Raw genomic sequence first — 140,287 nt, 5'->3', positions numbered from 1 at the left:
CCGCGAGATCGTGACCTGGCTGAAGTCGGACGCTTAACCGACTGCGCCACCCAGGCGCCCCTCCTGGTCTTTTTCAGATGGGAGGATGAACCTAATTCCTGTTACTCCATTTTTTTTTTTTTTTTTTTTTTTTAATGTTTATTTGTTTTTGAAGGAGCCAGAGACCGAGCATGAGCAGGGGAGGGGCAGAGAGGGAGACACAGAATCCGAAGCAGGCCCCAGGCCCCCAGCTGTCAGCACCGACCCCACTGGGGCTCGAACTCACGGGCCTTGAGGCAAAGTCTGCCGCTTAACCCGGGTGCCCCCTCTGTTACTCCATCTTGACAAGAACGATCGTTACCATCATGATTATTTTTACTCGAAAATAATTTCCGATCTATAGGAGAGTGGCGAAGGCAATACAGAGAGTTCCTATATACCCTTCAGCCGCCTCTCCTCACTGTCCTCCAATCAGCGACAGTCTCTTGGTCTTTCTTTGTCTTTCGTGACCTCAACACTTCCGAAGAGTGCTGGCCAGATGTTTCGTTTCCCAAGGTCAGGTTGCGAAACCCCTTGGGTTTCCCAAGGTCAGGTTGAAGTTATGGAAGTTGGGGAGGAAGAACACCAAGGGTGAAGTGCCTGTCTCCATCACACCATTTCAGGGGGCCATGCTATCAGGAGAGGTGTTACCAGGGATCCTAACCTGATCCTTTGGTTCGGGTGGTGCCTGACAGATTTCTCCACTGTCACGTCTCTTATTTTTCCCCTTTCTACATTCGATCTGTGGGAAGCAAAGTGCAACTCACGCTCCAGGGGAGGGGAACCAAGCTTCACCGCCTGGAGAGGAGGACATCGGAGGACAGGTTAGAGCCACCACAGAAATCACACGTGTTTGTGGGGGAGGGAGCTAGAGGCCGTGCAAATATCCCCTTTCACTTTAAAGTTTCACCCCTAATTTGAGCTTTCATAGGTGGGTTTGGTCTGCAGAAATTCTTCCTGTGGTGCTCTGGGGGTGATTTTTCTAATTCTCTCAATAATCCGTTATGCGTATTTTTTTTTACATTTTATAATTAATCATGCTTTTATTTTTTAATTTTTTTTTAACGTTTATTTATTTTTGAGACAGAGAGAGACAGAGCATGAACAGGGGAGGGGCAGAGAGAGAGGGAGACACAGAATCTGAAACGGGCTCCAGGCTCTGAGCGGTCAGCACAGAGCCCGATGCGGGGCTCGAACCCACGGACCGTGAGATCATGACCTGAGCCGAAGTCGGACGCTCAACCGACCGAGCCACCCAGGCGCCCCAATCATGCTTTTTTTTTAAGAGTATTTATTTTGAGAGAGAGAGAGAGAAGGTGCACACCAGCGGGGGAGGGGCAGAGAGAGGGGGAGAGAAAGAATCCCAAGCAGGCTCCATCCACACTGTCAGCACAGAGCCCATTGTGGGGTTCGAACCCACAAACAGTGACTGAGCCCCCCAGGCGCTCCTACCGTTAATCATGTTTTAAAGTGTAGTACATCCTCCGTGGTGGAAAAGTGAAAGTGAGTGGAAGCATACGCGGTGCCAGTCTCCCTTCCAGTCCTACCCCCGCCACCCTGTCCCCGGTCTCCTCCCCGAGGCAACCAGTCAACAGGGATTTCACGCATGCCCAGGCTACGTCCAACAATATTCTCCTTTTTCCGCAAACGGTTTGAAAGTATTCATAGAATTCCGCACCCTATAGATTGTTTCCATCTAACAATATAACTTGGAGATCAGTCCAGATCAGTACTTAAGGATTTTCTCCTTCTTTTACACGGTGTTCCGGTGTCCCTGTAACATAGATGTGCCCCGCTTTATTAACTAAGTCCCCTACCAATGAGCATGTCGGCTGTTTCCAAATGTCTTCTCTTACAAACGATACTGCCGTGTTCCTGCATGTGGAATTGAACCTATAGGTATACCTGCACGAGAGGGAGGGACCAAAGGGCATGTGTATTTTCCATTTGGATATTGCCATACTGCGTTTCTTGGAGTCGGGGCTGGTTTACACCCTGTGTTAGTTTCCTAGGGCTCCTCTGCAAAGTACCTCAAACTACGTGGCTTAAAACAACAAAAATGTATTGTCTTACAGTTTAGGAGTCTGGAAGTCTGAAATCGAGGAGTTGGCAAGGCCATTCTCCCTCGGAAGCCTTTAGGGAAGAAGGCTTTTTTGCTTCTTCTAGCTTCTGGAAGTTACAGGCAACCCCTAGTTTTCTTGGGCTTATAGACGTATCACTCCAGACTCTGCCTGTCTTCACATGGCCGCCTGCCCTCTGTGTGTGTCATTTCCAAATTGCCCTTTCTTACTGGAACACTGATTATTGGATTAGGGCCCATCCTAATCTAATAGGACCTCATATTAACTTTATTATATTTGCAAAGACTCTATTTCTTTAAAAAAAAAAAAAAAGGATTTTATTTTTAAGTAATCCCTACACCCAGTGTGGGGCTCGAACTCACAACCCTGAGATCAAGAATCACATGCTCTACGGACTGAGCCAGCCAGCTGTCCCACAAAGAGCCTATTTCCAAATAAAGTCACAGTCACCGACTCCAGATGGACATGAACTTTAGGGAAACAGTATTCAACCCGGTACATATTCCCACTGGCAAACTATGACAGTGAAACAGCCTGCTTTGACAGTCTTCAAGGAGTCACGTGACAGTTGGTATTGTTGGGAATTCACTTTGGTTATTGGATTCTGCTTCTCGGAAATAAGATACTCTGTGGGGATGGGGCTCTGTGGGGGCGTGGGATTTATTGGGGTTACAAGAGCAGGGTCGGCTTCCTACGGGGCAGCTGGAAAGAAAAGCTCATGTGACATAGATCTTCTGGGGTGGATGCGTACCTCCCTTTTCTGGGCCATTTTGTCAACGTGAAATTCTATCCCTGGTCCTGATCAGCTGTGGGCACTAACCCAGAGTACGCAGGTCAGAGGTCACGCACGGCCACTCACGGGTTGTTCCCTGGGAATGTTTTGTCTTGGGCAGCGCCTAGTCAAATTCTGAAGCAGATACAAATGTTTAAAATAGGTACGTTTCAGATAAAAATTTGGATTCTAACTTCTCTGGAAAGAAATGTCGGTTAACACTGTGCTCGCATTTCCACAGGGCAAGAAACATTCCTGAATACATTTACTGGCATTTGATATCGTCTCCCCAGCTCTGGGCCTTCAAACCAAGGGGCAGTTCAGTCCGGTGGCGCAGGCTGTGGACTCAGGAGCCCGACTGCCTGCATTTGAATCCCATCTCTTCCCCTTGCTACCTGTGTGTCCTTGGGCAAGCTGCTCCGTGTTCCTGAGCCTCACCGTCGTTCTCTATAAAACTATGATTGATTGATTCAACCCATTTTATTGAGTATCTACTATGTGCCAGACATTTTCTAGGCACTTGGGACATGCCAGTAAATAGAGCAAGGAAAGATCCTCCTTCTTGTGGAGATCATACTGCGGCAGGGGGTAGACAAGTGGCAAACACTAATAGGTAAGTGATATAGTATACTGAAAGGTGATAAATGCTATAGGAAAGCAAAAACCAAACTCCAAAGGGAATAAGGAATGGGGGCATGGTCGCATTTTACAACAGGCTGTTCAGGGAAGGCCTCGCTGAAAAGGGGGGCATTTGTGCAGGCTTGAAGCGGGTGAGGGAGTTGGCCTGCTGGTGAGCTGGGGAAAATGTATCAGCAGAAGGAACAGCTATGCAAAGGCCTGGGGCAGGAGCTGGCCTTGATGTTGGAGGAACAACAAAGAGGCGGGAGAGGAGACAAGGAGGGAGAGAGCTGAGGTCACAGGGAAGAAAGGGGGAAGGGAGTGTCAGTAAATCATGTAAGACCTTACAGGCCACCCAAGACTTTGGTTTTACTGTGTGAGATGGAAGCCATGGAGGTTCTGAGCAGAGAAAGGGCATGGTTATACCCGGATCTGTCTGCTCTGCTGAGGTTAGACTTGGGGCGGGGGTGGTGAGGGAGCACAGAGGGGGAAAGCTGGGAGACTGGGGAGACCAGGGAGAAGCTGGTGCAATAATCTCAGAGAAAGTCGATGGTGGCTCAGGCCAGGGAGAAGCTGAAAGGACGGTGAGGAGGGGTGGGGTCAGGCTGTATTCCCAAGGTGGGCTAGCCTCCGGGTTGGATTGGAGCATGAGGAAAAGACAGGAGCCAAGTTCGCTCCAGGGTTTGGCTAGAGCAAGCAGGGGGCTGGGGGTGGGTAGTTCCTGCAGGGGTGGATCTGGAGGGGAGGGTTGACAGAAACAGTTTGGGATAGTTGGGCGAGGCCTCAACCCTCAGGCGAAGGCAGTTGGAAATACAAACCTGCAGCCTGGGAGCAGGGTTTGGGGAAAATAATCTGTTTGTAAGGCACTGAGAGCGCCCGGTGTTCCTTAAGTGCTAGTAGGGGTTAGCTGTTCCTGTTGCCCAGCTTTGGCTCCGGCTCTCTCTCCCTGTACTCCTGGCCTCATATCCCTCTCGGGGATGGGAGCAGTGAGGATGCTGGAGAAATTTCCTTCCCAACAAATTAGCATGTAAACCCACCCTTGGGTCACTTCTCTGATCATTAGTTAAGTCATCTGTAAAACGAAAACAATAGTCCCCTTTCTCGGAGAATTAGCGTGAGAGGCGAATGCGAAATAGTGGATGTAAGTGCCCAGCACCTGGTAGGTGCTTTAACAGCCTTTTCTCCTCCTTACCCTTGTCCCAAGCTCAGGGAGAAAAGAAGCAAAGTCAGTATCCATCCCAGCTGTTTATTGAAAGGGAAGGCAACACGGAAGGGGTGGGCAGGATGGGGAAGGGGCGTGGGGCACCAGGGCAGTAGTGCCGGCCGGGTGGGGGAGAACGGAGGACCCTCCCGGGAGACCCCCTCCAGGCTGGAGGTGCGACCAAGGGGGGAGGGTATGGGGCGGAGGCCATCGGCGCCTCTCTCCGGCTGTCTTGGAGCTCCCTCTAGTGGTGAGAATGGAGATGATGCGTCTGGCCAGGGAGGCTGCAGGACGGAGGTGCTTGCTGAGGGCCCAGCAGGGCACATTTGTTACAGGGTGAGGTCAGGACCTGTGGGTAACCTGTGGGTGATGGTTTCTAGATGAGTGGATTTTCAGCGGCAAAGACATCCCAGTTCTCCTGACCCCTGGCTCTTATAAACCATTTAAACGCATGTCCAAATCATCTTCTGAGCCACCAGGGACCATCAAGCCTCCAGCCAGGCTCTCTGGGCCCAAACTGTCCCCCAACCCTTGAGGCCCCCTGGAAGCCAGGAAGGTGTCCAGCAGGTCCCCTGTTCCATATGTGTAGAACAAGAGCTGGCCCAGGAGGAGGCTGAAGATGTGGGTCCTAATTCCTGCAGACTGCCAGCCTCCCCCAGTCACCTCATCTGTAAACTGGGGCTAATAATAGCCCACGATGGGGGGGGGGGGGGAATGAGGGGCTCTGATGCCAAAATGGACGTCGAAAACGTTCTGAAGGAGGTGACTGTTTTCGCACCATCCTGGAGAAGTCCAAGTGGGGGTTTTTGACCCATCCTCAGGCATCCTGGGGCAGCTGACAGATGAAGGGTTTAGGCAAAGAGGATGACCCTACCACCTTTCCCCCCAACATTGCCTATGGAGAATAATGCTTTTATCTGGGTAGAATAGGAAAGTCATGGAACTCCAGAATCTGAGCCAATCCCCTCATAGTACATAGACAGGAACTGATGGTCTGCAAGGGTAAGGGGTTTGCCCAAGGTCGGAGCAGAGTAAGGAGAGATTGAGGGGGATGTTTTCTACTCCTGAAGGGCCTTGAAAAGGAGGGAAATTTGGGGAGGACTTGGGGAAAGTTGGCATCTTGGATGAGTTGGGGCCCAATCCCTGGGAAGGGGCACTGGGATCTGAGCTCCAGCCTCTCTGACCTGGAGCTGGATCTTATGGGGGCATAAGTGAAAGGGACCTGCTTCTCAGGGAGAAGTTAGGGACACAGTTGGAGGGCAGGGTGTGATGGGACAGAGGAATGGTCCAGACCCCAGGTCTGGCTCCCCCTCTAGCCTTGTGGGCAGCTCAAGAGTCCCTCTTGGGCTGGATGGTCTGCACAGAGGATTGCCCAAAGGGGCTGGCAGGTGGTGAAAACCAAGACTGGCCATTGGCATCGCGGAAGATGGGGGACAGCTGTTGCTCTGGCTCGTCCCCGAAGATCTCCACGTGGCCATCAGCTTCGGCGTCCAAGGGTTCTGCCTTGGTGTCCTGGCTCAGCCAGCCGGCCACAGCCCAAACCAGGCAAATGGCCAGCAGGATCCCAGCTGCCACGCAGAGTACCGTGCCTGCCAAACGGCAGGTGCCCAGGGCCTGGTTGTAATCGGCTGCCCGCTGATCCAGCACCAGGAATTCCCCCTCTCCGATGCCCTCCAGCTTGGGGGGCACTGCGTAGCCAGTGGTCAGGGCCGCCACACCCAGCAACAGAAGAAGGGTCCCCGTAGACAGGCTGATCTGGAGAGAGGCAGACAGATTGGGAGGTAGTCAGGGTCAGTGGGGGGCCCCAAGGTGATCCCAAGTGGACTTAAAGGTAACTCCTTGGTCTAACCTTAGAGATGGGAATCACAGGGGAGTCACAGAACATACCTTCTAGGACCTAACTGATGAGGGGCACAAGATATCATGTTCTGTTGGGAATCTTGAGACCCCTTGATCAATGTCCTTCCCGACTCCCACTTAGGAACCACTTAGTAGGTTTCTCCTGCCCACCTTGAGTTTCCCGCCATCATTATTTAGGCCCCATCTCTTCTCTCTGTCCCATCTACCCCCATCTCTCTGTTGGGATAACTCCTACACATCCCCCAGATCTCATCTCAAACCTCACCTCCTCAGGGAAGCCTTCCAGGATGCTCCTGGAGTGGGTCACGTCCCCTGCTTTGGATTCATACAAACACTGCACGTTTGTTCTTCAGTGCACTCACCTTGGCGCACACTTGAACATCTACTTTCTTGCCCATTTATTTATTTTCTACACTTTATTTATGTTGAGAGAGGGAGCACACACGCTCAAGAATGAGTGGGAGAGGGGCAGACAAGAGAGAGAGAGAGAGAGAGAGAGAGAGAGAGAGAAGCCCAAGCAGGCTCCGTGCTCAGCACGGAATCTAGACTCAGGGCCTGATCTCACAAACCGTGAGATCATGACCTCAGCTGAAATCGAGAGCTGGACACTTAACCAACTGAGCCCCCCAGATGCCCCTTGCACATGTACTTTTGTTACCGTGTAAGCGATGTCTGCCTGCCCCGCTGGAAAGAGGGCCCAGGGAGCTATGACAACAGACACTGTCTGTTTTGGGTCACGCGGTGTCTTCCTAGCACGGTGCCGGTAAAGAGCAGGAGCTGAGGGAATGTTTGCAGAATGACTAAACGAAGCACAGCTAGGAGCTGCTAGAGAACAGGGACCGCATCTTAAATTCTTTGTGCGCAAGAGCCTCGCTCCCTGCCCGGGAATTAGAAGATGCTCAAAATTTTAAGCTACGGACTCACTTTTCTTTTGCTCTTCTCTGATCACCCCAGGCACTGACAGTATCTCCTTTCCTGGCACCCTCTGATCCTTTGGCCTGGGGTTGTGCATTCACTGTAGATAGCTTGACACTTTGCCTCCCCCCCTGGAGAGAAGCCATTTGAAAGCAGAGGGAAAGGGACCCCTGCCTCGGTCTCTGTACAGTATTTAGCAAAGAGCTACGCCCAGGGTAGGCACTCAGCTTACTGCCATCTCCACACCTTTCCCCACACTGTGTGCCCTGACTGACCTCTCTCCTTGGTGGTTAGAGACACCGATTGTTTCCCCCCTGTCTTCCCCGGCCTGGCAACAGTACCCCAATATATCACTGTGAAACCACAGTAGGATTTAACTGAGATGAACCCCAGTTCATGCCAGTCAGTATCTACTTTCCCTGTGGCCATAGTGATCAGTTGAGAGATGGGCAAGTGACCCAGTCAGAGCCAATGCAATGCTTGACAGGACTTCCGGAAATGAAAAGCATTGTTTTTGTTTTTGTTTCTGAAGGAAAGGCTGGAGGAAATTCTGATTTCCCGTGGGTAGTGTGGAGGGAAACCCAGTGGGTCAGCAAGGTAGCAGCTACCTGGGGATCCTGAAACCTAGCAGGGGCCACCTGGATGGGGGCGCCAAGGGGAGCCTAAAGACTAAGAGAAATCCTGAGTCCTCGGGGTGCCGGTTTGCACTGCTGGATGGAACCTTACCTGAAGTTGCTCCACCTCTGGTCTACTGTTTAAATCCATTTGAGGTGTGTGTGTGTGTGTGTGTGTGTGTGTGTGTGTGTGTGTTTTCAAGATTTTATTTTATTTTTTTTTTAATTTTTTTTTAACGTTTACTTATTTTTGAGACAGAGAGAGACAGAGCATGAACGGGGGAGGGGCAGAGAGAGAGAGACACAGAATTGGAAGCAGGCTCCAGGCTCTGAGCCATCAGCCCAGAGCCCGACGCGGGGCTCAAACTCACGGACCGTGAGATCGTGACCTGAGCTGAAGTCGGACGCTTAACCGACTGAGCCACCCAGGCGCCCCTCAAGATTTTATTTTTAAGTAATCTCTACACCCAGTGTGGGGCTCAAACCTACAACCCAAAGATCAAGAGCTGCACTCTCTACTGGCTGAGCCGGCCAGGCGCCCCAAATTTGTATGGTGTTGGATGACTTATCAACAGTAGCCATTTGGCAATTTTTTTTTAAGTAGGCTCCACACCCAAGGTGGGGCTTGAACTCATGACCCTGAGGTCAAGAGTCGCATGCTCTACCGACTGAGCCAGGCAGGCACCCCTCCCCCCAGTTGGGTGTTTGTTGCTGTTGTTGTTTGTTGCACAAGCAAGACGCCTATATCTGCTATATCATCCCTCTCCTTTCTATCCACTGATCCCATGTCCTCTCTGCAGTCACAGGAAATCACATGAGTTGCTCCTCCTCTGGCCTTACCTTCCAGCACAGTGAGGGCCAGGGTCGGCGGGGACACAGGACAGGAGGCCCCTCAGGGTCATCGCTGAGGGCCATACCTGCACAGTCTTCATAGAAAAGGTGCAGATAGGAGCGGACCCCATACCATTTGCCGTCTTCCACGTTGGGGCCGCGGCTACAGCCGCAGGAACGGTCACAGTTTGGCATCATGGATCTCTGTGGAGGAAGCAAGGTGCAGTGGGCAGAGGGCCCAGTGAAACCCTCCCAGGCCCCCTGAATCTTTGTACCTCCTCCGCTCTTCCTCCCATTTTAGATAACCCACACTCATAACACAGCCCGGCTTTCTAGATGCTGGTTTGTCTTTCCCCACGTACACTGTGAATGAGCCAATGCGCAGGAACACTGAGCCCAGTGCTTGACAATTGTAGGCGCCAACAAATTGTACTTGTTTAGTCTGGAAGCCACCCAGTGGCTGGCACTGTGGGTTCGGGAGCCTGACTGACTGGGTTGGAATCCCAGATCCACCACTTCCTGGCTGTGTGACTTTAGACAAATGCTTCCACCTCTCCAAACCTCGGTTTCCTCATCTGTAAAGCAAGGCTGATAATCACACCCGCTTCACACTGTATCTGAGGCCAAGGAATGGCAGCTGTTGCAGTTACTATTCCTGTAATTTCTTCATTATTATTTTTAATCCTAAACTTTTTGAGCTCCATATCTGAAGTAAGAGGTTCTCATCCCTATCTCCCCTCAAAATCTTCCCCGTTTTCAGGGTACTCTTGGGGGTGACTGTCATGGCTGACACTTTGCCCAATCAGGCCGAGCTCCCAAGGCGCAAGGCTCTAAAAAAAAAAAAAAAAATCCCTCCCCAGGGCTGCCCCTCACAAAGCAACAGCCTCCAAGTCCCAGGAAATCTTGACTCCAGACGTGGTGAAAGCCAGGGGCCCTCTGAGGCTCAAGGGTTGTTAGATTTCTAGGGAAACCTATCTACGAGCCCCTCTTTTTTTTTTTAATTTTTTTTTAATGTTTATTTTTGAGACAGAGAGAGAGAGAGCATGAACGGGGGAGGGTCAGAGAGAGAGAGGGAGACACAGAATCAGAAGCAGGCTCCAGGCTCTGAGCTGTCAGCACAGAACCCGACGCGGGGCTCGAACTCACTGACCGTGAGATCACGACCTGACCCGAAGTCGGATGCTCAACCGACTGAGCCACCCAGGCGCCCCGAGCCCCTCTTTTTTAATAAGACGTTTTTATTGAGGTGTAATTGACATATAACATCATATTAGTTTCAGGTGTACAGCATAATGATTTGGTATTTGTAATGATCGCCATAAGTCTAGTTAACATCTGTTACCATGCGTAGTTACCAATAAATTTCTTTCCTTGTAATGAGAACCTTTAAGAGCAACTCTCTCAGCAACTTTCAAATATGCAGCACAGCATTATTAACTGCAGTCACCATGCTGTACATCATGTCCTCGTAACTTACTTGTTTTCTAACTGGAGTTTGTACCTTTGGCCACCTTCACCCGTTTTGCCCACCCCCCACCCCCCCCCCTCTGGCAACCGCTAATCTTAAGAATCTCTCTTTTCACAGATGGAGACCCTGAGGACTGAGTCACGGAAAGTACTTGCGTATGCACACACGGAGAGGACTAAAACCAAAGTGGGGAATGGGGAGAGGGGTGGTTTGGGGGAAAGAGGGGTTTGTGAGGGGGACGGACTGGGCTCCTGCACCAACACCCCTTAACAGCTTCAAACAAAATAAAGCAAGGCATTTCTACTGAAAGATAAGATAATTTCTAGCCCTCCTCCCCCTCAATTTCCAATCAATGTGGCCTTCAGTTTCCTGCATAGAGAGACTCACCAGCACACACATACACAGTACAGACAGGCGCGCGCGCGCGCACACACACACACACACACACACACACATCAGAGACGCACAGATTGACGCACAGACACACAGCAACACGGATACACAAACATGGCAGAAACATACCCCCGCAGGCACACATACACCACATAGAGACACGCACAGGACACAGAAACAGACACACAGACACCCACATTCAAAGACACGCCACAGACAAACAACACACAAAGACACGCAGAGCGTAAGCGTGTGTTGGGGCGATTCTTGGAGTCCCCAGGGATCCACACAAGCGCCAGATGGGCTCTTCTCAAGGCCTGTCTATAAATCGCGGTTCTTCACCATCCTCACTCAAAACTCGGGGAAAAGGAAGAAAAGGAAAGGGCACAATTTTTTTTCTTTGGACAGAGGATGGGAAAAGGCATAGACCAAAAACGAAAGACGGAGGAAGAGGGCGAGTGGTCCCTGGAGAGAACAGGAATCTCCCTAAGAGGTGGGGGGCGGGGTTCCCAGGGGGTGTGGCCAGCGAGGGACCCTCCCCCCGGCCGCGGCTCTCTGGAGGCCCCGGGTAGAGGGGGATGCATGGGGGCCAGAGGGGCAGTCAGAGTCAAAGCGGCGACTATTAAAAGACCCTAGGGGAAGGGGCAGGGAGGGGACGCCCCAAGGGGACGCCCCGGAATTGTTGGTCTGGATTAGCTCCTCCCCTGCAACTCTCACGGCCCCTCTCCCCCAAATACACCTAATAACTCAATCTTGCTGGCAATGGGGAAGGAAGGTGACCTTGGCGCTGTCTCCCCGGCGGCTTGGCCCCTCCTCCTCCCCTGCCGAGGTTGCGGGGAGGGGGTCGGGCGGTCAGGGGGAGGGAGAGGGAGGATGCTCGGGACACCGCGCGGATACCCGGGACGTGGGTTGCCATAGGAAACGCTGGGGAGGTGTCCCTAGGCGGGAGGAGGGAGGAGCTCGGCGAGGGGGGGGAGCGGGAAGAGGAGGGGGCTGCAGAGTCCGAGGGGGGAGACTGCGGCGGAGGCCGGCGGAGGGAGGCGTACGCGAGAGTGACAGGTGGGACGGCCTGAAGATGGATGGAATCTCTCGCCGGCACGGCCTCGCTCAGTTCTCCTTCCCAGACCCCCAGACCCGCCCGCCTCAGTGTCCGGCGCAGCCCAGGCTGGGAGTAGGGGCTCCCTCCTGGGGGGCGAGGCCAGCGAAATCCGGCCAGTTCCTCCCCTCTCTCCACCGCACCACTGTTTCTGACCGGACCACCGGTTCCCTGGGCGAGATTAACTGCATCCTTTCTCCCAGGGGGAAACCGAGGCACGGAGGGGTGGGGATGGGTTTTAGGAGAGAGGTGGCTACGGGTCTTGTCCTCTGAAGCCTCCTCCCATCCTCTCAGCCCTGAGGGGTCTCTGGGCGAGGCGGCTGGTGAGACCTCTGCCCCCTGCTGCTTCTCTGGGACCTCACCTCCTAAAGCCCGAGGCAACGCCGAGGCTTGGGCGCCGCGGTCCCGTCCGGGGCTGGACGTGGCCGTGCTGGGGATGCGGGCGGGGGTGGGGTTCCCCGGAACCCGGGAGAAGGCGGAGTGGGGGGTCGGGCCCCGCGCGGAGCAGGGCTGAGCTCACCTCTCTGCCTGCGGTCTCCGCGGAGCGGGAGCCGGAGCGAGAGAGCCGAGCCGAAGCTGGTTCTGTCGGCGCCTGCGCCGCAGTCGGGGGCGGGGGTGACACGAGGGTGGGAGGGGGGCGCCCGCCCCACGGCCTGGCTCTGCAGATGGCGCACCCCTGCAGGATGGAGAGCCCCTGTCTCTTTCCAGAGTTCCCTTCTCTCTCTGAGACCCCAGACCCCTCGCGGAAACCCCCAGGCCTCCCTGGAACCCACCCCCTCCCGCAGCCCCTGAAACTCCACATCTGACTCTCCATCACTCCCTCAATCTCCCATCCCTCTGCCTGAAGACCCTCGCCTTCGCTGAGCCCTCACTTCCTCCTTGTAGCCTCACTCCCCTCTCTGGGTCTCCGTCCCCTGCATGGAGCCCCTAAGCCAGTAGACAAACGCTCCTCTTGCAGAGCCCTCCCCCCCTTCTCCAGAGACTCCAGCTCTCTCTCTCTCAGCCCTCACCCATGGCTGAGCCCCATCTCGCTCTCAGGAGCCCCCTACCTCTCCCTGGGGCCCTCACCTCTCACTGAGTCCCCTATCCTCTCTCCACTCTCTTTTCCTCTTTGAGCCCCTGTCCCTTGCTAAGGATCAGCCCCTCTCATCTTGAGAAGGGAGCTGGGGTTGGGGAGAAGGGGTTGGGAGAGAAGCTTCATGTCTCCTCTGGAAGGAGCCAATGAGATGGCCTCCCTTGTTCTTGCTTCTAACCTACTGCGAGTTCCACCCTGGGCAGCGCGTGCCTATGGCCCATCTCTCTGGACAGCCAGGCCTTGGCAATTGTGTCTGCTTCATTCCTTGTCACGTGCCCACAGCCTTGGTTTTGTCCCACACTTGCTGCTGTGTGCTCTTAGGAAAGTCACCGCACTGCTCTGAGCTTCTTCAGGCACCATTGCACAAACATGCCTTCATGCCTTGAGCATGCATTCTATCTCTCCATGTGCTGGGGGCAGGGACACAGGGATGAATGAACTCTGCGAGATGAGGCCAGATCTTTTTCGTTCACTGCTGTATCCCAGAGCCTCACGTATTGCTTGGCATTGAGTAGGCAGCTCAACAAACATTCACTGAACACAGACTAGTAATAGTAACAAATATATGCTGCTTGTTATGTGTGAAGGGCTTGTCTAAGTGCTTTACAGGTACTACTTAGTCTAACTATGTGTGTGTGTGAGAGACAGAGGCAGGCAGACAGACAGATGGACAGAGACAGGAAGTCCTGGAGCCCCAAACTAAAGGCCTCAAAGAGTGACAGGAGGTGAAGCTGAAGAAGCATTGGAAACGACCTGTGCCGGTTTTAAAACATGGCAACAAATTCTTTAGCACTTCTCCCATGGAGGGCTGGGGTCCACGTACCCTCTGTTAGTATCTTGGGTGAGCTGATGACTGCCTGGGACAAGTGAGGCTCTGACTCCCAAGGCTAGGACATAAAAGAACATGCAGGGGGGCGCCTGGGTGGCTTAGTGGGTTTGGGCATCTGACTTTGGCTCAGGTCATGATCTTGCGGTTCTTGAGTTCGAGCCTCGCGTCAGGCTCTGCGCTGACAACTCAGAGCCTGGAACCTGCTTCGGATTCTGGGTCTCCCTCTTTCTCTGCCCCTCCCCCGCTCATGCTGTCTCTGTCTCTCAAAAATAAATAAACGTTAAAAAAAAAAAAAAAAAAAAAAAAGGATGTGCACTTCCCCTGGAACTCTAGCTCTTGGAGACGAGAGGAGCCATGCAAGAAGTCTGTTTACCTTGAGGCTGCCATGCTGTGAGGAAGCCAAAACCACATGGAGAGCCCACGTGAAGCAACCATTCCCAGCGGACCTTGCTCTTTCAGTCATTCCAGTTCAGGCATCAGATAAGTGAGTGAAGAAGCAACCAGATGATTCCAGTCCACAGCTGTTCAAGTCAGTTTCAGCTCCGATGGTAGTGGAGAGGGTTCTGGAAGTTCTGGAGGCAACAGGAAGGGATGAGGTCAAGCGTACAGGAGGATAGGCTGGCCTTGAGCCAGCACAGGAAGGATCCAGTATTCTCTGAGACCCGGGGAAAGGAGAGAGGGTGGCCACTGAGAAGAGATACAGGGTAGCGGTTGTGAGTTGAACTCTGGAGTCTTTCAGGTCCAGGTTTGAATCTTGGTTCTGCCACTTGGTACTCCCATGATTTAACGGCTCTGAGCCTCAGTTTCCCTGACCGTAAAATAGAGGTAATATTAGTAGTTGCCTTTCAGAAGAGTTGTAAGAGTGAAATGAGGTGTTCATATAAGACCCTTAGTGTAGCACCTGGACCAGAGTAATAACTCAACAAATTGTCCCTAATACTAGTATGGTCACCTTAGTTTATAGGTGACAAGGGTAGGAAGTTGAGTGACGACATCTGATAAATCGAATGCTCTGGAGAAAAACAAGAAACATCATCCACTAAGAGGAAGGTTTATGGGTGGCTCAGTCAGTTAAGCGGTTAAGTGTCTGACTCTTGATTCTGGCTCAGGTCAGGATCTCGCGGCTCATGGGTTCAAGCGCCATGTTGGGTTGTGCGCTGACAGTGTGGAGCCTGCTTGGGATTCTCTCTCTCCCTCTCTCTCTCGGCCCCACCCCTCCTTGCATTCTCTAAGCAAACAAACAAAGAAACAAACAAACTTAAAAAAAAAAAAGAAAAGAAAGAGGAAGGTTTTAGGAGTACCGGATGGCTCGGTCAGTGGAACATACGACTCTTGGATCTTGGAGTTGATCTTAGTTACTTTAAATTTTTTAAACAGTCACATGTGGCTAGTGGCCATCATATTGGACAGTCAGGTGTCGGTGGGACAAACTTGCTGCCAAACTTGATCGTGGGGTAGTGAGTTTGAGCCCCATGTTGGGTTTAGAGGTTACTTAAAAAATAAAATACGAAATAAAAAGGAAGTTTTAGTTCAACAGGAGGCTTAAAAAGGGTGGTGAACCAGCCACAAAAGGCCATATATTGTATGTTTCCATATATATGAAATACCCAGAGTCCGAAAATCCAGAGACAGAGAACAGATTAGTGGTTCCTAGAGGCTAGGGGAAGGGAGGAATGGAGAGTGACTGCTTAATGGGTTTCCTTTCAGAGTGATAGAAATATTCTAGAACGAGATAGCGGTGATGGATGCACAACATCGTGCATGTACTATCATTAGGGAGAAATTTTATGTTATGTATGTTTTACCACAATTTTTAAAGGGTGGTAAAGATTTGGAATGATCAGTAATAATGATGGTGTTGGTGGGGACGGATATCACTTACTGAGCATTTACTATGTGCCAGGGTAATTTATCTTCTCAGCAACCTTATGACGCCACTTGCCTGAGGTCATTCAGTCACAATGTGGCAGAATCTGAATTTGCTCTGATGGCTCTGAGGCCACGATCTGTAGAAGCCACAGCGTGCGCGGCTGTGACTTTCTTCAGCAGTGTCAGGAGACCTGGGAATGAAGAAAGAGGCTGCTGGTACCCCAGCTCCTGGGGTAGGTCCTCCTGGACAGGTGGGGCAGAAGATGCAGGGGTTCCAGACAGAGGAGCTCAGTGAGGTCCAAAAATAGGTGGATGGGAAGAAAGGGAGTCTGAGGTCAGAGTGTGGGATATTGTAGTCAAAGACTTTAGATGTAGAACCCGGTAAGAGGTGAGAAGGTTCACTAAGCCAGTGCTATCCAATAGAAGTTTCTGCAAAGAAGGGAATGTCCTAGATCTGTGCTGCCTGAACAGGCCATATTTAGCTATTAAGCATTTGCAATGGGGCTAGTGTGACTGATGAATTGAATTTTATTTAACCTTATTTATTTAAATGTTTATTTTTGAGAGAGAGAGAGAGAGAAGTGGGGGAGGGGCAGAGAGAGAGGGGGACACATGATCTGGAGCAGGCTCTGTGCTGACAGCAGAGAGCCCGATGTGGGGCTCCAATTCATGAGCTGTGAGATCATGACCTGGGCTGAAGTCGGATGCTTAACCAACTGAGCCACCCCAGCACCCCTATATTTATTTATTTATTTGGAAGTACGATTTACACCCAACGTGGGGCTTGAACTCACGACCTTGACATCAAGAGTCACACGCTCTACCGACTGAGCCCCCCAGGTGCCCCCTAACCTTAAGTACTTTTTTTTTTTTAATTTTTAAGTTTATTTATTTTGAGAGAGGCAGAGACAGCACGAGTGGGGGAAGGGCAGAGAGAGAGAGAGAGGGAGAGAGAGAATCTCAAGCAGGCTCCCAGCAGCCAGCGCGGAGCCCGATGTGGGGCTTGAACTCACGAAACCATGAGATCGTGACCCAAGCTGAAACCAAGTGCCGGTCGCTTAACCGACTGAGCCACCCAAGCGCCCCAACCTTAATTACCTTAAATTTAAGTTTGAATAGTCACATGTGGCTAGTGGCCACCTTATTGGACAGTCAGGTGTCAGTGGGACAAACTTGCTGCCAGGGCCCTACATTGGGCATGGCTGCCATCTCAGACTTCCATCATCTATCCCTTTTCACCTAGTGCTTCTGCCCTGCCCCCCTATTGGGTCCCTTCTCTACACTGTAGCCACAAGGATCCTTTTTTTTTTTTTTTTTTAATTTTTTTTTAACGTTTATTTATTTTTGAGACAGAGAGAGACAGAGCATGAACGGGGGAGGGGCAGAGAGAGGGAGACACAGAATCTGAAACAGGCTCCAGGCTCTGAGCCATCAGCCCAGAGCCCGACGCGGGGCTCGAACTCACAGACCGCGAGATCGTGACCTGAGCTGAAGTCGGACGCTTAACTGACTGAGCCACCCAGGCGCCCCCACAAGGATCCTTAAAGCATGAGTCAGATTCTCATAGGGGAGTCTCATTCCCTGCCCCAAACCCTGTACTGACATCTCATCTTACTCAGGGTAAGAGGGAGAAAACTGGTGGAATAAAGGTGGCCACGAACTCTCTATCCCTTTGCCCTTCAAGAGCTGGAGTTTATTTCTCTTCAGAGCTGGCCCTGGTGACTGCTTCAACCAACCCAATGTGGTGGGAGCAATGTCGTGCCTGTTCTGGACTTAGCTTTCAAGAAGACCAGCTTCTTCTTCTCCCTCTTGGGACACTCCCTTCTGGAAAGCTCCTTCTTGGACTCCAGTCCCCACGCTGAAGACGCCCAAGCCACATGGAGAGGCCACACGCTGGTGCTCCTGCTGGCACCCCAGACAAACTCCCAGCCCGCAGCTAACACCAAACACCACACTGAATGAACAGCATCGTGTAAGTGAGTCATCTTAGACGTGTAAGCCCACTCGAGCCCCCAGATGACATCGTGTGAGCGGAATTATCCCATTGAATCCCGTAAACCCACAGTATCTTGAGAGAGAATAAAACAGTGTTGGGCCATTAAGTTGACAGACGGTCTGTTACGCAGCAATGACTATGCCAAACCAGTTCTTACTAGGACCTACGGTTGCCCCTCCCCCACAACCTTACCTACCTCCTTGATCTCATCTTCTTCCGTTCCCTCACTCACTACTCCAGCCACACTGGCATCCTTGCTATTCCTAGAATGAGCCAAGCACATCAGGCAAACTCCTATCTCAAGGCTTCAGAGCCTTTGTACTTGTTTGTTTCTCTGTCTTGACTGATCTTTCTCCAGATATCTGCATGACTAGCTTCTGGCTTTATTCAGATCTCTGCTCATATGTCACCTTGTCAAAGAGGTTTTATTTAAACACTGTCGTAGGGACATGGACTGCTCACCAAATTTCCGTGTGCTTCACATATATTTCCCAGTTCCCTTGAAGTTAGACAAAGCCATGTGATTAGCTCTGGCCAATGAGACCCAGGTCTCCAAAGAGATCCTTGGCCGCAGAATTTCTTGGAGGAGAAAGAGCAGAACTTAGCATTCATTTAGTTAACAGGAAACCTTGAAAACAACCGAGGGTGAGAAACTGGGTTGCTAAGAAACCTTCTAGAATGGGGGAGACGGTTGGCATCCATTGCTAGGCAACCTAAAAGAAGCTAGACAGGCAGGTTTGGGTTGCGAGCAGCTTTCCCCCTCCTTTTCATAGTCTCCCTGATCGCCAGACTGGATATGCTCTTAGACACTTCTGCTCCAACCCCCTAACTGAATAGATAGGGAAAATAAGGCCTCAAAAGGCAAGATGATTAGCCCAGATTCCCCCCGGTTTCTCAACGAGAGCAAAGACAAATGGCATAGGAGGGCATCGTCATGGGGAGTGACCTGGCATGGCTGAGGCAGAGTTTTAGGGTAGAGCTGATAGCTGAGGAAGAGTCTATAAAACAATAAGGAAGTCAACTGTGAAAGGCCTTGAATGCCAGGCCAAGAATCTTAGACTTGATCCTGAGGGTAATGGGGAGTCACTGAATGGTTTTCAGCCGTGGTCCCATGTGTTTTCCAAAGACCCCCTCGGGCTGCAGTGTGGAGACCCAGGACAAAGTCTCAGTGCCCTCAAGGCCCTTCATGCTCTTGTCAGTCTGTCTCCTCTCTCGCCACCGCCCCCTCCAGCCAGCCACAGCCAACTCCCTCCCATGTCACCTTCTTTCGCGGAGCCTTTCCCCTTGCGGTTGCTGGTGTCTAGAAAGCTTTTTCCTTCACCTGAATCCGCTTAATCTTATCGTTCTAGTTATAATTGCTACAGACCAAACTGCCCCCCAAACTTAGTATAGTAGTGGGAATAACCACCGTTCCATTATGTCCATGGACTCTGTGGGTCAGGAATTTAGACAAGGTAAGAGGGGATGGCTTGTCTCTGCTCCATGGTGGCTGGGCCTCAGCTGGGAAGACACTGCTTCAGCTGGGAGTGACTTAAATGACTATGGGCTAGAATCACCTGGAGGCTTCTTCACTCGTCTGGCGCCTGGGCAGGTGCCCTTGTCACCTGGAGCACCTGCATGGAGTCTCTCCATAGGTTTTGGGCTTCTTCACTGCATGACGACCTTAGGGGTGTTGGACTTCTAATATACTCTTTTTTTTTTTTAACGTTTATTTATTTTTGAGACAGAGAGAGACAGAGCATGAACGGGGGAGGGTCAGAGAGAGAGGGAGACACAGAATCTGAAACAGGCTCCAAGCTCTGAGCTGTCAGCCCGACGCGGGGCTTGAACTCACAGACCGCGAGATCATGACCTGAGCTGAAGTCGGACGCTTAACCAACTGAGCCACCCAGGCGCCCCAGGGGTGTTGGACTTCTTAGGTGGTGGTTCAGTGTAGAAACCTACAGCATCTTTCTGCTACATCTTATTGGTTATAAGTGGATCACGAAGGCCAGTCCAGACTCAAGAGGCAGGAAATTTATGGAAGGAATGTCAAAGAACTTGTAGCCATGTTCTAAAATGGCAACAACGTACTGAGGGGTCAGTTACAGCTTAAGCATCACCTTCTCCGTGAAGTGACCTGACGCGCCCTGCTCCATGTCTGGATTAAGTGCCTCCTGTGTTCCCCACCACCCCCCACCCCCCCGCTGCCAGCCCCACTGTCCATCTCCAACAATGCATTTCCAGCCCTCTGTTTATGCGTCTTTCTCCTCCTCAGGACTGTGAGTTCAGTAAGGACAGACCATGTCTGGTTTTTTTCACCTTTGTACACCCAGCACAGAGCCTGGTAAAAGCAGACCCATGATGAATGTTTGTTGAATGGGTGAGCGAATGAGTGATTGAGGCAAGACGGTGATTGAGGCAAAGGAGAAAGCAAGGATGGGGCGGGGGGCGGGGATCATGAGGGTGGCCATTGAAAAGGTGAGAAGTGATAGGACACAGGACACACTTTGGAAGTGTAGTCAACAGGGATGAGGGATATGAAGCTATGGGGGAAAAAAGGAGCCCAGGATCACCAAGAGATTGTTGGCCTTTTAGTCTTTTTTTTTTTTTTAATTTTTTTTTTAACGTTTATTTATTTTTGAAACAGAGAGAGACAGAGCATGAACGGGGGAGGGGCAGAGAGAGAGGGAGACACAGAATCGGAAGCAGGCTCCAGGCTCTGAGCCATCAGCCCAGAGCCCGACGCGGGGCTCGAACTCACGGACCGCGAGATCGTGACCTGAGCTGAAGTCGGACGCTTAACCGACTGAGCCACCCAGGCGCCCCAGCCTTTTAGTCTTTTAGCCAACAAAGATGTGGGTGCAGAGCAGGCTTGGGAGGACCATGGAAACCAGAATTCAGGTTTAGCTATGCCAAGTTTGAGGTGCCAATTAAATACCCCGGTGGAGATGATAAGAAGGCAGCTAGACATAAGAGTCTGGCAGCAGCAGGATGGAGATTCGGGCTTGAGAATCCACAGCTATAGTAAGTAGAATTCCAAGATAGCCTCAAGATTCCCACCTGCTGGTGTGGATGCCCAACAAAACCAGTTCCTCTCTGTATGGGTGAGACCAGGGAGCACGATGGATGTCATTCAGGCGATTAGGTTACATTATGTGACAAAGGGGAAGGGATTTTGCAGAAGTGAGGTCCCCAATTAGTTGATTTTTAATTCATCAAAAGAGATTTTCCTGGGTGGGCCCAATCTAATCAAGTGAGTCATTTGTTTATTTTTTTAATGTTTATTTATTTTTGAGAGAAACAAAGTGTGAGCAGGGGCGGGGCAGAGAGAGAGCGAGAGCGAGAGCAAGAGAGAGAGAGAGAGAGAGAGAGAGAGAGAGGATCTGAAGTGGGCTCTATGCTCATAGCAGAGAGCCCGATGCTGGGCTCAAACTCATGAACCGTGAGATGACCTGAGCCAAAGTCGATGCCCGACCAACTGAACCACCCAGGCGCCCCTCAAGCGAGCCCTTTAAAAGAGAGCCTTCCCTTAAAATTAAAATAAGTAACTACATAAATAAAAAGAAAAGAGAGCCTTTCCTGGAATGTCTGGCTGATTCAGTCGGTAGAGCATATGACTCTTGATTTTGAGGGCATGAGGTCATGAGTTCCAGCCCCGTGTTGGATGCAGAAATTACTTTAAAAATGAATGAGTGAGTGAATGAATGAATGAATGAATGAAGAAGATCCTTCCCTGGACCAAGCAACTAGAAGCTGCAAGAAGATTCTCTTCGCTGTCCTTGGCAAAATAAGGTGCCACTCTGTGACAGCACCTGGGAAGACAGAAACTGTGAGTGGCCCTTACAATAATGGCACCAGCTGACAGCCCAGAAGAACACAGGGACTTTGACCCCAGGGAACTGAACTCTGCCCACCACCAGGTGAATCCGGAAGCAGACGCTGAGTTCCGTAAAGGAATGCAGCCCCAGCCAACACCTTGACGCAGCCCTGTGAGATTCTGAGCAGAGAGCCGGCTAAGCCTTGCCTGGCCCACAGAGACTCAAACAATAAATGCATGTTGTTTTAGGCTGTTTGTGGCACTTTGTTACCCAGCAATAGATGACTAACCCATCAACATACAGGTGTTTTTAAAACCTTGGAACCAAGATGGTGCAAATAGCCCAGGCCTGGGACCCTACAGAGATGAGTCAATGACGGCGTGAACAGAGACTGGAGGGGGACACACCCCGCCCCTCACCCTCGAATGCTTCTTACTCCTTCCAGCCTCTAGGTGTCTCCAGAGTCCGCATAAGCAGGTCTCTCCCCACCTCTTACAGGTCAGAATCCATTTCCTTCTGAAATGGAAAGACCCAGATAACATAACAATAAATGGTCTCCCGTAACAATAAGCGGGCCCCTCCCCAACTTTGTGTCTGGGAACTAAGGCCTGCAAAGGAGCCTTGCCCAAGGTCCCACAGAGATCTAGGACTATCCCCCCCCCCCGCCAGGCGCTCGACCCGCCCCCACATTCCCAAGGGCAAAAAGACAGACAACCTCCCTGTTTCCAGCTTTCATTAGGGGAGAGATCCGGGGTGACTGGTAGGCTGAGACTGCAGTTTCTAATCGATCCCAACTGGAAAGGGTGCAGCCTTGAGGTTGGGGCTGCCGGTGTGTGTGGAGAAGGGAAGGAACCCCTCCCAGGGACGGAGCCAGCAGAAAGTGCCCAGCTGTGGTTATAGGGCCAGTGGCCCAAGCCCCGCTGTCCAGCCCCTGGCACCCTTCGTTGCAGATTGAGTTTCCCCCGAAGCAGACACGGAGACGGGAGTCTGGGGTGCAAGAGATTTATTAGGGATATAAACACCTGTGAAAAGAAGAGGGAGGAAGCAAGGTTGGGTACGGGAGGTCGAACTGCGCTGCAGGCCTGGCAAAACCTCGGCCACCCCCGGGGGCCCTGGGTGAGTGTCCGGAGGGGTGGGTGGTGCAAGTACTGCCTGTCAGCGTGTCCCCACACTGGACAGGAATGGCCAGGCGTTTCTACCTGATCCCCCTGGGCCACCAGACACGGGCTGCCCTAGGGCTAGTGGATCTTGGCAGCTGGAGGCCATCCGCTGACCAGATTCCTCACAGCCAGGGAAGTGCTCCTTAAAAGGGGTTCAAGGGTGACACCCATCTCTATCTTCCTCAACTTCTCAACTCTTCCTGGAGGGATTTTTTTTTTTTTTTTTCCCATCTTGCTTTCAATCAGAGGCTGAGCCAGAGGACTGGAATTCTTGCACCTCCCCCAACCAGACACCCCCTTTCTGTACGCACCCAGCCCTCCCAAACCTGCTATCGTCCTCTTTTAACGCGTCTATGTGTACCCCAGTCCCCAAATACCCTCTCTCGATGAGGTCTGCACACTCGGCCTTCGTTCTTACAGGGGACACAGGCTCTGTCCAACCTCAGGAATCCACTGGACCTGGCAGTGGAGGCACTGGGGGGGGGGGGGGGGGGGGAGGGGGGGGGGGGGGGAGGGGGACAGAGTTTGAAAAGGCTTTCCTCGGTTTCCAAAACACGCTGGTAAGAATCTCAAGGACAGGAATCGCTGTGGCTTCTGTTGCTTCTCTTTTAGTCATTCAATAAATCTACACTGCAGGCCAATGACGGGCCGGCTCTGGGACCAACCCCGCCAGCCCAGGCCCTGCGCTGACAGCCTAACGCCATCTGTGGATTCAAACAGGGAAGGAGAGGCAGCACCCTGACATGACACTCCGCCAGGGCAGAGAACCAAGATGCGGGGCCCTGACTTTGACCTTGGCCGCTTGCAGGCCCTCCTGCAGGTTGCTGCACCACCCTGACCCCGTTTCCTCTTCTGGACAAATGGAGTAATATATTTCAGGGGGCACCTTGTTAAATGCTGCTCACCTCGAACTTCATTTCACCCTGAAGAAGGTACTGTTATCATTTTCATGTTATTCATATTGAGAGAAGAGTCAGGGTGAAGTGAATTTGCTCAAGGTCACACAGATGCTCAGTGGTGGTGGTGCTGGGGCTTTTGAGCCCAGACGATGTGGCCCGACCCTTCTTAATTCTCATGAAGGGCAGGGTCAAACGGGCCCCCTGGGGCCAGGGATGCCTGCGACACTTGTTTCATTTGGTCCACGAGGATTTAAAGAGAGTCGTGTCAAAAAAATGAAACAAATAAAAATAAATAAATAAAGATAACGGAGTCAGCTTTCATTTTGTAGTTGAGATGTTCACAGAAACATCCAGATTTCTACCTTCTCTTGAAAAACCAGGCCACCGTGGGTTGCCTTCCCACAAGGTCACAACTGGCGGGAGGAGAGCAGCTGTCCCCGCAGAGTGTCTACCCAGACTCTCTCATGGACATTACCTGCCTGGCCCTGTGGGGAATGAATGTGTCACCCTTAATCAAGACCAGTGAGTCCTGAGACAGAGGGAGACAGAGGCCTAAAGGGGCCAGGTGCCTTGCCCAGCAACCCCCAGCTCTTTCTGCACATGGACTTCAATCTGGCAAACTGTCTGGGGGAGGGTTGAGGAAAGGCACAGACATGTAGAACCACAGGGCAAGGTCGGGGCAAATACACTTTATTCAGTCCTGGCATCAGACTGGCGAAGTCCTGCTGTGGGTGCCAGTGCCCCAGATCGGGGGACCCCTCCCCTCAGCTACTAGACTAGTTCTCCAAGACCACAGACAGTGACATCTCTTCACTCACATGACGTTTTCTGGGTTTTTTTCATTGTCTTTTTGTTGTTATTGTTTTTCTTAAAAAAAAAAAAAAGAGAGAGAGAGAGAAAGAGAGAAAGAGAAAGACAGAGAGAGAGCGCGAGAAAGGCCCAGAGCCGGAGCACCAAGCTTAAAGGAGGCAGCTGGTGGCTTTGTCAGCGACGGGAACGCGTGGGGCAGAGACCTGCAGAGACCCTGGGCAGGGGTCCAGGAGGACTCTGGGACCGTTTGTTCCTGAGATTTGTGTGTGTGAATGAGAGTGTGTGCACACCCAGGAGGATGAACACACGCCGGTGAGATACAGGTAGTGAGGGCAAAAGGGGGTATGGGGAGGCCGGAGGGGCGGGACTTGAGCGGAGAGTTGGGGAGCAAGAGGGGGAATTTGGGGCAGGGGTCCCCGAGGGCACCTCGAACCGGACACAACCTCCTCCGACAGCAGCGCTATCCAGATTTTTCACACGGAAAAACAGGCGCAAACGGCACACCTCCACTACTCTGCCCCTCCCTTCGGTGTCACTGGCCCAGTCGATGGTCTCAAGCCAGCTGTTCAAAAGTGGGTCTCTTCTTGTCACTCCGTCTGCTCTCATGCCTCAGTCTCAACACCCCCGCCCCCGTACCAACGTGCCTCAGTTTCTCCCACTGAATACGGTCACTGTGGGCACAGGACTTGAGTGATAGAAAAGGGCGGTGGGCTTAAGGGAGGAGTCCAGGCTGGGAGTGTGCCTTAACGTGAAGGGGCACTTGGGATGGGGGTGGAGAGCAGCAAGGCCCTTGTCCCCAAATAGACTGATAATTGCCTTGGTTCAGAGCTTTCTTGGGCGGTCCTCTCGTGGTGCAGTTCCAGATGAAGACCCTATTCCCAATTCCCGGATGGGGGAAAGAAAAGGCAAGTTTCTGGGTGCCAAGGTAGACTGTGGAGGCAGTCTAGCGGTGTGTGTCTAGCAGGCGGGAGGGTGCACGTCAGTCTGGGTAACCCCGCAAGGAAAAGGGGTTATGCCACTTAGGGAGAGTTCCAAGCGCCAAACCCAACCCTTCCGGGCCAGCTAGTCTCTTTCTCCCCTTTCCTAGTGCTCCTCCCATTAAGGCAGAGACGCCCCGTCGGGTTGAAAGGAAGCCGCGGCTCCCGGATCAAAAGATTTCTTAGGATCGCTCAATGCCCGCCCCACTTCTTCCCGGAGCGGGCCACAGAGGCTTGCGGTTCAACTGGGACCGGCCCCCTCCTCCTAAGAAGCATTAAGCATGCGCGAGAAGGGGGCGGGCCCCAGCGCTCGGGGGAGGGGAGCGAAGGGGTTTGGGAGGAGCGCGCGGTGCCGCCCAGCCGCAGCGCCCCCCTAAACCAGAGAGGAGGCGGGCTGGGCGAAGGCGGAGGGATCGGGAGCAAGGGCAGGGGCGTGTCCTCCGGCCACGAGGAGGGGCGTGTGCGAGGTGGGGGGAGGGGTGCAGGTCTGTAGGAGTGGACGGGAGGTGTAACGGAGGGGGGCTGGCTGCTGGTGGCTGTGCGGGAGGGGGCAAGACGGGGCGGGGCTTGGATGTCAGGGAAAGAGTGGGGGTTGGGCTGCCTTGGGGTGTGTCTGCGGGGGAGGGGCATGTCTGGGTTTGAGGGGGATGGGCACGTCTGGGAGGGGGGAGGCTGCGCGGGAGATGGGGTGCCAGCCTCGGCCTCCGAGGGGCCCCAATACCTGATTCCTGTATGTAAACAGCTGGTTTGGGGGCGTGCGCGCCCCGCTGACGGTGGGCTCAGTAGGTGAAAACCAGGTCGGCGATGCTAGACGGGCGCCAGTCCCCCGCGATCATCTCGGTAACTTCGGGGGTGCAGTAGTCCGGGAACTCGAAATGCGACGTGCCCGAGGGGGGCGGCAGGTCCGGGTCGCGGTCCAGGGCGCTGCAGTCCAGGCCGGCGGGGCCGGGGGGCAGTCTGGACAGAAAGCCCAGCGGCTCCTCCCCCGACGCCACCGTCTCCTCTTCGCCTTCCTCCACCGCCGCCGCCTCCTCCTCTTCTTCCTCTGGCTCCTCGTCCTCCGACGGAGTGGGGGAGGCGGCGGTGACAGCCGCCCCCTCGCCCGACGGCCCCTGGGCGCGCTCCGCGGGTCCCCGGGCAGCCCGCCCCGCTGGGACCATCCTCCACAGCTCCCTCCCTGGGGTCTCGACCAGGCGCACTTCCAGCAGCTCCTCGTCGTCGTCCTCGTCGTCGTCCTCGGGCGCCGCCGCGCTGCCCCCCAAAGGCCCGCCCGCTGCTCGGCGGCCCCCGCGGCCAGGCAGCTGCGGCCCGGGCTTGAGCCGGCTGCCGCCACCACCGCCGCCGGGGGGGCGGGGCCGCGCCTTGGCGGGCGCCCCCTTGCTCTTTTTGCGCGGCCGGTACTTGTAGTCCGGGTAATCCGCCATGTGCTTGAGGCGCAGCCGCTCCGCCTCCCGCACAAACGGGATCTTCTCCGAGTCCTGCAGCAGCTGCCAGCGGCGGCCCAGGCGCTTGGAGATCTCGGCGTTGTGCATGTCGGGCCACTGGTCCATGATCTTCCGCCGCTCGTGCTGCGACCACACCATGAACGCGTTCATCGGTCTCTTAATGTGGCCGCTCGGCGTCTTGCACCAGCCGGGCTCACGCGCCCCCTCCTCGGCCGGCCCGGGCCCCGGGGGCGGCGGCCCGCCGTCCCGCTTGGCCCTCGCGCCCCGCTGCTGCACCATCGCGCCTGGGCCCGGGGCCGCTAGACGCCGCCGGGGGCCGTCCGCATCCTCCGCGGCTGGGGGTGGGGGAGGAGGCAGCAGCGACGGAGGGGCGGCCCCGCCCCGCAGCTCGGCCCGGCCCCCGCGAGCTGGGGAGCGAGGAGCTGGGCGCTCGGGCCCAACGGACGGCGGGGGGAGAAGGTCAGCGGCGCGGTCTCAGGCGGGCTCGGCGCGCCCCCGCCGCCTCCGGCAAGTTGCGCCCAGCCGCACGCTGCACATTGTTTTGCGGGGGCGGAGGAATCGCACCCTCCGGCCCCCGCGGGCTCTCCTCTCAGTCTCCTGCTCCGCCGCGGCCCGCGCGCGCTGCTCCCCGCCCCACCGCCTTCCAGTGTCTTTCTCCCCGCGCGGCCCCGCCGGCGCGCGCGCCACCCCTCCCCCTCGCCGTCTGCGGGCCGCTGCGGCGCGCGCGGGGCCGCCCCGTGTAAACACCGAGGTGCCCGCTTGGGCTGCGGCCGGGCCACGCCTCGCGCTCAGGCGGCGCGTCACCCGTTGCTGGGCAGAGAAGCTGGTATTTGCATCTCCCAATCGCTGGCTGCCGGGGCGGGGCGGAGCTCGGGCTGCGGGGCTGGGCGGTCTCGCTGGGTTGGAGGGTGTCGGATGAGGTTGGTTTCTTTTCTTAGGCTGGGGACTGGAAGGAGGGTGGGGGAACGCGGAGCGTGCTTCCCATCTGCCTCCGAAAGCTCCCGCCCCACGTTGCCTTTGAAATTTTAGCTTATTCTGTGACACCTGCCGCCAGGTGGGACATCCGCCCCCTCCTCTTTCAGGAGCGTCTTTCTGCACAGTCCCAGGACAATGTGGGGGCACTCAGGCTCGGGAAAGCTCAAGAGTACAGTGTCATCGTTTCAGAGATGTAGCCCCTGCCTACTACACATAGGGTCCAGCCACACAGAGGCTCGACAAATGCTTTGAACTCAATGAACGAAGCGCTTTCATATTATTTTAAACCTCGTTTGAAGCCCCACAGGAGTCCTGAGAAAGAAAGGAATAGGACGCCTATTTTCCGGATTCAGAACAAGAAAGACACGCAGACTAGTAAGGTTCGAATCCTAGGCTCGCAGTCCCTCCCTCTCTTCCCAGCTCAGCGCATCTCGCTGGAGCGAGTCGCTGGATCATCTCGCCTACCAGCCAAGGGTCCTGAGCAGGGCTGACTGATTTTTCACAGTCCTCAGGCGAGGTTCGAGGATGCGTGAGTGTCCCATCCCCAGGTCCCAACCTACACAGCCACCCGCCGGCTGCGGACAAGGGCGCGACGCCCCTCCTGGGTCTGGAGAAGCGTGCGCGGGCACGGGGGCGGAGCCAGCGCGAGGGGCGTGTCCGCGACGCATGCTCTAGGCGCGTGGCGGGGAGGGGCTGCGCGCTCCCAGTTCACCACGTGTGAGCCGGCTCGGGAACCGCGGGCCCTGTGCTGCCCCCGAGGGAGGTCACCTTCACGGCGCCATGGGCCTGGGCGATGGGAGGGGGCGCGTAGGCCTCGCCCCTCAGGACTAGGAGCTGGGAGGGGTCGGGACGAGGTCCTCTAAAGTGTCTTTCTGCTGGGGCGTAGTGGGCACTGTCCGGGGCGGAGAGTGGAGAGCCTGGCGACAGACCTCACCCACCACTGGGCGGGTTGGGGCAGAGAGCCCAGTTGGAGGGTGTAGAGCAGGGAGGAAGGGCTGAGGTGCGGCTCCGCAGACGCGGGGGGCGGGGTGATGCTCTGGGTGCCCGGGAGGGAAATGGGAGCGTGTGGCCGGCGGGAGGGGGGCGATTCTTAAAGGCACAGGGCGCTGGGAAGGAGAAGGCCGCGCTCCCGACCAAATGGTCCTTCCTCGGATTTACTGGACGCTGAGATTCGGAGCTTCCCTGAGTTTGAACCTTCAGAACTGGAGCCTGGCCTGTTCCATCCTCCATGGAGTCAGAATTACAGTATTCGTATCCCGATTCCTCCTCCTTGTCCTTGAAATGGAGGAAAAAACCATTTCTCCCTCATATGGTTGTTTTTTACAAGTTAAATGGGGATACTGGCTGTGAACAAATCTGACACCTAGTAAATGCGCAATAAATATTAGTTATCTGGGACTCTGGGCACCAACAACGTAGAGACACCAACATAATTTTTTAAAATTGGCGAGGTGGGGATGGGTTTATTTCAAAAAGGGCATCCGGGCACTTGGGGGGGGGGGTGCACAGTTAGTTAAGCTACTGACTTGATTTTGGCTCAGGTCGTGACCTCCGGGTTCCTGAGGTCCAGCCCTGGGTAGGACGCTGCACTGACAGCACGGAGCCCGCTTCTCTCTCTCTCTCTCTCTCTCTCTCTCTCTCTGCCCACCCCGTGCTCATGCTCTCTCTCAAAGAAACATTAAAAAAAAAAAAAAAGTGTGCAAGTGCACTGCAATCAATTTTAGAATATTTTCATCAACCCCCAAGGAAATTCTGTGCTTGTTTTCCATATCTCCACCTCTGTCTCAATGGATTTGCTGCACCATTTTATATTCCTACCAGCATGTGTGAGGGATGCAATGTCTCCTTGCTCTTACGTTTGAAAATACGGCTCTTAAAAATGTATTCTCTTGCCTCTAGCTTTGTCAAAAAGGTATCATGCTGTTATATATCCTGGTATTTACTTGCTCATTCAGTATTATAGTGCTAAGGTTCACCTAAAGTATTGCACGCATATGGGGTTGGTTCATTTTCCACTGTGGGGATATGCTACAATTTTCCTATCTGTTGTCCTGTCCACGGACAGTTGGATTATTGCCAGGTTTTTGCTCTTATAAGGAGTGTTACTGTTAACAATCCTAGATGTGTCCCTGGAGTTCAAGTGCAGGGTCTCCAGAGTGTGTATCATGGAAAGTGTGATGGCTACATCTGAGGACGTGTGAATGCTAACTTTTACAAGGTAATGTTGTAAAACTGCCAACTTGCACCAATTTACTTTTTCACTAGGAGCAGAGAAGAGATTCTTTTCATCCACATCTTGTCCAAAGTTTGGTATTATCAAGCATCTTAATGTTTGCTTGCATTATTCTGTCTCATCATGATTTCTGTTTGCTTTGTGGCACTTACCACCTTCTGGAATTATTTTATTTGTTCACTCGGTTTTTGCCCATCTTCCCTCCACTAAAATGTAAGATCCACGAGGGCAGAGATTTTTGTCTGTTTTGTTTTATGGCTCTATCCCTAGGAGGGTGCCTAGCACATCATAAGTACTGATTAAATATTTATTGAGTGAATCAAAGTCAGTGTTCTATCAAGAGTACACTCAAATTCCTACAGGAGCCCAGAGAAGTAAAATTTTGAAAAAGAAAACCTAAAACTCAGATCCGCTGCTGAGATGCAGCCGTTATCAGTGCATACAGACTACCTTGAGTCCTTTCTAATGGGTGCCCCAGAGTCTAAATCTTGTAGGCCACGGGTGTTCAAGGTTGGGCTCACCACTGAGCTGTTCAGTGTAGACTGCAGTAGGAAGACAGTGAGTTTCTTGGAAAGATGCTGACCACCACTACCCAATGGTCCAGGCCACCATCACCTCTCATCGGGCACCTGTCCAGCCTCCTTTCTGGGCCCTGCACCCACCAGGTCTCCTTCCATTTCATTCTCTTTCCTGAAGCCAGAGCAATGGTATGTTTTACTCACAAATCTGATTGTGTATCTTCCCTTTTTAAAAACCTTCATTGGTTTCTTCATTACTTTCAAGATGAACACCAGGCTTTTATTGGCCCAGCAGGCTTGGTCTGACCCCTCCTCACCAATTTGACCTCCTCTCTTACTTTCTTTGTCCTGAGCCAGTTTCCAGCCACACTGGCCCTCCTCCCTTTGTGGAACAAGCTGGGCTGCCTCCCCACACAGGGTGTTGAGAAGTCCGTTCCCTCACCCTTCCAGCACTCCTACCTCTGTCTCCCTCCTTGTAGCCCTCCTAGCCCCATGTCCCTTGCCTTCAGTGCACCAGTGGCCTACCTGGCCCATGTGACACTTGGGATAGAGAACTTTTTAACACCTCTATCCTCTAAATGGCAGTGTTTTCAATAACAGTTATAAAATATAATAAATAATATTAATGATAATGGCCAGAAAAGAAATGTAGATGGTGAAAATATTCTTTGAGCTTTTTATATGTAAGCATGTCAGCAAAAATAAACATGACAATACAAAAAAGGGAAAAGAGTATTGAATCGATAGTTTTCAGTTACATTAATATATTTCTTTGAAAAATAAAAGAAAATAAAGAACACACCTACATAGTCGTCTATTGCAATAATGATTATGTTATGTTACAGTTTAAAAACACGAAAATGCTTTAAAAATAACAATCAGGGGCACCTGGGTGGCTCAGTCAGTTAGGCATCCGACTCTTGATCTCAGCTCAGGTCTTGATCTCAGGGTCGTGAGTTCAAGCCCTGTGTTGGGCTCCATATTGGGCATGGAGCCTACTTAAAAAAAATTTTTTTTTAAAAAGATTCAATTTTAAGATTAAATATATTATTCAAGTTTGGTAAAACATAATTTTACCAGGGGCACCTGGCTGGCTCAGCCAGCAGAGCGTGAGACTCTTGATCTCACGGTTGTGAGTTTAAGCCCCATGTTGGGCAAGGAGCCTACTCAAAAAATGCCACCGAAAAAACCCACATAATTTTACCAAATGAAAATTATAATGTAATGTAATATAATATAGCATAATAATATAATTTTACTAAATAATAAAATCTGCAGTTACCACACAGCGATTCACTCTTTGTTTCCCTGTTTCAGCTTAAATACGAAAGCTTCAAGTGGTCACATAGGATGACAGAATTGAAGCAACTCAAGCTTCATAATCACTGTGCTATCATTGTTTATTTTGAATCTATTGTTTATTTTTTTTTTAATTTTTGGTTTTTTTTTAACGTTTATTTATTTTTGAGACAGAGACAGAGCATGAACAGGGGAGGGGCAGAGAGAGAGGGAGACACAGAATCGGAAGCAGGCTCCAGGCTCTGAGCCGTCAGCCCAGAGCCCGATGCGGGGCTCGAACGCGCGGACCGCGAGATCGTGACCTGAGCTGAAGTCGGACGCTTAACCGACTGAGCCACCCAGGCGCCCCTGAATCTATTGTTTAAACAGAGACATATGTTGTACCAAAGGGGCTACAGACACAAGTGCTCAGGAAGCTAGCTGGAATAATTCTGTACTGTTACGAGCTTATTTTCAAAACTAACATGTGTAGCTGCATCTGACTCGGCATGTGTTAGGGGCTGACTGAACGGATAGTGCTCTGAATTAACTTCCTTGTAGAATATAATGTTTATGAGTGCACAAGTAATTAAAGTAGGCTGATTTGAAGCTTACAAATATATTATTAAGACTCCGGTTAGACCAACAAATTGATCTTCGGGGAGGAGTATTTTACCACTGACAAGGTTTAGAAGGGTGGGCCCATGGAGGAGATAATAAAAGGCAGGCTGACTTTCAATCCGTTTTATTATTGTTTTTAAATTCTCTGCAGACGACACACCCTCTCGTTGCCTGCACAGCCCCACTTGGAACGCTACGGCAGAGCAGAAGCTCCATGAGATCAGAAGACCCGCCGAATTTCCGCTCGCACCATTGTGTCCCCAGCACCTAGCAGATCTTGACACAACAGAGTCTCTGAATATCTGTTCAAATAAGGGAGGAAGGAGCCAACCCAGACACCATCATGCAACTCCACGCACCCCAACTCTATCTTGCTCCAAAACATCAGTGTGTGAACCGGCATGATCATCAAGGATGTTCCTAACGAAGAGAGAGGACAGTAAGAACAAGGTAATTCGCTTTTTGATTTACCTGACTGTCTTTTTTAAAAATTCAGAGATTAAAGGCATGCCTGGGTGGCTCAGTCGGTTAAGTGTCCGACTTCGGCTCAGCTCATGATCTCACGGCTTGCGGGTTTGTAAGTTCGAGCCCCACTCGGGCTCTGTGCTGACAGCCTGGAGCCTGCTTCGGATTCTGGCTCCTTCTCTCTCTGCCCCTCCCCCACTTGTGCTCTGTCTCTCAAAAATAAATAAATGTAAACAAAAATTTTTTTTTTTAATTCAGAGATTATGATGGTGAGTGTGAGTGTGTGTGTGTGTTTGTGTGTGTACCATGTCTCTTTCTTTTACCAAATAATAGTATAGATCTGCACATTGGGCTCTTGATCGCTTAAAAATGGCTGGTGCAAGGGCACCTGGGTGGCTCAGTCAGTTAAGTGTCCGGCTTCGGCTCAGGTCATGATCTCACGGTTTGTGAGTTCGAGCCCCGCGTCGCGCTCTGTGCTGACAGCTCAGAGCCTGGAGCCTGCTTCGGATTCTGTGTCTCCCTCTCTCTCTGTCCCTTCCCTGCTCATGCTCTGTCTCTCTCTGTCTCAAGACTAAGTAAAACATTAAAAAAAAAATGGCTAGTGCAAATCGAAATGTGCTATAGTGCAAAATTTTCACTGGTTTTCAAAGACCGCATAAAAAATGTGAAATATTGCATTAACATTTTTCTCTTGATTTTGTGTTGAGATTATAATATTTTGTATGTATTAGCTAAATAAAATACGTTAAGATTAATTTCACCTTTTTTTACCATTTTATTTATGTATTCATTTATTTTTTTTTTATAAAAAAAATTTTTTAACGTTTATTTATTTATTTTTTGAGACAGAGAGAGACAGAGCATGAACGGGGGAGGGTCAGAGAGAGGGAGACACAGAATCTGAAACAGGCTCCAGGCTCTGAGCTGTCAGCACAGAGCCCGACGCGGGGCTTGAACTCACGGACCGTGAGATCATGACCTGAGCCGAAGTCGGACGCTTAACCGACTGAGCCACCCAGGCGCCCCTCATTTATTTTTAATTAATTAAATTTTTAAATTTTTTTTGAGAGAATGCAAGTAGGGGAGAGGGGAAAAGGAATAGGGAGAGAGAGATTCTTAAGCAGGTTCCACACCCAAGGTCAGGGGCTCAGTATCATGACTGTGAGATCATAACCAGAGTCAAAATCAAGAGTCTGACGCTCAACCCACTGAGCCACCCAGGCACCCACTTTTTTTAACCTTTTTAAATGTGGCTTCTGGAAAATTAAAAAAATAATGTTTATTTATTTTTGAGAGAGATAGAGAGACAGAGCGCAAGCAGGGGAGGGGCAGAGAGAGAGGGAGACACAGAATCTAAGGCAGGCTCCAGGCTGTGAGCAGTCAGCACAGAGCCTGATGTGGGGCTCGAACCCACAAACTGTGAGATCATGACCTGAGCTAAAGTTGGTTGCTTAGCCAACTGAGCCACCCGGGCGCCCTTGGAAAATTTTAAATTACACTTAAGGCTTGTATTATATTTCCAATAGATAAGACTAATATAGAAGGTGGAGGTTTTTCTCATTTTATTTTATTTATTTTATTTATTTTATTATTTATTTTAAATGTTTATTTTTGAGCGAGAGCGTGAGGGGGGGAGGGGCTGAGAGAGGGAGACAGAGGGCCCAAAGCCAGCTCTGCGCTGACAGCGGAGAGCCCGATGCGGGGTTTGATCTCAGGAACGGTGACCTCATGACTTGAGCTGAAATCAAGAGTTGGACACTTAACCAACTGAGCCACCCAGGGGACCCAGTTTTTCCCATTTGAGCAAAATTAAAAGTGGGCCATCTTTTGCCTATCCCCCAATTTTAAAATGTGTGTTTTGAGTTTGGTTTTGTTTTGTTTTGTTTAGGTTTTGTTTTGTTTTTGTTTTTTTAAACTTGTCTGTGAAATTCCCAAGTTTTAAAAATCCTGCTGGAATACTGGATGGTCAATCCATGAGATGTAGTGTGAGATTCAGAAAAACACAAGGCAGAAAGGAGAGACCAGAATTGGGGTTTACAGAGAGAAGAGGACAGCGGGAGAGTCATTTTAACAGCACCAGCATGACTGATGGAATGGGGAATAATCATATTGGAGAAGGAAGGGAAGGTGACTGAACGGGGAGGGGATTTTATCTGGGTAGTGGGTCCCACCTGGTGACTCTGAAATCACACACCACTGGTAAATCCCCACATCTCCTGGAGTATAATCTTTACCCCCACAACCTGACTCTGAAATTCATCAGACTTTTTCTTTTGGGGGTGACCATATTATTTATGATGAAAGGGACACTGTTAATAATTATGCTGGAACAACAGAAATAAACTGGGTAAACTGGGAAGCAGGTTATCCTCATCTCATTGGCTAAATGTAGGGGACTCCCCTTCGATGAGTTAGAAGTCAAGCAAGCAGATACTGGGGTTTTAAACAATCAAAGTGTCCAGGGTTTGAAATGAAAATTTGTTCAATATTATTAATCTTTGGGATGTTATTTCAACTCCTTTGTTTCGATTTTCTCATCTGCAAAATGGGAGAGTATAATAGGTTAGGACATGGGACGTGATAAAAGGCTCAGTAAATGGTAGCTATAACAAAAGCAACAAAAAGATACAAAAGGCAAAACTATAAAGATAGTAAAAAGATCTATGGTTGTCGGGGTTTGAGGGAGAGAAGGTTGACTAGGTGAAGCACAGAAGACTTAAATCCTAATGCATGAGAATATTAAAAAATCATTTTAAACATCTGGAGAATCTCAAGATGGAATGAAGAATTCGACAAAATAGTTGAATTGAATTAGAAATGTATGAAGCGGGGCGCCTGGGTGGCTCAGTCGGTTAAGCGTCCGACTTCAGCTCAGGTCACGATCTCGCGGTCCCTGAGTTCGAGCCCCGCGTCGGGCTCTGGGCTGACGGCTCAGAGCCTGGAGCCTGCTTCCGATTCTGTGTCTCCCTCTCTCTCTGCCCCTCCCCCGTTCATGCTCTGTCTCTCTCTGTCTCAAAAATAAATAAACGTTAAAAAAAAATTAAAAAAAAAAAGTAATGTATGAAGCAACCCCACTGAAGAGGGTGGGGAAAGGGTGCCGACTTAAGTAATTTTAGAAATGAGTGGATCTTGTAAAACTAAAGAGTAACGAAGTACTGTCCTCTAGTTGATAAAGTTTCCCACAGGGCTATGGGTTAACAATGCTGATACTGCTGTATATGTATACTGGAAATGAACAATTAAGTAAATGGATGGTGGAGAGTGGGAGCCAGGTCTCTCATTGGTGGAGTGGGAACATACAGGTAGACAAGGAGAGAAGGCTATAATGACTCGTGGTAACGGATTAGAATTGGAAATAGAAATAGGAACTCATGTTTAGCTTACTACAGATACAGATGGTTACATGCAGAAATATTTATAGATGTGTGTACACACACAAGTTAGCATATACACATATACTTCTTTGTTCTGTTAGTTGAAAAGGCTTCAAAGAAATGACACTTCAGTAGCAATGAGCACCCTTAGCGTCCCAGTCTTGGTTTCTAATATCATTCTCCAATGGGAGGAATCGGGCCTTTTGAGAAACAGCTGATTCTAGGACTGGGGCAGGAAATATGCAAGATAAGCCTGGGGCGAAGATAAGTGCCCCAAAACAACAACAGTATGAAGGAAAGACACACAAAGACGCGGGATATGTCAAAGGGACACAGGAGTTAACTAAAAGAGCCCCCAAAGGCCAAAGCTGGAACAATTTGAGCAACAAAATTAAGTAGTATTGGATTATAGCCTAATGTATGAAATAAATATCTATGAGTCCATACTGGTATAAATAAATAACTGAATAAATCAATAGAAAGGACAAATCTTGAGTGCAGAAAAACTCCAAATAACTATGTATATACTCTACTCTTTTTTTATGTTTGTTTATATTTGACAGAGAGAGCCCCAGATGCAGGGGAGATGCAGAGGGAGGGACAGAAGAAGCAAGCAGTGCACCGACAGCAGAGAGCTCAATGGGGGACTCAAACATGAATGGTGAGATCATGACCTGAGCCCAAGTCAGGCACTTAAACCACTGAGCCACCCAGGCACCACAAAATACTCCACTCTTAAAGGGGTGGAACAAAAATCCCACCCTTACGTGTGGCCTGAGCATAGTCACTTCATTCCAAAGAGGACAGTATGAAAAAGGGTGAAAGTAACTTTCCAGTGGAGAAATCTGACAAATTCCTCTTCATCCAGGTGTTCGAGGTCAACACCAACAGTGATAAGTCATGTTGATGTCTGAGAAACTGCCACAGCCCAGAGGAACCTAAGGGGTCATGAGATAAATGCTAAGTGACATCCTGGATGGGATCCTGGCATAGAAAAAAGACATCAGGGGGGGTGCCTGGGTGGCTCAGTCGGTTAAGCGGCGGACTTCGGCTCAGGTCATGATCTCGCAGTCCATGAGTTCAAGCCCCGCGTCGGGCTCTGTGCTGACGGCTCAGAGCCTGGAGCCTGTTTCAGATTCTGTGTCTCCCTCTCTCTGACCCTCCCCCGTTCACGCTCTGTCTCTCTCTGTCTCAAAAATAAATAAACGTTAAAAAAAAAAATTAAAAAAAAAAGACATCAGGTAAAAACTAAGGAAATTTGAATAAACTATGAACTTTAGCTACTAACAGTGTATCATTATTTAACAAACCTATCATGTTAATATAATATGTTAATAATAGAGGAGGGAGGGTGGGTGGGGGATAAAGAATTTTGTATTATCTTCACAATTTTTCTATAAATGTAAAAGTGTTCTAAAACATAAGGTTTATTTTTAAAAACACGGCACAAGGCTTTATTTAGTTTATTTACACTTTAGAGTGTCAAAGCCATTACACTGCCTACCTTGAAAATGGAATTTCCTCAATGGATTAAAATAAATATTCATTTATCCTACAGTTTTAATATGTTTTGAATCCAGGAGTTAAATTGATCAATAAAAGTTGGCTACCAATTACTTAGGTCAATGTCTTGTGAACTCAGCATCAAAAAAAAAAAAACGCAGCGTCGTTAATTTGTATGTAGTTGTAATACAAACAAGGAAAGACGACTGGTTCCTTGATCATTTTAACTTCGATGAAAATACCTGTAATGAAAGACATCCACATAGAGCAGATATCAACCCCAATGCTTGCATTTTGCTTGCCTAAAATTGTTTAGTACAGAACGACTTATATTGTTGTGTAATTGGAACAATTTTGTTCTCCTTAAATAAAATACCAGCCAAAGATCATTCAGGCTGCAACTGACAAAAGGCGTTACTACTAGTTTCTTCTAATTTAGAGAATTCCCTTTTTTTTTTTTTTTTTTTTTTTTAAATCGAGAGTCTTGTTGCTACATTGAAGCTAAAAGGAGAGCGGGGTCGAAGCCCATTGGTGGTGTGCCTGGGCCGAGGGCAGGACTCTAAGCCAAGGGGCCTGCCCATTGGTGGGCTGCCCGGCAGCTGTGGGGCAGGGGCGCCTGGGATGGAGCTCGGAACCCATTGGCTGCGTCGCTGGAGGATGGTGTAATGGACCGCCAAGGCCTGTGCAGCCGGTTTCTACAGCAACGGAGGCTTGAAAGAGCCACTCAGATTTCGGCGTTCACCCCCAACTCCCCCTTCCGGAGGGGGCAGGGCGGCCTGGATTTGAGGGCCGGAGAGGAAGGCGTGGGGGATGGGAGTTAAGGGGCCAGAGCCTTCCTCCGACCAAAGCTACCTTGCAAAGCAACATTTGAACTGGGTTCGAGGAACCTGGCCTGCGTGTTCACTGGGGGGGAAGGGGGGGAAATCTGCCAAACAGCCATAAAGAAGAAAGCGGAAAATGATATATAATACCGTCCCTCCCTGATTTTTCCATTGGTAATATCTTGCATGTGAACGAGCACAAAGCCCGGCACAGAGTAGGGCCTCAATACTTTATGGGAGGGAGAAAGAAAAGGAAGGGAGGAAGGAAGAGAAAGGGGAGACAGAGGGAGGAGGATCCATGATGTGGGCAACGTGGCGTGAGACAAAGTGCCCGCCCTACTGGGCTGAAATTCCACAGTCAGACCCCGAGAACTGAGGGGGAATGATGGCCTTAGGAACGGGGCTTGAAGGAGAGTGGGGTCGCCGGGGCGCTGGCGGAGGGAGGGGGCGGCTTACAGGCTCCTGGCTCTGGATATTTGGAAGACCTGACTCTGCAGTAAGACGCCCTGGGTTCACATTCCCGCGAGCTCTGTCACTTGCCAGCTGCCAGTGCTTCAAACTCTCCGGATCCCGGCGTCTTTGTGTTGGGGGAGTAATAATACTTCATTGAGTTGGTGTCAGAACTGCGTTAAGATAATGCATGTCAAGTTCTTAAAACAATGCCTGAAACATAATAAATGTGCAATCACCAGTAGCTGTTTTCACAATTGAAGAGGGGTGGGATCTAAGTGGAGAGAACAGGGCGGTTGTCATTGTTGGGTAAGGAGGGAGGCGGGAGGAGCAGTGTGGAAATCCTACAAAAGAGACCAGTTTGGATGTCATATAGAAAAATCACCGGAGATGATAGCCAGCGGGCAAAAAAGGAAGAAAAATGAAAACAAACAAACAACAACAACAACAAAAAACAAGGATGGTGGCTACTGTTTGCTGAGGGTCTGGCATTCTGCCAGATCCTTTGCATGAATTGTTTCATTTCATTTTCTCACCAGCCCTGATGAGACAGTTATCATTAAACCCATTTTTCTGGTAGGGAAACAGGCCCAGAGAGGTTATGTGGCTTGTCTGAGCTAAGAAATGACAAAACCAAACAGGGGCAATTGTGAGGCCCGGGACGAGAGTGCAATTGGAGGTCTGTATGTCTCTAGTTAGAAGTTATACATCAGTATAATGTGCTGAATGAAATATGTTTAATTCTCCTTCTTGATGAATATACTTTCAGAAAAACCTGGAAGGCCAGGTTCGAATTAGAATTACAGGACTGAAGGCACCTGGGTGGCTCAGTCGGCTAACCATCAGACTCTCGGTTTCTGCTAAGGTCATGCATGATCTCAGGGTTTTGTGAGTTCGAGCCCCGAGTTGGGCTCTGACCTGATGGTGCGGAGCCTGCTTGAGATTCTCTCTCTCTCTCTCTCTCTCTCTCTCTCTCTCTCTCTCTCCCTCTATCCCTCCCTCTCTCTCTCTCCCTCTCTCTCTGCCCCTCCCCTGCTCATGCAGTCTCTGTCTCTCTCAAATATATAAACTTAAAAAAAAAAAAAAACAGGGGTGCCTAGGTGGCTCAGTCCGTTAAGCATCTGACTTTGGCTCAGGTCATGATCTCATGGCTCGTGGGTTCAAGCCCCACGTCTGGCTGTGCGCTGACAGCTCAGAGCCTAGAGCCCGCTTTGGATTCTGTGTCTCCCGCTCCCTCTCTGCCCCTTCCCCACTCACAGTCTGTCTCTCTCTCCTCTAAAAATAAACATTAAAAAAATGTTTTTTAACCTTAAAAAAAAGAAAAAGAATTCCAGGACCTTTGGAATTCTGTGCCAGAATGTGTTGGCCCAAGGAGCAACTGGATCCTGCATCCTGCCCTTGTCCAGCTACCTCCCCTGCCTCCCATCCCACCAGGGAGGGACCCAGCATGCATGAGTGGACAACCCAGCCCCCACGTCCGAGCTGCCTCTTACAAACAGCTACTTTAAGAACTAAGCCTCCGGTCTATAAGGTGTGCATTAGGCAGTGTAGTTTGCCCTCAGCTGAGCAGGACACAGGGATGAGACCCCCACGGGTGAGACCCGTGAAGGCTCTGTAAATGAGCTCAGGGATATTTTGGAAGGGAATTCTGGGGTCTTGGGAAATGTTCTAGAAAGGGAGGGCACAGACTCTGGTGGGCAGGTCCTCTTGTGCCCAGGAATCCTCACCCCCACCTCCTGGGGAGGAGCAATCAGGCCTCAGGGCAATGGCTATTCTTGCCGGTGGTAAGGGAGTGTTGAAGCCGGGCACTTGGAATCCAGGAACTAACTGCGTGCTCTCCCGGGTCCTCACTGTGCCAGGGGACTGGCAGGCGGTGTCAGTGATATGCCCTCAGAGAAATAGGGGAGGAGGGGCCAGACCTCTCAGGCTGAAGGAAACCCTTATCCAAGGTGAAGACTGAAGGAGTGAATTAGCTTTTTAAAGATGAAATAATAGGGGCGCCTGGGTGGCTCAGTCGGTTGAGCAGCCCACTTCCGCTCAGGTCATGATCTCGCGGCCGTGAGTTCGAGCCCCGCGTCGGGCTCTGTGCTGACAGCTCAGAGCCTGGAGCCTGTTTCAGATTCTGTGTCTCCCTCTCTCTGACCCTCCCCCATTCATTCTCTGTCTCTCTCTGTCTCAAAAATAAATAAATGTTTATTTATTTATTTATTTTTCTAAATTTTTTAAAAAAATTTTTTTTTTTTTTTTAACGTTTATTTATTTTTGAGACAGAGAGAGACAGAGCATGAACAGGGGAGGGTCAGAGAGAGGGAGACACAGAATCTGAAACAGGCTCCAGGCTCTGAGCTGTCAGCACAGAGCCCGACGCGGGGCTCGAACTCACAGACCGCGAGATCATGACCTGAGCCGAAGTCGGCCGCCCAACCGACTGAGCCACCCAGGTGCCCCAAAAATAAATAAATGTTTAAAAAAAAAAAAAAGATGAAAGAATAAGTCCTGGTGTCCCTGGGTAGCTCAGTCGTGTGGCGCGACCAGCTCTTGATTTCGACTCTGGTCCTGATCTCAGGATTTGATTTGTGAGTTTGAGTCCCGCCTCGGGCTCTATGCTGATAGTACAGCCTGCTTGGGATTCTCTCTCTCTCTCTACCTCTCTCCCTCTCCCATTTGCTCGCTCTCTCTCTCTCAAAAATAAATAAATTAACATTAAAAAATAGATAAGTGTACTCTTAATCCCCTTCATTTATTTCACCCATTCCCCCAACCACCTCCGTAATTCTAAAAAAAAAAAGAAAGAAAGAAAAGAAAAGAAAAGAAAAAGATGAAAGAATAAGCCCTTTTTCAGGAGACAGTCCGTGCAGGTGTGCTAAGGGATACCTCGAGTACCATTAAAGGACAAGTAGACACAATGTCTTGATCTGTAACCTTAGCCAAGTAATTTCTAGATCATTCATGCAATAAATATTTATTGAGCTTTTCCTGTGTGCCAGACCCAGTGTTAAATGCTGGGCTACAACCAAGAGCAAAAAAGTCATGATTCCTGCCCTCTGGGAGCTCAAAATTGAGAGATAGAGGCAGATATTAACCAAACCATGGCATAAATAAACATATCATTGTACTTGTGGGAGCTGCTGGGAGGAGGGAGTGTTAGAGGGTCTGGTCTAGAAGGTTAGGGAAGGCTGCAGTTAGAAAGTGGCATTAGAGCTGAACACTAGGAAAGGTAAGGGTTAACATGGGTCGAGTCTGGGAGGGTGAATTCCTGGAATGACTAGCACGAGCCTAGCCGGGGTGGGGGGTGGGGGGTGAGGCCCAGAAGAGGCAGGACTCCAGCAGGGCCTGGTGGGCCCCAGGGAGAGGACACAAAGTCTTTGAAGGTCTTTAAACTGGGGAGTAATGTGATCAGATTTCATTCTGGGGACTGTTGTCCAGGATTGAAGGAGAGCGTGTTAGGAAGCAGAGAGACTAGTGAGTTGGCTGCTTGAGAGTCTTAAACTTTCCCATCAAAATTTCTTATTTTTAAAGATAAAGGAGGTGAACTTCAGGCTCTGTAGAATCTACAGGAATTTCTTTGAAGTCTTGTGTTGTATTTTGCATTTATTGTTGTTGTTGTTGTTGTTTTTGCCGCAGACAACACGTGAAATCATTAAAACAAAACAAAACAAAGCCTCCAGGGACATACTGCATAAAATTAGTTTTCCTTTCACCTCACGCTCCAAATATCCCGTTCTTCTCCGAAAGCGCAACAGTTACCAATTTCACTAATATCCTTCCAGAGTTGTTCTACATATAAATAAGCATTTGCACATATTAATTCTCTTAATTTAAATATAGGTCTATCAGATCATTACCATCGTGCACTTAAATCTTACAGTTTGATTGTCAGCTATAACTCAAAGCTGACAAAAATCAGAAATTTGAAATAGTAGCATACTGTATCTTGCTTTGTTCACTTTAAAATATGTCTCAGAGAGCATTCTGTATTAATGCACAAAGAACTATTCTGTTAAACAGCTGCGTAGTGGTCCACTATTTAAATGTGCCATAGTCTATCTGACTAGTTCCCTATTGATAGGCAATCAGTTTCGTTCCAGTCCTTAGTACCCTAAGTAATTCTTCAGTGAACATCCTGGTACACGGGTATTGTTTACACACGTCCAAGTTTAGCTATAGATTCATTTCCTATAAATGAATGCTGTGTTACAGATTATGTAAATTAAAAATTTTTTCCCCAATGTTTATTGTTTTTGAGAGAGAGAGAGACAGAGCATGAGCAGGGGAGGGGCAGAGAGAGAGGGAGACGCAGAATCCGAAGCAGGCTCTGAGCTGTCAGCACAGACTCCGTCGCACAGACCGAGAGATCATGACCTGAGCCGAGGTCGGACGCTTAACCGACTGAGCCACCGGCCCTGCCCCCCCCATCCTCCTCCAAATTGTATCTGTGTTTACTTTCATGAAACATGTCCTCCCCCAAATATTCCCGGTCATGTTGATAAGCCAGTAAGGGGCACTGTATGGATACACTGGCATTGCACATGTCTGGTACACTCTCATGAAACTCCACCTTAAACTCGGGATGATCTGAGCCCTGCTCACCCGTAGCTTCCTCTTGTATCCCCCCCACCCTCCACCATACTGAACTCCTTCTGCTTACTCTTTGTTGGCCATACCTGGAGCTGACATGAACAGATATGATGGGCACCCTGGCTGTGAATGAGGTCCCAACAGAGCCCAGGAGCCTCTTGCAAAAGGAGGTAGATGGTTGGCTGAGTCCCTGGAGCAATAGGGAGCCCCAGAGGGCGTGCCAGAGCACTGGATTGGCATTTAGGAAGATGATTTGTTCCTTGGTCTGCCTCCTCCCATCACTCTGCCTCTATAAGGCCCTTATCAATGACCTTGACATTACTCAGGCCAGTGGGCACTCTTCAGACCTGACTTTGCTTGACATTTCTCAAAGCCAGTCTTACTTGGTCTCTTGCGGCACTCAGTTCGGGTGTTAACCCCTCTCACTGTAACTTTCCTCCTTTGGTTTTTATGTCTCTACACCCTGGTTTCTCTTCTCCTTGTCTGGCTGTCCTTCATTAGCGTGTCACGATTTCCTTTTCCACCAGGTAAAACTCGCATGTCAGAGCTGCTTAAGGTATGCTCCAAGTTGCTGTAATCTTTCTTCCTTATGCTTTTTCTCCTGACCCGTTAGGAGACTGTAAAATCAGTTTAACGGGTCATGTAAGCATTTATAAAAGAACGAAGAAAATGTCAGGGCACCCCATCCACAGGGTTAATATTATTTCCTTATATACATAAATTCTTTTTTTTTTTTTTAACGTTTTTATTTATTTTTGAGACAGAGAGAGACAGAGCATGAACAGGGGAGGGGCAGAGAGAGAGGGAGACACAGAATCGGAAGCAGGCTCCAGGCTCTGAGCCATCAGCCCAGAGCCCGACGCTGGGCTCGAACTCACGGACCGTGAGATCGTGACCTGAGCTGAAGTCAGCCGCTTAACCGACTGAGCCACCCAGGCGCCCCTCCTTATATACATATAAACTGGTTTCTTTATAGGTAAGTACATATATGCATATGTCTTGTGGCCACGATATAAAATGCATATCTTATTATGGGATGTGGTTAAAGAGTTTGAAGACCATTGCTATAGGACTCCCGTTTATTTCTCCAGCCCAGAACTCTCCTTAGAATTTAAGACCTTGTATATTGAGCCACCTGTTCCACACCTTCTCTCAGACATCCTCTATGTCCCACAGCTGGAAACCTGGGAGTCCTCTTTGGCACTTACACCTCCCCCAGCCCATGTCTAAGTCTTGCTGCTTTAAACTCCTAAATATGTTTACCCTGCCTACTTGTCTTAAAAAAATTTTTTTTTCATGTTTATTTATTTTTGAGAGAGAGAGAGGCAGAGCACGAGCTGGGGAGGGGCAGAGACAGAGAGGGAGACACAGAATCCAAAACAGGCTCCAGGCTCTGACCTGTCAGCACAGAGGCCAATGCGGGGCTTGAACTCACGGACCGCGAGATCATGACCTGAGTGGAAGTCGGACACTTAACCAACTGAGCCGCCCAGGCGCCCCTCCCTGCCTACTTTGCTTATTCTGTCTTCATCATCCAGGTCCAAGGTACCCTCGTCGCTCACCTGGGGAAACTGGCCTTTTTTCTACTTGTGCTCCCCACTGACTCATTCTCTACAAAGTATCCACAATGATCTTTTATTTAAAAATTTTTTTTCCTTTTATTTATTTTAGAGAACTAGTGAAAGCATGAGTGGGGTTGGGGCACACACAGAGAAAGAGAGAGAGAGAGAGACAGACAGAGAGAGAGAGAGAATCTCAAGCAAGCTCCATGCTCAGCACGGAGGCTGACGAAGGGTTCTATCCCACGACCCTGGGACCATGACCTGAGCCGAAATCAAGAGTTGGACACTCAGCCGACTGAGCCACCCAGGCGACCCATGAATGATCTTTTAAAAATACAACCATGAGGCGCCTGGGTGGCTCAGTCGGTTAAGCATCCAACTTAGGCTCGGGTCATGATCTCACAGTTTGTGGGTTCGAGCCCCGCATCAGGCTCTGTGCTGACAGCTGGGAGCCTGGAGCCTGCTTTGGATTCTGTGTCTCCCTCTCTCTCTCTCTGCCTTTCTCCCTCTCCCACTCTGTCTCTCTCTCTCTCTAAAATAAATAATAAACATTAAAAAAAAAAAAAAAAGATACAACCCTGATCGTGTCACTTCCTTGCTCAAAGATCTTTCAGTGGCTCCTCAATAGATTCTTACACTCAAATTCTAAACATGGCTGACCAGACCCCAGGGTCTGTATCCTTATTTTGTACCATCATCTCCCTCCTACCTCTGCACTGGCCACACTGGCTGTTCTGGATAGGGTTAGATGTCAGACAATATCTATTCCCACTGTTTGTTTTTGTTTTTTATTAAGTAAACTCTATCCCCCATGTGGGGCTTGAACTCACGACCCCAAGATCAAGAAGAGTCCGATGCTCTACCGACTGAGCCAGTTAAGTGCCCTCATTCCCACTGTTTATGTGCCTTACTGTGCTATGCATGCTGTAAAGCTAAAACTTTCTGACTCCCTTTCAGCTAGAGCTGCAGGAATTAGATATACTTGCATGAGGTTTGAAGGTGGAAGGAAGTAAGGCAGAAGTCAAATAGTTTTGGCTGTTTCTGCTCATAAGTAAGGTTGTGGAGACACCAGTGTCATGTCTCTGACTTCAAAACCTCATTTTACTGTCCTGGCAGTGGAATTGGCAGTAGTTTTCCGATCCCAGCAGCCTGTCCTTGGACGGTAGCTTCAGTAGTATGTCCTCAAACTCAACCCTTCCAGTGATGGCTCCTGGCTCTTTTCTGTGAGAGGCAGCAGCTCCTCTGGTAAATCAGTTCAGTAGTGTTCTAGGAGTCATTCCTAATACCCACCCTAGGTCCCATTACCTTCTTCGATACCTAGAGTGGTTTCTGTTTCTTTCTCTCTTTCTTTTTTTAATATTTATTTTTGAGAGGCAGGGGAGGGGCAGAGAAAGAGGGAGAGAGAGGATCCGAAGCAGGCTCTGCCTTAACAATGGGAGCAGGCACAGTTCATGCAGGGCTTGAACTCACAAACCGTGAGATCATGACCTGAGCCAAAGTTGGAGGCTTAACAGACTGAGCCACCCAGGTGCCCCAAAGTGGTTTTCTAAACCTGGACTGATACACTGGGCTTCATTTGGTTTTAGTCATGCCTCCTCTCACCATAGGGTTATTAAACTTGTTATCTCTGCTGCCTAGGCTGCCCTTGTCACTGGTTAACCCCCATGCCGTCTCTCAACTCCTTCTGTATTTTTTTGATCTCAATTCAAACGTTTTTTGGGGACGTTATCCCTGACCCTGACCCCTAAGATCAGATCCATCTCTGTATGTTTCTTGCAGTGCTTTTTATCACACTTTGTAATTATGTCTTTGTGTGGTTCTAGAATTTGAGCCCCAGGGAACTTGACTATGTTGCTGTATGCCATTTCCTAGAAAGAGTTGGTGCTTAATATATATGCGAAATAAGTGAATGGAATGGAGGCGGCCAGACTGGAGGGGGTCAGGACAAAATAAAGCCTCTTAAGTAACACTGACAAGCCCTGGGTCACCTCCTCTTGGCCTTTTCCCAACCACATCTTTCTGTGACTCTGTAGCCAGCCTGAGCAGCCTGTGTACTCTGGCCTCCAGGCCTTTGCACAGGCTGTTCCTGTTGCTTGGATCTCTTCCCTCTCCACCTGACTTATTCATCTTGTGGGTGTCAGTCATGACATCATCATCTCTTCCAGGAGACCTGTACTTCAGACAATTTTATATGCTTTGTATATACTTTTTTCAGAGTATTAAAAAAATTATTAAAAAAACTGCTCATCACTTATCTGTATCTCCTTCTGCAAGTAACCCTCTCATTCCCGGGTGTGTGCAAACTACCCTGCAGAAGGGCTTGGCTCTAATGGCCCTCAGTATCTGTTGAAAGCTGAATGAAAGAAATGTCAGCTAATCAGCCAGCCTCAGCTTGGGGATCTCTGCACACTCTCTAGGAGCCCATGAACAGTGAGGGATTGTAATTCGGAGGTAGCTAGATCAGGAGGAAGCTGGGGGAGGTTTGTTCCGCTCCAGCCCATGGCTGAGTCCCCAGACTGCCAGGCAGGAGGCCCTGGAGTAGATCCTGTGGGGGATGGGCAGGGAAATAGTTTCTTCCTCTGCTCCCTCCAGGAGAGTTGGAGGGGGAGGGAAGGCAGAGAGAGGGAAGATTCCTTCCAAGGAGGCTCCTTGGCATGGTGCCTGCTTGGAGGGAGGGCGGATATGATGAATGCAGGCTTTCTCTCCGCCTTCAGCCCTGTGAAGGAGGGAAACCCAAGGCAGAGAAGGGAGAGCTGATGGGGGAGGGACAGGACTGGAGGGAGGGATCGAGGAGGGAAAAGTCTGTTTGCTTTGGGAGACAGGAAGGAGGGGCTATACTGGCTTGGCAAGGCGGGGCTCTCAAGAGCCACCCAGGCCTCAACCACACCTGATCAGCTCTGGAAATATCCTGAAATCACTGAGTTAGAGAATCAGTACACTGAGAATTTTAATTCTTAGGATTGGATCATTTCAACATCTCTGAGCTGAAAATCCTTGTCAGTTGTGTCTGGGGTCTTCAGGGCTGGCTTGGAGGAGTGAGTCAGCTCTCTGGGAAGTTTCCCAGACTCTTTCTTACTCCCTAATACCTGGAAGAGATGGCGTTTTTTAGAAACCTATGAATACTTTGCATCCTATTTGTGGCACTTCCCCATTGTAATCTGAGGGCAGAATCCCTCTCTCTCACTTTAATACCATTCAGAACTATAGTCTCAAGCCTGGCTGCCAATCAGAATTGTTGGGGGCGGGGTGCTTGCTAAAAATGTTTTCATTCACACCAGTGATTTTGATTCCTTGGAGCAAAGTTAGGACTTAGAACTTGAGTTTTTGCCATGTGCCAAGTGAGTGTAACGCATACATAAGGTTTAGGAGACAATGCCAAAGGGTCTGGCACAACATAGTAGGTGCTACGTGTTGCCTACAGGGGTTGGAAATGCATTTGCAGGGTAAACAAATGATGGGTAAGAAGCATGGATTAAACTAGAGTCTGTGTGCCCTAGCATCTTCCACTCTGAAAGGAAATAGGGCAACAGTGTTAGCAATACAAAAGATAAATATTTATTCAGAACAAAACTTTTAACAATCGATTTTACATTCTAAGCCACAAGGAAATAGCAAAACATAAAGCGAAGGAAAAACAAAAACTAAAAGAAAAGCAGTGTACTGTCTTTTCTACTTTAACTTGATAACACTTAGTTGACCCAATGCCCTCTTGCAAGTGGTCTGTTTTGCAAGTACATTTTAGAGTTAACAGCTCACTTACGATTACAGGTTAAAATCACCTTTCTCCTGTGAGTGAGGAAGCTATAGATGAGCTCCAGTCAGATGCTTCTCTGGGGTTTCTAGCTATTGAGGCTAAGGTGCAAATGTAAACCTCCGGTAGGTTTCCTTACTGAGGAGCACCCCCATTTCTAAGCAGTGGCAATGAGTGGTGGAGGGTGAGGTCCCAAAGGACTTGGCACTTCAATCCAGATACAGTACCCCAGGGAGCAGTAAGTGCACCCTGGATTATGTTCCTTTGTCCCTTCCTGATCTCCCAAGTATTCAGAAGCCCCTGCTAAATGTCTTTCTCCCCCGGATGATTTCTTAGCATTCCTCTGGGCTCATCATTCTGGAGAGATCAGACTTTCTGGGCCCTCAAGTATTGAGGAAAATGTTGTGAAGTGTGAGAGGTAGTGGAATGAGCACCGGGCTTGGGGTCAGGGAACTCTACTCTAGGCTAGCTCTGGAACCAGACAGCTATGTGATTTTGACCCAGTCACTGACCCTCTCTAGGCCTGTTGCACCTGTTGGAAATCCAGGGGATTGGCCTAAACCAATTTTTAGGTCCTTTCCAGCAAGAAAATTCTAAATTCCATGATTCTGTGAAAAATGGCTTCTGAGCCACTGAACAGCTGTCCCAAAGTCCATGCATTTTAATGCCATAAGAGAGGCCCTTGGCCACCATTCAGAGCTTATTGACTCAGATTACATACACTTCTAACAACACTGGTTTCACAAATTCTCAGACCACATAGATGAGAAGCAGCAAATTAAAAGGGGGAGGGGAAGAGCTGTAAAAAGTAGACACCCTGACAGAAGCCACAGTCAACAATGTTCTGGATTCAACAAACACTGACGGAGTGCCTACCACGTGGTGGGCCCTGTACCTAGGGCCGGGGCATAAAGATGAGCAAGGCAGCCCAATGGGTGAAAATCCTGGGAGAGGACAAGGCGTGGGGAGTAAAAAGTACAAAAAAAAAAACCCCACACAAAAACCACAAAAAACCCCCCAATACAACCCAGGTACAAAAACGAAAAACAAAATCTTAAAAAGAGGCTACACATCTGCACACGACAGTTCTCGGTAGTCACTGATGACAGAGTCACCAATTCAGAAAAGGCTGAAATGGAGTAAACTCGGTTTAAGAAGGCAGAGAGAGAGATGTCTCTTGTACGTTTAAAAAGATCTCCTTCAAAAACGATAAAAAATGGTTTAAAAAAAAGTTTTGGCACTTAAGAGGGGGTAAGCTGGCTCTGGGTTCCCCTGGCAGGCAGGCGGGTATTCAGTGCCCAGCCACCCCGGTTAGCTGAGCTGCCACGGAATTGTGAACTGCTTTGGGACACTGGGCAAAGGCGTGTCCTCGCTTGCCGCAGAGGTTGCAAACGATGCCCTTCCGGCAGTAAGGGCTAAGATGCCCCTCCTCCCCGCACCTGAAGCACCTGTCCTGCGTGCAGCTGCCGCTCATGTGGGTCCGGGAACCACATTTAAAGCACGTCTTGGGCTGCCCCTTGTACCAGCTGTAGCCCCTCTCGGCCCCCAGGAAGAAGGCCCCGGGCAGGTGCCTGACCCCGCCCTCCCCCTGGCGCAGCTCGATCTCACACTTGTACTCCCCGGTCCAGATCCCAAACCTGTCGGTCACTTTCACGGGCACGGCCAGGACATCGCAGTGGCGCTTGAGCCAGGTCACGATGTCCTCCACGTCCACCGTCTCGTTCCGGAAGAGGATGAAGAGCGTCTTCAAGCTGGACTTGCTCCGCCCCAGCACCACAAAGTTCTCCCAGCAGTCCTCCTGCTCGCGCTTCTCCTCGTAGACGCGTAGGAACAGGGCCAGCTTCTCCGCCGAGCGGAAGCTCACGTCGAACTCGCGACTGCCCGGGATCTGGATGACCGCGTAGATGTCGCTCGGGTCCATGCCGATGGAGCGCAGGATGAGCGCGCCCACCACGAAGTCCCGAGTCGGGCAGGCACCCTCGTCTCCCTGGAAACAGATGCGCACCAGGAAGCGGCCTTTGCCCGGGCCCGCCGCGGGGCCCGTCGCCACTGCCTGCTCGTCCTGAGCGGGCCGCTCGGCTGCGTCCTCGGCCGCGCCAGGCCTGGCCGGGCCCGCCATGGCCGCCGCCTCGGCCTTCTTTCTCCGGGCCGCCTCGGCCGCGCCTTTCTTCTTGCGCGGGTCCGCCGCCTCGCCGGCCGGGTCTCTCCGCCGGCCCTTCGGGTCCCCGCGGCCGGCCGGGGGGAAGTCACCGAGGCCCGGCGCCGCCAGGCCCGCGGGGGCGCCTAACACGCCGCCCACGCCGCCGCCGCCTTCCTCCTCCCGCCGCGGCGGCCGCGACTCGCGGAACTCGCCCTTCTTCTCGGCCAGGTTCTTCACCACCTGGGCCCACCCCATCTTCTCGCGGCCGCCCTCGGCCTCCTCGCCGCGGGCCGCGGGCCGCGCGGGGGGCAGGAGCTGCGGCCGCCCCCGCTTCCTCTCCTCCTCCGCGCCGCCGCCGGTGGCCATTTTACCTCCTTCCCAGCATCCTCCACTCGCTCCCGCAGCCAAAGGGCGCCCATCCGCGCGCCCGCCCGCCCGGGGCTGTGGGGGTTTGGTGTGTGTGTGTGTGTGTGTCTGTGTGTCTGTGTGTGTGTGTGTTTTTTGAAATTCGACGCTTCTCTCCCCCGCCCCGCCGAAGGTATTTACCCGCGGCGCGCAGCGGCCAGCGCCGGCCCCGAGCCCTCGGGTAACGGCCGAGCCGCGTCTCCGCCAGCGCGCGCTCCGGCCCCACCTCCTGGGCGCCCGGGCGGGATGCGCCGCTTGGAGCGCGTCCCTATCCCTTGCGAAGGCTTGGCAGCCCGGGGCCACGCTCTCGAGGATTCGCTCTTTCGCAAGCGGTCCTCGATGATTTCATTCAGGCAGCATCGCGAACGGCCCACGGTCCCAAGACGAGCCTATTTTGTTTTCTTTTTTATACCTCTTCTGTTTAACCAGAAACAAACGAAACTTAGCTCTCCCTCCTTTCAGAGCCTACGGCAGTGCATTGTTTTTCCAACGTTGGGTTATGGACATTTTCAAACACAAAGTTGAAAGAATTTTACGGTGAACATCTTACCTTTACCTTTGGAGTATTTTAACATCATTAGAATTTTTACTGTGCCTTATCACAGTACACCTCTATTCATCAGTCCTTTTGATACATTCCTAAATGATGCTGCATTTTTTAAAAAGACCCATTATACTCATGATGACAATTATAATATATTGAGCTCTTCAGTGCCCGGTACTGTACTAAGCTCATTAGCACACTTTAAGCTCTATCACATGGAATCTTCCAAAACCACGCTGTAATGACACCCCTATCACAGGAGGCAGGGGCCTGGAGACAGGGTTAAAACACTTGGCCGAGTGTCAGAGTAATAGGCGACCGCATGTGTAGGTGGCTTATATTTCGAAACTGCTTTGCTTCGGACATTGTGGATCAAGGACTATTTGCATCAGACTCTCCGGAAAATCTGATTGACACGAAGATTCTCAGCTGAAGTTCGCACTGGACAGAATTTGTATTCCTCCATCTGTCTCAAATGGTGCTTTGGAAGCATTAATAAAATCTGGGTGTTTGAGGGGATGGGTTAACAATACGCTTTGTCAGCTTTGTTTTCTTTATGCAAATCTGTGTGCATCTCAGGGTGTTTCAGTGACCATTGTGACTTTAGTGAAAGAAGAGGTGGATTGTGGAGTCAGGGAGACCCTGGTGTGAATCTGACTGCTTTGAATCTCAGCCTTGTCACATGGGGCCAATGACCTCAGTTTTCATAGGCTCAGTTTGCTCATCCATAACAAAGGGATATTAATGTCTACTCTCAGAAGACTAATGTTGGGGTTCAAGGAGATTGTGTGTCAAAGAGCTTGGTCCACAGGGGGTTTCCAAGAAAGGCTATTCTTCATTCTGTTGGTGTTTATTCTTTCTGCTTGACGGCTCAAGTCTTTCCACTGGGAGGAGGTTTACAAAACCAAATAGAACCTATATAATTTTAATAATCTCTCCCATTCCTCTTACCCTAACTGCTCACCCCAGGCAACTATCATACAGATATTTACAAGGATCAGGCAGGTACCTTAAATAAGGACAGTGTGCTGGGTGAACTGGAGAGCAGGTATTCTGTCTGAAGGGGCAGCCGCTATTCATCTTCCAGCTGATTATTGCTAGGGCTCACTGTAGCCAGATATTCCAAATTCTAAAGAGAAAACCGAACTATTTTATTTGTGGGAAACATTCTTCCTTCTCCTTCTACAAGGCTGTCTCCGCTGTATTTGGTTCCTCTCTACAAAATTTAGAACCAGCTCACTAAATTCCAAGAAACCACTTTTTGGGATTTCAATTGGAATTGCATTGTGTTTGTACAGAACTGCCATTTGATAATACTAAATCACCTCATCTATGACCTCACTGGATTTCTCGTTTATTTAAGTCTTATTTGGATAAACTTCAATAACATTTTATAGTTTTCTTCATACACGTCTTGCATAATTAAAAAATTCATTTTGGGACACCTGGGTGGCTCTGACAGTTAAGTATCCGACTCTTGATCTAGGCTCAGGTCCTGATCTCACAGTTTGTGAGTTTGAGCCCTGCACTGGGCTCTGTGCTGACAGCTCAGAGCCTGCCTGGAATTCTGTCTCTCTCTCTCTCTGACCCTACCCCACTCATTCTCGTTCTCTCTAGAAATAAATAAATAAACTTAAAAAAATCAATTAAAAAAGGGAATACAAATTGAATTTTGTGTATTAACAACACTGACATCTTTTAAAATTTCCAATGGTTTTTAAAATCACTTAAAAAAATTTTTTTTAAGTTTATTTATTTTGAGAGAGACAGAAACAGCATGAGTGGGGTGGGCAGAGGGAGAGGAAGGGAGAGAATCCCAGGCAGGCTCCAGTGCAGAGCCCGATGGGGGGCTCAAACTCACAAACCTGTTGGATCATGACCTGAGTTGAAACCAAGAGTCAGACAAGACGCTTAACCGACTGAGCCACCCAGGTGCCCCTCACCTTGCTTTTCTATGTTGATACGTTCAGCCATATTGTCTGAATAACAAAGGTTTTGGTCTTTCTGTTCAGATCTAACAGTTCTTCTTGGGGGCACCTGGGTGGCTCAGTCAGTTGAGCGTTCGGCTCAGGTCATGAACTCGTGGTCCGTGAGTTTGAGCCCCGCGTCAGGCTCTGGGCTGATGGCTCAGAGCCTGGAGCCTGCTTCCGATTCTGTGTCTCCCTCTCTCTCCTGCCCCTCCCCCGTTCATGCTCTGTCTCTCTCTGTCTCAAAAATAAATAAATGTTAAAAAAAAAATTTAAGGGGCGCCTGGGTGGCTCAGTTGGTTGAGCGCCGACTTCAGCTCAGGTCACGATCTCGCGGTCTGTGAGTTCGAGCCCCTCATCAGGCTATGGGCTGATGGCTCAGAGCCTGGAGCCTGCTTCCGGTTCTGTGTCTCCCTCTCTCTCTCTCTGCCCCTCCCCGTTCATGTTCTGTCTCTCTCTGTCTCAAAAACATAAATAAATGTTAAAAAAAAAATTAAAAAAAAATAAATAAAAATTTTAAAAAACAGTTCTTCTTGGCTTACTGTACTATCCAGGACCTCTCATCTAACCAAACATATATTAAGCATATTTGTTTTATTTCTGACTACAAAGAAATGTTTGTATTTTGAAAAGATTTGACCTGTGGATTGGGTTCTGGCTCCATCTGAAATTTTACTAACCACATCTTATATTGTAAGATTTTGTCGGTATGTGTATGGCCATTCCTTCCATCAATTCCCTTTTTCTCAGGTCAAATTTTGCAGATCCAAGATTTCTGTAGTCTCTTTTGGTCATTTTTAGCTTTATTTCTTGTTGATTATCACTGTCAGCAATCTTCCCTAAGAGTTGGGTAAAAGACTGAAAATTTATATTTATTTCTCGGTGAATTTCTTTAGAAATTGTCAGCCATTCTCCTTAGCAGTCAGATTGGCCTATTGCAGAGATCATTGAACCAGGAGCTACAGGGGCCAGGCAGGTACTCTGAAAAACTCCGTCCAGATGGGCACTGAAGCCATCTACAGAGGGGAGACTTTACTCATTTCTGGCAAATTATTGCCATGGAAGGATATCAGAATTGGTCAGTTTGGCGCCTCAGTCTGGGTTCTTATTGACAGACTTCTGACATTGCACTTTTTTTTAAAGGTTAGTTAGGAGACTGTGACAGAGGCATGATTTGAGATGGACCTTGAAATAAGAAGCAGGTTTTGGAGAGGAAGACAGAGAAGAAAAAAAAAAAAGTCCGTGGGCCAGGCAGGTCTCTCTGTGCTGCAAGGTTGTAGATTGGGTGTGAGAGGAAAGCAAAGTATGTGTATGTGTGGGTGGTGGTAGTAAGCGGTATAATTCCAGGTATACTTTAAAGGTATTGCTGACAGACTTGGATGTGGGGTGAGAGGTAAGTCAAAAGATGAGTCAAGGGGGAGGGGTGCGCATGGGTGGCTCAGCCAGTCTTGATTTCAGCTCGGGTCATGATCTCAAGGTTCGTGAGCTCAAGCCCTGCGTTGGGCTCTGTGTGGACAGTGCAGAGCCTGCTTAGCCCCTTCCCCTGCTCGCACTCTTTCTCTCAAAATAAATATATATATATATTTAAAAAGGATGGGTCAAGGATGACTCCAGGAAGAGAGTTGCTATTTTGAGTTGGGGGAAAGAGTTGCATGTCAGAGTTGCCTATCAGGCACCCAAGTGGAGATGCTGAGTAGGCAGTTGGATGTATGCGGCTGGAACTCAGCGTAGAGGCTGGAGATACGAGTCTGGGAGGCATCTAGGTAGAGATGACATCTGAGGTCACAAGACTGGAAGGGAACGTGAATGGAGTGTGAGTGGATAAAGAAGAGGGCTGGGTTCTAGCCCCGAGACACTCTAAAGGGAAAAGAGGAAGAACCAGCAAAGGAGAAGAGAAGGGGTCAGGAAGCCACTCAAGAGAGTGGTTTCCTGGGTACCAAGTTTAGAAAGTGTTTCTACCCCAATGTTTATAGCAGCACTCTCAACAATAGCCAAATTATGGAAAGAGCCTAAATGTCCATCAACTGATGAATGGATAAAGAAATTGTGGTTTATATACACAATGGAATACTACGTGGCAATGAGAAAGAATGAAATATGGCCTTTTGTAGCAACGTGGATGGAACTGGAGAGTGTGATGCTAAGTGAAATAAGCCATACAGAGAAAGACAGATACCATATGGTTTCACTCCTATGTGGATCCTGAGAAACTTAACAGAAACCCATGGGGGAGGGGAAGAAAAAAAAAAAGAGGTTAGAGTGGGAGAGAGCCAAAGCATAAGAGACTGTTAAAAACTGAGAACAAACAGGGTTGATGGGGGGTGGGAGGGAGAGGAGGGTGGGTGATGGGTATTGAGGAGGGCACCTTTTGGGATGAGCACTGGGTGTTGTATGGAAACCAATTTGACAATAAATTTCATATATTAAAAAAAAAAAAAAAAAAAAAAAAAGAAAGTGTTTCAAGGGAGGAGTGATCCGCTGTGTCAAATGCTGCAGATAGGTCAAGAAAGATGAGTAGAAGTGACTGTGGTGTTAGTACAGTGGAGGACACTGGTGGCCTTGACAGGGGCAGGTTCAGTGGAAAGGTGGAAATTCCTGGGGCAGTATCTCAGAGAACAATGAAGGAGGGTAGAATTCTGTGCACAGTTGTAGGAAGCGGTCTTAACAGGCAGTTCATACAGTCATAGGAGGGAGGCAATTAGGTGGGTCCATGAGATGATACGAACCTGTGAATTTACTGATCCCCAGGATTTTTCTTAGTGAAATAGGAAGCAAAATCATTAGCCAAGAATAAGGATGAAGAAGAAAGTGATGGAGGTTTCATGAGAAGAGAAACATGACGTAATTCTTTAGGATGATGGCTGGGGCCAGCTTAAGGATGGTATTTAAAACCCAGTTGAGCAGAATGTGGCGAGCTACGTTTCTGCTTGAGAGGTTAGTCCCTCAAGGCGCTCGGTAGTCCGCGTCCGTTTCCTTGGAGACGGACAGCCCGGTCTCGCTGGAAGTTTGAGCGGCCTAGGTTACCACGTGGGCCACGCTCAGACAAAAGAGTTGCAGAAGCCGAATAAATAGGCATCGCAAGAGATCGGAGCCCCGCGGACTCACAACTCTTCTTCCATTTTCCCCAATGGCCCATGTCTTTCCAAAGTAAGTAAAAGGAGCATCGATGGGTGGTGAAGTGCGCATGCGTCCCCCCCCCCCCCCCCCGCCCCGGCTTCTTTTGGTCTGGGCCTGGTTGTCTTTTGACCCCGCCCCCTCCCCCGCCCTCATCTCCCTAGCCCCGCCTCTCCCTCGGGCTCTCCCAGCTCCCGCGCGTTCCAGTGGTAGTTAACTGGGAGACCCTGTTCGCGTTTGCTGTGTATTACAGTCCATGGGTTGGAAGTGATGGACATTCTTTCCCGCCCCAACTCTTTCCAGACCCAACCGCTCTGGGATTCGCTCCACAGTCCACAACTTCCAGATTCTGGTGAGTCCGGGAGCGCTAAGGAGCAGATGGGGGCTTGCTGACCCTGGGCCTGCAGTCCTCCTGCCCTGAACCCCCAGGCTGTGACTGTCCCGGGTGATAGAGTCTGGAGACCTGAATTCCAGGCCTGCCTGTGTCACACAGTCGCTGTAGGATCCGGGGGCAATTCTCGGAGCCTGTTTTTTTCTCATCACCTTATCGGAACGTGAGGGTATTTTATACTGCTCTCTTATTTATCTCTGATCGCTACTATGGTTTTCTGTTGGGTCTTTTCCATGCCTTCTGTTTCTCACAGTTCTTAGCACCTCACAGCCTGGATGTGCTTAGTAAATTCTGGCTGGCTGATAAAAAAGTGATAGCTAGCATTTCTGAAGCTCTTACCACATGCTTCACAAATATCCCTTGGACTGCTCGCATCAACCTGCGGAGGTGGGTTTTATAATTAGACCTAGTTTACAGATGAGAAAAATTGAGGCTCAGAGGAGTAAAGTCACTTGCTCAGGGTCACAGATATCTGTAAGGGGTGAAGCTGGGATTTGAACCCATCAGGCTGTGTGACTGATTGTGTTGTATCTGGTAGGATTATGTTCCATGGCAGCGGTCCAAGCAGAAAACCAAGCCATCTACTCTGCCTCCAGTCCTACAATCCAGAGGCCACAAGAAGAGCAGAGTGAAGGCTTTGACTAGTGTCCCGCCAGGTGGGCAGACACCCTTGAGGGCTGGTATGTGGATGGGAGATGGGACAGCGTGTATGCCCTCGGCCTTTGGTGACATCAACTGTATTAGAGTAGGCTAATTGCGGTAACAAACAATCCCCAAGTTTCAAGGGTTAATATTCAAGCCTATTTCTCATTTCCGTCAAAGAACAATTGTGGATCTGCAGGGGAGGAGGTAAGCTTGTCCACATGGTCATTCAGCGATCCAGGCTTCTTCAGCCTTGTGGCTCTGACAGTTTGTGAGGCCTTGGAGTCCTCTGCTAGATACTTCTGCACTCAGAAGAGAGACAGAGAGAGAGAGAGAGAGCGAGCGAGGATACGGGTAATTTTGTGGACATTTTTTTTTTTTTTAGACTTGAAGTGATACATATCACTCCCACTCATGTTCCGGTGGCTGTAGCTCAGTCGTATGACTACCCATAACCACAAGAGGAGAAATGTCCTGCTGTGTGTCCAGGAGGCCAAGAAAACAGGGTTTGGTCAACTCAGGATAATCTCCACCACATTGTTGTTATGCCTTCTGAGGGAGTTCTCAGGCCCTTGGCTCAGGCAGACCTGGGTTCACTTCTTGGCTCTGCCCTTTACCATCTTGGAAAAGCCATTCATCTCTCTGAGCTTTAGTTTTCTCATTTTTTTAAAAATGTTTTTTATTTATTTTTGAAAGAGAGGGGGAGGCAGAGCATGAGCGGGGGGAGGAGCAGAGAGAGAGGGAGACACAGAATCCGAAGCAGGCTCCCGGCTCTGAGCCATCAGCACAGAGCCCGACGCGGGGCAGGAACTCATGACCCGCGAGATCATAACCTGAGCCGAAGTCGGACGCTCAACCGACTGAGCCACCCAGGCACCCCATAGTTTTCTCATTTGTAATATGAGGACCTGATAGGATGGCCGCAAGAATTAAATGAGAAGATCTGCGTCAAGCATTGTTGCTTAACCTTCTCAGACCCAACATTCCTTTTAATAACAAATATTTTGTCATATTCCTTTAGTATCTGAGATAAACTTCATAGATAATATAATTGACCATGTATGTAATTTTAAAAATTAATATAATGCCCTCAGTGTAAAGTAAAGGAAAAGGAAAAGGAAAAGGAAAGCTGTTTATAGTTAAATAACTTCTATTTTAGTATGTAAATACTCAGGGTGAACTCTATTAGAAGATATGACAAAGTAGTCAGAAGCTTATTCACAGATGTGGAGTGACACGTGGTGGGATGTTAGGGACTCAAATGTCCAGAGGGATTTTTCATTGCAGTCACGATTTCCAAAGTGATGCCCCTCTCTTGGTAAAGTTCTTAACAAAACAGAGCGCAATCTTCCCTTGATTGTAGCTGCTTTCTTGGAAAATTCAGCATTACCATAAACCCCTACAAAATACTCTTTGTGTTTAAATTTTTTTCTTTAACGTTTATTTATTTTTTGAGAGACAGAGAGAGAGACAGAGCATGAGCAGGGGAGGGACGGAGAGAGGGAGTCACAGAATCCGAAGCAGGCTCCAGGCTCTGAGCTGTCAGCACAGAGCCCGATGCGGGGCTTGAACCCACGATCTGTGAGATCAGACCTGAGCTGAAGTCGGACGCTTAACCGACTGAGCCACCCAGGTGACCCCTCTTTGTGTTTATATGTGAAAGAGAGTCAGGTTCTGGGATCAGATCATTATAAATATGGTTTTTACCTACCTCAGTGTCTGATAGGGCTTTGGAAAGTCACACAGGAAGTAGGAGAATTCTGTGTTCTGTGGGGCTGTCCTATTCTGGGGCTATCTATCAAGCATCCCTGGCCCCCACCCACAGATGCCCATCAGGACCCCCAGTATTTGTGAGAACCACAAATCCTCCTTTCCAATGTATCTAAAATGCCCCTGTCAAGAGATTTGGATGTTAAGTGCTGAGCACAAGTCCTGGTGGTAGTGACAGAATTTGTGTCTTCGGCTTTAGATCTATTCATACAGCATCCACAGGGAAACTCCTTTCCTTCTGTCACTGGGGAGACAGTGAGATGTGTAACATACATCCACAGTAAGAACCAGAGTAATTAACACAGGCCAAGCACTTATTATGTGCCAGATACTGTTCTCAGCACTTTGCCCACATCACTTCATTTAGTCTTCTCAACAACCCCGTGAGGTGGGTGCTGTGACGATCACCTCTTCTTCTAGATAAGGCATGGACAGGTGTAACTTCCAAGGTCACACAGGTAGGAGGGGGCAGGGCCAGGCTGTGACAGTCGGCAGTTTGTCTCCAGGGTGGACAGTCTTAACCACAGGTCGATGGAGAGTCTGTGGGCACTGGAGAAACATGGACCCGAGTTGGTGTTCCTGTCTCCCTTCCTGCAATTCCATCTAGGTTATCTCTCGCAGCCCTTGCTACAGAGATTCCTGCTTTACGCCCGGTGAAATCCTCTGTGTAAATTACAATGATGAAAATAGTTACCACTTGCTGAGGACTTATCTTATGTTAGGCTCTGTTGCAGAGGCTTCATTCATTCATTCATTCATTCATTCATGTATTCATTCAGCAGCATCCATTTGCTGAGTACCCACATGCCCCAAATTGGGCTGAGTGTTGTTGACTTATGGTGATGGAGACAGATTGGGTTTCCAGCTGCATAGAGTTCACAGTCCCAACCTCAAACATGTAACTACACAAAACTTAACTTAAAAAAAATTTTTTTTACACTTATTTTTATTTATTTTGAGAGAGATAGAGAGAAAGCAGGGGAGGGACAGAGAGGGAGACAGAATCCCAAGCAGGCTCTGCGCTGGCAGCACAGAGCCCGATATGGGGCTCGAACTCCCAAACCGTGAGATCATGACCTGAGCCGAAGTCATGTGTCAGAAGGTGTACTGACTGAGCCCCCCAGGAGTCCCTTTTTAAATTTTTTTTATGAAAAAATGTTTTTTATGCAAAACTTTCAATACACTTGAGATAGACGGGTACAAGGAAGTCACCACTTCATTCATTCCTTCCGACCTGGGAGATAAAATCACTATTTTACAGATGAAGGAACCGAGGCTTCGGTTGGTGAAATGTCTTAAGCAAAGTCATGTCCTTGAGGGCAGCTTTTGTGTCTTCAACAAGATGCATCAGCTGATTCCCCCAAGACGGGATGACCCCATTCCTTCTTGTTCCTCCCTTTTGCAACTAAAAAAGCCCTAGATGTAACACAACAAACGTAAGAAGACTTTGAAAACTGGAAAGAATAACGTGGGTTGGTTGCTAAAGGGGTGAGCAGTCATCTGGCCTGTATGCTACGTCTCAACAGGGGATGGACTGTCTGCTAAAATGAAGATTAAGTAGGACCCAGAGTATTATTTAAAACTTGGGGGTGCTTGGGTGGCTCAGTTGGTTGAGTATTGGACTCTTTTTTTTAAATGTTTTTATTTTATTTATTTATTTTTTAATTTTTAATGCTTATTTATTTTTGAGAGAGAGAGAGAGAGCGAGCATGAGTGGGGAAGGGGCAGAGAGACAAGAGGGAGACACAGAATCTGAAGTAGGCTCCAGGCTCTGAGCTGTCAGCACAGAGCCTGACCCAGGGCTCAAACGTGTGAACCGCAATATCATGACCTGAGCCGAAGTCAGACGCTCAACCACCTGAGCCACCCAGGCACCTCAAACATCCGGCTCTTAATTTCAGCTCAAGTCATGATCTCACGGTTCGTGAGTTCGAGCCCCATGTCGGGCTCTATGCTGACAGCGCAGAGCCTGTTTGGGATTTTCTGTCTCCCTCTCTCTGTGCTCCTTCCCTGCTCACTCTCTATCTCTCTCTCTCAAAAATAAATAAATAAGCATTAAAAATAAACATCAAGGATACGACAAAAGCACTTGTCGTACCAAGAATAAGGAAAATCACAACATGAAGGAGAAAAGACAGACATCAACACCAAGATGAGTCGGATAGAATGATTTGACTGTTTTTATTTACAGATGGCGTGCCTGTCTATGTAGAGAATCTTAAGGAATCTACTAAATCTAAAAGAAACTAGAATTAATAAGTTTGTCAAGGTTGCAGAATACAAGTACACAAAAAAATCAATCACATTTCTATGTTCTTACAATGAGTATGGGGAAACCAAAATTAAAAATACATTTATAATCCAAAGAAATTGAAACATTTAGGCATAAACTTAACAAAGAATGTATAGGACTTGTATGCTGAAAATTACATAATGCTAATGAAAGAGATCAAAGAAGACCTAGATAAATGGAGAGACATACTATTCACAATTAGAATACTCAGCATAGTGGGGGCCCCTGGGTGGTTCAGTCGGTTGAGCGTCTGACTTTGGCTCAGGTCATGATCTCACAGTTTGTGGGTTCGAGCCCCACGTCGGGCTCTGTGCTGACAGCTCGGAGCCTGGAGCCTGCTTCAGATTCTGTGTCTCCCTCTCTCTCTCCTCCTCCCCCGCTCATGCTCTGTATCTCAAAAATAAAGAAACATTAAAAAAAATTTAATAAAATTAAAAAAAAGATTCTTTCTCCCTCTCTCTCTTAAAAATAAATAAAAACATTAAAAAAAAAAGAACACTCAGCATAGTAAAGATGCCAATTCTTCCCAATTTGATTTCTATGTATAATGTAATTCCTATCAAAATCCCAGGAAGGTGTTTTATAGACATAGGTTTAATCTAAAATTTATATTGAAAACCAAGGCCCTAGAATAAACTATTTTGAGAAAGGAGGATAATGTGGGAAGAATCACTTTACCTGATACTAAGGCATACTATACAGCTACAGTAATCAAGACAGCATAGAATGGGCAGAGATAAACACCTACACCAGTGGAACAGGACAGAGAAACCAGAAATAGAGCCACATAAATATGCCTGGCTGATTTTTTTTTTTTTTTAATTTTTTTTTTCAACGTTTTTTATTTATTTTTGGGACAGAGAGAGACAGAGCATGAACGGGGTAGGGGCAGAGAGAGAGGGAGACACAGAATCGGAAACAGGCTCCAGGCTCCGAGCCGTCAGCCCAGAGCCTGACGCGGGGCTCGAACTCACGGACCGCGAGATCGTGACCTGGCTGAAGTCGGACGCTTAACCGACTGCGCCACCCAGGCGCCCCACCTGGCTGATTTTTGACAAGGGTGCAAAAACAGCTCAGTGGAGGAAAAGGAAGCCTTTTCCACAAATAGTGCTGGGGCAAGTGGACATCCATAGGCAAAAAGAAAAAACAAACAAACAAAAACAAAAAAAGGGAGAGAGAAAGAAAAACAAAAAGAACCTTGACTTGAGTTTCAGAAGTTAGACAAAACTTAACTCCAAATTAATTGTAAAATGAAATAAAAATTAAATGTGTTCATGTAAACGCGTACACCTTTTAGGAAAGAAAATACAGGAGAGAAAAATCTTTGCGACCCATGGCCACGTGAAAAGCTCTCAGACTTTATACCAACAGCTTGATCCATAAAAGAAAAATGAAATAAATGGGGAAGTTCGATATCATCAAAAGTAAAAACTTGTTCTGTGAAAGACTGTGTTAAGGGGATGAAAAGACGAGCTACAGACTTGGAGAAAATATTTGCAAACTGCATCTGACAAAGGACTGCTGCGTAGAATATATTGAGAACTCTCAACAGAAGAACAATGCAGTTAGAAAATGGGCAAAAGACATGAAGAGACATTTCACTGATGAGGATATCCAGATGGTAAACAATCACATGAAAAGATGTTTGACATCATTATCCATTAGGGCCGTGCAAGTTACACCACAGTGACTTGTCACCACACGCCTATCAGAATGGCTAAAATGAAAAATAGTGATAACACCGAATGCCGGCAAAGAGGAGAAGCTGGATGATGCATGTGTTGCTGGTGGGCATGTAAAATGCTACAGCCGCTCTGGAAGAGACTTTGGCAGTTTCTAATGAAACCAACATGCAGTTCTCATCACGGTTCAACAATTGCACTCTTGGGCATTTATTCCCGTGACGTGACAACTTAGGGTCACACAAAAACCAGTGCATGAATGTTCCATAGCAGCCTTATTCATAATACTCTCAAACTGGAAGCAATCCAGATGTCCTTTAATGGTTAATGGTTAAATAAGCTATGGTACATCCATACCACGGAATACTATCCATTGATAAAAAGGAAAGGATTGTTCAGATTCTGTGTCTCCCTCCCTCTCTCTGCCCTTCCTCTGCTCGTGCTCTGTCTCTCTCTCGCAAAAATAAAAGGAAAGGATTGTTGATACAGTCAATAACTTGGATGAATCCACAGAATTTTGCTGAGTGAAAAAAAGCCAATTCCAGAAGTTATATATTCTACGATTCCATTTATGTAGCATGCTGGGAATGACAAAATTGTAGAAATGGAGAACGGATGAGTGATCACCAGGGGTTAGGGACACAGGCTGGGGGAGGGTGGTAAGGGGAGGGGAAGAGGGTATGGCTATAAAAGGCAACATGAGGGGCCCCTGGGTGGCTCAGTCGGTTAAGGGGCCGACTTCGGCTCAGGTCATCATCTCGCGGTCCGTGAGTTCGAGCCCCGCGTCGGGCTCTGTGCTGACAGCTCAGAGCCTGGAGCCTGTTTCAGATTCTGTGTCTCCCTCTCTCTGACCCTCCCCTGTTCATGCTCTGTCTCTCCCTGTCTCAAAAATAAATAAAACGTTAAAAAAAATTTTTTTAAAAGGCAACATGAACTATGCTTGCGGTGATGGAAATGTTCTATATCTTGCCTGTCTTAACATCAATTTCATGGTTCTGATATTGTAGGTGATTTTGCAAAATGCTACCATTGGGAGAGACTGGGTTAAGGATACAGAAGATCTGTGTGTGTGTGTGTGTGTGTTTTTTTTAATGTTTTTTATTTTATTTTTGAGAGCAAGAGAGTGTGAGCAGGGGAGGGGCAGAGAGAGAGGGGAACGGGGGATCCGAAGTGGGCTCAGTACGGACAGCAGCAAGTCCGATATGGGGCTCAAACTCATGAACCTTGGGATCATGACCTGAGCCGAAGTCAGATGCTTAACTGACTGAGCCACCCAGATGCCCCAGTAATAAATTTAATTAAAAATAAAAAAGATATATCAGGGCTACTGCCATTAATGAAAATAAATTGTCATTATTAAAGCTACAAATCTCCCTAACTATTTGAGTTCAACTTGCTAATCTTATAATTTTTACAAACACTACAAAGGGGGATTTTGGAAGTTGGTTAATTAATTTCCCCTAATTCTTTTAAGCCACATCTTAAAATTTCATATATTGAATTTTCATTTTCAAAGAGTTCGCTTGTCTGATTCACAAAGACCATCGAGCATTTAAATAATGCTTGTACATCTAATAAATAAACTTCGAGATATGGGTAATCTTATGTCCTCTCATGTTTCGGTAATTTATACACATTTAATAAGAACGCCTTAAACTTTTAATTTGAAACAAATCTAAATCAAAATCTCATTTACACATTTTAAATTAGAACCACAATATTAATCTATTAATCATTCCATCTTTTAAACACTACAATTAAATACCCGGCATATACAGATAACTCATAACTTTAACACAACATTATTGTAGTTTACTTCATCACTTCAGCAGTTATTACTAACATCTTCCAGGGTTAGCTGTGTCGATGCATTGAAGAAATAATATTTTTCTGAATTGTACTGGGTTGCACCTGGAGTAGGGATTGGGGTGGGGGGCACGGGGACGAGAATGTGGCCACAGCATTCATGATGATTTGGGTGATTTTTTTTTTAAATTTATTTTTGAGAGAGAGAGAGAGAGAGAGAGAGCACAAGCAGGGGAGGGGCAGAGAGAGTGGGGGACAGAGGATCTAAAGCAGGCTCTGTGCTGACTGTAGAGAGTCCGATGCAGGGCTCGAACCCATGAACCATGAGATCGTGACCTGAGCTGAAGTCAGTCCCTCAACTGGCTGAGCCACCCAGGTGCCTTGATTTGGGTGATTTGTCCCGGGCTGGCACATGACACGCTGTGAGGAAGCAGGGGTTCTGAGAACACGTCCTCCAAATGCCTTATTCTGATTGGAACTATTTTCTTTCTTTTTTTATTTTTTTTTATTTTTTTTTAACGTTTATTTATTTTTGAGACAGAGAGAAACAGAGCATGAACAGGGGAGGGGCAGAGAGAGAGGGAGACACAGAATCCGAAACAGGCTCCAGGCTCCGAGCTGTCAGCACAGAGCCCGACGCGGGGCTCGAACTCATGGACCATGAGATCATGACCTGAGCCGAAGTCGGACGCTTAACGGACCGAGCCACCCAGGCGCCCCAGATCGGAACTATTTTCGTATACTCCTTATCTGGCAGGGCCACAGCTTTTAGAGGTGTTTCGGACAGCCAGTCGGGAGTTTTGCACAGCTCCTGTGCCTTCGTATGGTGCTGTGGTTCTGATGCCAATCCTCAGGTCATCAGTAACAGCAGTGACAACGAGAAATGCATATTCAGCACTGAGTATGGATCAGGCACTTCTCGACACACTTTAAAGCAGAATAACATTTAATCTTCACGACAACCCGATGAAGTAGGCGTGATGATCACTCCTATCTTATAGGTGGGAAAACTGAGGGATAGAGAGGTCATGTGACCTGCCCAAATTCACTGGCTAGTGGAAAGCAGTGTCTGGATTCGAACCCAGGCTGTCTGGCTGATTAGTTCCTGCCCTTAACCCCCGCCCTGTCTGACTCTGCTACCGGCCAGGTTGGTGGGAGAGATTGCGGGCACCTGGCCGTCTCCTGTGCTACTCTTCTCGCTCCTCCCCTCTGTCCATGCCCAGGGTCACGGGGAAGCCTCCTGCACTTCTCTGTCCCTTATATCAAGGCCCAAAGTGAGGCCTGGGAGCTTACTGATAGATATGAGTTTCATGCTCTGCCTCACTGTCACATATTATAAGGTCGAGAGTGGGTGGGGCTGGGGCCTGGGCCACCTCAATGGATGGTACTGGGACCCGATCCTAGGCCTGCCTATATCCTTACTCCCTCTCTGCCTTTTCCCATGCCCTAGCGTTGCATTCCAAGTCCGCCACGTCGATGACAAGCCAGCTGAGGCAGCCACAAGAAATGCACAGAGAGAAGCTGGACTCTGGGAAGGCACAGGCCAAAATCCGGCTAATGAAGGTAGGAGCATCCTCCCACAGGCACCGGGGCCAAGGATGGGGGCAGAGGGGTGGGGGGACAGCGATAGCAAACACGCACTGAACATTTGGTGGATGCTGGGCTCATTTCCTCGTTAGCAATGCCATGGGCATGCTTATCGTCACCCCCATTTTACAGATGGGGAAACTGTGTAAGGCGATGAAGGACTTGTACCAGGTCACATAGCCAGAAAATGGTAGTACCAGAGCCACTTAAGCAAAGTGTTTGCCTTTGTGTTTAAGACTAGGAGGGGCGCCTGGATGGCTCAGTCGGTTAAGCGGCCCACTTCGGCTCAGGTCATGATCTCGTGGTCCATGAGTTCGAGCCCCGCGTGGCGCTCTGTGCTGACAGCTCAGAGCCTGGAGTCTGTTTCAGATTCTGTGTCTCCCTCTCTCAGACCCTCCTCTGTTCATGCTCTGTCTCTCCCTGTCTCAAAAATAAATAAAACGTTAAAAAAAAAAAAAATTAAAAAAAAAAAAAAAGACTAGGAAAATGATCAGAATCGCTTTTTATTTCACTGCATTAGGAACACAATCTGGTGGCTTGTCCATTAAGACATTTCTAGTAAATGAACTTTTCGTGGAATACGATGCACCTTGAAGCAGAGCTTAGACGCTTACTAGTACATTTTTCACACCTCTGATACAATTTTAGATAAGTAATTTTCTCACCGTCCATTGTTTTCTATGGCTTCAGAACAACGTTTCAAAGTATTTGAAATGACAAAAAGAAGAGTCTTTGTGTCCATAGAAGAAAGTAGAATACTGAATACTATAAATACTACAAAATACCGTAGAAGAATTATTAACTTCTTCGAGAAAGTTTTTTTTTTCCCAAAAGTTTTTTTTTTTTTCCCCATGAAATTTCATGGATTTGGCTATCAATAAATGTCTGGTAATACATTTCAGATGTTTGTTCATCTTCTGCTTTATTTTTTTATTTTTTATTTTTTTTTCAATATATGAAATTTATTGTCAAATTGGTTTCCATACAACACCCAGTGCTCATCCCAACAGGTGCCCTCCTCAATACCCATCACCCACCCTCCCCTCCCTCCCACCCCCCATCAACCCTCAGTTTGTTTCGAGAAAGTTTTTAAGAGCTCAGTGAACAATTACTAAATAAAGAAATAGGGAAGAATGCTATGAAACCTTTTCTTCCCTTTAACCTTCAATTTTGCAAAAAGGTTCAGAGGTGGCCCAGCGTTCTTAAAGGAGGAACTCATATTTCTGGTGTTTATTGTTATTGTTTTATTATTTTCTTTCTTAAAAATTTTTTTAAAATGTTTTTATTTATTTATTTTTTAAGTTTATTTATTTAGAGAGAGAGAGGGAAAGCGTGTGCTTGGGGAAGGGGCAAGGAGAGAGAGAGAGAGAGAGCGAGAGAGGGAGAGAGAGAGGGAGAGAGAGAATCCCAAGCAGGCTCCATGCTGTCAGTGCGGAGCCCGATGTGGGGCTCGAACCCACCAACTGTGAGATCATTACCTGAGTGAAATAAAAAACCCAATGCTTGGGCCGCCTGGGTGGCTCAGTCGGTTAAGCGTCCGACTTTGGCTCAGGTCATGATCTCACGGTTCGTGGGTTCGAGCCCTGCATCGGGCTCTGTGCTGACAGCTCAGAGCCTGGAGCCTGTTTCAGATTCTGTGTCTCCCTCTGTCTCTCTGACCCTCCCCTGTTCATGCTCTGTCTCTCTCTGCTTAACTGACTGAGCCACCCAGGCACCCTGTTTTTATTTATTTCTGAGAGGGGGAGGGGCTGAGAGAGAGGGGGACAGAAGATCTGAAGCCAGATCTGTGCTGCAGAGAGCCCAATTTGGGGCTCAACCTCATGAACCATGAGATCATGACCTGAGCGGGAGTCCAATGGTTAACCCACTGAACCATCCAGGCGCCCCTCTAGTGTTATTTTTATCCTGACTTTAGAACTTGGACAATTTGGCTCTGAAACCTGGGCTCCTAAACAGTTCCTAGTGTTGTCTCTTGTAACCATTCATTCATTTAGTCAATAAATATTTATTGAATGCCTCCTATGTGCCAGGCTCTGTTCTAAGGATTTACCAGTCATGTGGCTGGCCTCTGACCTTAGGGAGATTACATTCTACTTTGGGAGACAGACAACAAACAAGACAGATAAATATATAATATGTGCCGTGATGATAAGAGTAATGAAGAAGTGTAAAGATAAGGTTAGGGGCTAGAGAGGCACAGAGGAAGAGTGGCTGTGACTGTTTCAGACAGGGTAGTCAGAGAAGGCTGCTAAAGTGATATCTGAGGGAGAAATGTTCTAGATAGACGAACTGCAAGTGCAAAGGTCCTGAGGTTGGTATAGCTGGAGATGAGGAAAGATAGTGGGAGTAGGGGTATGGGTGGTGATTTGTTTGCAGCTCTGTTTTCCCTGCTCTGGCTTTTTTTTTTTTTCCTTTTAATGTTTTTATTTTATTTTTGAGAGAGAGAGAGAGTGCGTGCATGAGCGGGGCAGGGGCAGAGAGAGAGAGGGAGACACGGAATCTGAAGCAGGCTCCTGGCTCCTAGCTGTCAGCACCGAGCCCGACGTGGGGCTCAAACCCACAAACCGTGAGATCATGACCTGAACTGAAGGCTGACTGAGCCACCTAGGCACCCCTGGGCTTTGTGTTTCTATGCTGAGTGAGACAGGAAGACCCTGGAGGGTTCTGAGTAGAACCGGGAGATGATCTGACCTACGTTTTCACAGGAGTCCTTGGGCTGCTGCTGCTGTGTGGAGAATGGACATGGGGACAAGGGGGGGAACAGGAAGGGAGCGGAAACTACCCAGTCGATTTGCTCTCGGAGACAGAAGAGGATCCTGACTCTGCCCCTCAGTCTCAGGACAATATGCCTCTACATTTGAGAGAGGGAAAACTATGTGCCAGGTGCCATCCCCGGTGTTGGGGACACAGCCGTGAACACAGCACTCAGAACCTGTTCTATTATGGAGCTGACGTTGTGGTGGTGGGGGGGGGGGGACCTGTAATAAATGGATCAAAAAACCCCAAAGAATAGTTACTCCTCAGTTTATTCAACCCATACTTGTGGAGCCCCAGGCACTGTCCTATGTGCTGTGCCCTACAGCTGTGACGACACTTGGCTGCCCCCGCCCTCCTGGCTGCGACATTCTAGTGGGGGAGGCAGGCAAGAAGTAAGAAAAATAATAAGAAAAAGATATAATTGCAGGTTGGGGTGAGGATCAGGAAGGAAACAAAGCAGGGGTTCTGCACTAGATCTGGTGGCCAGGGAAGATCCATTTCTAGGGCAGAGGTCATGAATTCTACAGTCGATTCGAATCCCCTGGGAGTTGGGTATCTGCGGGGAGCACAGCTTCCTGAGGCCAGCCCCGGCGACGTTGGCTCGGCGGGCTTCTGGGAGATGAGGCTGATCGTCGTACCAAGTGAAATTGAGCATGTGAAGTGCTTAGCACAGTTTTGGGCACGTGATAAATACTCTGTACGTTTGCGCCGTGACTCACTCTATGAGGAGTATGGGAGCCGAGGGCCAGGAGAGGGTGATTTCTAGTAAAGGACAGAGAAACGAGGAACAACAGAGGAAGAGAGCACGTAGGTATGGCAGAGGTGGAGGGCGAGAGCCCGTGGCGATAGTTTCAGCTCCTGTTCCTGAGTCACACTGGGTGCCAGGCACTGCTGCCAAGGGGCTTGATTGTGAACGTTACCGCCTGTGTTTTCTACAGCAGCTCTCTGAAGCAAGTCTGTTTCCTGACCTTGAGAAATATTAGCAGGTCTCTCGTAGGCTAACGCCTCTGGCCAGGTTCCCTGCGGCCGTAAGTGGCCGACTTGGTATTTGAACCAAGTGTGTCTAGACCTTACATCCAGCTTTTAATCACTGTGGGGCTTGGCCGCATCTCGCAGCTTTAAGCCCACTCACTTCCTGGTCTTGGTGTCGTGAGAAGACAGACATCGGGAATCACAAGTCTGGCTTTCCAGTGCCGGTGCCATTACCTTCTGGCTGCGTGACTCGAGGCAAGTCCCTTAACCTGGCTGAGTCTCCGTTTATCAATAAAATAAGAGTTAGTTGGGGTGCCTGGGGAGGCTTAGTGGTTGAGCATCTGACTTTGGCTCAGGTCATGACTGGGCTTGCAGCTGACAGCACAGGGCTGGCTTCGGATCCTCTGTCCCCGCCCCGCCCCCCCCTGCCCTTCCCCCGTTTGTGTGTGTGTGTGTGTGTGTGTGTGTGTGTGTGTGTGCGCGCGCGCGCGCGCGCGCTCTCTCTCTCTCTCTCTCAAACATAAACATTAACAAAATAGCATGTGTTTAAACAAATGAAATAAGAGTCAACATAGGGGATGACCTGATACCGTGTGCCATGTTTGGAGTGAGGCACATAGTAGGCCCCCAACAATTCTTACTGTTCTTATTGTAGATTCTGTGTACCTGCTGGTGGCAGCCTTAGGCAAGTCCCTTAACCTCTCAGACCCTCATTGTTTCCACGGGGGAGCGATGTACGAAATGAGACGCTACTCATTCAGCTCAGCTGCCTGCAGAGAAACGGCAGCGATTTTTCTTGCTTCCCCTGCTTCTCCACACAAGGCCCGTCACCTCTGCCACCTTCTTACCTACCTGGGGTGTTTTTTATTTTTATGACAATTGGTATTACTGTATCTTCTTGACTCAAAGAAGCTAGCGATCATAAGGTGCAGCTTTATCTTATTTACCCACGAACAGAATTTTGTCAGATTGTGGCATGCCGCCGGTTGGAAGAGGCACCCCCCCCCCCACCTCCGAGGTGTAAAATTAGGGGAAAATGGGCGATTCAGGATGGACGAAGTAGTTCCGCGGCTCTGACCCTCAGACAATGGGGTCGCATTTACCAGTCGCGACCACAAGGGGGCGGGCGTGCGGCGGGAGGGAAGCGGTCCCTCGGCTCCGGGAGGCTCCAGCCTTCCCGCGCAGCCCCGCCTCCCATCGCTGCCCTCCCCTCCGCCCGCAGACGTTGCTCAGGAACGAGCGAAACTCACTCCAGGAGCTGTGCAGCCATGAGGTCTTCCTCACCACGCTCAACTGGGAGCTGGTCAAGGCCATCCAGGACATGGAGGACAGCTCGGCCCTGAACGCGCGCGCGATGCTGCAGCAGCAGGACATCCTCGCGGTGAGGCCTAACTGCACCCCCCTCGCCTCCGCCCTGTGCACCTCCGTACAGCTCTCGGCGCCGCCCCGCTGAGCGCTCGGGTGCCCTCTCCCGGCCTCTCCCGGCCGGTTGCACCAGCGGCTTCCTTCTGGCAGATGCATCTCTCACACTTGGCCCCACCTCCCTGGGTTTTGGAATCAGACCCAGATGGGGGCTCATCCCAACGCCAGCACTAATTGGAGTTAACCTCTGAGCTCTGTGAAGTAGAGCACAAAGTACCCACCCCAAACGCGGGGTTGTACTCGGCACACAGTAGGTGTGCAAGAGAAAGCGGCTGCAGTCCCCACCCCAATCAGCAAATACACAGTGTAATACTGAGTGCTCTGTATAGACTCATATAATCCTTACAACAACCCCCTAGGGTGGGCACTATTATCTTTATTTTACGTCGGAAAAAATGGAAACAGAGAGGCTGGGTAACTTGCCCAAGGTCACCCTCAAGCACACCCACCTAGCAACTGGGATTTGAACCCAGGCAGTCTGGCGCCAGGGTCTGGCTTCCTACCAGCATGCTGTGATCTGCGCTCTCAGCCCGTGGTGGCACTTATGGTCTATTGATGGCGCTTATGGTCTATGGGTGGTGCAGCTTTTCAGAGAACCCAGGGGGCATCCTCCGCCTCCTCTGGGAGAGGCTTGGAGAAGCTGCTGGAAGAGAGCTGAAAGTTCACAGGGACCCAGGAGTTTGGGCTGGAGAAGAGTCAGAGAAAATGGCTTCATGGAGCCGTTCTGGAGTTGCCTCTGGCCGCGGTCTGCCCCGGGAGAAGAGGGACTGAGCTCACTGGAGCCTGTGAGATGAAGAGAAAATGACGTCTTGGGAACTTGGTCTGCTCAGGCTGCCATAACAAAATGTGATAGACCAGGGGGCTTAGACATAGACATTTTTTCTCAGGGTTTTGGAGGCCGGAAGTCCAAGATCAGGAGGCCAGGAGGGTTGAGGTGCGGTGAGGCCTTTCTCCTCGGGGTGCAAATGGCTGCTTTCTCTCTGTGTTCCCAGATGGCTTTTCCTCTTTGCTCACATGGAGAGAGAGATCTCTCGTGTCTCTTCCTCTTTTTTTTTTTTTTTTAGTAAAATTTATTTTTAAACTTTTTAAAATATAATTTATTGTCAAATTGGTTTCCATACAACACCCAGTGCTCATCCCAACAGGTGCCCTCCTCAATACCCATCACCTACCCTCCCCTCCCTCCCACCCCCCATCAACCCTCAGTTTGTTCTCAGTGTTTAAGAGTCTCTTATGGTTTGCCTCCTTCCGTCTCTTAACTTTTTTTTTCCCTTCCCCTCCCCCATGGTCTTCTGTTAAGTTTCTCAAGATCCACATAATGAGTGAAAACATATGGTATCTGTCTTTCTCTGCCTGACTTATTTCACTTAGCATAATACTCTCCAGTTCCATCCACGTTGCTGCAAATGGCCAGATTTCATTCTTTCTCATTGCCAAGTAGTATTCCATTGTATATATAAACCACATCTTCTTTATCCATTTGTCAGTTGATGGACATTTAGGCTCTCTCTTCCTCTTCTTATAAGCACACTAGTCTTATCGGGTTAGAGCCCCACCCTTTTGACCTCATTTAACCTTCATTACCTGCTTGAAGCCCCTATCTCCAAATACAGTCATATTGGGGGGTAGGGCTTCAACATGTGAATTTGGTGGGGGAGAGGGGAAACAATTCAGTCTATAAGAGAAGCCAAGGACCTGCAGAGTTATTCATCCCAAACTTAGTAGAATATTCTCTAAACTTAGACAAAGTCATTGTTGATTTTCTGGCATTGATCCATTAATACATTTTTCTGTTCATCCTGAGTGCTTCCTGTGGGCCCTTGGGAAACAGTGATTAGTGGGGCACTTTGTCTACATCAAGCTCTCCTCGTGGGGTCACGGGCAATTAGAAAGCCATTTATGTGTACTGCCGTGGGGACAGGGGATGTGGGGAGCCCTCTCACCCAGAGGGGCCCTCTCACCCAGACATGGGAAGGTCAGGAAGGCTTCCTGGAGAAAGGGATGCTTGGGTTGAAACCTGCAGAAGTAGGTGTTCACTGGTAGAGGGCTGTTGCGGGCAGAACGAATGGGCATACAAGGCCTGTGGAGAGAGGGAACATAGCTCAAGGAGCCACATGTTGGCCCAAGGTCAGGCCAGGGCCTTGTCAGCTTAGCTAAGGAGTTTGGGCCTTATTTAAGGGCAGAGGGGAGCCACTGGAGAGTTTTAAATAGCAGAGAGATGAGGTCAGCTTTTATTTATTTATTTATTTATTTATTTATTAAAAAAAATTTTTTTTTTAACGTTTATTTATTTTTGAGAGAGAGAGACAGAGCATGAACAGGAGAGGGTCAGAGAGAGAGGGAGACACAGAATCCGAAACAGGCTCCAGGCTCCGAGCTGTCAGCACAGAGCCCGACGCGGGGCTCGAACTCATAAGCCATGAGATCACTTGAGCCGAAGCTGGACGTTCAGCCGACTGAACCACCCAGGCACCCCTATTTTTTTTTTTAAAGAAAGATCATCCTGACTGCTGTGTGGAGCATGGATCTAAGGACAGCCAGTTAGCAGTAGCTGTTGTAGCATTGCAGGCAGGAGATGAAGAGAGCTTAAATAAGACAGTGGCAGTGGGGATGGAGAGAAGGACATGGCTTTGCAGGCTGTTGGGTGTTTTTTTTTTTAATATTTATTTATTTTTGAGAGAGAGAGGGAGAGAGACAGAGCATGAGCAGGGGAGGGGCAGGGAAGGAGACACGGAATCGGAAGCAGGCTCCAGGCTCCGAGCTGTCAGCACAGAGCCGGATGCGGGGCTTGAACCCGTGAACCGTGAGATCCTGACCCGGGCCGAAGTCAGACACTTAACTGACTGAGCCACCCAGGCACCCCAAGGCTGTTGGGTTTTAAATCTGTAGCACTTGGTGACATTTCAAAGGAAGGGGGCGTGGGGACCGCAGCCTGGGTTTGGCCCGGTGCCTGGGCGCGCGGCCGTGCCATCGGCGGAGGTGGGTGGTAGAGGGGACCGTGTGGAGCGGGTCGGCCAGCCTCCGGGCAGGTTGCTGGGGCTGGGGCTGGGTTTGGATCTGGGGGCTCCTCCGAGGAAGTGCCGGGTCCCCCGAGAGCCCATGCTTCAGCAGCGCCAGGAGACGGTGGGGGGCGAGCTGACCCCACCCCTCCCACAGAGCATCGTGGACATCTTGGAGTGCTCCAACAAGAAGAAGCTGCGGCAGCTGATGTGTGAACTGAAGGAGTGGGAGGAGAAGGAGGAATCCAAGATCAAGCGTGAGGATCCCTGGGGCGAGCTCCCCGGTCCCCTCTCTGGCTTCTGGGAGGTCAGCAGGGCGCCCACCTTGCACCTGCCTTTTGGAAACCAGCAGCCCCGTCATCCCCCTGGGTCGGCAGGTGGAATTGCTAAGATGCAGAGCTTAGTGGCTTACTTCTGGAGCACTTGGCGCTTCGAGGCCCCGCGAGGCTTCCCCTTTACGGGCACTCTCGGTCACTGCGGCTCCCTGTGAGGCAGGGACCGTTCACCCATTTTACAGATGGGAAAGCCGAAGCGAAAGGAAGTGAAAGTAGCCCGCCGAAGGTCAGATAGCTGGGCAACAGAATCCAGCCCCAGCTTGCCTCTGTTTCCTGCCAAGGTCCCTCTGGGAGCCGGTGGCTGGGTCCCTCTGGTCCTGGGTCTTCGATCGTGTTGAGCCCGTGGTTTCTTTCCCCGGAGCAGACTGGAAGCCTTCTGAGGGAAGGGGCGGTGTGTCGGCGAGCCTCAGACCCTGGGACACCACCCCCATGGAGGGCGGCAGGACAGACTTTGTCTTAATGGTCGTTTCATGGGCCCGTTGCCCTGGGAGCAGGTGCATGAGGAGACAGGTCCAGGGAGGGACAGTCTTGGCGAGGGTCACACAGTAAGTGGGCCTCCCGCATCTCCTGGGAGGGGTCCTTGAGGGAGGATCCTGCCTCCTGTCCCTCCTGACCTCTCCAGACCTGGAGCAGCAGGTGGAACAGCTGAACGCCACGATCGAGAAGACCCAGAAGGAAGTGAACTTCCTGAGCACGTACATGGACCGCGAGTACCCCGTCAAGTCGGTCCAGATTGCCAACCTTGTGCGCCAGCTGCAGCAGATAAAGGACAGCCAGCAGGTAGGTGGGCCCTTGGCCCCGCTCCGCCATACTGGACCATACTGGAGACAGGGCTGGTGGCCAACACCCTCCTGCTGGCCCCTAGGATGAGCTGGATGACCTTAATGAGATGCGCAGAAAGGTCCTGGAGTCTTTGTCCGAGCAGATTCAGAGGAAGAAGAAAAACCTTCTGAGATCTCTGGTGGTGGTGAGTAGGCAGCTGCTGGGGTAGGTATCCAGGTCCTGCCCCAGCCCTGCTTTCTTCCCCGTCCTCTGCCTCCAGGCCCCCTGCACCCCCTCTGGTCTCTACCACGCACTGCTGCCCAATAAGAGGCACTGGGGGGCCAGACCTCTCCTCCCTCCACAGAAAAACCAGCAGCGCCATCAGGAGGCTCTTCTGCAGAAGATCCGGGATGGGCAGGACATGCTGAAATGCAGGGGCAAGTTCAGAGAAGTGAGTGGGCACGGAAGGTGACGGTCCCTCCGGGAGGGAGCAGCAGAAGGGTGGGCGGTCCCCAGGACCTGTGGGAGTCAGGCTTGTCTTGATCTGGCGCTCGGGTCTCCAGCCCTGGTATTGGCCTCCCTCCTAGCCAGTGCCTTACTGTCACCTGCCATTCATCGTAGGAGGAGGTTAGTGCCGCCTCAGCCTTGCCTCGTTGACCAGCATCCCCGGTGATGACCCATTAGCAACATCACCAGACATTGTCTGCGCGGCCATCATTTTACTGTCGTTCCCACTCCCTCTGTTCATCCTCTCATTTTTGTCACTCACCATCACCTGTTAGCCGTGTTAATGAACTTCACCGTCACCCCCCTCTCGCATTAACTTTCATTATCGTCTTCCTTCATCCACTGTCGGCGAGAGTGGCCTTTGCTGCCGGCCCCCGTTAAGTCTCATTACCAGGTACCGCCCCCCCTTTGCCACCTGTCGCCATTCTCCGTGATGTCCTGGCCGCTTTCAGCGCCATCAGAGGTTGGCACTGACTCGCGAGCCCAGGAAGCCCTGTGACGAAGCCGCCCCGATTCCCTAGATGTCCTCGCTGCACCTGCATTCTGCCCCGGTCTCCCTGTTGTTGGGGGATGTTGGCTTCTCACTCTCCCCTGCTGCACTTCTGTCCTCAGTTTATCAGCCAGTTTGAGGAGGAAATACCCATCCTAAAGGCCGAGGTGGGGCGGCTCAAGGTCCAAGTCCAGGAGCCCCGAGAGACCGTGTTTGCGGATGTTCTGCTTCGGAGACCCAAGTATGTGATCTTTTTGGCAGCTGCCTCTTAAACGCGCCATGCCGTGTGCTTGAAGAGGCTCTCTGTTCCTGGGGAAGGCAGAGCCCTGCACAGGGGGCCGGGGAGACCTGGGTCTCGCCTCGCCTCGCCTCTGCAGCTGACCACGTGGCAGATGTGACGTTGCCCGTCTGGGCCTGCTTGTCCCACCAGCGCACGGGCAGCTGACTTACATCGTCTCTTTGGAACCCCCTTCTGGTTCCCAGATTCCGTGTTCCCACCAAGTGGGTGCACCCCTAAGCTTCTTGGTTGTTCAGGAAGGTGCAGTTGAGTGGGGTGGTTGACGCCAGGGAATAGCCTGGAAGACACTCTGAGGAGAGAAGGATGTCCTCTCTGCTTGGTACACCGCTGGGCTCCAGAGGAAGAAGTTCCTTCCTTCCAAAGCCAGTTCTCTGCCATTTTTCTTGTGTCAGGCCCTTTGTGGCGGAGCTTGGGGGTCCTACTAGGTCTGGCCTCTCCATGATGGCACGCAAGACCTGGGGCACCTCCATGTGGAGGCCTCAGGTAGGCAGTTGACCTCAGAAGATGGATACTGGCTAGCGATGGAAATTTAGGTATTGCCAGTATAGAGATGTGTTTCCTTTTTCTTCTTTTTTAATGTTTACTCATTTTTGAGAGAGAGAGAGAGAGACAGACAGACAGAACACGAGGAGGGGAGGGGCAGAGACAGAGGGAGACACAGAATCCGAAGCGGGCTCCAGGCTCTGAGCTGTCAGCACAGAGCCCGACCTGGGGCTCGAACTCACGAACCGCAAGATCGTGACCTGAGCCGAAGTCAGACGCTTAACCGACTCGAGCCGCCCGGGTGCCCCTAGAGATGCTTTTTCTTTTTACCATTATTATGAAACATTTCAAATAGACAGACAGTAGAGAGAATATTAGGATGAATAGCCGGTTGCCCGTGTAGTTTTAGGAGCGGTTATATTTTTGCCATATTGGCCTCATCGTCATTCCTTATTCTCGTGAAGTGTTGTGAATTGCAGACAAGCCTGACATGTCACGTCTAAAGACGTCCGTGGGCACCAGGAGATTAGAGATTAGCGTGGATGGGAGAATTGGGACGGGGTGGAGACAGAGTGTCATGTGTGGCCTCGTGGGTGTGCTGATCACTGGGGGGCGGGGGGGATGTGTTGCGGATGCAAACCCATGGCTCTGGCTACTTGTGTGGAAAGAATGATGCCTGTCAGTTACCGAGTGCTCTTTACGAGCCGGCATGGTCTCATTCAGTCCGCCTGCCAACCACGGAGGCTGTGAGTCTGGCGCCCTGCTTGGCTTCTCACACCTTCTTTGCTCTTCCCTACCAGGTGCCCCCCAGACATGGACGTCATCCTCAACATCCCTGTGGAGGAACTGCTCCCCTTCTAGATGGCGGGCCATGGGCCACCCTTCCCTCCCTGCTCTTTCCCCCATACCTGGAGCCTTGACTTGTCTCCTTCCACGGCCACGTGTCCACTCAGACCCTGGTCTGCCCTCTCTCCCTTCCTTCCTTTCTCCCTCCCTCCCTCTCTCCCCCCACCCTTCCTCTCCTTTCCTTCCTTCCTCCCTCTCTCCCTTCCACCTTCCTCTCCTTTCTTCCCTCCCTCTTTCCCCCCACCCTTCCTCTCCTTTCCTCCCTCCCTCTCCCTCCCCCTCCCCCCTTCCTCTTTTCTTTCTGGCTGGTGCAGCTGCTTGGGCCAGGTGTGCATTCCCAGTGAAGCGTGCCATTTCTTTTTACCAATAAAGCTGGCTTTGCATTTGCTCCCTTGCTTGGAGATTTCCGGCTAGGCCTGGAGAAGATGTGGTAGGCACGGACTGTCTTAAGATAAGGGGTGGGTAACTGTGCTGACCATATCTGGGGGCACAGAACATCTCAAGAAGGGCTCCTGACCCCCTGCCTGAGTCTCGATGGCTCTGTGGCTCCAGGCTGCCCCGCCCCTGGCATCCCTGGTGCAGTGGGAGCCCAGCTTCCCTCCGGATTTGTACCCAGACCTTTTGAGGCCAGTGCCAGGGCGGAGGGGAGACCCCCCGAGTCCGATGCACCTGGGATGTTGCTGGGCTTTCATAGCCGATGGCCATCTCTATTCTCGCGCAGCCGTCTGTCTGTCCACTGCCTGTGCCCCAGCTGTGCGCGGACGTGACACCCACCCAGGTGCGTAGTTGGGCACAGCCCCCAGCGTGTGCTCCTGGACCCCCTGCATGCAAGGACTGTCCCTCCAGTTACTGGGAGTGCTGTTAGCACACATCCCTCGGCCGTCGGACCCTCAGGGGCTGCCTCAGCTGCAGAGGCCACTTCACCGAAGGTCACCTGTCCTCCCACATGCAATGACTGCTCCGGGTGCAAATACCGAAGTCCCGGCCGTCTTGGCCTCACTTGGGACAACTCCGAAGGCCTGTTCTGGCTCCAGAACTCCCTGTAGGGTCAACTGAAACAGTCCTTGGGCCTGCCTCGCAGCTTGACCTCTCCCTCTGCCTAGTCCTGCCTGCCTCTCCCTTCCTCAGTTGACTCCCGGGTGCCCATTAGTAAACATCCTGCACTTTATACTCCGCCTCAGACTTGGCTTCCCTCGGACCCAGACTCTGGCTGCTCACTGATCCACTCTATCGAGGGACTTTGGGCTACAGGTTACGGAACACCTGACCAAACTGGCCTAAACAACAAAGGGCTCAGGTAGATAAGTGTTCTAGGTGAGGCGAGGCTTTACCCGGAAGTCAAGCGAGGACGCCTTCCTCTACTTGGTTCTCCAAAGTGTTCTCCTCCCCCTGAGGCTGGCACTCCTGTGGTCACGGCGTGGCTCCCAGCATCTCCTGGCAGGGCGGGGGTTACGATCCGTTGTTCACGTCCTACTGGAAAGAGTGTCTCTCCCAGAATTTTCAGCCAAAGTCATCCATCTTCACTGTGACCGGACCGGCTTATACCGTGTGCCCACCTTGAAGCAGTCAAGGAGGTGGAGAATGCCTTCGGGTTTAGTCTGGGGCATGCACACCACCCTTGGAGCAGGGGAGGGGTGGTTGGGGTGGAGCACGTGACCTAGGCTAAGGCAGTAGGCACCTCTAGAACCACACGGGTCCCCAAATTGAAATGGAAAATGTTTCTTTAATATTTTATTATTTTTTAAATTATTATTTTTTTTTTAACGTTTATTCACTTTTGAGAGACAGCACAAGCGGAGGAGAGGCAGAGAGAGAGGAGACACAGAATCCGAAGCAGGCTCCAGGCTCTGAGCTGTCAGCACAGAGCCTGACCTGGGCCTCGGGCCCACGAACTGTGAGATTATGTCCAACTGAAGTTGGACACTTAACGGACTGAGCCACCGGGTGCCCCTAAAGATTTTGTTTAAAAGTAATCTCTATACCTGGGGTGCCTGGGTGGCTCAGTCGGTTGAGCAGCCAACTCCAGCTCAGGTCATGATCTCACAGCTCGTGAGTTCGAGCCCCACGTCGGGCTCCGTGCTGACAGCTCAGAGCCTGGAGCCTGCTTCGGATCCTGTGTCTCCCTCTCTCTCTGCCCCTCCCCTGCTTGCGCTCTTTCTCTCTCTCTCTCTCTCAAAAATAAATAAACATTAAAAATTTTTTTAAAGTAATCTCTATACCTAACGTGGGGCTTGAACTCACAACCCTGAGATCAAGAGTTGCATACTCCACCGACTGAGCCAGCCCGGCGCCCCGGAAGTGGACAGTGTTGAACATAATCCGAACAAACACTTAGCTAGCACTCTATCAACCCTATGAGGTATGTGTTGTTAGCATTTTCCATTGTACAGAGGAAGAACCCAATACGTGAAGGGGCAAAGGGATTTTTCCAAAGTCACCAGGCTAATCAGTGGTAGAGACCGGTCACTCTCACTTAACCACTGTACCGTCAGGAGCTCAGCTGAGCCGGAGAGCTGAGGTGTCCCAACAGCTGGTTAAGTCACAACTAATGTGACAGTCAAGCCTTTCGTTGCTTACCCAGTGCAAGGAAGAGGCTAAGCCAGAGAAAGTGCCCACATCCGCCCTGTTGCATTTTCCCCAAGGAATGGCCCGCTTGGTCAGGTGGATCAGTGCCTGGGGGTGGTCTTGCTGCTGAGGGAGCCCTGAATGAAAGGCTCTTGGAGTTTTGTGAATCTGCCACCCCCCCCCCCCCCGCCCCCCCACCAAGGGGTTGAGAGGGGGAAGGGAGAATGGGAGGGGCCAAGAGAAGGAAAGTAAGTGCTGGGTCCTGAGGCAGACTGGAGACAAGTATCTTCAGGGGTTCCCCTCCCCCCTGATACGGAGGCCTTGGCAGAGGTACCCGAGGAGGGCCTTGGTGGCTGAGTCCTTGGTTGCTCCCCATTCAGAGACTGCCGTGCACTGGCGGGGCAACGAGGCTGGTGGGGGGAGAACTTTCCCCGGGGAGGCCTACCAGGGAAAGCCTTCGTAATGGCCTATGGCCTAAAAAATCACATGGGTTTTTTGGCTCGGATCACGATCCCAGGTTCATGGGATCAAGCCCTGCATGGGGTTCCGCACTGAGCATGGAGGCTGCTTAAGATTCTCTCTCTCTCTCTCTCTCTCTCTCTCTCTCTCTCTCTCTCGGCACCTGGGTGGCTCAGTTGGTTGAGCGTCCCGACTTCGGCTCAGGTAATGATCTCGCAGTCTGTGAGTTCGAGCCCGGCGTCGGGCTCTGTGCCGACAGCTGGGAGCCCGGAGCCTGCTTCAGTTCTGTGTCTCCCTCTCTCTCTCTGCCCCTCCCCTGCTCACATTCTGTCTCTCTCTCAAGAAATAAACATTAGAGAAACTAAAAATAAAAAAGATTCTCTCTCTCACTCTGCCCCTCTACCCTGCCCACGCTCTTTCTCTCAAATAAAAAAAAAAAAAAATAAAATAATATTCTAATGGGTGTAAAGTGATATCTCATTGTGATTTTGATTTGTGTTTTCGTCTGACCACTAATGATGTTGAGCATCTTTCATGGGCTTATTTCAAAGAGCCTTTTGTGTGACTGAGTACTTTGAACTTTTGATCTTCCTGAGGTATTTATTAGCAAAAGTTTGTACAACCATTGTACAGCCCCAAACCGTCTTTTTTTTTTTTTTAAGTTTATTTATTTTGAAAGAAAGAGAGACGGCATGAGTGGGAGAGAGGCAGAGAGAAGGGGAGACAAAGAATCCCAAGCAGGCTCTGCATTGTCAGCACAGGGACCTGAGGCGGGGCTGGAAGTCACGAACCTCAAGATCATGACCTGAGCCGACATCAAGAGTCGGACGCTTAACTGAGCCACCCAGGCGCCCCTACAGACAAAAACGCTTAGCGTTTCCCCTAGAACATGTTTTCCTTACAGTGAATCTCTTAATGTATCCTTCGTCATTGCCTGGTGTATTTCCCAAACCAAGCAAGTCCTGGTTGCTTTTGGGTTGACAGCTTTTTCCCTCGCTTTATCTCTCTTCTCTCCCTTTTACTCTCAACAGCAAGAAGAAACCAGGCTTCACCTTCAACAGGTTCTAGTTTAGGTGACCGGCAGGAATTAGGAGGGATTTGGTAAGGCCCTGAAGGGTAGGGCCACCCAGAGGACCGCTGGTTCGCAGTAAGCCAGTGAGGATCGACCGTGGCGTGGGCATACCGGATATCGCCAGCAGATGGCGGTAAAAGGCCAATAAAAATTAACCTTAAGGGCCGGCTCCCTCGGAGTGGATGGCCGCTTTGTAACTCGCCAGTGGCGCGTTTTATCGTAGAGTTCGCAATTGCAGACGATCATTTGGACCGTGAGAGTGGCGAGGGGGAGACCTCGGTTATGTGCCTGTTGCCATTGCCTGCTCCATGCATCCAGCCTCACCCCTTCCTATTCTTCTCCGGTCCCGATTTCTAGTCCCACTTTCCTTGCCTCCGTCAAACAGGCTGATTTCCCGCTCAGCCTTTGCGCTGGCAGGGCCCCTGGTCTGAATGCTCTTCTCTCCGTCTTATCATGCGGTGGTAGTTCAAATTTCCTTTCTCACAGAGGTCTTGCCTGACCGCAATTTCTAAGGTGGTTCTCCTTGCCCATCACATCGTTCTATTTTATTCTAATTAATCTATCATTTTATTTTATTTATAGCACCGACTACTGCCGGACATTAACACATTCATTTACTTCTTTTTATATCTGTGGTCTGAGTCCCCCAGCTATAAGGTAAGCAGCAAGAGGATAAGCAATTTGTCATTCTAGTTTATGGCTACCCCTGGTGTGGGGCGCAGCGCCTGGCACATAGTTGATGCTCAACAAATACTTATCAAATTACTGAACGAGTGAACTGGCCCTGCTATTCGTAAAGCTAGGTTTCAGCAGTGACACTTGCATCGTCATGGAAACAGAGCCCCAACCCAGGGAAAAGGCTCCAATGAAGAGGCAAAAAGGAGTATAAGGCAAACTGCATTATAAGACTATCGCTGCTCTGTGAGCTTCCGATGGCAGGACCTGGGTGCTTGGCCACACCCTCCCATTGCGCTAAGGCGACAGACAGGACGTCTGTAACCTCCACGTCACCTTTTATCTTCACGCAGGCGTGTCCCTGGGTTAAACATTGCACAATCTTTCTGTGCAGCTTTTTTTTTTTTTTTTTTACTGGTTGGCTTGAACCTGCAAATCGTCTCTTAAGAATGCAGCCGCGTTGGGGCGCCTGCGTGGTTTAGACGGTTGAGCGGCCGACTTCTGCTCTGGTCATGATCTCACGGTTGTCGAGTTCGAGCCCCGCTTCGGGCTCTGTGCTGACACCTGGGAGCCCGGAGCCTGCTTCGGATTCTGTGTCTCCCTCTCTCTCTGCCCCTAACCCACTCGCATTCTGTCTCTCTCTCAAAAATAAATAAACATTAAAAAAAAAAAAAAAAAGAATGCAGCCGTATAGGGGCGCCTGGGTGGCTCAGTCGGGTAAGCTCACAACTCTTGGTTTCGGCTCAGGTCATGATCTTGTGGTTTCATAAGTTTGAGCCCTGCGACGGGCTCTGCGCTGACAGTGCTGTGGAGCCTGCTTGGGCTTCTCTCTCTGCCCCTCCCCCACTCGCACTGTCTCTGTCTCTCTCAAAATAAATAAATAAACTTAAAAAAAATTAACAAACAACAAAAGAAGGCATAGCATTCACACATACCAAAAAAAAAAAAAAAAAAAAAAAAAAAGAAAAAGAAAAAGAAAAAGAAAGAAAAAATGCAGCAGCAACTATGGACGCCTGGCTGGCTCAGTGGTTGGTGCATGCAACTCTTGATCTTGGGATCCTGAGTTCAAACCCCATGTTGGGTGTAGAGAGGACTTAAAAGTAAAATCTTTAAAAAAAAATGCAAAGGCAACTCGTGCCCACCCCACCTGAGCAGGGTTCAATTACCTCCATTTCCCATGAAAGTGCATCGTTGTGACTAGTGCTGAATGGGCCCTTGTACTCATGGAATTTCCGCAAAGTTCTGTCTTAGGCAAAATAGAATTTGCGTAGGGGGTTAAGTAGGGAAGATGATGCAAGATGCAAAGGGGACAAGTACAAGCTCTCACGGCTTAAGACAGTGGTTTGGTTATTACTAGGTGATATCTTAGGGCTGCGTAGATTCTTTTTAGTAGAAGCACATGAAAAATACAGATTCAGTGTCTAAGTAGCTATTTACATAAGTTTAATGTAGATGTGCATAGTTATGGGCAGGGTCCTTTCGAACAAGTGACAGAATACTGGTATAACATTGAACAATCTTCTCTTTTTATTTTTTATTTAAAAAAAAATTTTTTTTAACGTTTATTTATTTTTGAGACAGAGAGAGACAGAGCATGAATGGGGGAGGGTCAGAGAGAGGGAGACACAGAATCTGAAACAGGCTCCGGGCTCTGAGCTGTCAGCACAGGGGCCCGATGCGGGGCTCGAACTCACGGACCGCGAGATCGTGACCTGAGCCGAAGTCGGCGCTCACCGACTGAGCCACCCAGGCGCCCCTCTTCTCTTTTTAAATGTTGACAATAGGGGTGCCTGGGTGACTCAGTGGGTTAAGCATCAGCTCAGAGCCTGGAGCCTGCTTCAGATTCTGTGTCTCCCTCGCTCTCTGCCCTTCCCCTGTTTGCACTCTGTCTCTCTCTCAAAAATAAATAAACATTAAAAAAAAACCTTTAAAAAATGTTTACAGTAAAAACAATTCTAAATTAAAAAAAAAAAAAATCTGAATACACTCACTGTCCTGAGCCAGTTTTGAGAACTGCAAGGGTGTATTTCATCATGGAGCATCTCAGTTTGACTCTAGATACAGGTACCTAATGCTGGCTCTCAGCTTTAATTTCAGTTGCTTAACGGAGAGAAAAAAAAAAGACGCTTTCAGAGACTCAAATGGACCTGTGGCCCAGAACACTGAAACACAGCCAGTGGGGCGCCTGGGTGGCTCGGTCAGTTAAAAGTCTGACTCTTTATTTTGGCTCAGATCATGATCTTGTGATTCATGAGATCGAGCCCCACATGTGGGGCTCCGTGCTGACAGTGCAGAGCATTCTTGGGATTCTCTCTCCTTCTCTCTCTGCCCCTCCCCTGCTTACACTCTCTCTTTTTCTCTCCCCCTCTTTCAAAATAAATAAATAAACTTAAAAAAAAACAAAACCCCACAGGGGTGCCTGGGTGGCTCAGTCGGTTGAGTGTCTGACTTCGGCTCAGGTCATGATCTCATGGTTTGTGGGTTCGAGCCCCATATTGGGCTCTGTGCTGACAGCTCGGAGCCTGGAGCCTGCTTCAGATTCTGTGTCCTCCTCTCTCTCTGCCCCTCCCCTGCTTGCGCTCTGTCTCTCTCTCCCAAAATAAATACATATTAAAAAAAAAAAAACAAACCCACAGCCAGAAATTTCAGGATGTTTCATGACTTCGTATCTCTTCTCTAAGTTTCCAGGACACATCTTCGTGGTAGGGATAGCTTGCTTTCTGCTTGTGATGGACAAGCAGGAAGCTACTCTACTTTCTGTAATAACAACTCCAAAACTTCCTTTTGGGGAATCCACCCCAATCCCTGCAGAGGCTGGCTCTATTTCTGGATTTGGGGGTGAGATTTGTGACCAAGACAATCAGAGGGTCCCATCCCCCAGCCACTGATTGATTTAGAGATGGGCACAAGATCTAAGTAGGGTCAGTCGGGTCTACTGAGGCTCGGGTCTTGGACTTCTATTTGTGCTGCTGGGGTAGTGAAATCTCTTTCCTCCTGGACTTCTTATTGGAGTTGATGTGTAATTGCAGTTGCTTGAAAGCAGTATGCATATACAGCTATCAATGAATCCACGGCAGCAGGAGGTAGCATATTACCACTGGAGGTGAAAGAAGACAGGTTCTAATGACATCATGTGACCCCTCACAAACAGCTTTGATGATTGTCCCTGGTCTTTCGGTTGGGTGAGCCAATAAATTACCTGAGGAGTGTTGACTGATATGTAACTAAATGGCTCCTTTTTGTATGGAAGCCTGAAACTGACTTTGAAATACATCAAGAAAGGAAGATGTCTCATTAACAGCACTTTCTAATGTTCGCCCTCTTAGGAAAAGGAAGATGCATAAGCTTAAAATAGAATTCTTACTTATCAAAATACATGCACGAATTCTGGAAATGTGGCTTCAGGGCTCTTAAAATCTGTGATTAAGTCAATCGGTATTGCACACCTCGGGACCCCTGGCTGGCTCAGTCTCAGTGGAGTGTGGGACTCTTGATCCGGGGTCTGGAGTTTGAGCGTGGAGCCTGCTTAAAGAAATATTGTATGCCTACTCTGTGCCAGGTGCCCACTCCAGCAAGGTTGGGGCAGCTCGGTAGTGGGAAATAATGCAGACCCTAAATGTTTTTATTTGCTCAGTTGGCACGCCTCACTCAATGGGAGTATCAGCACTGCCTTGAAGAAATGAACAACTCTCATCCTCCATCAGCTTCGAGTTCAAATTATTCTGTTGTTCTGTCGCATCAGTAAAAATAATCACCTGATTTACCATGGGAGGCAGGGGTGGCTTGATGGTGTGTGATTTGTGCAGTCACACAGGTCCCTATACTCAGAAGGACTCTCTGCTTGGTTTAATATTCTATGGTAGCTGTCTTGAAATTCTTAATAATTTTGGAACAAGTGACCTCATATTTTTATTTTGCACTGGGCCCCGCGAATTATGTATCTTGTACTGACTGCGGTCCGTTAAGTTGAATCTCAGATTCCTTAAATCCCACGCCCCCCCCCCCCCGCCATTTTTTGATTTGCAGAAGCAGCTGAATGCATTCTTCATCAGATTTATGCCACCAGCCTGCCTTTCTACCGTCTGATTCCATGAAAACGAATGAATTTCTGTACTATGTTTCATAGCCTCAGGACATACCGCGTGATGATTAAAGGCACAAACATGGAGAAATGTCATATCTTCTATTTCTTTCATCCTGTTATCTGACTGAGAAATGATGCTGTGGGAGAGGAGCATGAATAACTACTGGAACATTCTCTTCTGGTCTGCATTGCTCTAGTGAACCCAGCTTTTTCACATTCGTGACAAATTTAAAAAGTTATTTACTAGCGAAAGAGCCCAAATACAGGTGCTAAAATTAGGCCCAACGTTTTCTGCTAAAAATATCAAGACGGATGCACTTTGTTCACAATTCATGAGTTGGATCCTTCTTAGAGGGGTCCTTTGTCTAAGTAAAAATGGCTCCAAGGATGGGACCAGGGAGAGGTTGAATGCCAGGAGGGGGAAATTTCTTACTATCTGTAAGATACATGGGAGGGACTCAGCATACATCTTTTCCTCCTTCCTGGCAGCCATGACATCTTCAAATTAAAGAAGGTTTGGCGGGGCAGGGGGCGCCTGGGTGGCTCATTTGGTTCGACTGGCGTCCGACTTCACCTCAGGTCATGATCTTGCGGTTTGTGAGTTCGAGCCCTGAGTCGGGCTCTGTGCTGACAGCTCAGAGCCTGGAGCCTGCTTCGGATTCTGTGTCTCCCTCTCTCTCTGCCCCTCCCATGCTCCTGCTCGGTCTCTCTCTGTCTCTCAATCATAAATAAACATTAAAAAAATTTTTTTTAAGAAGGTTTAGGGGATAGTGATCAAAGGCAGCTACCCAGGAGGCAGAGGGAAAGCATGTTAAGTGCCTCGGGAGAGCTTCAAACTCCCTCTGACTTGAAAGGAAGAGATACTCTTGGACGAGAAAAAACGTAAGTGGTTAGCCCATTCCCGGTCTCCATTTCATAGCAGACTCATTTCCCCAAAGTTTTCTTATGAAACATTTCAAACATATAGCAAAGTGGAAAGAATACCCTTTCCCCACCACCTATATTCTACTCTTAACAATGTGCCATACTTGCCTCATCTCATGTCTGTCCATCTGTCCATCTTCCCACCCAGCCATCCACCCATCTTATTTTCATGATATATTTCTCTTTTTTTTTTATTAGGAATTTGGTGTGAGGGGCAGAGAGAGAGGGAGACACAGAATCCAAAGCAGGCTCCAGGCTCTGAGCTGTCAGCACAGAACCTGATGCGGGGCTTGAACCCACGAACGGTGAGATCATGACCTGAGCCCAAGTCGGATGCTGAACTGACTGAGCCACCTAGGCAGCAACCCCCCTCGACTGCCCCCGGTCTTAACCATTTCCAAATGTAGAATTTAGTGGTTTTAAGTATGCATACATTGTGGTGCAACTCATCTTCAGAACCTTTTCAATTTATACAACTAAAATTATACCCATTAAATCTCAGCTCTCCATTTTCCTGTTCCCCCAGTCCCTGGCAAATGCCACTCTACTTATTGTTTTCCTGAATTGGGGTATTCTTGGTAGCTCAGTTCAGTGGAATCACACAGTATTTGTCTTTTCTGCAACTGATTTTTTTTTTTCACTTAGCACAGCATCCTCCAGGTTCATCCATGTTGTAGCATCATTCAGAATTGCCTTCCTTTTTAGGGCTGAGTAATATTCCATCGGACAATTATGCCACATTTTGTTTTCCCATTCGTCCGTTAGTGGACGTATGGGTTGGTTCCACCTTTTGGCTATCGTGAATAATGCTGCTGTGAAAATTGGTGTGCAAATGTCTCTTCAAGATCTTGCTTTCAATTTTTTCCAACTTTATTGAGGAATAATTGGCAAATATAATTGTACATATTTAAAGTGTATTAAGGTACTATTTCTATTTCACCTATCCATCATTCTTTCTAGAAGTTTCTTTTTTACTAACAGAACCCCAAATTTTAAAGACTCATTGCCTCTGGGAATAAAGATAACATTTTCTAGCTTCCCTTAAAGATGGTGTGGCCATGAGACTAAGTTCCGGCCACTGGTATGTAAGCAGAAGTGCTGTGTGGGACTTTTGGGAAAGTTGCCTAAGGATGAGGATCCTTTTGTCCTCACCCATTCCTTCTGTTCTCTGAAACAAAAGCATGATGGCTGGAGGCCCAGCACCCACTTTGTGCCATGAGGTGACCTTGAGTATGGAGGCTATTCACTAGGGATGGTGAAGCAGCAAATTAGCAATCTGGGTTGATGATGACATAGTGGGCCTGTCAAACCAAGTCCTGAACTACTTCAAAAAAAATTTATTAAAAAATTTTTAATGTTTATTTATTTTTGAGAGAGAGATAGGCAGACTGTGAGCGCGGGAGGGGCAGAGACAGAAGTAGACATAGAATCCGAAGCAGGCTCCGGGCCCTTAGCTGTCAGCACAGAGCCCGACATGGGGCTGGAACTCACGATCTGCAAGATCATGACCTGAGCCGAAGTTAGACACTTAACCGACTAGGCTACCCAGGCGCCCCTCGCCTGAATTACTTTCTACAAAAGTCTTTTGTGTGAGAGGAATAAACCAAAAAAAAAAATTAAAAAATAATAAAAAAAATTTTTTTTTAAGTTTATTTATTTTTGAGACAGAGAGAGAGCACAAGTGAGGGAAGGACAGAGAGAGAGAGGGAGACACAAAATCTGAAGCAGGTTCCAGGTTCCGAGCTGTCAGCACAGAGCTTGATGTGGGGCTCAAACCCACGAACCTTGAGATCATGACCTGAGCCAAAGTCAGATGCTTAACTGACTGAACCACCCAGGGTCCCCAAGAGGAATAAACTTCTATATTGCTTAAACCCTTTTCGGTTTTTCTATTATATGAAGCTGGATTTAAGTAGGACAATAAAGAAGGTTTCCCACCTTCTGTTTCTATCTACCGTTTTTACAGCCCCCAATTTTTCAGACACAACTCTGTAATAAATTCCACATCTTTACAATCTAAAGCTCAAAACATTATTTTAATTTTTATGTTTTATAATTTCCAAGACTTTGGTGTATGAACTTTGTGGTAGTAATTATTGTTGCTTCTGGGTCCATGGTAGGTTTTTATTTCTTTGTCCCCTTGCGGCTGGATGGAACCATGGGACTCATTCTTTTTTTTTTTTTAACGTTTATTTATTTTTGAGACAGAGAGAGACAGAGCGTGAACAGGGGAGGGGCAGAGAGAGAGGGAGACACAGAATCTGAAACAGGCTCCAGGCTCTGAGCTGTCAGCACAGAGCCCGACGCGGGGCTCGAACTCACGGACCGTGAGATCATGACCTGAGCCGAAGTCAGACGCTTAACCGACCAAGCCACCCAGGCGCCCCCTTTTTTTTTTTTTTTTTTTTTAATCTTTATTTTTTTTGAGAGAGAAACAGAGTGTGAGCAGGGGAGGAGCAGAGAGAGAGAGAGAGAGAGAGAGAGAGAGAGATGGAGACAGAATCTGAAGCAGGCTCCAGGCCCTGAGCTGTCAGCAGAGAGCCCGACGCGGGGCTCGCACTCACAAACCCTGAGATCATGACCTGAGCCGAAGTCGGAAGCTCAACCCACTGAGCCACCCAGGCGCCCCACCATGGGACTAATTCTGACCAATGAACTGTAAGAAGTGGCTGCTGTCACTTGAGAACTGGAGCATATAGCTGCCAGTGTGAGGGCCTGCAGGGTTCCCTTTCCTTCCAGAACGGTGGATGGGAATATTAGCAGCCAGCCTGGGTCCTGGGGACAATGAGGAGCAGAGCACCCCATTGACATGTGATGGTCAGGTAGCATGAGCAAGAAAGAAGCTTTTTTTCTTTAAGACCATTGAGATTTCCTGCTTGCTCTTACCGCAGCAGTAAGCACCCTAGCCCAGCTGTCCTCAGATGTGGTCAGTGGACTCCTAGGGGCCTCCAGAACCGCTTAAGGTGGTCCTCAGGGGGTGGTCAAACTATTTTCCTATCGACACAAAGGCAATTGGTTTTTTTATTTTTTATTCTATTTTTATTTTTATTTTATTTTATTTTATTTTATTTTATTTTATTTTATTTTTATTTATTTTTATTTTTATTTTTTTAATTTTTATTATTTTTATTTTTATTTTATTTTTATTTATTTTTATTTTTATTTTTATATTTATTTTTAATTTGCCGTGTTGGCATTTGCACGCCTGGTTCACAAGCAGTCGTGGGTAAAACTGTTGGCCCCGTAGCATGAACCAAGGTGGTGGCCCCCGAGCTGTTCTTCCTCACCTTTGATTCACAGTAAAATAAAACGAGCAAACAATACACCCAAAGGAACAGCAACCACCACCACAACAAAAACCTAGCTGTACTTAAGAATGTCCTTAATGACAATCAGAATTTTGATCAAATTTCATCCCATGAGGCCTAGAGGCACCAAGGGCAGGCTGCTCCCACATGTGCCATTTTGGCACCCTGATTGTTTGAAATTAAAGTTACGTGATAATGGGGCGCCTGGGTGGCTCAGTCGGTTGAGCGTCCGACTTCGGCTCAGGTCATGATCTCGCCGCTTGTGAGTTCGAGCCCCGCGTCGGGCTCTGTGCTGACGGCTCAGAGCCTGGAGCCTCTTCAGATTCTGGGTCTTTCTCTCTCTCTCTGCCCCTCCCCCGCTCACACTCTGTCTCTCAAAAATAAATAAACATTAAAAAAAAAAAAAGTTACGTGATAATAAAAGTTACGTAGCGCAGGGACGCTCAGACTGTTCTCTGTCCCCTTGAAAGCAGGAAACCAGTAAACCAGTCTTTCCCTGTGAAAGATACCACCCCTGTACTAGAAAGTTAAAAGACCTCTTCATCCTCAGAGGCAGGGACTTCAAAGGAGAGAAAGCTTAGAAGCACATTTTATTTTTTCAAATCTACTACCCCAGCCTACACTCTGCTTAGAATTCTCTACGAATTAAAGCTCCCAAACACCTGTTTTCTATATCCTATCAATTCGTCACAGATTTATTGCCCAAAATGTATAAAAAGTGCCTGCCTTGGTCATTTCTTTAGGGCTCACTCTTGGGCTTCTGTGCACATTTAACAGAATCTTGGGTTTTTTCCCTCCCGTTCACTTGTCTTCTGTAAATTTAATTCTGGGTTGGCTGGAAGACCTTGGAGGATAGAGGAAGAATTTTTTTCTTCCATACAGAACACATTCTTTTTCATCTTCTGTATGATGAAGCGGGAAGTACATCTAAAGCAGTTTGGAAGTATACTCGCGTCTCAAGGAAAAAAACACTTGTGCCGCTGAATTGTGAGCCACTCTTCGTGAAACACCATTTTAATTTGGATGAATGACTTATAGACAAATTATGGTTATCCAGACTTTGGTATGGTATTAACAAGAATGTGCGTCATTGTGATTTATAAGAACTACATATTTGGTCTTTGCCTGTAGATCCTGGCTCACAGCTTCCCAAACCCTTGGAATTTCCTAAGGGTGGAGAGTGATAAAGGTGTCTTTTCTTATGTTAATGAGGCGACTTTTGGATTCTACCTAAGGGTTGGGGCTGGTTGCCAAGGGAACCCACCCAGCAATTAAGGGGTTGGGATTTCCAAATCCCCCCACCTCCCATCCTGGGGTTAGGGGAGAGGGGCTGGAGGTTAAATCAGCCATTGGTCAGTGGCTTAGTCAATCAGGACTATGTAATAAAGCCTCCATAAGATCCAAGGGGACAGTTTTTTGGTCTTTTTTGGAGAAAGCTTCCACATGCCATTGAGTTGGACCCCATACTCCAGGAGGACAGAAGCTCCCTTGTTTGGAACCTCGGCCTATGTATCCCTTCATGTGGCAGTTTCCACATTAAGTGAGTGTTCCCCTGAGTTCTGTGAGAGACTCTTGCAAACTAATCAGACCTAAGGAGGAGGTTGTTGGAACCTCCAACCTGTACCTTGTCAGTCAGAAGCAAGGGCAGTAGCCTGGGGTTGGCGCCAGGCATTGAGGCGGGGGTCGGGGACAGGCTTGTAGGACGGAACCCTTAGCCTGTGGAATCTGCTATCTCCGGAGAGACGGTGTCAGAATGAAGTTGAATTTTTCGATTCTAGGCTGGTGTCTGAGAATTGTTTGACGTTGTGCGTATGGGAAACACCCCTACCCCCCATATTGGAATTGGGTCCAGGAACCCTAAGAGAAAATGATGTTTTGCTATTGTATAATGAAATATGTAAAAATGTGAAAGATTTGGTAACTCAGTGAACCAGTATTTGCCAAATGACCGATGCATGAAGTGACCAAATCATGCATGGGTAACAGATCCATTTGAAGAAAACAATAGACCCGGCTGCCTGGGTGGCTCAGTCGGTTGAGCGTCCGACTTCAGCTCAGGTCATGATCTCACACTCCATGAGTTCGAGCCCCACGTCAGGCTCTGTGCTGACAGCTCGGGGCCTGGAGCCTGTTTCAGATTCTGTGTCTCCCTCTCTCTCTGCCCCTCTCTGCCCCTCCCCTGTTCATGCTCTGTCTCTCTCTGTCTCAAAAGTAAATAAACATTAAAAAAAAAAAGTTAAAAATGGAACTACCCTATGATCCAGTAATTACACTACTGGGTTTTTATCCAAAAAATACAAAAACGCGAATTCAATAGACAAATTATGGAAACAGCTTAAGTGTCTCTCAATAGATGAATAAACACGATGTGATATATATGCACACACATATATGTATATCGGTATCCTCTTCAGCATGTGACCTATAATGTCTATCTCCTGCTGTCTAATTATTATTCATATTTATATACATACATACACACAATGGAATATTATTCAGCTGCAAAAAAGAATGAAATCTTGCCATTTTCAATGACATGGATGGAACTAGAGAGTATAATTCTAAGTGAAAGAAGTCAGAGAGAGACAAATACCATACGATCTCACTCATGTATGGAATTTAAGAAATAAAGCAAAACAAACGAACAAAGAAAAAAAAAAGCGAGGGAGAAAGACAAACCAAGAAACAGACTCTAACTATAGAGAACAATGTGATGGTTACCAGAGGGGAGAGGCGGGTGGGGAGGGATGGGTAAAGTAGGTGATGGGGATTAGGGGGTCACTTGTGATGAGCGCTGGGTGATGATATATGGAATTGATGACTCATTATATTGTACACCTGAAACTATTATTACACTGTATGTTGTTATATCTACTCAATTTTAGTAAATTGTAGTCCACATAATTTTATAGTATAACCTGGGTGTAGATATATATCTATAGATATAGATATAGATATAGATATAGATATAGATATAGATATAGACATACGTAAGCTCCACACTGGAATGATCAAGACCTGAGCCGAGATCAAGAGTCCGATCCGAGGCTCTACCAACTGAGCCACCCATGTACCCCAGTATTTTTATATCTGAACCAAGTAGTAATTCATTATTCACGCCAGCCAGGGAAAACTGCTTCTGAAGGCCTCACCTGATTTGGTCAGACCTATATGGGTATTAAGGCCCACTTTGACTTGAGACTTTTATTATATCGGCACAATCCCTTCATAGCTGGACTTTGATCAGTGTTTGATTGAATTAGCAGGGGACCGGAATCTGGGGGTGGGAGTAATGTTAGAATTTTGCCTATCACGAAACCCCGGTTTATATGACATTATACGTAGTGGAAAGAGAGCTCATGCTTTATAGAAAGGCAAAGGAAATTAAAATGTTATCGGCAGTTTTGCTTTCGTGTAAAAAGCAAATTAAAAAAACAGAATAAAACGTGCCATCTCTATTTTCAAAAGTTTTGATGTTCTCTAACCAATGCATCGTTATAAAAGAATCGAAGCACGTCTATATTCATTTTCTCAAAACAATGATAATTGTTTGTCAATTGTGCTTTTTGCTAATTGGTAAAATTAAGTACTGAAATTCCAGGGTCACCTGGGTAGCTCAGTCGTTGAACCTGGACTTGGGCTCAGGTCACGATCTGGCTGCTGGTCAGTTCCAGCCCCACATTGGGCTCGATGCTGTCAGCCTGTCAGCGCAGAGGCTGCTTCAGATCCTCTGTTCTCCTCTCTCTTCCTCTCCCCCACTTGCGCTCGCCCCCAAATACATATTAAAAAAAAAATTCCAAAACTGAGTGCTACAGACTGAATATTTGTGTCCCCCCAAGATTCACAGGTGTTAGTTCCCAAACTGGGGAATTTGAGGGGGGGGGGCGCAGATCTGGAACCGCCCGGAACCCAGAGGGCAGGAAGAGACCCAAGAAGGGGGCAGATCCCCCTCCCCAGATGGGTGGCTGGTTCAATGAGCGAGGGAACTTACCTACGAGAGGCTTGTCTCGAGAGCCTTAATGGGTTCCGCAAAGGCTCCATTTCTGACGGTCTCATCAACACAGCACTCTCTCCAGGCTGTGTCCTTGAAAATGGCTCCGGCTGTGGAGGTGGTGGGCGGAACCAACATGCTAAGGACGGGGCAGGGGGTGAGGGACCTCCCAGCTCCCCGGTCAACCTGCTATCACGTCCTCTGGATGACCTCCTCCAACCACTGGTCGCAGCCCCAGCCCCCCCCTCCGTGACTGTACTTGAATGTGGGGCCTCTAAGGAAGTGCTTACTGATAAATGAGGCCATGAGGGCGGGGCTCGTATCCTTTAGGATTAGGTTCCTTGTAAGAAGAGACCCCAGAACCAAGCCCCCTGTCCGCCCTGTGAGGACACAGCCGGAAGATGGCCAGGAGGGCTCTTTCCAGAAACCCACCCTGCCAGCCCTGGATCGGTGCCTTCCAGCCTCCAAAACTGTGAGCAAATAGACCTCTGTCGTTTAAGCCACTCAGTCTATGGGATTTTGTTAGGGGTGCCTGAGCAGACTAATGCACTGAGAAATACCAACATTTCATACATTTTATTATTTGCCTTTACGTTTGGAAATAAGATAATAATTATTAAAATTTAAAAATCGGGGTGCCTGGCTGGCTCATTCAGTAAAGCTTGTGACTCTTGATCCGCGGGTTGGAAGTTAAGAGCCTTACGTTGGGTGTAGAGATTATTTAAAAGTAAAGTCTTTTTTATTTTTATTTTTAAAAATTTTAAATATTTATTTTTGAGAGAGAGAGAGACAGACAGAATGTGAGTGGGGAAGGGGCAGAGAGAGACAGAGGCACAGAATCTGCAGCAGGCTCCAGGCTCTGAGCTGTCAGCACAGAGCCTGACATGGGGCTGGAATCCACGGGGCTGGATTGTGAGATCATGACCTGAGCCAGAGTCGGTCGCTTAACCCACTGAGCCACCCAGGCGCCCCTAAAGTCTTAAAATAAATTTAAAAATCAACCCATATTAGAAGACTGGTGGCTTATTTTTTTTTCTCTGCAGCTTATAAACCAGGGCCATGGGATGTAGTTTTTTGTTTTGTTTTGTTTTGTTTTGTTTTGTTTTAAGGAAAATAAACATTTTATTTTCAAAAACCTCAGGACTTCAGCTTCAGAAAGGAATGTCTTGAAAGTAGCTATTGTGCCATTTTTTTTTCCTGGGAATAATGCCATGGTATGTACATTATTTTTATCGGTTTCATGACTTTCTGCCAATTTGTAGTTTGATAACTCACAAGTTCAATTTCTTCTATGAATACGACTATTCTGAAAGATAGAATATTAAGGACTATTCAATTTCATAGCAGCATTTTGGTTTTGTTGGTTAACATTCGTCTTGACGTGGGTTACTAGGACAACCTCTTAACGAAGTTTCCCTCCTCCTACTCCCCTCCCTCCCTCTGTCCTTTCCTTCTTGGCCAAGCATACAATCACCATACAATTATCCTTGAAACAAGATTCAGAGTTATTTGTCTTCTTTTGCAAGGAAAAAAAACCTGGCAGAAATAGAGGAGCAAGCTAAACACACACCTATGAAAATAGTGATTACGATCGAGCATATTTAGAGCTCTGTTCGGCTTTCAGAGCATACCTGTTCCCCATAATTCCGGTTTCAGTTCCCTGTAGCAAAATGACACAGGGGAAAAGGGAGGGAAAGAATCCTCATCTTCTCACAGGAGACTTGTTTACTTAAGGGGTCTGTAGACGTTTGAGTTATAGCTCTTGAGTAGCTGTACTTTAATATTTTGTATTGATACTTTATTTGATAAGAGGGACGTGTTGACCTCAATGAAAAGTTCGCTGTCGTCTCAGTATATTGAAGACGTTTCTCCCCCCCCCCTCCCCCCCCCCCATGGCACTTTTGTGATTGTGTTTTTTACTCTTTGATTTCAAAACTTACCCTAGAGTAAAATGGACTCTTTTGGGTATACCGTTGTATGAGTGTTGACTACCACTAAAGTCAGGATGCAGAACAGTCCCCCGCCATCTCCCCAGATTCCCTTGGTATCCTTGACTACCGCAGAAGGCAATTCTTTCATCTTCTGCCCAGGAAGTCAAAGCCTGGCTGGCAGGCCAATTGAAGCAGAGAGGGGGAAGGAATCAGGTGTCTTACAGATCAATAGGTGATCTTTGAATTCTTTCCTTTTAGAGTGGTTTTCAGCTCCTCCGGTGTCCTTGAATCTAGTGTCTCTTTGTTCATACTCTGCAGAACAGACGCTTGCCTCTCTCTTTATTGCAACTTCTGATCCTCTTTTACCCTGAGTAAAGACTGTGAAGTGTATATATTCCTGCTTTTAATTTTATTTCTTTATTACTTAATTTAATTTTAATTTTATTTATTTATTGCGATCTACAAAGACTTGGCTAATTTTTGTGAATCTTCCACAGGTTTTTGCGAGGAAGTGTTTCTTTTTTCTAGTCATGCAGAATGTTCTTTTTTTTTTCAGTTATGCAGAATATTTTGTAGTTTAATTATTCAAGTTTGTTAATTGTTTAGTACAAATTCCCCATGTCCTTATTTTTTTTTCTTTTTGTACTTGATTTATTGATTTCTTTAAAAAAATTAAAAAAAAATTTTTTTAACGTTTATTTTTGAGAGAAAGAGGGAGAGACAGAGCGCACGCAGGGGAGGGGCAGAGAGAGAGGGAGACACGGAATCCGAAGCAGGCTCCAGGCTCCGAGCTGGCAGCACAGAGCCTGATTAGGGCCTCGAACCCACAAATGGTGAGATCATGACCTGAGCTGAAGTCAGACGCTTAACTGACTGAGCCACCCAGGCATCCCATTGATTTCTTGATTTCTAATAGAATTGGAGGTCATTTACCTGGAAGAAATTTTAGGAGAGACATTTTGGGTGGGAAAAACTTTATAAGTGGAAATGTGGTGCATCATTTTCTCCAGTATCCCCTCAATTCTGTCTCCTCCATGCACTGTGGGTGAAGGGGATAGAAATAAGGCATAGTATCCCATCTTTTTCAGGGGTTGTGTCTCGTCCTTTGATGGTTCATCATTGGTGGTACCACAAATAATTTTGGAATCCTGCCTTGGAATTGTTCCTTTTTATAAGTCTGTGTACATTTTTAAAGATTTGGGTGTAAATGACATATGTTAGTTTTAAGCATACTTTGAAGCAACTTTCAGATATATAATACAGTATTATTAATTATAGTCACCATGTTATACATATCATCCCAGGACTTTATTTATTTTATAATTGGAAGTTTGTACTTTTGATGCCCTTCTGGCCATTTCTAGCCATTGTGCCCCATGGATCCCTGTGAATCTTTTTTTATTTTTATTTTTATTTTTTTTAACGTTTATTTATTTTTGAGACAGAGAGAGACAGAGCATGAATGGGGGAGGGTCAGAGAGAGGGAGACACAGAATCCGAAACAGGCTCCAGGCTCTGAGCTGTCAGCACAGAGCCCGACGCGGGGCTCGAACTCACGGACAGCGAGATCATGACCTGGGCCGAAGTCGGCCGCTTAACTGACTGAGCCACCCAGGCGCCCCATCCCTGTGAATCTTTGATGGGGAGTGAGGAAATGAGTAGGAAACTAGAAAATGTTTTGCCAGAATCAAAACCACACTCAGATACCACCTCACGCCAGTCAGAGTGGCCAAAATGAACAAATCAGGAGACTATAGATGCTGGAGAGGATGTGGAGAAACGGGAACCCTCTTGCACTGTTGGTGGGAATGCAAACTGGTGCAGCCGCTTTGGAAAACAGTGTGGAGGTTCCTCAAAAAATTAAAAATAGACCTACCCTATGACCCAGCAATAGCATTGCTAGGAATTTACCCAAGGGATACAGGAGTGCTGATGCATAGGGGCACTTGTACCCCAATGTTTATAGCAGCACTCTCAACAATAGCCAAATTATGGAAAGAGCCTAAATGTCCATCAACTGATGAATGGATAAAGAAATTGTGGTTTATATACACAATGGAGTACTATGTGGCAATGAGAAAGAATGAAATCTGGCCCTTTGTAGCAACGTGGATGGAACTGGAGAGTGTGATGCTAAGTGAAATAAGCCATACAGAGAAAGACAGATACCATATGTTTTCACTCTTATGTGGATCCTGAGAAACTTAACAGAAACCCATGGGGGAGGGGAAGGAAAAAAAAGAAAAAAAGAGGTTAGAGTGGGAGAGAGCCAAAGCATAAGAGACTCTAAAAAACTGAGAACAAACTGAGGGTTGATGGGGGGTGGGAGGGAGGGGAGGGTGGGTGATGGGTATTGAGGAGGGCACCTTTTGGGATGAGCACTGGGTGTTGTATGGAAAGCAATTTGACAATAAACTTCATATAATAAAAAAAAAAAAAAAGAAAATGTTTTGCCAGTTTGAGTTGTGATGTGCTTTATAATTATCGTGCTTTGGTTAGAGTATTACTTTTTCTCGGTAATGTGTTTACTATAGAAAAAATAGAAAGTAGATAAATAACAGAAAACATTATCCATAATCCCATATCTTTGTCCATTTAGGGCCTCTGGTTATCAGAAATGTTTTTATGATGATAAAGAAATAATTGACTTGCTATCCCATGCTATTTTCTAAAGAGATTAAGTGCTAAGGAAGGTTATTATCTGCTGACCTGGTTACGGAGGGAAGGGGGTGGATGGGAGAGAAGCAGCAAGAGGGCAAGGGGTATGTTGTAGAGAATGCTGGGGGAATTATAGGGAGTGGGTTGGGAATTGGAGGCCTGGGAAAGAGCCTTGATGAATGGAGGAGTGCAGTGACTGACAAGACCCGGGACCTGTGGGCTGAGGTGTCAGTGGCTGAAAAGGAACTTGGAGGAAACCAAGGATTTTGAAAGGGAATGGTTGTGAAGTTTTGCCGGATAGGGTGATAGAAAATGTCTTCCCTATTTCCCCATGACATCTTCAGGAAAGCATTTATTTCTCATGACTGCATTGTGGAGTTGAAGCTACTGTGGGATGCATTGCATTGTTTTCTTTGAGAAGGTCACGGAGAAAAAATAAAAGCTGTTGCTAGAACCACCCCCCCCCCCCCCAGCATTTTGGGTGCCTGTTTGTGCGTGTGCATGTATCTTTGCTATACAATGGGATCGATATGGATGTGATTTTTATAGTGCTCTTTGAGTTAGGAAAACAGTTGGATTCTTTCTGTATGACTGAAGAAAGCTCTAAATTTATCCTTTTGAAAGGATGTATATAGCATTATAGATTATGAATATATCTACTTAACACTTCTCTCATTCCTGGACATTTAGGTAGTTTGGGGTTTTTTGCTATTTTAATCTATGCTGTTATCTGTGTTTGTACAATACATTAAAAAAAACACTTGGATTCTTTAAAAAAAAACACAACAACAACGAAAAAGCACGGATTCTTGTTATCTCCTCAGAATGTGTTCATTCCTAAAATCCGAGTCTCTGAGCCAAAAAGCATGAACATTTTTAGGGTTTTTGAGAAGGATAGCTAAATGTCTTCCAGATTTACCCGTTTAGTCCTAAATAGTCTGATGACAAGGCTTGTTTCTATCTATACCTTGACAAACGTGGGTTTGCAAATCTTTCGAATATCTGACAATCTGATAGATAAAAATGAGAGGTCACTGCAGCTTTAATTTGCATTTATTGGTTTTATAAGTTTAAAAATTTTATTTTTATCTGAAGTACACTTGACGTATATTAGTTTCAGGAGTACCACTCGGTGGCGCAACAATTACCTACGTTACTCAATGCTCATCATGAGCAGTGGAGTCACTATCTGTGACCCGTTACAGAAGTATTGTGATACTATTACAGTATTATTGACTGTATTCCCTATGCTATACTTTTCACCCTGGGTGTTTATATTATAACTGGAAGTGTGTGACTTTTAATCCCCTCCACCTGTTTCCCCGCCCCCGCCCTCCCCACGACTCCGACTCCGTGTTCATTCTCTGTACTGATGAGTGTGTTTCTCTTTGTGGTTGTTCTTTGTTTATGCATTTGTTTTATTTTGTAGATTTCACCTGTAAGTGAAATCACATGGTCCTTCTCTGTCTGACTTATTTCACTTAGCATCCTACTTTCTAGGTCCATCCATGTTGTTGCAAGTGGCAAAATTTCATTCTTTTTATGGCTGAGTGATGTTCCATTGCATATATACAATATTGGTTCAATTTGCATTTATTTGAGACCGAGTAAGACGTTTTCTCCCCCATGTTCTTTGGCCGTTTTCACAGTTACGTTGCTAGCTCATGTCACGCAGCCCTTTTGCTACTAGAGGTTTGAGGTTTTCCTCCTTTATGTTAACTTACTATATTTTTAGGGTATCAGCACTTTATATGTCTCAATTTGTCATTTGCCTTTTAACTATTTATGATACTTTAATTTTTCTGTTTCACTTTGAGGTTTATTTTAATATATATATTTTTTGAGGTATCATTGACATACAACAAACTACCCACATTTAAAGGGTCCGAGTTGGGAAGTTTTTGCCTTATGTATTCCTCTGCTAGGCCATCACCACAATTAAGATAATGAACACATTCACTGCCTCAAAGTGTCCTCATGCCCCTCTGTAACTCCTCTTTCACCCGCCCCTCATATTCCTAGGCAACCACTGGTCTGCTTTCTGTCATTAGAGATTACTTGGAGTTTTCTAGAATTTCATATAAATGGAATCAGACAGAATAAACTTTTTTGGGTAACTAGTTATGAAAGAGTTGTACATTTAAAAGCACAATGAGATACCACTACATGCTTACTAGAGTGGCTAAAATTTAACGTGTTTTTTTTTTAAATTTTATTTTTGAGACAGAGAGAGACAGAGCATGAATGGGGGAAGGGCAGAGAGAGAGGGAGACACAGAATCGGAAGCAGGCTCCAGGCTCTGAGCCATCAGCCCAGAGCCCGACGTGGGGCTCGAACTCACTGACCGCGAGATCGTGACCTGAGCTGAAGTCGGACGCTTAACCGACTGAGCCACCCAGGCGCCCCTAGAGTGGCTAAAATTTAAAAGACCGACCATATACCCAGTGCTGGTGGCAAGTAGAATGTGTACTTTCCCTTGATGGTGGGAGTGTATAATGACACAACCATCTTGGGAAACAATTTGGTATTTCTTCTGGTTTTTTTTTTTTTTTTTAATTTTTTTATTGTTTATTTATTTTTGAGAGAGAGACAGGGCATGAACTGGGGAGGGACAGACAGAGAGGGAGACACAGAATCCGAAGCAGGCTCCAGGCTCGGAGCCGTCAGCCCAGAGCCCGACGCGGGGCTCGAACTCGCGCACCGAGAGATCGTGACCTGAGCCGAAGTCGGCCGCTTAACCAGGCGCCCCGCTATGTAATCTTTTAATACTTTGTTTTTCACACTGTCATTTTTAAACCATCTGGAATTCATTTTGGTTTGAGATGTGAGGTAGGGAATTGGCGGTTCCGTGTTTTTGTGTGGTTAGCTGGTTTCCAGGATTTCTTGGAATTATTTAGGCCTGAGTGTTCTGGTTTGTTTCTCTCAGGTGGAATTTGGCATCTGTCATGTAAATGTTATAGAAAATTCATGGGCATCAGGATGTGAGAGGAAACTTATGCATGATCCTGCTTTCCAACCCCCTCCCCCCCGCAAAAAAAGTCATAATTTTCATGAGTTTCATTGTATCCTTTGAAGAGATAGTTTGATATAATGGCAGCCATCGTATAAATGCTATTTTGGATAATGTTACTCGTATGTCCCGTATTCTCTAAGTATTTCCATTGTTCGTAACTATACGTGTTATTAGTATATAGCGTTTCGCCCTTTAGAATTTTCCCGTTTTCTTGCCATTTTAAATAACGTTGCATTGAACAGCTCCGTGCTTTTTTCCTTCCTTTGAATAACTTGACAAATGGATAGATTCCTAGAAGTAACGTTAACTGGATTAAACACGCAGAAGTTCTGTTTCTTTGTTCTTATCTCCACTTGACTTTCCAACAGGGCTCTGCCAGTTCCTATATTGTGAGGGGGCACATTTGCGTCCCAAGCACCATTGCGGCCTTGCTTTCTGAGACCGTTACCAATGTTGGATGTCTGCATTTTGTCCGTTTTATTACACAAACGAGTAAATGAATACCTCATCAGTCAGTCAACATGGCTGGCCAAACCGTGCACCTTCAGCCCTCTTCTCTCTCACCTCCTGCTTTGTGGCAGCCATGGAGGTGCACTGCTCAGACCTCCCTTCAAGAGAAGCGGCTGTGAGGATGTAGCTGGTGGACAGCCTCCGGTTGCCATACTTCCAGATCTGCAGTAGCATTTACCCAAGGCCATGTTCTCCAGGGGCTGCTCCCAGCCCTGGACTATACCCCATGGGATACTCGAGCCTGGAGCTCCTTGCCCTGGGTGGGGCTCCTCTGAGGGGCTCCGAGCCTTTCCATCAGCCCTAGACCTGTAATCTCAGGCTCCTCCTCTCCAGTCCTCCCGTCCCTCTCCTTTCACAGGTATCAGACCCGCATTGCAGTCTGAAGGCTCCCCTGCCTCCTGCTCCTCCCCTCCTCCTGCCACAGGTGTTTCCCCCTCAGTGAAATCTCTTCGTGCCTAACTCTGTCTTGGTATTAGGTCTTAGAGCCCCCAGACTGACAACATACCCCGTGGAGGGGTCCAACTGGGAGGCCTTCGTGTGGGCTAGATACAGACTCCAGGGTTTATTAAGTGGATGGCAGAGCGTTCTAGAAGACAGGAGCTTTGAGATGGGCCATAAACCGGAGCCACGGAAGGAGGGAGCCTCCACCATTCGTGGGGGTGGGGCTAACAGTACTGGGACTACTTGGAGATGGTGTCGCGTTGTGCACCGCGGCTGTGGTATCGGAGATCGTGGTCGTGGCGTCGTAGCCGTCGGTTGCTTCTCGGTTTGGCTTTTCGTAGCTGTTCTGCAGAGCTGCTTCGATCTGTGGACAGGCGGTGGCGCGATGGGCCTCCCGTGGTCTTTGGTGCAGCGCCGTTTGCTCCTGTCGCACATGAAGGCGGATCTCTCCAGGGAGCTGCCGTGCAGCTTGCAGTGTCCTGGGAACTTGCGCCCACAGCTCGACCCACCCCCGCTGGCTGCGGAGGAGAGGACCAGAGGAGAAGTTCAGGGTGGAGGCAGCCCCGGGGCCTGCCCAGGGATCGGGGCCGTAGGGGAGCGTTTGGCTTTTTATTCCGAGATGGCCACTTGAGACAGCAGGCAAATGAGAGGGGGGAAGTCAGGCAAGAGGAGACAGGACTTGCCTGGACTGACGGCCTCTGGGGAACCCCGAGGAGCTCTTTCTCCGCCAGTCTCCGCGGCTTTGCACTAGTCAAGGCCTGTGACATCACTGTAGTTGGTGCCACAGGATGTGTGGGTGAAATCGGGGTGTGGGGAGCCGGGTCTGCATGGCAGGGAGGAACCTGAACCCTTGAAAGGGAGAGTTGGGGCTCTTCTTACCCCCCGGCCCCCACTTTTCTGCCTCATTTGTTCTCAGGGAATAGGAAACCAAGTATCAGACGACCCAGGGCAAAGAAAAAAAAGGTCAAATCGTTCCCCAACGCCTTAAAGGGAAATTAATGATTGCTACTGATGGGGTTTTTATGCATTCATACACTGCCAGATGCCAGGGGCCACCTTCTGGATAAATCTGATGGCTGTGTCTTAGCTCCATCTGCCATCACCTCAGCACTGGCATCTTCTGAGCACCGTTCCCTTCTGGGTTTCTAAAAATTTTTTTTTTTTTAACCTTTATTTTTGAGACAGAGAGAGACAGAGCATGAATGGGGGAGGGTCAGAGAGAGGGAGATACAGAATCTGAAACAGGCTCCAGGCTCTGAGCTGTCAGCACAGAGCCCGACGCGGGGCTCGAACTCACAGACCGCGAGATCATGACCTGAGCTGAAGTCGGACGCTTAACCGACCGAGCCACCCAGGCGCCCCCCGTTCTGGGTTTCTATGCACCCATTGCCTGGCTGTCTGATTTCTTTCTCCCTGGCTCTCCTTGCTCTCCTCACCCCAGGGTTCAAGTGGAGCACCTTGTTTGCCATCCTGTGTGAACTTGCCCTCTGGGAGGTCTCTTCGCCCTGCCTGCCAGCACTCTGTTGGGCATGGGGATGGGACCCTTGCTCCTAGGCCCAGTCTCTCCTCTGAGCACTAACTCTGGGGCTGATGAAAGTGTCAGAGAGAGTGGCCTTCTCAGCATCTTAGGAGCTTAGATATAGGGAGCTCACATAAAGTGAGAGAAAGGTATTTTGGACCAGGTTGAGGCTGACTTTTGTTTTAAAACAGGAAAAAAGTTTGAGGACTGGTTTTTGTAGAAGATCGTACACAGGGTAGTGGCTGGGTATGGGGTATTGAGGCCAGTGGTGAATGTTGAGCGATCCCTACCTTAGGCTGGAACTCAGGGGGGTAAGTCCTGCCTCCAGGCCTCCACCTGGCTTGCCTGTCACCCGAGCAACCAGATCTGCTAGCATTTCTGCCCCCCAGCCCTCCTCCTCCATCCAGTTTACCTGGAGTCACCATTAATCCAAGGGATGCAAAGACCAGGAACAGGAGCTTCATGGCCGAAGGGATGGCTTGGGAAGCAAGGTGGCGGTTTAATGGAGTCCGGCCCCTCTGTGTGATGTGCTTGGAGCTACTGCCTTTATAGGAGCCACATGATGCCAGGATACTGGGCAGTGAACCAGAGGAAGAGTTCATTGCCACCCAGAACAGTCAGATTAGATCATAACGGCTACCAGTCTGTAGCTGTGATTGATTTATTGAGCGCTTGTATTCTAGGCTGTTGGGAGGGGAAGAGGCAGAACACAGCACCATCTTTCAAAATATGCTTCCTAGCCAGTGTCGGCAAGGGTGTGGGAGAAACGACTGCTCTTTTGCACCGCTGCTGGGCGTGTTGATTGGTACCGTTTTGCTTTTAGAGAGCAATTTGGCAATATGCACCAGGAGTCTTGAAAAATGCCTGCATTTTGCCTCGGTAACTCTATTCCTGGACTTTGGTCTAACGGAAATAATTGAACAAATACACAAAGAGGTCTATCTCAACATTGTTTGCAATAGCAGAAAACCAAAAGCATTCTAAATGTTGGTGAAACATGGATGCAACTGAAGACAGTATAATTGGACACCATGCAGTGATTAGACCTATTGCAGAGACTCATTTACTAGGCGGGCGACTCACTAAAGACACGCCAGCACTCTTCCCGTTTCAATTAGAAATACGTGGCGTCGCAAGAGACGGGCAATTCAACTAACAGTGGCTTAACTCATAGAAGTATCTATTATTTAATCAACAAGAAGAAGGGGGTGACTTGGTGGTGGGATGAAGTTAGTCTTGGATCCTTCTGTTCTGCTATCCTCCGCGTGTAGGTGCGCTGATTACCAGTTTATTCTCTTAGCCCCATATCCACCCTTCTTTGTCTTGCTTTGCGATACTGGATTTGAACCCTGGAAAGATGCCTCTTTTGCCAGCTGGCCCTGTGTTAGGCTTTGACAGTAGAGGGTGTTGGAAGTGAAAGAGCGGACCTAGGCCGGCCGATGGAAGAACACCACAAACCGCTCATTTCATTCTGGGTTCCAGTTCTCCATTTTTAAATTCAGCCAAGGAGCCCCATGGCTCTCGGTCCAGCTCCAGCCCTGCTCAGGCCATGCTCCTTCCCCCTGGTGGCCACTCCGGTAGCAGCACTGGCTTGTGTCCTCAGGCAACTGCCTCTCTGCCCAGTGGCTACCTCTGCAGATCAGCTCTGGCCAGCTCCCTCTGGGGAATTTCTTCGTCACTGCTCTGTGGCAGCCACATCCGCTTTGAAGAGAATGTGTGAGGTTAGTTCCTCCACTGGAACCCGGAAGTAGCGAAATGTGCTCTTTCCCTAACATTAATATTGCTGCTACTTCAGGTCCATAATCATTTACCTTTTATTTTGTTGATTAGGTCACTTACCAGTTTTTATTTATTTATCTTTTTTTTTTTTTTTTTTTTGGCAGGGGTGGGGGGAGTAATGCAATAGGCCCATGTTTATGCCCACCAATAGAAATAACAGCCATTAACTGATTGACCCTTATGACTAAATGGGACATTTCCTAGACTGGTCACCATATCCCTTCTGGGATGTTCTTCCAATTTGCAAAAATGACTTTCCTTGTTTGACCTATGGATATATGACCTGTACCCTAGAGGAGTGAGCAACCATTCCAAAATTTCTGGGGCTCACCATGATGCTTCCACAGCTACCCTCTGGAGTGATGAGGGAGTGACTGTCTTGGGCAGAGTAAGAGATCCAGCCCTCTAAACCCTTAGATGCTGCCTTATTCATGGAGGGTTTACAATTAAGCTGAAAACAACAGTATGAAACCTGTTAGTCATGCTAGACAGAGATCACCAAGGAGATTACCTTAGATGTACGATTGACCAGCCTGGGTTCCCTGGCCGAGGTATCTTAGAACCAATAGTATTCTCTTGACTCAGTTGGCCAGCTAGGGGTGGCATTTTTATATTGGCCAATACGTCATGTTTTGTATTAGTTAATACCAGCTGACTGACTGGGTTAGAATAAGAAGTTTCTTGCAGTCAGGAATCGGTAGAATTGTTGACCTCGGCATGCCGTTTAGTACTGTAGAACCACTTCTCTCAGCTTGGTCTGGGGACCCTCAGTACCTGGTTTAGGAAAGAATTCTAATGCTGCTTATTGTTCTAGTTATCTGTTGCTATATAACAAACTGGTTTAGTGGCGAGAACCGCAGTAGTCGTTCACTTAGCTCGTGACTCTGCAGTTTGGGCAGGATTCAGTAGGAGAGGCTCATCTCGGTTCCACATGGCGTCAACTGGGACACGTTAGCTGGGGCTGGAGGATCTACTTCCAAGATGGCTCACTCATATGGCTGCCAGGGTGGTGCTATCAGATATAAACTCAGTGGGCGTGAGGGACCTCTTCATTTAGGCCTCCCCATGTGGCCTTCCTTACAGAAGGATGGCTGGATTTCATAGGTGAGCATCCCAAGAGATAGGGACTAACTTGCTGATTGCCTCATCTTTAATAGGTGTAACTCAAAGAACATCAATCAAGGCTGAAGAATCAAGTGATAAAGGTGTAGACATATTTGGCAATGTAGAGATAACATTGAGAAAGTATTGTATTCACTCATATTGGATGTGTTGGAAAGGGAGGAGAGATAAAAAATATGCTAATTCTATCATTGTTCTAGAAGGAAACCAGTAGATACTACTGTAAAAAGAGAAGGACATCTAAGGATACTGTATAACGTTATTGTTATAAAGACCACTCAAAAGTCTAAATTTAATTAAATATCTGAAACCTAAATATCAGAAAACCACACACACACACACACACACACTACCTGGTGAATGACTTTTTAAAACATAAAAAATACATACAGTATTTCAGAATTCAGACTGAATATTATCTGCCCTATCCATAAATATAGATGCTTAATTCATTCACCTTGAAAATTTCGTATTAGATCATAAAGCATACCCAGCACTGCACTGTATATAAGATGCCTAAATTTCTGATTCAGAAAGAAGGGGGGGGTTTGTCTCAAAGTGTTACAGACATACCAGTACACCTGTCTTGTCTGTCCCCTTGAGACCTGGAGCAAACTGGCTTCTCCTAGAGTGACACCACTGCCCTATAAGCTGGAGCGTGTGTTGGGGTCATGGTAACCTCTGTCTTCTTGGCTTGCCCTTCTTGGAACCTCTGCCTATAAGGAGGGAGGGTGATCACAGTCCAAGTATTCTTGACTTGGTGCTCCTAGGGGAGAGCCTGCACCCTAGGAGTGGGAGTTAGGTGGGGGAAGGAGGTCCAGTCTTTTGGACTGTGCTTGCCTTGACTAGAGTTGGGGTGAAGGCAGGAATGAGAGACACTTCTCCTCTGGTGAAACCATAACCCTATCTTTGGAGTCTGGAGGGAAATAGTCACTGTCTTCTGAGCTGCCCCTGCCAAGAGTTCATGGACATTGTGTGTGTGTGTGTGTGTGTGTGTGTGTGTGTGTGTGTGTATTGGGAGCAAATGCTGACCCCCGTGTTGCTAAATTAAATTACTAAATTTAATTTTTATTTTATTATAAAATTATTTTATTTATTTATTTTTAAGTAGGCTCCACACCCAACGTGGGGCTTGAACTCATGACCCTGAGTTCACAGTCACATGCTCTATCAACTGAGCCAGCCAGGCATCCCTATAAGGGTTTTTTAAATTTGGTGTTTCAGAGACTCTTGAGTGACTAGTTCAGTGTAGAAATTCCCTGTCCACCCACCTCCACATATACCCATGTGTAGGAACCCTCCAGATTTGACAGATGGTTCTCAGATCTATTTGCCTGGTCCTGTGGTTTTCAAACTATAGCATGTATCTGAGTCATGCAGAAGATTGATGAAAATACATGTTGTTGAGCCTCTACCCCCAGAGCTGCTGATTCAGTGGGTCTCAGGTAGGTCTAAGATTGGCCTTTCCCATGGTGTTGCTGCTGCTGGTTCAGAGACCACACTTTTTTTTTTTTTTAATTGAGGTATAATTGAATATGTTATATTAGTTTCAGGTATAGAATATAATGATTCTATATGTGTCTAGAATTCCTATAGATTTAATTCTTTTTTTTTTAATTTTTTTTTTTTTTAACGTTTATTTATTTTTGAGACAGAGACAGAGCATGAACGGGGGAGGGAGAGAGAGAGAGGTAGACACAGAATCGGAAGCAGGCTCCAGGCTCTGAGCCATCAGCCCAGAGCCCGACGCGGGGCTCGAACTCACGGACTCACAGACCGTGAGATCGTGACCTGAGCTGAAGTGGGACGCTTAACTGCTTAACCGACTGAGCCACCCAGGCGCCCCTAGATTTAATTCTAATGCTAATTAGATTTAATGCTCATTCCATTAGCACACATAATTACAGAGTTTCTGTTCTCTTACAATGAGAACTTCAGATTTGCTCTTTTAGCAACTTTCAAATATGGAATACAGTATTTATTTTTATGAAAAAAAATTTTTTTTAATGTTTATTTTTGACAGAGAGAGAGACAGAGCATGAGTGGGGAGGGGCAGAGAGAGAGACACACACACAGAATCCGAAGCAGGCACCAGGCTCTGAGCTGTCAGCACAGAGCCCCATGCGGGGCTTGAACTCACAGACCGCGAGATCATGACCTGAGCCAAAGTCGGATGCTCAACCGACTGAGCCACCCAGGTGCCCCTGCAATACAGTATTATTAAATATAGTTTCCATGTTGTACAGTACATCTCCATGCCTTATTTATTTTAGAGCTGGAAGTTTGTACCATTTGGTCCCCTTCATCCGTTTTGCCCTCTGGCAAACTGCCCACCTTTGCCCACTCCCACCTCTGGCAACCATCAGTCTGTTCTCTGTCTGTGAGCTTGGTTTTTGTTTGGTTTATTCCACGTATAAATAAGATCATACAACATTTGTCTTTCTCTTTCTGACTTAGCATAATGCCCTCAACCCATGCTGTTGCAAGTGGCAAGATTTCATTCTTTTTATGGCTGAATAAGATTCCATTGTATATATAAACCACATCTATCCATCCATCGATGGACACTTAGGTTGGTTCCCCTATCTTGGCTATTGTAAATAACCCTGCAGTGAACTGGGAGGTGCAAATACCTTTTCCAGTTGGTGTTTTTGTTTCCTTCAAATAAATACCCAGAAGTGGGATTGCTGAATCAATGGTAGTTCTATCTGTAATTTTTTGAAACACCTCCATATGGTTTTCCATAGTGGCTGCACCAGTTTACGTTCCCACCAACGATGCACAAGGGCTCCCTTTTCAGAGACCACATTTGAGAACAACTGGGTTAATCTTACATCCAAGGCGGGATTTTCTCTATGTCGGGGCACATGTTGGTGCTTTTATTGTTGTGCGTGTAGCCCACTTTCATTTTTTTGTTTGTTTCTTCACTTCCATTTCTTTCTACTCTTTTTTTTTTCACTTAGTTTTGCTGACGATGTCATCTCTGTGTGTGCGTGTGTGTGTGTGCGTGCATGCACATGTATGTATGTATTTGCTATTGTTGGGGGGAATGTAATTAAAAATAAAATCTCTTCTCAACCCATAAAACCTCCCCACAGACGTAGAAGAGAAAGAAAACCGTTTTGTCACTAAATAAGCATTAAACCAGGACGTGATGCATACCGTAGACAATCTGCCAAGAGATTGCAAAGACCAAAATCTTACCCATTTCTATAGCTAAGAAGATACAACTCATTACAGACATGTTCTCAAGACAAACACTCCCTAGCCCTGAAGAGGACCAGAAAGTACCATTTGTCACACATTGCTGATCCTAGATTCACTTGATACGTGGAGTGGCTTCTCTGTGTTTGCTGATTGGTTTCACCCAAAGGAAAAACAAAATTCTCATATCCTTGTGGCAGGTGGTAGTTTTGAAACTTAGAGCGAGGAGCCTGAGGAACCTGCTGAAGTTAGGCTCCTACCTACCCACAAAAACTGTGACTACATTTCAGAGAGGTGGCGCCCAGGTCTTTGAGAAAGACATTCCTGGGTTGTAAAGTGGTCAAGAAGTCTATTTACACTAAAAAAATAATAATAAATGTTTTAAAGAAAGAGAAGGAACTTACAAGTTTTCTAAAGTAAATGCTCTAAGAAAAGGGAGGGGAGGGGTGATAAGTCTCTAACAGGGAGAAATAAGGCTCTTTCTTTTTTTATTTTAACTTTAAACAAATTTCCATTACACAAAAGTCGCCACATAGTTGGCTGTTTCTCTACTTTGTACACAATTATTCTTGTTCTCCACAGAAAGACTGCTTCTTAACTTTTCATCTGGTGATGGCAAGTATGAAAATCCCGATTTTAACATAATAGTAGTAAAAATGCCTCTTTTTATTCAAAAGTACAAAATAAATTCTTTGTGAGCATGGACAATGACAGCAGTAAATCAGAATTTGTTGTCAACCGAAACCAGTAACTGATGGTTATAATGATTTTCTTAAACACCAGCCAGACTTTGCTTCAGTCATTTCCTCCAGTGGAATTCTCTGAAGTTATTGTTGAAGGGCCCTGCCTTGAGTTTCCTCTCACAGTTCATTAATAATGGTAAAGCACTGTTCTAGGAATTAGAACATTCTACCTTCCATACCCCCTCCCAGTCTACCCATTCCACCCATTCCTGGGTCCTTTTCTTCTTTAGGAATTCCGGTGACTACGACTTCTGCTATAGTTAACAGAAAGGCAATTCTAGCAGTATCCAGTAAAGTAGGTCTTACACCCTTAGTTGGATCAGTGACTCCTTTTCCCACCATCATTCAAAAAATCTCCAAAGCATAGCGTCATAACCAACTTCTAAGGGACTTTGCATACGTTTCTCAACTATCAAGGATCCTTCAACACCTGCATTCTTAGCCATGGTCATCACAGGAATTTTGAAGATCTTCGTTAGCTGGAGTTATTGGATCCAAGGCTGGAATGCACCAAAGCAGGGCACAGCCCCTTCCCAGAGAATCTTCAGTAGCAGCTCGTGGAGCATTGAGGGCATCTGTAACTCTGTCTTTCTTTTCACTCACTTCAACATCATTTGTCCCAGCCTTCGGCACAGCTACTCTGAGAGTTTTGCCAGATGTTCATTCAGCTTTTCTTTTTCATATTCACTAGTTGTGATATCTAACTGTTGTGTTCAAGTGATTTTTTTGGATACGTTTTTCAATTTGAGCCTTGTCACCTTTTCCTTTTAAGAGCATGGAATCATCTTTGGTCATATTGACCTCTCCAACTTTTCCTAAGTCATGAAGCTGAACACCTTCAAGATTTAGAGTCAATCTTTCTTCCCCAAACACTGCACTACCAGTAGCAATAGCCATGTCTTTAAACAATTTTTTTTTCTGTTGTCACCAAAACCTAGAGCTTTGGCTGCTTACCACCTGAAGACCCACTTTTAACCTATTCAAAACAAGTGTACTCAAAGCTTCTCCGTGAACATCTTCAGCAGTTATGAACAGGGACTTGCAGTGAGCATTGGCATTTCAAGAGCAGGTACAACGCACTGGACACTAGAAATTTTCTTGTTTTTCTGTTTTAGACATTTTCTTTTCACTCAGTAGAACATAGTCATCTTGGAATTCACATTTCTTTTTTTATTTTTATTTTTTTTAATGCTTATTTTTATTTTTTATTTTTTATTTAAAAAAAAATTTTTTTAATGTTTATTTATTTTTGAGACAGAGAGAGACAGAGCATGAACGGGGGAGGGGCAGAGAGAGAGGGAGACACAGAATCGGAAGCAGGCTCCAGGCTCCGAGCTGTCAGCACAGAGCCCGACACGGGGCTCGAACTCACGGACTGTGAGATCGTGACCTGAGTCGAAGTCGGGCGCTTAACTGACTGAGCCACCCAGGCGCCCCTGTTTATTTTTATTTTTGAGACAGAGAGAGACAGAGCATGAGTGGGGGTGGAGCAGAGAGAGAGGGAGACACAGAATCCGAAGCAGGCTCTAGGCTCCGAGCTGTCAGCACAGAGCCTGACGCAGGGCTCGAACCCACAGACCGTGAGATGACCTGAGCCGAAGCCGGACGCCCAACCGACTGAGCCACCCAGGCGCCCCTCACATTTCTGATCTTTTGCTGTGTTAATGAAGTACAGAGAAATATAACCTCGATCAACCTTTATGCCTTCAATAATTTCTAATTCATCGTTTCTTGTTTTTCCAACCTTTACTGTGATGACGCCCTCTCTTCCAGCCTTTTTCATTGCATCGGAAATGATGTTGCCAACTTCTTGGTCTCCACTTGCAGAAATCTAGCCATGTGAGCAATTTCTTCTGGGGCTGTCACAGGTTTAGACTGCTTCTTAAGTTCAGCGCTTACAGCATCAACAGCTAGCATCACACCGCTCCTGGCGTCCACTGGCTTAGCACCTTTGCTAACCTTCTCGAAGCCTTCCTTGGCAATAGAGCGTGCCAGGACACAGCAGTAGTGGTGCCGTCGCCAGCCTCTTCATCTATGTTATTGGCAACATCTTGAGCAAGTTTAGGGCCAATATTTTGATACTTATCTTTTAAGTGGCATGGACCTTGCAACGGTCCTGCCATCTTTTGTTACTTTGGGACTTCCCCAACTGTGTTCAATAATCGCTGTTCTTTCCTTTGGCCCCATAGTAACGGCTACAACATCCGCTAAAAGGTCTATACCTTGGAGCATTAAGGCTCACGTATCTGCACCAAATTTTGTATCTTTGGAGGCCCGAGTGAGATGAGGAGCCAGTGCCCTGGACCCTCGCCTACTTTGGCAAAAGACTGCAGGTAACTGAAACATTTTTGCAGGGCAGTGGCAGGGCGTGCGGGCACCAAGGCAGGCCATCGGAGGCGAGTGAGGCAAGGCTCATCTTTTTCATTTGTGTTTACGGCTACAACATCCGCTAAAAGGTCTATACCTTGGAGCATTAAGGCTCACGTATCTGCACCAAATTTTGTATCTTTGGAGGCCCGAGTGAGATGAGGAGCCAGTGCCCTGGACCCTCGCCTACTTTGGCAAAAGACTGCAGGTAACTGAAACATTTTTGCAGGGCAGTGGCAGGGCGTGCGGGCACCAAGGCAGGCCATCGGAGGCGAGTGAGGCAAGGCTCATCTTTTTCATTTGTGTTTGCCCTTACACTATCCTGCTTGCTTTTGGCTTTAAGGGAGGATTTGGGTGTGTAGCAAACTATTTTCAGTATGTATATGCCTTTCTTTCAGTTCCAAAAAGTTAATTTTGATGTTTTTCCTATAGGTTCTTGAATTGGATGCTTATTTTTATCTTCCTTTTATGTATTTGTGTTTTGTGTTAATTACATAAATAATATATAATATCTTTTCTTTTAATCCTATGATTTTTTTATTTTGAGAGAGAGAGAGAGAGAGAGAGAGAGATCATGAGAGGGGGAGGGGCAGAGAATAATGAAGAGAGAGAGAAGCTGACAGTGTGGAGTCCGATGTGGGGCTTGAACTCATGAATGTGAGATCATGACTTGAGCTGAATGAAGTTGGATGCTTAACTGACTGAGACATCCAGGCATCCCAATCCTATGAATTAAAAAAATTTTTTTTCTGATGTTTATTTTTGAGAGAGAGAGCGAGACAGAGTGTGAGCAGTGATGGGGCAGGGAGAGAGAGAGAGACAGAGACACAGAATTTGAAGCAGGCTTCAGGCTCTGAGCTGTCAGCACAGAGCCCGACGTGGGGCTTGAACTCACAGATGGCGAGATCCTGACCTGAGCTGAAGTTGGATAGTTAACCGACTGAGCCATCCAGGCACCCCAGCTGTGAATTTTTAAAACATTCAAAACATTTTAAAACAATGTTAATAAGAATTGCTAAAATAAAAATCCCAACAACAACAATTGCTGGCAAGGATGTGGAAAAAATTGTTATCTCTTGAATTGCTGGTGGGAATGCAAAATGGCCCAGTTACTCTGGGAAATGGTTTGTCAGTTTCTTTTAAAGTTAAACATCAACTTCCCATTGGACCTAGCAGTCCTACACGTGGGTATTTGCCCTAGTGAAATGAAAACCTAGGACCACCCAAAAAACCTATAAACAAATGTTTATAGCAACTTTATTTGTGACAGCCCTAAACTGGAAAAACCCAAATGATCTCAATGAGGGAAAGGAGAAAAAAAAAATCTGCACTAGATCTCTAGAATATAATACTATTCGGCAGGAAAGAGGAATGAGTCATTGATGCACATGGAAAATTGGATAGACCTGAAAGACAAGCTGAGTGAGAGAAGCCAGGCACAGAACATTTCATTCAGCGGGTATCCTAGGAAACAGCAAAACCACAGTGATGGAAAATAGATCAATGGTTGCCGGGGGTTGTGGTGGGATAAGAGTTTGAATAGAAAGAGGTATTTTTAGGTGATGAAGCTATTATTGTATGTTCTGTTTGTGGCGGTGGTTGCACGAATCTAAACGTGTCCAAATTCAACATCGGGGAATAAGGCGGGGACTTGGTGTGGTGCTACGGTATCTTTCGTCTTGGGTGTCTGTCGTGCCTTTTGCACAGCTTCCAACCGCACTGTGTTGGCACAGAGCATCTGGAGGTTCACAACCTCTTGTGGTCTGTAGGAGCCACTCTGAGGAGGGTCCAGGGGAGAATTTGCCATTTTCAGTGGAAAACAAGTGGTGGTTACTAAATATGATGACTGTGTACTTTGGATCTGGATTCACTGCACCTTTGTTTATAGTAAGACACCAACTGCTTGAGAAATAAGAATGTTTTAAGTAATCCATTAAGCAGATGTGAAAAGGAACATTTTAAAAGGTGCAATCTCTTTTCAAACTCGAATTCAACATACCCGGTATGTTTGTTAATGAACTTGAGGCATGAAAAACAACCATGTCAAAATTCAAAGAACTGTATGCCAAAAGAACAAAAAGCCAAATTTACTCAATGAAATTGAGCAAATTATACAAAATAATTGTATCATCCTATGCTTATGGGTCCTTAGCTTCCTCGCGACAATTTAATATGCCCAAGAGCTCTTTTCACATCTAAAAATGTGGATCCTCAGGATTCTTTCTAATTTTACATCACTTTACGCATATGGATGTACAGTGGTTTAGCTGAAAACAGTACCCTTTTGATGAACTTGTATCTTATTTTTCCCATTTCTCCTTTTACAAACAAAACGGGAATGATTATTTCCCATCACATTTTTTAAAAAGATTTTATTTTAAAGTAACCTTTACCCCCCCAACATGGGACTCGAACTCACAACCCCGAGACCAAGAGTCGCATGCTCTACTGACTGAGCAGCCAGGAGCCCCTCCCAGCACTTTAAATAGTTCTTCTATTTGTGGTCATGCTACCAGTTCTACACACGGTTTAATTTGATTTCTTTTGCTTTTAATTTTTAGGGATTGCTTTAAAAATTTTGATATTCTTATATTAGGTCAAATATTTAAATGATTCCAAAGTCAGATCTTCCAAATAGGGTATATTCAGAGAAGTCTAGCTTTATTTTTTTTAAATCTGTTCTCTCTGATTCATTTCTTCCTGCTCCTCTAAATAGATGTGCACTTAAATTTTTTCTTTCCTTTTAAAAATAAATGTATCTAATGCTTTTGTTTTCATCTCCCTTCCCTTCCATCACTCTCTCCTCAATATGGAGAATTCCAGGTTACTTACAGTCATTGAAGCCAGGAACAAGGGAGCAGCAAAAGCCAGAGGCAAGAACTTCATGCCTGAAGGATAGGGACATGTTTGGGGACAGTGCAGTGGGGTGGATGGACAGAACTACCTATGTCACTTGCCTGGAGCTCTAATCTTTATACGACTTCAAATGAGATCAAAAGTTGAGCAGTGAGCAAATAATAAAGTAAAATAAAGCAGAAATCTCCGCCGTTAGGGCCAAAGGATTTGGCCAGACTGTCTCATTGGCTACTGCATACATTTGCGGAGTTCTCACAGAATATCTGGAAGACTAGCATCCAGTCTTTGAAAATACACTTTCTAGCTACTGTTGGTAAGGGTGAGGCAACACAGGGACAACTGAGTACTGTTCCTGTGAGTTTAAATCAATGCAGTATATTTTGGAGAGCAATTTGCAATATATATTCAATGTCTAAAGCAAAGTTAAACAGAACGAAACTATGCTACTCTTTGACCCAGAATTAACACGCATAGAGTAAATGGATAAGTTCACAAAGATGTCTAAGTACTGTATTTCCTTCTTAGCATTGCTCGTAATAAGGATGTGAAAATGTAAATGTCCATCAATAGAGAATTTGCTGATTTATGGTACATAACACATTAGAATTCCATGCAGCTTTAAACAGTGTTAATCGAGGACCTACAAGATTAAAAGCTGGTGTGATCTCTTTGAAAAATGAGTGAAAATTAAGTGAGAAAGGAAAGTTATGGGATAGTATGAGCTAGTCTTTGTTATATGTATTTATACATATACATATATATGCATAAAATATAAAAAAATATAATCTGGAAGGATATGTACCTCTAATTTTAAGGGTCTTTATCTTTGGGAAGGATTATTTGTGATTTTATTTTTCATAATTTTATGTTTCTCTATATTTATGATTGTTTCTACTATTGTTGTTTGTTTCTCTTGCTTTTTACACTCCACATGTAAGAGAAATCATATGGTATTTGTTTTTCTCTGTCTCATTTCACTTAGTATTATACCCTCTAAGTCCATCCACGTTGTTGCAAATGGCAAGATTCATTCTTTTTTATGGCTGAGTAATATTCCATTGTGTGTGTGTGTGTGTGTGTGTGTGTGTGTGTGTGTGTGTGTATCTCTATCTCTATCTATCTCTATCTCTATATCTAATCTATCACATCTCCTTTATCCATTCATCTGTTGATGAACACAGGTTGCTTCCATATTTTGGCTATTGTAAATATTGCTATAGTAAACATAGGGGTACATATGTCTTTTTGAACTAGTGCTTGTGTTTTCTTTGGGTAAATACCCAGAGGTGGAATTGCTGGAATGTATGTATTTCTATTTTTAGTTTTTTTGAGGAACCTCCATACTGTTTTCCAGAGTGGGTTTTTTGAAAAATTTTGAGATGAATATACTTATACAGCAATATTTGCTTTCTTTCCTGATTAACACAAAAGATTGATTGGAATCAAATCAGGTTCACTGGAATCCAAGATCTTTCCTGTGTTAAGCTTTAGTAACAATTTCAAGGATACAGGTAATTATGAAGCACAGGGAAAACATGCAAAAGTCTCAGGTGTTCATGTCACTTCCCAGCTCCCATGTGCCTCATTAGAATGAGCTGTGGATTGGGTTTAATGCAGGAGATTTCTGAGTGATGTCTAAGTGATGCATGTGAGCGTATCACACAAAGGGGGATGTTTCCTTAAGAAACATTTCCATTTTAGTCTCTGAAAATTACATAACGTTATACATGCATGACATTTTTTAAGGAGCCATGTCTTTATAAATTATAGATTCCAGGTTTGTTTACTAGAAACAATTCTAGATATATTCAGAGCAGATTATTCTGTTAGCTAAAGACTGCTGCTAGTGAATGGTATTGGTGAGTTCTCCGGGTCTGCTTGCATGTTTAGAAGGGGATCTGATAGAGTCAACATTATTATTTTTCTTTCTGTCTTTCCAGGAGCATCCCTGATAAAGGGAGAAGATTGATTGTAGGACTGCTGTTAACCCCTTTCTTCCCATCTCTCTCTTTTTTTTAAAGTTTATTTATTTATTTTGAGAGAAAGGGAGACAGAGAGAGAGCACAAGGGAGGGGCAGAGAGAGGGAGAGAGAGAATCCCATTGCTAGTGTGGAGCCTGATGTGGGGCTCGAACTCACAAACTGTGAGATCATGACCAGCGCTGAAACTAAGAGTCAGATGCCTAACCGACCGAGCCACCTGGATACCCTATTGTGTCTCTTCTTCCTCTTCTTCTTCTTCTTCTCCTTTTTGAAATTTTTAATGTGTTTTTAATTTTTGAGAGAGACAGAGACAGAGAGAGTGTGAGTGGGGGAGGGGCAGAGAGAGACACACACACAGAATCCGAAGGAGGCTCCCGGCTCTGAGCTGTCAGCACAGAGCCTGACTTGGGGCTCGAACCTACGAACCGCGAGATCATGATGTGAGCTGAAGTCGGATGCTCAACCGACTGAGCCACCCAGACGCCCCTTGTGTTTCTTAATAACAATTTTAAGTACTTTCATTGTCATGGTTCCTCTTCTGTGCTCTAATGCCATTTTTCCTAAATTCCTTTTACAGTGTGTTAGCCAGAAGGAAAGGCAATAATCCAAGTGCGAACTCACCAGGTCTTAAATTTGGCAAATGTAGGAGTTGTCCAAGTTCTTTGGGTTTATTAAATCCTTTAGGATAGGCATATTTGCTCCTCTTCCTCTTTATAATGGGTGACTAGCAGATGTCACGATCAAGTCCTTTATAGCTTTTTCTAAGCTGTTGCTAAAAGTCCAAGGTGAGGTGGTCCATGTAGGTACCTTAGTATATAACTGGCACTGGGCTCATGCTCCAAAACTGTTGTCACTGGGAGTTGGGGTTGTGTGGCAACTAAGTGCAGGGGCTCTGTTGTTAGACAGGCATGAATTCAAGTCCTGGTTCTACTACTTATCTGTGACCTTCAGCAGTTTTACTAAAACCTCAGTTGCATTATTTACAAAAATGTGTGTAAGATTCTCAAAGTTCTCAGTACTGTACTTGGCACTTTAAAAATTTCCGTTAACTCTTAAATACTCTCATTATTAGTATTGCTTTTCTATAGATCTTCTTCCTGGTTGCTATCCTTCCCTTAGTTCCCTGCGGTATTATAATAGAGCACTTATTAATTCACTGGGTTGCCTTTGAATTGAGCTTCCATTTATTGATCTTGTTCACCAGATCCCTTTTTAATTCTCAGATTCTGCAAGAGTTAGAATGCATCAGCGATAAACCCTGGATATGTGGAATCCGGAGTTATAAGGGCTTCTTTGTCATATATGTGTAGAATCTGTAGACATTAGCATCCAGAGGTACTTTCACCATGGTCATGCGTTTGTTTCCGGGATTGTGCTCAAAGCTGAAATTCAGGATGGAGGACAGACGGTAGGAAGCACGGTGAGTTCTGTTTTCTTTCTTGGCCCAGACTCACTCAAGAGGGGAAGCGACTGACAGTATTAATGGTGATTTGTCATGTAATTCTGAAGCCAGCTTGTTTTCACCCAGCAGAGACCGTATAGTACGCTCTCTGCATCTTGTCTTACCTTCTTTTCCTTAGATCCTCAGGAAGCCTGATAATTTTATCAGAATATCAGCGCAGGTCTGCAGTGTCCTCATCAGACCTGGCGAAGACAAAGTAGTTGGTAGCTTAGTTGCCTGCTACATGCGGCCAGGAAGTGTAGGAAAACCTCCCTGAAAATAACGGGCCTCTGAATTTTCGCAGCATATTGAGAACGTTCTCTGGCTTGTGCCTTCTGGATTTTCCCGGGGCCAGGAGTGGGCAAAATCTTCCCAGCTGGTCTAGGTTTCAGTGCGAGCGGCTCTATCACTTGCTGTCTACTCCTTTCATCCCCACCATTGTTTTCGATCTCAGCTATTGAATTCAGCACCCCTCCGTGACACAGACTCATTGGTCTGGGCAAGGCTCATCTCTTACTTTACCCATTCATTTCTTGTTAACTGTATACCCTATTATCTTTCCCCTCCCCTTGGCTCTAATGAATTTAATGAATATCTTTTACATGTTCTTTTTCTTTCAGTTTTATTGAGGTACAATTGGCAAGTAAAAATTGTACATATCTAAGGTGGACAACACGAGGGTTTGATATACACGTATGTTGTGAAGTTACCACGATCAAGCCAGTTAAAACATCCGTCACTTCCTATAGATACTGTTTTTTTGTTTGTGGTGAGAACACTTAAGATCTCCTCTCTGCACATTTCAAGTACACGGTACAGTATTAGTAACTAAAATCACCATGCTATACATTAGCTTTCCCAAATTTATTTTTTATTTTTATTAAAAAACCTTTTTTTTAACGTTTATTCATCTTTTGATAGAGACGGAGCGTGAGTGGGGGAGGGGCAGAGAGAGAGGGAGACACAGAATCTGAAACAGGCTCCAGGCTCTGAGCTGTCAGCACAGAGCCCGACGCGGGGCTCAAACTCACGGACCGTGAGATCATGACCTGAGCCGAAGTCGGATGCCCCACCGATGGAGCCACCCAGGCGCCCCAGCTTTCCCAAATTTATTAATTGTACAAGGGAAAGTTTGACTATCCTCTCCCCATTTCCCCCATGCAGCAGCTGGCAGCCTCCATGGTACTTAGTGCTTCTCTGAGTTCGACTTTTTTAGATTCCATATATAAGTGAGATCATGCAGTAGTAATCTTTTTTTTTATTTTTTAAATTTAAAATTCAAGTTAGTTAACACATATCATAATATTGATTTCAGGAGTAGAATTTAGTGATTCGTAACTTGCATATAACACCCAGTGCTCATCACAACAAGTGCCCTCCTTAATGCCCGTCACCCATTTAGCCCTTCCCCCCACCTCCTCTCCAGCAACCATCAGTCTGTTCTCTATATTTAAGAGTCTCTTTTGGTTTGCCTCCTCTGTTTTTATTTTATTTTCTTTTTCCTTTCCTTCCCCTATGTTCATCTGTCTTGTTTCTTAAATTTCACATATGAGTGAAATCATATGGTGTTTGTCTTTCTCTGATTGACTTATTTCACTTAGCATAATACACTCTAGCTCCATCCACATTGTTGCAAATGGCAAGATTTCATTCTTTTTGACGGCTGAGTAATATTCCGTGTGTGTGTGTGTGTGTGTGTTATGTGTATGTGTGCATGTATATGTGTTTGTACCATATCCATTCATGTGTTCTTTTTTTTTTTTTAATTTTTTTTTTTACGTTTATTTATTTTTGAGACAGAGAGACAGAGCATGAACGGGGGAGGGGCAGAGAGAGAGGGAGACACAGAATCGGAAGCAGGCTCCAGGCTCCGAGCCATCAGCCCAGCGCCCGACACGGGGCTCGAACTCATGGACCGCGAGATCGTGACCTGAGCTGAAGTCGGACGCTCAACCGACTGAGCCACCCAGGCACCCCAACCATTCATGTGTTCTTTATCCATTCATCAGTTGATGGACATTTGGGCTCTTTCCATAATTTGGCTATTGTTGATAGTGCTGCTATAAACATCAGGGTGCATGTGCCCCTTCGAATCCACCTTTTTGTATCCTTTGGATAAATACCTAGTAGTGCAATTGCTGGGTCGTAAAGTAGTTCTATTTTTAATTTTTTGAGAAATCTCCAGCCTGTTTTCCAGAGTGGCTGCACCAGTTTGTATTTCCCACGACAGTGCAAAAGTGTACCCTTTCTCTGCATTCTCACCAACATTTGTTGTTTCCTGAGTTGTTCCTTTCAGCCGTTCTGACAGGTGTACGTGTTCTTTTAATTGTATTGTTTTCTGCATATATTTTAAGTTTACGTAAATGGTATTATATGTCTGTTCCTTTTTTTTTTCACCACTCAGGGCTATAGTAGTTAATGTCTACGTACATAGCTATGTGTATACCGAATCTGTTGCTCCCATCTTACATGTTATATTCTAAAGTATGTATTCATATAATTTTATTGATCCATGACTCCAGAATGGCTGTCCAGATTGCCTTAGATTGGTATTGGTATTGCTAATACCAATAATGCTGCAACTAACTAATTACATAGTACATGTCCTCTTAGGACTTGGGCAAGAATATTTTTGGGATATAATGAGGAGTAGAATTCTTGAGTCATAAGATAAGTGTATAACGAACTTAATGAAGTACTAGATTGTTCTCAGAAAGATGAACTGTCCATACTTCTTCAAGTAGTATTTGAGGGTTCCTATGTTTCTACATCTTCTCTAACATGTGCCATTATCCAGTTTTCTAATTTTACCAATGCCATTATTGGTTTGATTTGCTTTTCTCCAATTACCAGTGAATCTGAGCGTTTCCTTATATACTTTGGTGACTATAGAGTCAACATAATCCCTATCAAAACTTGAGCAGGATTTCTCTTTCTTCAGAAACAGACAAGCTGATCTTATCACTTACGTAACAAGACAAAAAAAAAAATTAACAATTCTGAAAAAAGAACAAAGTGGCAAGGCTTTCATTTGGTGAATTCAAAACATATAAAATGCAGTCATCAAGACACTCTTAGCACCGTAGGAATAGAATGTGACCCCCTTAGTCTAATAAAGATCCCTTGGTCAACAATCTAAAACCACACAGTGTACATGTCCCCCTTCCCTTCCCCTACAAAATCATTCCTAATGTAATTCTTCCCCTAAGATGTGTCTTGCCCTGTCCTTTCTTCTTCGGCCTTTCTCTGATCATTAAAAATCACCCATGTGGGCATATATATAGTTATCTAGAGAGGGAGAGGCTGATGGGTTATCACTCCAGGTTGAGAAATCCCAAAGTTGATGATGACACGGACCACTGATCTGTACCACAAACCTGTCTCTGCCACAGGCAGCCCTTTCGGAACTCAGAGGAAGTCCTTGAAGAACCACTCAACAGATTACTTTCCCTCTTCCCAGATTAAAACAAAATGAAGCTGGACAAAGTCAAAGCTGCTCCCCTTCCCAGAACAGGAGTTTACTGGGGCACCTGGGTGGCTTAGTCAGGTTAAGTGTCCGACTCTGTTTCTGTTCAGGTCATGATCTCACGTTTCTTGGGATAGGGCCCTGTGTTGGGCTCTGTGCTGTCAGCGCAGAACCTACTTGGGATAGTTTCTCTCTGCCCCTCCCCTGCTCTCTCTGTCTCAAAATAAATAAATAACACATTAAAAAAAAAAAGAAGAACAGGAGTTTACTTAGAGGGCTCATCTGAAAAGAAGAAAACTACTACTTACTGCAAAAAGCTGTTATGTGCGAAAGTCAAGTGGAGACTGGCTAGACCCGTGGGGACAGTGCAGGGTGCTACAGGTGGCTGCTAATTTTGGAGGACCATTGACACCTTTGGCGCCTTTCATCAGAGAAACAGTTTTGGCTTTAGGCCCATGGAGCTGCCCTAAAAAGAAGCATTTCTGATTATAACAAATTACTCTTGGGCCCTGTTCTTCTCTTCATGGATAGTTAGATCCCAAGGGACTCCATGGTTTGGGTCATCCTCTCTCTGCCATGCTTTGCCTTTTCTTACTCAGATGTTTTTCTTACTTTAACTGAGCTTCCTGGGGTCATGTCCAGATGGGCAACCTAGACTAGGAGAGGAAGTTTTGTGATGGAGCAGCGCTCGGAGAGGCTGGACTTATTTTTTAGATTCTCACTTCAGCATGCATTTTTCTTCACAGCTCAGGAGATTCATGGTTGATGGAGGTACTGATTTCTTTTGGAATCTGGAGGATGGCCAGTGGATGACCATCACTGGAAGGTCAGACACTCCACTGGAGGACCAATTAACAAACCAGGAATTGAGTTCAAGCCCCACATCGGGCTCTGTGCCAACAGCTTAGAGCCTGAAGCCTACTTCAGATCCTGTGTCTCTTTCTCTCTCTACCTCTCCCTTGCCCATACTCCGTCTCTCCAAATACAGTCACATTGGGGGGTATGATTTCAACATACAAATTTTTTTTTTTAAGATTTCATTTTTAAGCAATCTCTACACCCAACGTGGGGCTCAAACCCACAACCCTGAGATCAAGAGTTGCACGCTCCACTGACTGAGCCAGCCAGGCACCCCTCAACATGTGAATTTTTTTTTTTAATTTTTTTTTAACGTTTATTTATTTTTGAGACAGAGCATGAGCGGGGGAGGGGCAGAGGGAGACGGAGACACAGAATCGGAAACAGGCTCCAGGCTCTGAGCCATCAGCCCAGAGCCTGACGCGGGGCTCGAACTCACGGACTGCGAGATCATGACCTGAGCCGAAGTCGGCCGCTTAACCGACTGAGACACCCAGGCGCCCCTACATGTGAATTTTTTAAAAATGTTTATTTATTGTTGGGAGAGAGAGAGAGAGGCAGGGGGAAGGGAAGAGAGAGAGGAAAACAGAGGATCTGAAGCAGGCTCTGCACTGACAACAGAGAGCCTGATGCGGGGCTTGAACCCACAAACCGCAAGATTGTGACTTGAACCAAAGTTGGCCGCTTAACCAACTGAGTCACCCAGGCTCTCCTGACATGTGAATTTTGAGGGGACATAGACATCCAGACTCTCAGTCTTCTAGATTTGACCCTAGGTTGTTGGTTAGCCCAGTTTGAACTCTGCGTGCCATCACCAAGGCATTTCAGCCAATCGCTGGCGGCAATGTCTGTCTCATGGAGTTTCTTAGTGATTGAATTGAAGGTTCCAACTTTATATGAAACAGGCATAGCCTTGTGGAATGTATTAGTTTGTGTGTTATGCAGTGAACACCACAGATTAACCTCTCTGACTAAATATGGAGACAGGGATAATTTGTAATAGAAAACCAACTCAAACCAACTTAGGCACAAAAAGACATTTATCCACCCAAATTTCTGAGGTGTCTAGAAATGTGGCTGCTTCAAGCAAGCCTGGTCCAGTGATTCCAATGTCATCAAGCTTCTCTATCCATATGCTTCTCTCTGGGTGTTCATCTTGTCCTGTTCTGCGGACAGAATTCTCTGTGTGATAGAGAATGTGGCCGAAAGCAGCCTCAGATTCATTCCTTTGCAGGGTGAGGTCCTGAGACAAGATCCTGGTTCCAAATGGAAATATCCCGGGAGAGAATTCTGACTGGTCCAGCTGGAGCCACGTGCTACACCATTCACTTTGGCCAGGCCAATTTCAATAAAAAAAAAAAATACGTGAGGCGTGAGTTTGTATACCCAGCTTGTGGTCAGGGGGAGGAGGTAGTTTGATTGAAGGAGTCAGAAGATGATTTGGTCTGGGAGACAGAGGGAGAGCTAGACTCAGAAAACAGTGACTATTCAGTTCCTAATGGAACCAGCAGCCGATTTTCTTTACATATTCCTTTGCTGATTAGTCTACGTTTGACAAGGATTGGTTAATAGTTAACTGGTTGTAGGCTTGCAGACTCCTAGATCGCCTGGATGAGAGAGCAGGGCAACGAGCAAGAGGAGATAATCTGCCCCGATAGGGGTGGGGGATGGGAGCTGAGATAGGGGATGTGGAGGGGTGAGGGGGATGGGGGCTGAGATAGCGGATGTGTGGGGGGGTGATGGGGATGAGGAGGGGTGCTCTGGTAGCAAAGATTTCCTCTGACACTCATCATCTATACACTGTGTCTCTGTCTCTCTCTCAAAAATAAATAAACATAAAAAATAAACAAAAAAGAAATTAATGTAGCTTAATCATACCCAATTTACATTCTAGGTTAACTAGTTAATATGAAAGGGTGATTATATTTCTTTAAAACTCACAGATGTAATCTACATATACACGATTTTGAGAATAATTTATTTTTTATTTATTAAAACTTTTTTTAAAGTTTATTTTGAGAGAGAGAGAGAGCAGGAGAAGGGCAGAGAGAGGGAAGAGAGAATCCCAAGCAGGCTTTGCGCTGTCAGCGTGGAGCCCGATGTGGGGCTTGAACCCACAGACCGTGAGATCATGACCTGAGCTGAAACCAAGAGTCGGACACAACCAGGTGCCCCGATTTTGAGAACAATTTAATACGTGAACTTCAACATACAACTCTATTCTAACGTCATTATTTGAAATATAAAGAAACAGATCCTTACAAGACCAAAATAACCCATAAGCCATGAGGTTGGGTTTTATGTTTTTCCTTATCTTTAAAAAAATTTCTTTTTAATGTTTTTTATTTGTTTTTGAGACAGAGAGAGACAGAGTACCAGTGGGAGAGGGGCAGATAGAGAGAGAGAGGGAGACACAGAATCGGAAGCAGGATCCAAGCTCTGAGCTTTCAGCACAGAGCCCGACGCGGGGCTCGAACCCATGAACTGTGAGATCATGACCTGAGCCGAAGGTGGATGCTCATCCAACTGAGCCACCCAGGTGCCCCTTTCCTTATCTTTTTTTAACAAATATGCACCACAATGTTTGAAGTAAGGCAAATGCTGTGAATATGAAAGTTGTAGTTTGCAAAGAATACAGAGGAGTTAGAAGTGGTGGCCATGCTAATTAAACAATTAGGTAATAACGTCATGTTAAGTCAATTTGCAGCATGAAAACTGTTTAAGTTTCTTTCTTCTTTAAAATTTATTTATTTATTTTGAGAGAGAAAGAGCACAAGCCAGGGAGGGGCAGAGAAAGAGCCAGAGAAGATCCCAAGCAGGCTCCACACTGTCAGCACAGAGCCCGACGTGGGGCTCAATTCCATGAACTGTGAGATCATGACCTGAGCTGAAATCAGGAGTCGGACACTCAACCAACCGAGCCACCCTTGCTCCCCACTCCGCCATAGCAATTTTTGATTTACTGGTAAACTCAAAGCCAGTTTGTGTGCAAAAATCCAAATATTTGACATCAATTAAGTAATCATTCCAGGCTTGTTGCCTTCTACTATGCTTTTGTGGGCCTTATTCTCATAATTAACAATAAACAGTCACATCTGACCACAGTTGATATCCACTGAGATCTTGGGTTTGAGTATAAAAATCCTAGTAAGGTTGCTCGGCCTTGCCCAGAGCCAGTGACTGACAAACCCAGAACAAAGGCTCAGGGTATTCTAAGAGGTACTTGTGGTTCCTACGTCTTTTTACCTAGCAAGGAGGAAGAAAAGGATATCGTCTCTCTCTCTCTTTTTTTTTTTTTAAAGTTTATTTACTTAGAGAGAGAGAGAGAGAGAAGAGTGAGCTGGGAGGGGCAGAGCAAGAGCCTCATGCAGGGCTCGAACTCATGAACCATGATATCATGACCTGTGCCAAGATCTAGAGTCACATGCTTAACCGACTGAGCCACCCAGGTCCCCCCAAGGATGTCATCTCTTTTATGGGCCGTATCAGTGTGCTGGGGCTGCTATAACAAAATACCACAGACTGGATGGCTTCAACAACAGAAATGTATTTTCTCACAGTTCTGGAGGCTGGAGTTTAAGATCAAGGTGTTGACAGGTTTGGTTTTTGCTATAGCTTCCTCCTTGGCTTGTCGATGGAGAAGGATATTCCCCAGTATTATTCATCTTGAGAAGACAGGTGACTTCTATGATAGGACTCAAAAGGAGGCCTTAAACTTAGATGAGAAAGAAATTTCTCTTTTTCCTGAGGGATAATAAAGAGGGCACTCCAACTGTGGGAAGGTAAGCTGGATGTTCAAGAGTTTGGCAAATAGCTATAGCAGGGAGGAAATCTAATGCCCATGAGATATACTTAGGGTTCTTCAGAATCGTAGCAAGAGCTGAACTTATTCTTTGTGTGGCATCTCTTTCATGTTGCACAAAAACTTCCAGGAGCATAGTTTTAAAAGACTGTGGGAAAATCTTTGCCTCCATCAGGGTGACACTGTAGTAAAGAATCCACCGGTTAAGGAAAAGTGGCCTTGAACATTTTTTTAAATGTTTATTTATTTTCGAGAAAGAGAGACCACAAGCTGGGGAGGGGCAGAGAGAAGGGGACAGAGGCTCTGAAGCAGGCTCTGTGCTGACAGCCCCGATGCACAGCTTGAACTCATAAACTGAGATCATGACCTGAACTAAAGCCAGATGCTTAACTGACTGAGCCACGCAGGCGCCCCAGGAAAAGTGGCCTTTAAACTGAAGGAGGTGCTAGGCAGCAGAGAGGAACATGCTGCAAACCTGGAGCGGGGGTCTGTGCCATTGTAATTTGGGCAATAAGAGGAAGGGAGTGTGACCTGGGATCGAAGGAAGCAGATTCTGGGATGTAATGTGACGTTTACAGCTGTATTTTGTGAATGGTTGAACAGATGCCCGTATAGGGATAAGTGATCTGTTCAAAGCCAAACAGCTAAAAAGTGCTGGAACTAGAAGGCTAGCTCAAGAGCATCAGATCTGAATTTCTTACATTCTCTACCACAGCCCTCAGAAACATCACTGTCTTCTGAGTAGGACCATCCCCTTTCGCTTACCAGTTCTGTAGCTACTAGTCTGTGCCCTCGAAACTCTCTAACCCGATGCTGTCCAGTACGGTTGCCATGGGACTCTTGAGCACTTGGAATGTGGCCAGTATGGATTGAAATGTGCTGTAATGGTAATGTACATATGAGATGTCAAGGACTTAGTAAAAAAAAGAAAAAAAAAGAATACAGAATGTCTCAGATCATTTTTATATTGATTTTTATGTTGAAATGATAATGTTTTAGATTTACTGTGGTCGATAAAATGTATTATTAATATTCATTTCATCTGTTTCTTTTAACTTTTTCAAATGGAGCTATTAGAAAATTCTTTTTTTTTTTTTAATTTTTTTTTAACGTTTATTTATTTTTGAGACAGAGAGAGACAGAGCACGAACGGGGGAGGGTCAGAGAGAGAGGGAGACACAGAATCTGAAACAGGCTCCAGGCTCTGAGCAGTCAGCACGGAGCCCAACGCGGGGCTCGAACTCACATACTGCGAGATCGTGACCTGAGCCGAAGTCGGACGCTTAACCGACTGAGCCACCCAGGCGCCCCAGAAAATTCTGGATTACCTACATGGCTTGCATCTGTGGTCTGCCATCTGTTGGAGGCACCACTCTGCCTATCGCCTGTTGTCCGTCCCCTTGGGAATCTTGTTGAAATGTCTTGGCCCAGAGGTAGAAGTCCTACACCTTCTCCCTTAGCCTTCCTCCCTTCCCCTGTTCCCCCAGATTTTTATCTTAAATGGCGCCATGAGCTCTGTGCTGACCGCTCAGAGCCTGGAGCCTGCTTCAGATTCTGTGTGCCCCTCTCTCTGACCCTCCCCCATTCATGCTCTTTCTCTGTCTCAAAAAAAAAAAAAAAAAAAAAATTAAAAAAAATTTTTAATGCCTCCATGAATTAGGTTATATTCTTCTGCGGGGAAGGTGGACTTAGTCTGCCCACATTCTGTCTTGCATATGGGCCTTTTCTAAAAAACCTATGAAAAAAGAAAAAAATGACGATATATTTTTTTTGTCCTGTTACCTCAAGAAAGGCGCATCAGATGAGAACCATAAATCCTTGTTACAGAGGCCTAATCTGGGCTATCCGTGAGCCAAGTTCGGTGCTCACTTTCTCCCGGGCGTGCAAACTAAAATTCCATTCCTCTCTAGCTCTGTTTCCTCTGTGAGGTTTCCATGAGAACGATAACATTATGTAAACTGTAGGTGATTGAACGGTATTTATTGAATGACTAATGACTGAGGAAACAGTCCTATGTTTCATTTTACAGCCAGCAAAGATGGAGAGGAACCTGGTGTTTTGAGGGAAAGACTCCTCTGCTCATCTGCTTCCTCCGGCTCCAGTCATGGTGTTGAGAGTGTCTATGGCGGGGGTGCTGGTGGTGAGGAGTCACTGGCCGAATCTCTGCTTTCTGTGGTGTCGTTCTTGGCAGAAATTGCAGTGTATGTGATCTTGCATGAGGTCGTAGGGTTGGTGATGGCTGAGTTTACAGTGGTGGCATTTGGGATGAGGAGGGGGTAGACGTTGGCAAAAGGGCTGATGCTTTTGGTTCTGGGGAGAAGAGATAAAATTTGGTATTTTGTTTGTATCAAAGCATCAGAATTCTTGGTAACTTGTAGGTGTTCTTGGGAGTTCCCTTCAAGTGTGTGGGACATTTCATTTTGCATGTAGTTTTTTATCATTTGAACCACTTTCTGTCCAATGCAACATTTCCTCTTCTTGCATTTCTGTATCTCCGTTTCACCCACGGCACAGTAGTCTTTGCATCTCCCAAAACCCATTAAACATCTTCTCAAGCCAAAGTACTCTGCACAAAGAAAAGAAGAAACCATTGAGCTAAGGTTAATAGCTAGATATGATATTAAGACTGCTGGAGGGAGAGGAATAGAGTAAGAGGTTGTTTATTAATGCTAAGTTTTTAAAAAAAATGTTTTATTTTATTATTTTTGGGAGAGAGAGACAGACTGTGAGCAAGGGAGGGACAGAGAGAGAGGGAGACACAGAATCCAAAGCAGGCTCCAGACTCCGAGCTGGCAGCACAGAACCCCAACGCAGGGCTTGGACTCATGCACCCTAAGATCATGACCTGAGCCGAAGTCGGCCACTTAACCGACTGAGCCACCCAGGTGCCCCTATTAATGCCAAGTTTTAAATGCAGTGTTAGGGATGTTGATGAAAGTCCCTGGCAGGCTAAGAAAATCTCTGTACACCCCTGAAATCCAAAAATCTAGGGCACATAGAGGAAGGGAAAAAAGGGAAACACAACTTTTTGCTTTAGCATACTATTTTATTTATTTATTTATTTATTTATTTATTTATAATTTATTTTTTAAAGTTTATGTATTTCAGAGAGAGAGCATGAGCAGGGGAGGGACAGAGAGGGAGGGAGAGAGAATCCCAAGCAGGCTCCTCGCTGTTAGCACAGAGTCCCCTGTGGGGCTTGAACCCACCAACCGTGAGATCATGACCTGAGCTGAAACCAAGAGTCAGACGTTTAACCGACTGAACCACCCAGGCACCGCCAGGATATGATGTTAGACCCCCCACTTAGCATCTTAGACACTTACAGGGCATCACTGTCTCTCCTCCTGATGCTAGGAATACCTACAAGAGCAAAATCTGTCATAAAGCTAATCCAAGAAAGAATTTCAAAAGACAGCAATAGGACTTTCAGGAGAGCTGACCTCTTGCCAAACCCAGTGGTCCATGACTTCACTCTCCTTGACTCTTGCTTGACCTGTGGTTCCTCGGGCGTAGTGTTCATCATTTTCAGCCTCTCTGGACATTCTGTCCCTCAGACAATGTCCCTTATTCATAATCATAGCCATAGTCTCATCTCTACCAAGGTAACTCCCACATGGTTATCTATAGCCCTACCTTCTCTGCTTTGTTTAGAATCTCATCTTCACCTGATTTTTTTTTTCGTCCCAATGTCTTCAACTTTTTTTCTGACTCAGGAAAGTTCTCCCTTGCTCTATAATCTTACCAATTCAACTGATTTTCCATAAATAGTAAGAGGCTTATGTAGCACCTAATGTTCGCATACATTTCAACACCCTTTCTCTCCAGAGACAAAACAGTAAACTTCGTATATTTCAAGCAGCTGCATGGGTTAACCTGCTATACTCATGGGGAATCTGAGGCTCAAAGTGGCTAAATGACTTTACCCAAGACAACACGGCCATACCTGCTTATGTTACTTCTCTTAAGGTCCCAAGGTAAAAACATTAGAAATATCTTAACTCTTTCACTTTCCCTTCCCTGACCCATTGCCAGTTGTTCTAAATATCTGGGTGATTCTTGTATTCTGAAACAAGTCTTAACACTTCTCTTTTCTTTCGAAAAAACAACTCAGTCCTCTGGTTTAGCATTTTGCCACAGTGCTTTCCTAGATGCCCTGATGAGTGATTTGGCAGTTTCCCAGAAGACAAAGCCTGAGAAAAGGGATGAAACTTTACAAATCTGAAAAAGTTGAGATGGAGAACGGAGACCTTTTTACTGGATCCTTAGAGGAGATGTTTTGAGCACAAGGGAAGAGACTTCGTATTACACCAGAGTATAAACTGATACGAACATTTGCTTCAAAAGATGGTTTAAATTAGAAATAGAGCACAAATGAGGTGACTTGGCTGAGTCCCAGATGATAGCTATGTAGAGGGCAGGAAGGCAGCCTTTATATGTTGGATAGTTTCTGAGCACACACAGAAAACACCCTGCTTTCCTGTAGCTCTGCGTATATCCCTATCAGCAGAGTCTAGGATTGGGGCCTATGGGGATGTATGGGGGACGGTGCATGACTGAGGCAATAGGCAAACTCTTCAGCCATCTGTTTGGGCATCTCATCTGTCAGCATTACTTGGGTTCCCATTGTCATGGACAGCCAAATCCCTGCTTCCTCACACCGACCCCTTTTAATCCCATGATTCCACATTACCTGTGTTCACCTGGTACTGTAGCATGAGGCTGGCAAAGATAGGAAAAAGGAGCTTCATGGCTGGGTGCTAGAGAGGAAGCCTTCGATCTGGGTTGGAGTTCTTGGGCTCCAGCCTTTATTGGCCTCTTCATGGCCTGAGGCTATGAGCTGTGAAGTGCAGCCACGGCTCACAGCAGTTGTATTTTCACTGATTCTGTCTGAGAACAGCTTTCCTGAACGCTTCTGTGCAACATACTTCTGCTCTTGATCCTGGGGGAAACATAAGACATAAGATATGAGTGCTGGCGTCTCCACCGGTTAGCATGGGCACTGGATTACCGTGATAATTTGGTGTATGTATGTTGAATGAGTTTGTTGGAGGCAGCTCTTGGCATAACTTAAAAAGAAATTATTTATTTTGAGAGAGAATGAGAACGAGCTAGCAGGGGAGGGGCAGAGACAGAGAGGGAGAGAATCCCAAGCAGGCTTCCTGCTGTCAGCACAGATCCTGATGTGGGGCTCAATCTCACCAACCATGAGGCCATGACCTGAGCCGAGATCAAGAGTCAGTTGCTTAGGGGCGCCTGGGTGGCGCAGTCGGTTAAGCGTCCGACTTCAGCCAGGTCACGATCTCGCGGTCTGTGAGTTCGAGCCCCGCGTCAGGCTCTGGGCTGATGGCTCGGAGCCTGGAGCCTGTTTCCGATTCTGTGTCTCCCTCTCTCTCTGCCCCTCCTCTCTCTCTGCCCCTCCCCCGTTCATGCTCTGTCTCTCTCTGTCCCAAAAATAAATAAAAAAAAAACGTTGAAAAAAAAATTAAAAAAAAAAAAAAAGAGTCAGTTGCTTAACCAACTGAGCCACCCAGGCGCCCCTTGGCATAACTCGAACTTTTTTATTGAGATATAATTGACATGTAACATATTTGTTTCAAGTGTTCAACGTAATGATTTGATATTTGTATATATTGTGAAATGATTATGACAGTAAGTCTAGTTAACATCCATCACCACACTTTGAAGATTTACTGTCTTGCAACTTTCAAATATACAATATAATATTATTAACTATAGTCACCATGTGGTACATTATGTCCCTGGGACTTACTAATTTTCTAACTGGACATTTGTATCATTTGATGATCTTTACCAATTTTGCCCCCTTTCACTCTCCCCACCCTAGGCAACCACCAATCTATTCTTTGTATCTATGAGTTCATTTATTTTTAGATGCTGCATATAAGTGAGATCATATGGTATTTGTCTTTCTCTGTCTTGACCTAATTCACTTAGCATAGTGCCCTCAAGGTCCATCCGTGTGGTTGCAAATGGCAGTATTTTCTTTCTTATGGCCCATTTTATATATACTACATTTTCTTTATCCATTCATTCATCAGTGGACACTAAAGGTTGCTTTGATGTTTTGCTATTGTAAATAATGGTATAATGAACAGGGGGGCGGTGTAGATGTAGGTCTTTGAGTTAATGTTGTTGTTTCTTTCTGAAAAATACCCAGAAATGGAATTGCTGGATCATATGATAGATCGGTTTGTAATTTTTTGAGGACTCTCCATACTGTTTTCCATAGTGGTTGCATCCATTAGCATTCCTACCAAAAGTGCATTAGGGGTCTTGTTTTTCCCACATTTTTGCCAACAATTGTTATTTCTTGTCTTTTTGATAATAGCCGTTCTAACAAGCATGAAGTGATATTTCATTGTGATTTTGATTTGCATCTCCCTGATGATTAGTGGTACTGAGCACCTTTTAATGAACCGCTTGGCCCTCTGTATGTCTTCTTTGGAAAAATGGATCGATTCTCTATCCATACGTAATTAGATATGTTGTTGTTGAGTTGTATGAGTTCTTTATATACTTTGGATATTAACCCCTTATCAGATACATGATTTGCAAATATTTTCTCCCATTTGGTAGGCTGCCTTTTTCTTCTGTTGATGGTTTCCTTTGCTGTGCAGAAGCTTTTTGGTTTAATGTAGTCCCATTTGTTAGTTTTTGCTTTTGTTCCCTTTGCTTTTGGTGTCAAATCCAAAAAATCACTGCCCAGACTGATGTCAGGGAGCTTACTGCCTATGTTTTCTTCTAGGAGTTTATGTTGTCAGATCTTATGTTCAAGTCTTTAACTTTGAGTGAATTTTTGTGTGCAGTGTAAGGTAGTGGTACAGTTTCATTCTTTTGCGAATTCTTTTGTGACTGTTCAATTTTCCCAACACCATTTATTGAAGAGACTGTCCTTCCCCTATTGTATATTCTTGGCTTCTTTGTCATTAATGGATTGACCATATATGTGTGAGTGTTATTTCTGGGCTCTCTCTTCTGTTCTATTATTCTGTGGGTCTGGGTTTAGGCTCAGACCATACTGTTTTGATTACTATAGCTTTGTAATGTAATTTGAGAAAAGGAAGCACAAGGCCTATAGGTTTGTTCTTTCTCAAAGTTCCTTTGGCTATTTGGGATCTTTTGTGGTTCTATTCAACTTTTAGGTCTGGTTGTTCTATTTCTATGAAAAATTCCATTGGAATTTTGATAGGGACTGCACTGAATCTATAGACTGCTTTGGGTAGTATGTCCGTTTTAACAATACTAATTCTTCTGATGCATGAGCATGAAATATCTTTCCGTTATTTGTGTCACCTTCAATTTCTAGCATCAATATCTTATACTTTCAGTATGGGTCATGAAAGTATAGGTCACCTCCTTGGTTAAATTTATTCCTAGCTATTTTATTCTTTTAGGTGAAGTTGTAAATGGGATTGTTTTCTTCATTTCTCTATAGTTCATTATTCATGTTTAGAAACACAACCGAGTTTTGTGTATTGACTTTGTGCCTTGCAACTTCACTGAATCACTTTTTGGTAGAGTCTTTAGGGTCTTCTGTGTAACAATATATCCTGTGCCAATAATGACAGTTTTTCTCCTTTTCTCACATGGATGCCTTTAATTTCTTTTTCTTGACTAATTGCTCTGGCTAGGATTTCTCATACTTTGTTGAAATAAAGGTGGTGGGAGTGGGCATCTTTGTCCTTTTCCTGATCTTAGAGGAAAAGAGTTCAGCTCCTCTCCATTGAGCATGATGTTAGCTGTGGACTTGTCATATATGGTCTTTATTGTGTTGTGGTATGTTCCCTCTATAGCCATTTTGTTGAGAGTTTATATTATAAATGGATGTTGGATTTTGTCAAATGCTTTTTCTGCATCTATTGAGATGACCGTATGAGTTTTATCTTTTATTGAGTCACATGACGTCTGATTTGCAGACGTTGAACCATCCTGCATCCCTGGAATAAATCCCTCTTGACCATGGTGTATGATAGTTTTAATGTGTTGCTGAAATTTGGCTTGCTAATAGTTTATTGAGGGGTTTTGCATCTATGTCCATTAAGGATATTGGCCTGTAATTTTCTTTTCTTATAATATGCTTGTCTGATTTTGGTATCAGAGTAATGCTGGCCTCATAATATAGTCATAAGTTATTTTGCTACTTTTGTTTTTTAACCTTCATACTAGCTTTACAAGTAATTAACCTATCACCTTTGCAACATTAAATTATTCTGAATTTTACTGTATACTTTTACCAGTGAAATTTATACCTTCATGTTTTCCTGTTACTAATTAGTTCCCTTTCATTTCATCTTAAAGAAGTCCCTTTAACATTTCTTGTAAGGCTGGTCTACTTGCGTTGAATTCCTTCAGCTTTTGCTTATCTAGAAAACTCTATGTTTCCATCAAGTCTGAAGAACAGTTTTGCCAGGTAGAGTAGTCTTGATTGGCAGTTTTTCTTTCAGTGCTTTCCATATATTGTGCCACTTTGTTCTGGCTTGTAAAGTTTCTGTTGAAAAAATCTGCTCGTTTTGTCATATGGTGAGTCCTTGTATGTAACAAGTTGTTTTTCTTTTGCTTCTTTTAAGATTTTCACCTTGTCTTTAAAATTTGAAACTTTAATTATAATGTGCCTGGGTGGGTCTTTTTGGGTTCATGTTTTTTGGAACTCCCTGGGCTTCCTGGATCTGATTGTCTGTTTCCTTCCCAAGGTTAGGGGAATATTCAGTCATGATTTCTTCAAATAAGTTTTCTGCCGCTTTTTCTGTCTCTTCTCCTTCTGAGACCCCTATAATGTGAATGTTGGTTCACTTGATATTATCCTATAAGTCCCTTAAGTTTTCTGCTCTTTTTATCATTCTTTTGTTTGTTTGTTTGTTTGTTTGTTTTTTGTTTTTTGCTGCTCTGATTGGGTGAGTTCCACTGCCCTTTGTGGTCACCGATGCTTTCTTCTACTGCATCTAGTCTGCTGTCAACCCCCCCACCCATTGTACTTTTCAATTCAGTTATTTTATTATTTTTTTAACAAATATTTATTTATTTTTTGAGAGAGCACAAGTGGGGGAGGGGAAGAGAGAGGGAACAGAGGATCTCAAGTGGGTTCTGTGCTGGCAGGCTGACAGCAGCAAGCCCAATGTGGGGCTTGAACTCATGAACCTCGAGATCATGACTTGAGCCAAAGTTGGATGCTCAACCGACTGAGCCACACAGATGCCCCCAGTTATTGTATTCTTAAGCTCTGTGACTTTTACTCTGTAATTGTTTATATTTTCTGTTTCTTTGTTGAAATTTCCACTCTGTTCATCCATTCATCTTCTGAGCTTGGTGATCATCTTTATGACCGTTATTATTATTATTATTATTTTAATGTTTATTTATTTTTTAAGAGAGAGAGAGGCAGAGAGAGAGGGAGACACAGAATCCGAATCAGGTTCCAGACTCTGAGCCATCAGCACAGAGCCTGACGTGGGTCTCGAACCCCACAAACCGCGAGATCATGTCTTGAGTTGAAGTCAGTTGCTTAACCTACTGAGCCACCCAGGGTCCCTGACCGTTATTTTGAACTCATTATCTGATACATCACTTATCTCTCTTTCACTCAGGTCTTTTTCTGAAGTTTTATTCTATTCCTTTGTTTGGAACATATTCCTTGGTTTCTTCATTTTCCTTGACTCTGTGTGTTGGTTTCTGTGCATTAGATGAAACAGCCACTTCTCCCAATCTTGAATGATTTATATCCCAATCTTGAATGATTTATCTCATGAGGGAGATGAATCTTACTGTTCAGCCTCACTCTGGCTTTTGTTGTCTCTCAAATCATTGTGACTGTCCAAGCTGCCTACATTATTTTTAGGGGCTACCAGTAGTTGAGGTGCGACAAGGCCTGTCAGTGTTCCAAAGGGCAGGGTCTTAGTCAACATTTAGGTTCCAGCCGATTGGAAGCCTTACTTTCAGGCAGCAGCTTTTAAAGTATGTGAATATACTTTTTCCGGGAGAAGATTGGGAGTTGGCATTTCTGTCTGCTCCCTCTGCCCTCAGCTCTGGGATAATAGCCATTTGAGAACTGTTTCTTCTTTCTTTTTTTGCTACCATCCCACTGAACCCATGAGCACCCAAGCCTCACTGGTCACCAGAGCCATGCCACCAGGGGATGTGTCCTCTGGGTGGCAGACATAAAAGCTGGGGCACAGATGCGTACACCAGGTCCTTTCTTGGAGACACTGATGGCCTGGGGCAGGACAGAGGGAGGGCATGAGGATGGCACCTGCTGGTCTCCCAAGTCTCTGGAGAGGACTGTAGTTGTCCCCTAGATGTGTGTTTAATTAGAAGCTTATCCCTCAGGTTACAGCTGTGAAGAGAAGCTAATAGGCCTCTTTCACAGAAAGACTGGGGATGCATTTCAGTCTGTTGTCACTGCGCTGCTCCCTGCAGGAGAGGGGGTGTCAC

At 47.1% G+C, this 140,287-nt stretch overlaps 5 protein-coding genes, 1 long non-coding RNA gene and 2 pseudogenes across 10 annotated transcripts; 2 read left to right on the top strand and 6 right to left on the bottom strand.

The window, feature by feature from the left end:
• Positions 1-4,691: 4,691 nt before the first annotated feature.
• On the bottom strand, positions 4,692-18,247 carry NRSN2 (neurensin 2). 4 transcript variants are annotated; one of them, XM_042930142.1, is made up of 6 exons: positions 18,099-18,247; positions 14,145-14,343; positions 12,388-12,543; positions 8,920-9,114; positions 6,100-6,445; positions 4,692-5,050 (listed from the first exon to the last, which is right to left on the bottom strand). In XM_042930142.1, exons 2-6 carry the CDS (start codon positions 14,232-14,234, stop codon positions 4,935-4,937), a joined length of 903 nt encoding a protein of 300 aa, XP_042786076.1. In that variant the 5' UTR covers positions 14,235-14,343; positions 18,099-18,247; the 3' UTR covers positions 4,692-4,934. The 4 variants fall into 4 exon arrangements, with proteins under 4 accessions (XP_042786076.1, XP_042786077.1, XP_042786079.1 ...); XM_042930143.1 differs by lacking the exon at positions 18,099-18,247 and adding an exon at positions 15,654-15,732; XM_042930145.1 differs by lacking the exon at positions 12,388-12,543 and having other exon boundaries at positions 4,694-5,050.
• Positions 18,248-24,168: 5,921 nt separating this feature from the next.
• SOX12 (SRY-box transcription factor 12) lies at positions 24,169-27,383 on the bottom strand. The gene has a single exon (XM_042931349.1). The coding sequence runs from the start codon at positions 27,004-27,006 to the stop codon at positions 26,062-26,064; it is 945 nt and encodes a 314-aa protein (XP_042787283.1). The 5' UTR covers positions 27,007-27,383; the 3' UTR covers positions 24,169-26,061.
• A 10,376-nt stretch (positions 27,384-37,759) lies between these two features.
• Positions 37,760-56,745, bottom strand: LOC122215701. The gene is made up of 4 exons (XR_006200505.1): positions 56,639-56,745; positions 52,955-53,074; positions 38,972-39,092; positions 37,760-37,936 (listed from the first exon to the last, which is right to left on the bottom strand). It is a non-coding gene; the product is annotated as an uncharacterized LOC122215701 (long non-coding RNA).
• A 180-nt stretch (positions 56,746-56,925) lies between these two features.
• Positions 56,926-79,259, top strand: CA3H20orf96 (chromosome A3 C20orf96 homolog). Of its 2 annotated transcripts, XM_042931346.1 has the most exons (11): positions 56,926-57,059; positions 57,330-57,378; positions 57,956-58,073; positions 67,061-67,173; positions 72,149-72,307; positions 75,505-75,604; positions 76,305-76,462; positions 76,548-76,649; positions 76,809-76,895; positions 77,564-77,682; positions 79,023-79,259. In XM_042931346.1, exons 1-11 carry the CDS (start codon positions 57,040-57,042, stop codon positions 79,081-79,083), a joined length of 1,086 nt encoding a protein of 361 aa, XP_042787280.1. In that variant the 5' UTR covers positions 56,926-57,039; the 3' UTR covers positions 79,084-79,259. The 2 variants fall into 2 exon arrangements, with proteins under 2 accessions (XP_042787280.1, XP_042787281.1); XM_042931347.1 differs by lacking the exons at positions 56,926-57,059; positions 57,956-58,073 and having other exon boundaries at positions 57,223-57,378.
• Positions 79,260-104,264: 25,005 nt separating this feature from the next.
• On the bottom strand, positions 104,265-106,682 carry LOC122215203 (beta-defensin 132-like). Its single transcript, XM_042930312.1, has 3 exons — positions 106,631-106,682; positions 104,934-105,217; positions 104,265-104,420 (listed from the first exon to the last, which is right to left on the bottom strand). Exons 1-3 carry the CDS (start codon positions 106,680-106,682, stop codon positions 104,265-104,267), a joined length of 492 nt encoding a protein of 163 aa, XP_042786246.1.
• Positions 106,683-113,222: 6,540 nt separating this feature from the next.
• LOC122214930 lies at positions 113,223-115,412 on the bottom strand (annotated as a pseudogene).
• A 1,409-nt stretch (positions 115,413-116,821) lies between these two features.
• LOC122215202 lies at positions 116,822-117,347 on the top strand (annotated as a pseudogene).
• A 14,443-nt stretch (positions 117,348-131,790) lies between these two features.
• Positions 131,791-134,589, bottom strand: DEFB129 (defensin beta 129). Its single transcript, XM_042930137.1, has 2 exons — positions 134,532-134,589; positions 131,791-132,404 (listed from the first exon to the last, which is right to left on the bottom strand). The coding sequence occupies exons 1-2, from the start codon at positions 134,587-134,589 to the stop codon at positions 131,959-131,961; spliced, it is 504 nt and encodes a 167-aa protein (XP_042786071.1). The 3' UTR covers positions 131,791-131,958.
• Positions 134,590-140,287: the final 5,698 nt, after the last annotated feature.

The sequence above is a fragment of the Panthera leo genome, chromosome A3 (assembly GCF_018350215.1).
Source record: "Panthera leo isolate Ple1 chromosome A3, P.leo_Ple1_pat1.1, whole genome shotgun sequence".
NCBI classification, from domain to species: Eukaryota; Metazoa; Chordata; class Mammalia; order Carnivora; family Felidae; genus Panthera; species Panthera leo.
Note: the sequence above shows the minus strand (reverse complement) of the source record. Positions and strands in the feature narration are given on the sequence as shown.

What these genes read in the sequence shown, in the direction of transcription:
- NRSN2 (XM_042930142.1), bottom strand. Translation starts at nt 14,234, where the DNA reads ATGACTGAAAGAGCAAGGTCCGCTGGGAATGGTTGCTTCACGTGGGCT. An exon ending in CACAGCATGGCAGCCTCAAG is followed by an intron (nt 12,544 to 14,144) that starts GTAAACAGACTT and finishes TCCATCCTGCAG; the next exon opens with GGGTGCGCCATCTGCAGAGC. An exon ending in CGGAGACCGCAGGCAGAGAG is followed by an intron (nt 9,115 to 12,387) that starts GTGAGCTCAGCC and finishes CTTCCTCCACAG; the next exon opens with AGATCCATGATGCCAAACTG.
- SOX12 (XM_042931349.1), bottom strand. Translation starts at nt 27,006, where the DNA reads ATGGTGCAGCAGCGGGGCGCGAGGGCCAAGCGGGACGGCGGGCCGCCG.
- CA3H20orf96 (XM_042931346.1), top strand. Translation starts at nt 57,040, where the DNA reads ATGGCCCATGTCTTTCCAAA. An exon ending in ATGGCCCATGTCTTTCCAAA is followed by an intron (nt 57,060 to 57,329) that starts GTAAGTAAAAGG and finishes AACTCTTTCCAG; the next exon opens with ACCCAACCGCTCTGGGATTC. An exon ending in TTCTGAGATCTCTGGTGGTG is followed by an intron (nt 76,650 to 76,808) that starts GTGAGTAGGCAG and finishes CTCCCTCCACAG; the next exon opens with AAAAACCAGCAGCGCCATCA.
- LOC122215203 (XM_042930312.1), bottom strand. Translation starts at nt 106,682, where the DNA reads ATGAAGCTCCTGTTCCTGGTCTTTGCATCCCTTGGATTAATGGTGACT. An exon ending in TGGATTAATGGTGACTCCAG is followed by an intron (nt 105,218 to 106,630) that starts GTAAACTGGATG and finishes TCTCCTCCGCAG; the next exon opens with CCAGCGGGGGTGGGTCGAGC. An exon ending in ACCATCTCCAAGTAGTCCCA is followed by an intron (nt 104,421 to 104,933) that starts GTACTGTTAGCC and finishes ATGCTACTGCAG; the next exon opens with ATCTGGAAGTATGGCAACCG.
- DEFB129 (XM_042930137.1), bottom strand. Translation starts at nt 134,589, where the DNA reads ATGAAGCTCCTTTTTCCTATCTTTGCCAGCCTCATGCTACAGTACCAG. An exon ending in ACAGTACCAGGTGAACACAG is followed by an intron (nt 132,405 to 134,531) that starts GTAATGTGGAAT and finishes TTCTTTGTGCAG; the next exon opens with AGTACTTTGGCTTGAGAAGA.